The sequence below is a fragment of the Budorcas taxicolor genome, chromosome 11 (genome assembly GCF_023091745.1).
Source record: "Budorcas taxicolor isolate Tak-1 chromosome 11, Takin1.1, whole genome shotgun sequence".
Taxonomy (NCBI): domain Eukaryota; kingdom Metazoa; phylum Chordata; class Mammalia; order Artiodactyla; family Bovidae; genus Budorcas; species Budorcas taxicolor.
In genome coordinates, this window is record NC_068920.1 from 32,402,105 (window position 1) to 32,540,840 (window position 138,736).

The 138,736-nt window shown below is 49.2% G+C and overlaps 7 protein-coding genes, 1 non-coding gene and 1 pseudogene across 12 annotated transcripts in view; 7 read left to right on the forward strand and 2 right to left on the reverse strand.

Moving 5' to 3' along the window:
* Positions 1–22,371: 22,371 nt before the first annotated feature.
* Positions 22,372–36,268, forward strand: DDR1 (discoidin domain receptor tyrosine kinase 1). 2 transcript variants are annotated; one of them, XM_052649784.1, is made up of 18 exons: positions 22,372–22,540; positions 25,331–25,457; positions 25,548–25,650; positions 25,868–26,096; positions 27,443–27,590; positions 27,853–27,961; positions 28,457–28,643; positions 28,855–29,101; positions 29,617–29,712; positions 29,835–29,986; positions 30,787–30,952; positions 31,692–31,802; positions 32,847–33,091; positions 33,264–33,391; positions 33,561–33,776; positions 34,225–34,459; positions 35,012–35,161; positions 35,274–36,268. In XM_052649784.1, exons 2-18 carry the CDS (start codon positions 25,373–25,375, stop codon positions 35,412–35,414), a joined length of 2,748 nt encoding a protein of 915 aa, XP_052505744.1. In that variant the 5' UTR covers positions 22,372–22,540; positions 25,331–25,372; the 3' UTR covers positions 35,415–36,268. The 2 variants fall into 2 exon arrangements, with proteins under 2 accessions (XP_052505744.1, XP_052505745.1); XM_052649785.1 differs by lacking the exon at positions 31,692–31,802 and having other exon boundaries at positions 22,373–22,540.
* A 7,288-nt stretch (positions 36,269–43,556) lies between these two features.
* On the forward strand, positions 43,557–51,137 carry GTF2H4 (general transcription factor IIH subunit 4). 2 transcript variants are annotated; one of them, XM_052647797.1, is made up of 14 exons: positions 43,557–43,773; positions 44,391–44,533; positions 44,799–44,903; positions 45,249–45,380; positions 45,642–45,738; positions 45,831–45,919; positions 46,350–46,461; positions 46,607–46,675; positions 46,876–46,959; positions 47,211–47,343; positions 47,535–47,665; positions 48,715–48,762; positions 48,939–49,017; positions 50,815–51,137. In XM_052647797.1, exons 2-14 carry the CDS (start codon positions 44,394–44,396, stop codon positions 50,985–50,987), a joined length of 1,392 nt encoding a protein of 463 aa, XP_052503757.1. In that variant the 5' UTR covers positions 43,557–43,773; positions 44,391–44,393; the 3' UTR covers positions 50,988–51,137. The 2 variants fall into 2 exon arrangements, with proteins under 2 accessions (XP_052503757.1, XP_052503758.1); XM_052647798.1 differs by lacking the exons at positions 48,715–48,762; positions 48,939–49,017.
* Positions 51,138–51,289: 152 nt separating this feature from the next.
* VARS2 (valyl-tRNA synthetase 2, mitochondrial) lies at positions 51,290–64,354 on the forward strand. Of its 3 annotated transcripts, XM_052647794.1 has the most exons (30): positions 51,290–51,401; positions 51,852–52,088; positions 52,221–52,302; positions 52,419–52,519; positions 52,789–52,910; positions 53,023–53,089; positions 53,178–53,275; positions 54,154–54,235; positions 54,404–54,523; positions 55,277–55,388; positions 56,150–56,238; positions 56,717–56,807; positions 57,021–57,151; positions 57,266–57,369; positions 57,554–57,635; positions 57,917–57,993; positions 58,100–58,175; positions 58,430–58,535; positions 58,720–58,790; positions 58,921–59,046; positions 59,262–59,366; positions 59,529–59,597; positions 59,711–59,789; positions 59,899–60,026; positions 60,160–60,312; positions 61,613–61,819; positions 62,522–62,633; positions 62,777–62,952; positions 63,123–63,251; positions 63,367–64,354. In XM_052647794.1, exons 2-30 carry the CDS (start codon positions 51,888–51,890, stop codon positions 63,469–63,471), a joined length of 3,201 nt encoding a protein of 1,066 aa, XP_052503754.1. In that variant the 5' UTR covers positions 51,290–51,401; positions 51,852–51,887; the 3' UTR covers positions 63,472–64,354. The 3 variants fall into 3 exon arrangements, with proteins under 3 accessions (XP_052503754.1, XP_052503755.1, XP_052503756.1); XM_052647795.1 differs by lacking the exon at positions 51,290–51,401 and having other exon boundaries at positions 51,438–52,088; positions 57,021–57,148; XM_052647796.1 differs by lacking the exons at positions 51,290–51,401; positions 52,419–52,519 and having other exon boundaries at positions 52,036–52,088.
* A 1,707-nt stretch (positions 64,355–66,061) lies between these two features.
* On the reverse strand, positions 66,062–66,165 carry LOC128057029 (U6 spliceosomal RNA). The gene has a single exon (XR_008200225.1). It is a non-coding gene; the product is annotated as a U6 spliceosomal RNA (small nuclear RNA).
* Positions 66,166–67,068: 903 nt separating this feature from the next.
* SFTA2 (surfactant associated 2) lies at positions 67,069–67,668 on the reverse strand. Its single transcript, XM_052649787.1, has 3 exons — positions 67,608–67,668; positions 67,291–67,379; positions 67,069–67,155 (listed from the first exon to the last, which is right to left on the reverse strand). Exons 1-3 carry the CDS (start codon positions 67,666–67,668, stop codon positions 67,069–67,071), a joined length of 237 nt encoding a protein of 78 aa, XP_052505747.1.
* Positions 67,669–77,392: 9,724 nt separating this feature from the next.
* MUCL3 (mucin like 3) lies at positions 77,393–86,671 on the forward strand. The gene is made up of 4 exons (XM_052647437.1): positions 77,393–77,474; positions 84,200–85,067; positions 85,548–86,007; positions 86,525–86,671. Exons 1-4 carry the CDS (start codon positions 77,393–77,395, stop codon positions 86,669–86,671), a joined length of 1,557 nt encoding a protein of 518 aa, XP_052503397.1.
* A 10,613-nt stretch (positions 86,672–97,284) lies between these two features.
* MUC21 (mucin 21, cell surface associated) lies at positions 97,285–115,607 on the forward strand. Its single transcript, XM_052648192.1, has 4 exons — positions 97,285–97,421; positions 106,811–108,152; positions 108,524–108,701; positions 115,435–115,607. The coding sequence occupies exons 1-4, from the start codon at positions 97,285–97,287 to the stop codon at positions 115,605–115,607; spliced, it is 1,830 nt and encodes a 609-aa protein (XP_052504152.1).
* A 419-nt stretch (positions 115,608–116,026) lies between these two features.
* Positions 116,027–116,557, forward strand: LOC128056811 (histone deacetylase complex subunit SAP30L-like; annotated as a pseudogene).
* A 7,699-nt stretch (positions 116,558–124,256) lies between these two features.
* The window catches only part of LOC128055595 (protein PBMUCL2-like), a 15,855-nt gene continuing 1,375 nt past the window's right edge, over positions 124,257–138,736 (forward strand). Inside the window, 6 exon segments of the mRNA XM_052648193.1 lie at positions 124,257–124,326; positions 124,329–124,363; positions 124,366–124,386; positions 124,765–124,780; positions 125,643–125,718; positions 126,117–126,762. Of these exon segments, the coding sequence (XP_052504153.1) occupies positions 124,257–124,326; positions 124,329–124,363; positions 124,366–124,386; positions 124,765–124,780; positions 125,643–125,718; positions 126,117–126,762 (864 nt within the window).

Sequence of the window (138,736 nt, forward strand, 5' to 3'; positions counted from 1 at the left end):
GGTTTCCGTTGATCAATTTTTATATATCAAATTCTATTTTTAACATTTTTAATTAATTAATTAATGTAGTGACTGCACTGTCTTCATTGCTGCACAGGCTTACTCTAGTTGCCGTGAGTGGGGCCTACTTTCTAGTTGCGTTATGCGGGCTTTCCACTGTGGTGACTTCTCTTGCTGGGAAGCACAGGCTCTAGGGTGTGTAGGTTCAGTAGCTGTGTCTTGCTGGCTCTAGAGCACAGGCTCAGTAATTGCGGCATGTGGACTTAGTTGCCCTGCAGCATATAGGATCTTCCCAGACCAGACCAGGGATTGAACCCGTGTCCTCTGCATTGCAGGGTGGATTCTTAACCATTGGGTAGCCAGGGAAGTCCCAATATACCAAATTTTTACATACAACTGAGATCTCTTTGTGGGCTTTAGTCAGATCTCTTTGTGGGCTTCATTGGTTAAGCAGTTTTAGTACCAGCAAGACTTCATTTTAACTATCAGGTCTTTCCGGTGTATTTTAACATCTAGTACATCTGACACCCTTTCATTCCTTCTTTTCTTTTTTCCCTCAAAATCTCTTGAAAATTTATTACATTAAAAGTCCTCTTACTATTGTAGTTATCTTATATTCAAAGATAACTTGGGGAAAATTGATGTATTTACAATATTGAAGATTCACATTCAAGAACTTGGGGTATTCATATTAATGTTTATGGTCCTTCCAAAATGTTTAATCTTCTTTCTAGGGATGTGAATGGATGCATTTCTCTTGAGTGTTTCTTACGTATTTCATATATCAATATTGTGAATAAGAATTTTCTGAATTATATTTTCCAACAGGTTGTTGCTGATAAATAGAAAATCTATTGCTTTTATATATTATTTTGCAATTGTCCACATATCTGCATTTAGTTTTACAGTTGACACTCTGATTTTCTAGGCATATAATCAAGGCTGTAAGAATACTTTGATTTTTTTCATTTTTTCCTGTATATCCAATATACATTCAAGCTCTTTAATTTTATATTATCTTACTGTTTTGGATATGTTTGCCTAGGAAATGTAAATAATAGCTAATGATGGTGGCTATAGTGGGAAATTTACATAATCATAGGAATGTTTCAGTATATATTATCTGGGTTGTTGATTCTTTAGCATGATTTTTTAAAATGTCTTTTTATTCCTAGGTTCTAAGAATTCTTTTTTTGTATACTTATAGTATTAATTGTTCAGTTTTATTAGCTGTCACTAATCTTGATGATCCTGTGGTTTATCTCCTTTGGCTTACAGATATGATAAATGTGTATACATTTTAAAATATTAAGCTATCTTTGCATTTTTGGTTAAACTATTTTATACTAAAATTTCATTTTCTGGATCGAGACTCTGGAAACATTAAAATTTCTTCCAGAAATTCTATATATCCAGTCAGCTCCCAGAAAACCTCTTATGACTAACCTCTCAGAAAGAAGATATTTTTCCCCTTTGTCCTTCGTCCAATATCAAAGGAAATCTCCAAATTCTAGGTAGGTCAGGCTACTAATACAAATCAATTCTGATAAAATCATCATACAATAAACAGCTGTTGCTCGCTAAGTGATTACTCAGTGCTAGGCACTGGATTAAGATAAATATTATTTTATCTAAGACTTAAAATTGCCCTTAGTTTCTCATCAAAAGTATACTGTAGTTGAGATAAGAGGGAAGGCGGCAGGGCACAACATTTAAAAGAATGCCATAGCCACTGAGGCTACAACAAAATCTGGTTAGAACCTGCTAGGACCAAGATGGCAGCAAGATTCAACTTCCAGTAGACCTTGAGCTTCATTACATGCTCATTGTAATACAGGGTTCTTCCCTACCCCAGCCCCCACCCCATGTCCTCAGTCTGCCTTTTGTTAAACTTTAGCCAAAGAATAAGTTTAATCAGAGAAGTAAGAAAGCAAAGCAAAGTAGTCAAACTGGACAAAGCAATAACAGTTTAGTCATTAAGCAAAGTCAAGGAGCTTTAGTTTCTTCTCAAGGACAGGCAATCTGCCTGCCGCCTTCCCCCCTCCCTCTCCCCCCATTGCTGGCCTCCAAAATAAAGCAGACTTCCCACCAACCTTGCCCCTCTAGTGTTGTCTTCAGAGAGGCGAGCAGCCTGGCTGAAGCCTGCTTTCAGTAACACAATAACACCCACAGTTGCCATGACAGTTCCGAGGCTGATCATAAAAAGCCGAAAAGTGGGCTTGAGACTTCCTGCCTCTTCCCTTAAAATAGTTGAAATAATCCTTCCACTTGTTAGCCAATGAAATTATCCAGCCCATAAAAACTAACCACTCCATATTTAGAGGCCACGTGTACCTTCTGAGACGGACCACTCTCTATGGACTGTGCATCTCTGCTCTCACTTTTCTATGGCTCTGATCTTGAATTCTTTCTTGCTCGAAGCCAAGGACCCACACTTGATGGCCCATCCCAGGAACTCGCCGGAGACCTGGGACATGGCCATCCTCTTGTGCCCCATTTTCCTGCAACCCCTTTATAAAAAAATATTACTAAATCTACTTGCCTATCATTTTGCCTCTCACTGGATTCCTTCTGTGCTGAGACATAAAGAACCTGAGCTTCATTAAGTCCTGAGACGAGCCATGTTTAAAAAAAAAAACAAAAACACTCTGCTTTTGATGATAATTTTCAAACCTACACGAAGATAGTAAGAGCACAATGAGTCTTGTATCCTTCCCAAAGCTTCAACAACTGTCAAAATTTGGTCATACTCACTTAATCTACCCATACTACTTCCCCTCGCCCCAACCCCACCCAGGGATCTTTTAAAACAAATTCCAAATGTCATAGCATTTCATCTATAAATTCTTCAGCATTATGCCCAACTTGTATTGCATTCCTTGAAGCTGACAGCATCATGCCAAACCAAAATTCATTATAAGAGATTCTGTTAAGGTTTGTAACAATGCAATCCAAATTCATAGTGCAATGAACGTCTGTAATTGCACAGTCCATAGAACTGGAGGGACTGTGTACTCTTTGAGGAACCCTACATGAATTTTGTTTCCCTTAACTGAGTTTTTGGTAAGAACTGGAGGGAGGGAGTGATATTCAAGGTTATATATATTCCAGCAAAAGCTTAACAATACGCCACAACTACCGAGACCTCATGCCACAACTACTGAAGCCCACATGCTCTAGAGCCCGTGCTCTGCAACAAGAGAAGCCACCACAATGAGAAGCAGGATTTTCTCAGTCCCTGGCAGTTGTTCATGGCATTGTTATACTTTGCCAGGGAAAGGCAAGCCTAACCGCAGCACTAAGTAGACAGTGGGTCCAGTGCTCCCCTAGTGGGCCTGGTGCCCCACTAGCAGTGGCGGCCTTTAAAGTCATTGCCTGGATGTCACTCTGAGGCACTGGGTCCTCAGCTTTACACTACACCCCTGGCTCAAGTTCCTGGCCATTCTTGCAAATGTTTTAGGCTTCCTCTTTTCGTTCTCTCTTCTTTGGCGTCACTAATCATAAGAGTGGGTCTTGCCCACTGTTCCTGATTTGAGGGGGTGAACCAGAACTGCCATCTTTTCATAGGTGGGTCCCTGTCTTTTTTTCTTTTTGGCTGTGCAGCTTGTAGAATCTCAGTTCTCTTGCCAGGGATTGAGCTTGGGCAAATGGCAGTAAAAGCCTGGAATCCTAATCACCAGGCCACCAGGGAACTTTCCAAGGGTCCCTTTTCCCCCTCTCTCTGTCAAGAGGTCTCTAACACCTACACGTGATATTCTCCTTCCATTCCAACATTTGCTGTGAAATTTACTGGCATGCTTCTGGAGCTGTCCACCATTCTAAACCTTGTGTAGGTGCCACCCCAAGCACCCTGCCCGTGAGCCCACGGATACTGTTGGTGCAGCACCCATAAGCTTTGTACCAGTCCCCTTCTCTTTCTCCTATGACGCTGCTACTCCTCCAGTGTCTTAGAGGAAAGTTCTAGCCAGCATATTAAATGCTTTTTTCTCTAGACCTGGCATAGTACAACCAGAAATCATCTTTGGTCGGAAAGCTTTGGATTTTTGGTGACTCGTGATAACCATTTACATTGTTACAACTATACACTAGGTAAGAAAAATCATGGGGCATAAAGGTGGAGACCATCAGCTATACAACAAACTCCTCTCTTCTTGGGGCACACAGACTACATTTCCCAGACACCCTTCCAAACAGGTTTGGTAAATGATCAAGATATCGCCAATGGAGACCAAGTTATCTCCAGTGGAATGTGAGCAGAAGTGTACATACCAACCTCCAGGCCTGCTCTGTTAAAAAATCTCCCATCTTCTCCTCCTTTCTCTTCCCCTTTATGGCTGACTGGGAGCTTGACATCCAAGGTGACCTTGAAAGCCATAAGTTGAAATTGGCAGAGCCACTATCAGTCCAAGCACCTGACAGACCACAAGGAGGGCAGCTGCTCTTGGAATGCAAACCTTCTCAAGACTGTTATATAAGAAAAAACTTGTATTATATTAACTTTGAGTTTTTTTTTTTTTTTTTTTTTACTACCATAGCCTAGTCTACTCTAACTAATAGAAGGGAGGATGACAAGCTATTTTATTTTCATTTTTCTCTGTCCCTTTAAACCCATTTGGTGGGACTCATTCTACTTCTGCTCCTTGATGGACATTTAAAACAGGTTCCAGGCTTCCTGGTGGTCTGGTGGTTAAGAATCTGCCTGTCAATGCAGGGGACACGATCCCTGGTCCAGGAAGATCCCACAGGCTGTGGAGTAACTAAGCCCATGAGCCACATCTACTGAAGCCTGAGTGCCTAGAGCCTGTGCTTTCCATCAAGAGAAGCCACCACAGTGAGAAGCCAGCGCCTTTTAACTAGAGAGTAGCCCCCGCTTGCTGCAACTAGAGAAAGCCTGTGGACAGCAACAAACACCCAGCACAGCCAAAAAACAAAATCTTAAAAAAGAAACAAATAGATTCCACCTATGTAATCAAAGGTCACTTGGTTTATTTATTTATTTATTTATTTTTTGGTCACTTGGTTTAATTTCCCCTAAAAGCCAGTAATTAAATGGTCTGGTTTCATGTAATAGTAAAAACTTCAAACTTTGTTTAAATTCAAGGCTTCTTCCTCTCTTTGTGCCACAGACCAGCTGCTGTCACCTGGAACTGAAGTGTGTGGTGATCTCTCGTTTCCTGTTTCTTGCTTTGCGGCAGAAACTGCTATTGTCCCTTAATGTGCATTCACCTCTTTTTCCTTACTACTAAGACTCCCAAATTTTTGGTGGACTTGTAGCCACCCTGAATAAAGACTACATTTCCCAGCATCCTTTGAAGCTAGGTGTGACCATGTGACTAACTTCTGGGCAAAAGGGTCTGAGTAAAGTGAGTGATGGGAAGAACCCCTGGAGGAGGGCAACCCACTCCAGTATTCTTGCCTGGGGAATCCCAAGGACAGAGGAGCCTGGCGGGCTACAGTGCATGGGGTCGCAGAGTCAGACACGGCTGAGTGACCAAGCGCATAAGCACATAAAGTGGGTGAGGAACTTTTTGGCAATGCTTTGGACTGCGGTGGGGGTGGTGCTCCCCTTCCTCTTTCCCTCTTCCTGCTGGCTGGGACAAGGACCCTGCAGATGTGGTGATGGGTCATTTCAACCTTTCAGGTGAGAACAGCATTTTAGCGAATGGCAGAACAGGCAGATAGAAGGATCCACTGTCCCCAACCTGGTAGAATTAACATATGCAGCCCAGGAGTCCTTATGTCAGAAGCGTTCCGCGAAAAGTACTTCAACTGTTGTCTCTTTTTAACAGAAGCTTTTGCCCCCGGCAGCTGCACTTGTATACTAACTATTCAGTTCATCCTGGATGCATGCTTCTGTCTTTCCTGCATCATCTTGCTAGCTTACCTTGGACCCCAACAGGGTTGAGTGGTGAGAGGGAGAAGCTGAAACGGACCAGAAGAGGACTTATTTGGCTAGAACTCCAGTGAGATGGCCTAAGGTTTTAGGCAGAGCTGATCCTGCCTTTCATTAGGCAGTTCTGTGGATTCTTTTGGAGAAAACTCCTTCCTGTTGCTAGGGTTTCTCACTCCCTGATCGTTCAATGTGGGCAAGTGCCCTGCTCAGGCTAGTAAACTATATTTCTTTCTCCAGTCTCTAGGAGTTGGGCAGGACTCCATCAGGCTCACCAAACCCCTCTGGGTAACGCTTTTGGACAGCATCTAACATCATACTGCATCAGGCTTCACATCTGGTCCATAGGAAACGTCATAAATTCAGTGCTGGAATCTGGGAAGGCTGGCAGCTGCTCAGCCCAGCAACCTCTCTTGTTCCACCATCAGGGCAGCTAGCCAGTCTTTTTTTTTATGATTTTCAGATTCAGCCAGCCACCAGTTCACCCTGTCTTCCACACTGCAGGGAACACACAGTAAACTCTCTGAAGGATACTATGAAGCCCCTTTCCCTGGGCTTGAAGGGAAGAAAAGGCCTGTCTCAGATTTCCTCAAGAGACTAAAGAGCTACCCTCTTTCTTCTTCCACCCATGGTCCCAGCTTTATGGAGACATTCCCGGCTCAGCACTGTAAAGGGGCTCTGGCCCCTTCCCCAAGATTCCCTTCTTATTGAGGAAGAGATTCAAATATTTTTGTTTTGAAGCTCATTTGTCTTGAATAAGAGCTCATTTGTCTTGTCTGTTTGCTTTCCAAACACCACCCCCACCCACTTACCTCTTATCTTCCAGGGCATCCTGGAGAAATGAACATGTCCAGAAGCTCTAGTGAAACTGCATTCTGTTCTTCTGTTTGAACTTCCAGCCCACTTTACCCAAGGCCGCCTGTAGCAGGACTCCGCCACTGCCACTATCCCCAACAGAACAAGGGAATCTCTCACCCTAGTCTGTGGTGCAAGCAGTATTTCAAGGTTGAGTTAAAACATGTAGCCTGAGTTTCCCTGCATCTCACTAGCCTATGGGTGGGGTGCGTGTTCAGTCGCTTAGTCGTGTTTGACTCTTTGCGACCCCACGGACTATAGCCCACCAGGCTCCTCTGTCCATGGGATTGTCCAGGCAAGAATATTGGAGTGGGCTACCATTTCCTCATCCAGGGTATCTTCCTGACCCAGGGACTGAACCCATGTCTCCTGCATTGGCAGATGGATTCTTTACCACTGAGCCACCTGGGATATGCAAATAGGGTCATCTTAAGATAATAAGCCAAATTTTAGCTTCTCTTTTCAACCCTTGCAAAGTCCCCTTCTCTAAGTATTTCTGGGGGTCTGAGTGAGGTGTCACAGGTCTCACAAATCTAGTCATTCAGTATACGGTAACTGTCTCCATCTCCCGCTGAGCATCACTCACTGAACTGGAGCTCTTAAGATGCCAAATCTGCAGGAGGTGGGGGTGTCTATCCCTAGAGGGGAGATGCTTTTCCTCTTGTGATCCACTTCACTAGTGCAGTCTCTGCAATGCCTGTAGGCTCTGGAATCTTGCAGAGCTGGTAGGACAACAGCTTCCAGGTTGCCCTTCAGCCTTCTTTCTGCCTGGGATGCATCCCTGGAGCAGGGATGCATCCCTGGAGCAGGGATGCTGTCAAACATCCATTGACTCCAGAAATTTCCTGAATTCCTCGTCCCCGCTAGTCACATGGTGAACAAGATAAATGTGGTCTCTGAAACCAAGGAGCTTTCAGCCTGATGCAAAACTGAAAACCAAACACCCCCCACCCCTCAAAAAAAAGCACTTAAAATGTAACATTCGAGATTTTGTTATTATTGGGTCAAGTTCATTGTACTTGGCTGTTGCTTCTGCTTGGGTGAGTTCTGTGCATGAAGCCTGTCAACCCTCAAGCAAATAGACGCTGACAGCGCCTTACCTAAGGCAGCAGCACTCCTCCTCACCAGCTGCCACAGGAATCCCCTGGGGCCCAGCGCTGGAGGTTAACCCTTACTGTGCTGTAAGTATCTGAAACTCTCCACTCCCTGCAGTAAAACTGCTTAAGAGACTGGCCAGGCCACTGTGATAACTTCAAAAATATAAAAGGAGGCCAAAAATTTTCTAATCCTGGGGTAAGAGGGGTCAAGTCAGCGTAGACCAGGCACGGGAGGTGTAAGACCTTGAGAGAAGGTAAATGAAGGGGAATTTGTACAGAGAAAGGGGTCAGGTTGAAGAAGGAGGTATGGGAGAAACTGAGGGCAGTCTTGGAGGCCTATTTTCTGCTGGTCTAGGGAACCAGAGAAGGGAGAGAGAAAACCTGGAAATGAACTTATAAACGAAAATTCCAGAATACATGAAAACTCACACTGAGGAAGGCAGCCAGCAACATCAACACTCCAGAGACAGATTCATGCCAGATGAAAAGAGTAGAACAACCAGAAAGAGACTTCAGTATCCTCAAAGAAATGATTGAACATATAATGTTCATTTGAAAAAAAACCACAGCAACTAGGAAATAAAGACTAGCAGAAAAGTACCATCACAAAACAATGGAAGAAAAAATATAATTCAATAACTATTTGGGGAGAAATGATTATCTGGGAAAATACATACATATGTGAAACATCTAATATACCAAAAATCCAAATATTTTCTATTATCTGAAAAGGAAGAGGATGTTCTAAGCTGGCTAAAAGGTTAAATGGTCCAGTTTTTTTTTTAAAAAAAGGAGTATGGTGATAAATTAAACCACAATTTTGTTTTTATTTTTATAGTTTATGGAAAAACATTGAAAACAAACAAATAACTTAAGAAAATACTGGCCATATTATAAGTAAGGACACAGTCTCTGAAGCCAGACTTCCTGGGTGGGAACTTGGGCAAGTTCATTGACCTCTCTGTGCTTCTGTTTCCTCCATTAAGTAATAATTGCACCTGCCTCATGGTGGGTCAGATTAACTGACCCAGTAACTACTCAGTTACTACATGTGAAGCTCTTAGAACAGAAGCTATCACATAGCATCCAATAGCTATTTCCATTTTATTTTGTGCCATGTAAGAAATTCAGACACAAACAATGCACAACAGAGAAACCATAACTAATAATTTAGTGAAAAGTTCAACTTCACTGATAATGAAAGAAAAGTAAAATAGAATTCAAATTTTACCTTTCTAGTTGATAAAGACTTTAAGATGACAATATAGTATTCCTTCTCTAACCGTGGGGGTTATGCTCCTAAAAATCTCCTTGAATGAAAACACTGTGATTAAATAATTTAGGATTTTATGCAAAGTTGGGATAGGAGAGATCAAAATCTTTAGTAAACCTATGTCCTGAAAAGGTTTTATGCCACTTCACCATTAGGATGGCTACTTTTAAAACAGAAATAACAAGTGTTGATGAACATATGAAGCAATTAGAACCTCTGTGCACTGTTGGTGGGAATGTAAAATCATGGAGCCGCTGTGGAAAACAGAGTAGTGCTTCCTTAAGAAATTAAAACAGAATTATCATATGATCCAGCAATTCCACTTCTGGGGACATACCCAAAATAATTGAAAGCAGAGTCTCAGAGAGATATTTACACACCCATATTCATAGCAGTATTATTCATAATAGCCAAAGATGAGAGCAGCCTTAGTCCATCAGTGAATGAATGAATAATCAGAATGTGGTCTGTACATAAAGTAGAATATTATTCAACCTTAAAAGGAAAGGAAGTTCTAACATACATGCTACAACATGGATGAACCTTGAGGATATTATGTTCAGTGAAATAAGCTGCCTCTAAAAGACGAATACTTAAGATTCCACTTATAAGAAGTAGTCAAATTTGTAGAGACAGAAAGTAGGATGGTGGGTACTAGGGGAAGAGGGGAATGAGGGGTTGTTTCACGGGTACAGAACCTGTCATGAAAGATGAAAAGAGTTCTGGAGAAAGGTGTGATGATGGTCTACAGCAATGTGAACAAACCGAACACTACATTTAAAAATGGTGACGGTAGTAAATTTCATGTTATGTGTATTTTACCACAGTTAAAATTTTTTAAGATTTTATTATGTTTAGAAAGCATTCTTTATTTTTACTAAAATAAGCTCATAAAAGATTACAAATTTTACCAGAGTAATTGCTGACCAAACAACGATTGTCCATTAACCCTCTCTTACTGGAGGGCAGCCTCCAAAGTCCTCCCTCTCCTGCAGTTTCAATGAGATGTTTGCAAATTAATTCCAGTTTATTACCACTAATGGGCCTACAAAGAAGGATTTTGTTTGCATACAGTTCTTCATCCAAACACTCAGCGCCTTTCTAATTATCAGTAGGAACATGTAATGTATTGCAATCATGTATTGCAGTTATGAAACAGAGAGAGTGTGGTCCAGGCAGAATGCAGTTATCAAGGTCACAGCACTAGAAGAGAGGCTTGTGCACTGCCCTGGGATAGTCTGTGCTCCCAGCCCTGGGATTCCGATTTGCTGGAGGGGTGTGGAAAGAGGGCCCGGCTGGCTCTAAAGGGCACCTGCAGAAAGGGTGGGATCAGGGAAGGAGACCTGGCTTCCACTGGGACCCATCCCTCAACCTGCAGTTCAGCCATAGATGAGAGTTTCCATTTCCTGGGTTTTAATGTCCTCCTTTTGTTATAAAGTGGAAAAGTTGGACTGAAGTTGGGTCCTTATTCCATGACAAGACAACATGGTATATGAGGAAAGAACACGGGCCTTAGGTGTTCTCTATAATCCTCTTCCTCCGTCTCCCCTACATAGGTCTTTCCTGCCTGGAAGTCTGTCTCCCATCTGTCCCCACCTGCCTTTGGCGGCTGTCTTTACTCAAGCGTTCAACACTGCTCACTGAGACAGTTTCAATAGCCTCTCAACTATTTTTCCAGACACCAGTCTTGATTTTCTCCAACCCACCCTGGCACTGCCTCTAGCATCTTTCACTGTGGATGAAATTTCCAGCTTTATCACAAGGGTGTGTTTGCTCTACCTTTATACACCATTTTATCAGATCATCAAGATAGTAGCAATCACCGGGAGCAATTTACATTTTTGCCACGTGGTTCCCATTGTGTTACTGTCTCCTTTCTTCAGCAAAAACTCAATGGTTTCCTTTGTATAAGAAGTGATCCAGTGGGAGTTTCCTGGTGGTTAGGATTCCGCACTTGTACTGCGGTGGCTGGGTTCAATCCCTGGTTGAAGCTGTGCATCAAGGCAAAAATGAAATGAAAGAAAGAAGAAATAAATGAGTTAGGATGTTATCCTGCAGGTTTCCTATTTTGACTTACTACTCACAATCAGCAGAATTTTAAAGGAATTTTGCTTTGGCTGGAGCTGTGTCTCCATCCACACATCTGGATGTTAGGTGGTCCCTGTGGCCTCAACGAAACCTCTTCTCCTGGGATTTCAATCTTGTCCTTGGGGGACTAAAAAACAAACTTAGAAAGCCCCTTGAAGGCTGGAGCTTCATCTCATTTACTGTTTATTCCCAACCCCTACAGAGTGTTTGGGATATTTATTGAATGAGTGACTCCATCCATCTAAGATAAATATTAGAAAAAGTCCTTGAAGATTCCCCAGGGTCAAAAGTGTACAGAAGCACAAAACCAGCCTTGCATGTTTTCACTTTCTCAGTTCCCTCTTGCCATAACCGCTCTCATACCCCCTCCTCCTCCCACCTCCTCAGCCTCAAAGACCCACAGCAGACTAGGGCACCCCTTACCTGGGACTCCAAACCCCACAAGCACCAAGTCATACCTGGATGCAACCAGCAGGGACAGCCTAACACTCAGGGATCAACTGTATTTGTCCTCAGATTCCCGCACGACTCTCAGGAGTTCTCTTCACAGGTGGGATACACGTTTTAGTCCAATAATGTTAAGATTAGCACGAATTCCTCATCGATCTCTTCACCCACTTGGAGATTCAATGGCTCAATAGTGAGCAGTTCATAGAAAAGGGAAGTAAATGTCAGATGCAGGTATAGTCAACCCATTTCCAGTTCTTACTCCTGGAGCTTTCTACACAGGGAAGGAAAATCCAGGTCTAAATTAGGATTAGGAGGCCCATTTTAGGAATTTTAAGATGAAGAAAGGGATTTGGAAAAAAAGAAAGAAAGGGATTTGTCTGTATCTTGATGGTGAGAAAACCATAGAATATCATCTGTCACTTAGAACAGAGATAGCCCCAAGGCCTGGGCAGCAGGTGCGAACCCCAGAGACTTGGTACTGTTTGGATCTGGCCTTGAACACCTTCAGAGCCATCCTTCCTCGGGGTTTTCTGTGAAGGTGAAGAGTCTCCTCAGCTCCCAAATGACACCTAAAGGAAATGTGTTCTTGCCCCACTTGCCCAGGTGAGGAAAGGACACTCCAGCAAGCACAGCAAGACCCAGCCCCTTGCCTGTCTTATCCTGTCCTGGGCCTTCCCTACTGCTCAGCCCTCAGCATCCCAGAGACACCCAGCTGAGGTTCCTGCTCCATTTGAAGGTCATCCAGAGTCGAATACCAGCCCTGGAATTTAGCTTCCTGTCCAGGAAAACCAGCTACATAAATTGTTGTTTTTTTTTTTTTTTAACAATTAGAATTTCAGATTTTCATTTTCGTTTGCTTACTTTCTAATTGTTCTGTTGCTTGGAATACAGAAACTTTCAGTCCCTCCCTCTGTGAAGTGTCTAAGGATGTGAAAACACACACTACGGAAACATTAAGAGAAGATACCGCTTAATGGGATCCCATGATTCTTTCATCAAGTGTGAGATTCTTTCACATTTGGAAAGTTTTCACTGTGTCGACAAGTAGAATATTCTGAAACTGATGTTGTAATGTCGATTCAATAAGTTAAAAGGCTGATTCCGTGATGGGGAGGAAAGATCGCTGCAGAAAAGTTTCTTCCTCCACCTCCCACCTCCAAACTCCTCAGACTGGGGTTTTTGGGAAGCCCAAGCCTCACTCCAGGTGGGAGCCTGCTGAGGCTGGAGGAAGCCTCCAGAAGGTGACTAATACACTGCCTCTGGCCGCCGATTGTAGGCAGTGGCAAGTGGACAGGCAAAGTTTGAATGCTATTTTCCAGAGCTCTGTGAACTTCAAGCCTCAGCTGATGGTCACGTGGTTGTGTGGTGGCGGCAGACTGTTTATCTGATGAACGGAGGGAGTCAGCCAGCCCAGAGGATGACATAGGCCGCTTTGTCTATACCACTACTTGCCCTCCATTCAGGCAGGGCACAGGTCATTATGAAGCCCTTGCCAGTGGGTTCTCTGGAATCTCGGTGATAGGGGCATGAGATGCCCCTTGGACACTGCTTCCCCCACCCATGAATATGTCACAGATGGGAGTGTAGTTTATGACATGATGCTTAAAATTAGACAGTTCGGAGTCTCAGGGCATCACTTGTAGCACCCTCAATGGGACACAGTGGTCTGTTTCAGGAGCATAGTGGCACAATTTAGCACATGTGTGAGCCTCCTCTGATTAAAACATTACAGGCTCCCTCCCACCCCAACCTCTGATTGACTCCACACACACAGGGTGGTTCTGGGTCCTAGTCAGGCACTGGGGGTCCGCTGTTCGTATTCAGCTTAGCCTCTCCCATGGCTGAAGAGTTGTGAAGTTCACGGTGGAAGTTCTCCCAAAGGGGAGTTTTTGCTGCCCTTGTGATCCAGAGGGCATGATGAGCTATCCATCCATCTGCCAGTTCTTGTTTCCTGGTATGTGTATAATTTAGAATTAGAAGCACATTAAAAAAATAGCCTTATTACTGGCAACTCTGCCTCTAATTCCACTTTGCCTTTATTTTATTCTTTATGCATGCATGCTAAGTTGCTTCAGTCATATCTGACTCTTTTTGACTCTATGGATTGTAGCCTGCTCAGCTTCTCTGTCCTTAGGATTTCCCAGGCAAGAATACTGGAGTGGGCTGCCATTTCCTTCTCCTGACCCAGGGATCGAAACTTCGTCTCTTACATCGGCAGGCAAGTTCTTTACCAATTGCACCACCTGGGAAGTCCCTTTATTCTTTATAACATTATGCAATGGGGGCTTCTCAGCTTGTGCTAGTGGTCAAGAACCTGTGTGGCAACGCAGGAGACATGAGAGATACGAGTTCGATCCCTGGGTCAGAAAGATCCCCTGGAGGAGGGCATGGCAACCCACTCCAGTATTCTTGCCTGGAGAATCCCATGGACAGAGGAACTTGGCGGTCTGCAGCTCATAGGGTCACAAAGAGTCAGACACAACTGAAGCAACTTATCATTATACAAATCTGATCATGTCCAGACTCAACTCTTAAAAACGCTTTCCAGAACCTACTGGATAAGATCCAAATCTCTAGGTGTGGTGGGCAAGTCCTTTCAAGAAAGCCTGTCCAATCTCATGAACACGTTTTGCAGAGGACAATTTTGGCACTCACATAACGGCCACCCTAATTTCTTGCTGGCAAACCTTTTAGAAATTTTATTTACTGGTTCAGCGTCGTCCTTTCATATATTCAGAGAAGGTGGTCTCTTCACAGCGGAAAGAGCTATATTACTATGATGGCTGTCCAGCCAAGCCATTCCTCTTGCCACAGGGGATTTAGGTGCAGGGTTCTGGACCCAGTGTGACATGGTGGGTATTCAGTGCGGAGTTGGCTGGGGCACTTCCAGGAAAGATTATGCCTCTGGACATTATTATTTTTTAAATTTTAATTGTTATTTTTTTTGGCTGTGCTAGGTCTTTGTTGCTGTAAGCAAGCTTTCTCTAGCTGCAGCAAGCTGGAGCTACGCTTCATTGGAGTGCATGGGTTTCTCACTGCAATGCATTCTCTTGTGGAGCACAGGCTCTAAGGAAGCGGGCTCAGTAGTTGCAACTCGAGGACTTAGTTGTTCCTCAGCATGTGGGATCTGCCCGGACCAGGGATCGAACCTGTGACCCCTGCATTGGCATGTGGATTCTTAACCACTGGACCACCAGGGAAGCCCTCTGGACACTGTTGAGGATGCAGTATCTACCATTGAGGTGGGCAACCAAAGTCTATGATGCTGAGTCTTGACACACTGAGGATGGGAAAGCAGACAGCTGGAAAAAAGCTGGTCCTTGATGATACTATAAAGCCACTACGTTAACTGAGAGCTCTTTTCTCTGGGAAACTTTTTAACTCAGAACCTTTTGTTTCTTTTGTTTTTTTATTTACCCAGCATTATCTTTTATGATTCACCTTTCCTTCTACTTAAAGCCTGTGGTGGTCTCTCTCACACCTTCATGTTCTCCCGTCAATTCTCAGAAGTCCAGAGGTCCCAGGCTCTAACTTCCCTGCTCTGGATCTTCAGAGGAGGGGAGGGTTTGGATTTTAACAGAGATTCCAAAGCTATAGCTTTCTTTTGGAGACTCCTGAAGGGCCAGGTCAAGTTTAGCCCTGCTCTGAGGGACCTTTAGGGAAGAAATATAATTCTCATGAACTTAAGTTATTTTTATTACAATTATGTGCAAATGCAGCTAACTATGAACCCTCATGCTTCAGGACTTAAACAGTCATAAACCCAAAACTAAGCTGCAATAAATACAAATACAAGTAGAAAGATAAATTAAAATAAAAGTAATTTGATGTGATGGGGGCTTCCCTGGTAGCTCAGATGGTAAAGAATCCACCTGCAATGCAAGAGACCCTGGTTGAGTTCCTGGGTTGGGAAGATCCCCTGGAGACGGGAACAGCTACCCACTCCAGTACCTTGCCTGGAGAATTCCATGGACAGAGGAGCCTGGTGGACTACAGCCTATGGGGTTGCAAAGAGTCAGAAGCGACTGAGCGACTAAGCACAGCATAGAAACACGATGTGATGAACGGTGTTTTTCTGAAATGAAGTTGCTGTTGGCAACATGAACACGTACAGGTACTGCCTAACTGGTTCTTTTGCAGCTGACATGATATTCCACTGTGTGCCCAGCATGACTCAGTTCTCCCCCGACTTGTGTATATTCAAATAACTAAGAAATTTTTTGTCAGTACATGCCCCCTGGACTTCACTTGGTACAAACGCAACCCAGACAATTAAAGAAGTGCTAACTTGACCATCAGCAGGTAAACACACAACAGGAATGCAGGTACTAGCACACAGGGCCCTAGATCAGTTACGTAGTATCCAGAACATGCTTAAAACACTTTCCCCAAAATTACCAATGAGACGAAAACATGGGATTTAATAATCTTCACAGACAATTCATGGGATCTGTTTGAGAAACACTATCCTACAGCTGACCTTGACTTCCAGTATGACCTTGAGCAAATTGTTAGCCATTGTTCAATCTCTGCACGCTGTTTGTGCACAAACGAGAATAATTTGGGCCCCAAGAATAGAAACATTCTTGGGAGATGAAGAAAGTTATAGAGAAGTTAATGTCCCAGGGTCTTCAAGGGTGATAAAGAAAGGGGTGAGGGTTTATGACAGATCCCTATAGTTGAACCAATAATGATGGGTGAGACACTCCAGTCCAATGTTGACTTTGCTGTCAAAAGCACTTGGGTTTGAACTCTAGATCTGCCAGTTGCCATGTATATGTCTGTGGGCAAGTTCCTGACTTCTCTGATCCTGTTTCGGCCCCTGTAAAACGAAGTATCTCAAAATGCCACATCACAGAGCTGCAGTGAGTGCCACGAGAGATGATTCTGGCAGGTGCTGAAGGCAGAGCCTGGCACCTACCTAGCAAGGCTCAGGAATCAGCTCTTATCAGGAAGAGGCCAGGGGTTGCTGAGAATGCCACAGGCTTTGGCAAAGGATGATAGTATAGAGAAAGATTCTAAGATTCTGTCTATAAATAACAATATTTCTGCTATGTGACTGTGAGGATATTTCGCCCTAATGAGCCCTGCAAGCTACCCTGAGCTTTGGCTCAGCCTTTGTCTTTTCTCCTCCTTGGCTGCCTCTCCAGAGCTCGGCCCCGCCGGGTTCCGCGCCCGGGCTTGAAACTCCTTCCCTCCAGGCTTTCACAATTATTCTAGTGTTGGTCACCTGTGCGGCGAGCGCCCTCCCGTGGTTTTCCTGTTCATTGCTGGGACCGTGGGGTCCACAGAAGACTGAAGTAAGGTGCGGTTTCCAAGGCGGGCAGGACTCCAGCGGCTCCGGCCTTTGCCTAGCTTGGCCGCTCTGGGAGCCACTCGGCACCTCCCTCCTGGCCCCCGCCCCGGGCGCTCTCGGAAGAGAGAGGCGGAGGAATCTAGAGAGCCTGGGTGAGAAGCCGCAGCTCACCACAGATCTAAGGCAAGTTACAACCTCTCCGGGCCTGGTTGCCTTTTTACCAAGCGCTCTGCCCCATGCACCTCAGAGGCCCCGAGGGGACTACCGAGTGATCGGTGAAGACGCAGGGAGAGTGCCTAGCATGTGTTTTTCTGTAGGATCTTACCGTTTGCGCACGGCATTCCTGGCTGGGGGTCTGGTCGGGAGAGACCCCAAATGGAGGAGGACGAGAGAAAGGTGTTAACTCCTCCCTCCTCCTCCGCAGCCATTACTCCGTGCTGTGTATCCATGTTGCCGGAAACCACATACCTCACATCTAATCATGCCATGCGGTGTTCCAGCTCAGAAGCCCAACGCCCTGCCTCCTCACCTTCAGAGTAAATCAAACTGCTTCTGAGATTACCCACCTCACTCTACCCCTGGATTTACACGGGCAGATTCTGTCTTCCAGTCACAGCTGCATTTTCACATAACCCACTTTTACGTCTCTCTGCTATTGTTCCCTCAGCCTCTTTGGCCAGGGATGGCCTGGACTCCTTTCTGCAGATCTTTGTCTGATTTAAAACCCACTTCAAGCTCCAGCTCATCCATGATGTTGTCCTTGATCTTACCTCCTCCAGAACTCAGGAGGACTGGCCTGCCCCTCTCCTGGTTTCCCACAGTCCCTTCCAGCTCTGACTATAGCACGGGTCAGAGTGTCTTCTGTGATTCTATACATATACAAGCACACACACATATACATATATAAATACATATTTTACACATGTATATACTTGCCTGGCTCCCCTTCTAGACTGTAAATGCCCAGAGGATGCAGAGGCGGTTGTATTCCTCAATGTATCCTTCGCAGTTCTTACTGTCAGAACCCTGCCCTGCACAAACCTTTCATAACTGTAGGATGAATTGGGAGGTGGGACTCAGGGACCCAAGTGACCCATAAGAAAAGACACAGATGGAGATTCTGTTAGCGGGGTTTTGATGGTTGTCTCCATCAGTGGAGCCTGTATGCCATCCCACATTATCATCCCAGCAGACCCTGGGAGCGGGTACTTAATGCCATCTTTCTGATGAGGAGACTGAGAGGCTGTAGGACTCAGCCAGAGGAGCTAGATGGCAGATGGCGGATGGCAGTTTCGATCCTTGCTTCTCAGCAGCAAAGCCTGGCTCTCTCTCCTTCCCTTTTGGTACTTTGCTTCCTCTCACGTGAGACCTCGTCACTGTTCCCTCCTGGCTCCGCTCCCTCCAGGCCTAATCGGGCCCCTTTGGCTTTGGGGAGCATATTTTATAGGTCAAGAATCAGAGTACATGTTGACTGACGTTGATGTTTATACTTCAAAGATGACCGGTCAGAATATCTGAAAGTGGGATTGTTCTTGAAAACTTGAGTGTGCCTATAGGGCCTGGGTGCTTCTTATGCTTTGGTGTAACTGGCGGGAGCCACTCACCGTATAATACTTTGGGGGTAGCCAACTAGGATGCTGGTATTCTTGTTCTCCCCAGAAGGGAAGAGAGAATTCCTGAGGGAAGGAAATGAATTGCTAGGGACCCAGAAGGAGGCCTCGGAAGGACCACTGTTAATCTCTTCTCCCACCTCCTGTCCGTTTGTCCTCCTGGATTCTCCCCCCTCAGCAGGACCAAATGCCTGTTGCCTCTCAGCCTCAGGCTGCTGCCGCTGCTTTCTCCCTCGCTGCCTCGCGGCCTCCCTTCGCCTCCCTTTGTCTGGGGTCTTTGTCTGTGGTCCCTGCGGTCCACAGTCCTCGGCCTCCCCTCCCTTTCTCCCTGGCCTGGCTGCTCCCTCCCTCTCTGCGGGGGCTGGGAGGCTCGGCGAGGGGAGCGGGCTGCGTTGCCATGGTCACATCGAAGCCGGCCGCAGCTGGCCCAGGCAGCTGCTCCTGGGGCTCCGGATGGGCGGACAAAGCCAGGCGGCCTTGGCAGCCCCAGAGCCGGAACCCCAAAGCCCTGAGACGGGGGGAACTGCAACCCAGGAGAACCTTGAGCTGGAGGTGAGAGGGAGGAAGCCAGAGCCCAACCGGGAGGGCAGGAGTGGGGACTGCCGCTGGGCCCTCCCCTCTCAGGGAGGGACCGGGCGGTCCAGGCTGGAGGTGTGGTGGGAGGAGGGGAGTGCGGCTGAGCCCACGGGGTGGGGAGGAGGGAAAGCATGGGGAACAGAGTTGGGGTCGAGGTGTGGCAGATGGGCTAGGGCTAGGCTGTTTCCAAGGGGAGTTCTGGGACCCTCGTGCCCTGACACCCGGAGGCAGATTCGCTTCAACCTTTGGAATTGGGGCCCCTGTCCCCCTAGTCTGTCCCTTAGTTTTCCCTTCCCATTTCAGCCCCTTATTCTTCTCCCAGGTCCCTTCCTTTCAATCCCTATGCTTCGGTCTTCCTCTTCTCCCATCTCTGGGTTCCAGCCACCTCTTTTCCCCTTGGTGTATCTGCTCCCCTTTTGAGGAGGAGATACTCTTTTCTCTGTCCTCCTCGCTGAGCATCCCTCCCACCCTTTCCTGCCTCCACTCCAGTTCTCTCGCTTGCCCAGCCCTTCTCCCCAAACCCCGGTCTTCCCATCTTCTGCTGAGCGCCCTCTGTCTTCATTCTCCCTTCCTCTCTCCGGTCCCCAGTTCCCCTCTACCGCAGCCTGGTTTATCCCCTGCTCTCAGAGCTCTCTCGCCGCGACCTCGTCTCCCCCCATCCCCCAGGCTGCCCACAGCTGAGCTCTGTCCCATCTTCCTCCCTGTGCTGCATCCTCTCTTCCTCCTCCTCTCAGGCCTCAGTTTCCCAAGTGGACTTGGTGGCATCAAGGCCTGTCTCACACTCCGGGCCTTCTCCACCCCCTCACCCTGCCCCCCCACCCCCCCAGAGGATTCTCTCCCCAGCTGCTGACCCAGCCTGCTTGTCCCAGAGGCAGCTGCCTCTCCCAGGAAGGGGACAGCAACTTGTGTGGAGGGCCCATCCTCTCTCTCACTGGTCCTGCTGGGGTTCCCTGTAGTGGCCCGGTGGTCTGCAGGCTGGAGCTGCTCTCTCCTACGTGCCTCGCATTACATTTTCCCCAGCTGTTCCTCCTCTTTCCTGGGCAGCAGGAGGCCATTGGCTTGAAGGGGAGGGAAGCCCGGAATGGAAGGACATGGAGGGAGGAGGGGTAGAGGGTCCTCTGGGGGCTCAGGAGGACATGGGGGCCTACTGGAGTTGGGAGTGATTCGGGAGATGTGGGCGGGCTCTGGGGACCACCGACCGCTGTGTGGATACACTAGGTGTGTGGATACACTCAGTCCTGGGTACTACTCTGGGGGCCTGGATGGGAGGGACTTCCCTCTCTGGCCCCTGAGAGTCTCGGCTCAGAGCCTTGCATTCCAGCCGGCTCCAGCCCCCTCTCCGCTGTCACTTGACTCCACTGGGCCCCAGTCCTGCATCCCTCCCACTCCTCTAGCTCTGGGCTGGGATGAGGTGGGCATCACCAACTAGGAATGTCTCCTGGGGACAAGAGGGAGCAAGGGTTTCAGGAGTCTATGGTTTCTTTGACTCTCTGCAGTGGACTCCTCGGTCTGGCACCGCCATGCCACCTGGCCAGGGTCAGCGTGCGCCTGGGGTGTGGAATGTCCCACTGGGGTGTGAGGGGCTGTGACTCCTTCCCTGAGGGATCTGGCGGCAGCTCAGCCCGGCTGCCCGCCCGGGGCTTCCCGGGAACAACAGCCCGGGAAGGAGGGGCCGAGAGTCCACCCAGGTGAGGTTACTCGGGAAACCTTGGCCCCACCCCCGGCGGGCCCCACCCCCGGCCCGGCCTCTCCGGGCCCAGATTCCCCTGCGGCCGACTCAGGAGGGGGAAGGTACGCCGGGGAACCCTGGGGCTTTGGTGGGAGGGGACAGAGAGGCAATTCTACGGGGCTGTCTGTTAGTGAGTCCCTTAGCAGTTGGGGTTCCCGAAGGTTTGTGGGTTGACCCGGGGTTGGAGTACGTGCCCATGTGTGCCTTCACCTCTCCCAAGGGCCCATCTCTTCCTGGTAGTGCCCTTGTGTACTTATCCAGGACGTCGTGTTTCTTTCTTGGGACTGTTGTCTGGGTCTGCACGTAGGGTGAGTTTCTGTCTACTTGCTCTGAGGTGCAATGGGGCAGAGATCTGCAGTGGCGTGAGGCCCTACCCTACCCGGCAGGTGATTGGCAGGTGTGGGGGGTGGAGAGAGGTGGTGGGCCCCCTGTAGCCCCTGAGCGGGGTGGAACACCTCCCCGCACAGCTCTTCTGTCCTGCCCACCTCACCCAGCAGCTCTCTGCTCTCTCTCACTGGATCTGTCTACTCAGTCTCTTGGCACCCAGCTTCTCGGTACCGCTCCTTTTTGACTGTGTGATTTTCTCTTTGCCTCCCTGTCCTCCTCCTCACCCCCGCTGCTCACCTGTCCAGGCCCGTCCTTGCCAGCGATCAGACCCTCTGACCCCACCAGGGTCAGAGCTGCCTGGGCCTGAGGGGGCCCTATCCTGAGGAGGACGCTGAGGCTTTGAGCAGGTAGCCAGGGGAAACAGGGCCTCGGAGTCTGGACGCTAGGGTCCTTGAGAGAGACTGGGAAGGGCCTTGCTGGCTTGTGGGGAGGAACTGGAAGGTGGAAGTCGAGGAAAGGGCTGGGAGAGGTGGAGCTGGCCCTCAGGCTGGGCTGGGGTGTAGGGGACCGGAGACTCAGAGCGGTCAGAGAGAAGCCGAGGCTGGTGATGTGAAAAGAGTAGGTCTAGGAGGCCAGGTTGGACAGGTGAGCCCCGCTCCCTTCCCCCATTCAAACTCCGGCGCAGCGCCGGGCCTGTGGGAACGCGCTCCTTCCCTGTGCCCTGGGGCTGCTCCCCTTCACCTCCCTCTCTAGGAACTGAGCCCAGAAAAGGGGGGTGGGTGGGTGGAAGGGGGGGGGGCATCCCGTCGTGGGGGCAGGGAGTGTGGGAGGCCCTGAGCGGTCCACAGCTGGCCCTCCTTGCGGCGATCCTCCTTTGTGGGGCTCCGGGGGCTGGGCCGTGGGCGGGTGGAGGGAGGTGGGCGCGCGGAGCTGGTTACCTGGGGGAGGCCGCGGCGCGCGGGAATGCGGGTGGGCGTGGCGGGCCGGAGGGGAGCGCGCGGCCGGGAGGGCGGCGCCGGGCGTGGGAGCGGCGGGCGGGGACTGTCCGGCCCGGGCGGGGGAAGGGAGGGCCGCGGCCCGGGCGCGCGGAGAGCCGGCGGAGCGGGCGAGCGGGGAGGGGGAGGCGGCGCCTGGGCTCGAGCCGCCCCAGCCCTGGCTCCTCTCCCCGGAACAGGCCCCCGACAGCTGCTCGCGGGAGCCGCCTCCCGACACCCGAGCCCCGCCGGCGCCTCGCGCTCCCGGCTCTTGGCTCCCTCTGCCTCCCCCTCCCCGCGCCCCGCCGCCGCCGCCGCCGAGGAGGCCCCGCTTCGGGGTTGGACGCCCGGGTCTGCGGCGAAGAGCGATGAGAGGTAGGGAGAGCGGCGGGAGGACCCCGGCGGGGTGGAGGGGCGAGGGCGGCGGCCCGGGACTCCGGGGGCGCGCGGTGGCCCAAGGATGAGGGCATGGCCGGGAAGCAGGACGTTCCCGGGCTGGACTTGGTCGTCCAGCGTTGCTAAGTCAGTCCCTGCCCGCCTCCCCAGCGCTCTGGCTTACTGCCTGAAAATGCGGGCAGGGGGGACACCCCTGACCTCCGAGAAAGTGTGTTCCAGTCTTGAGGAAGGACCCCCTAACTCAGTCTGGAAGGCACTGCACCCCAGGAAAACAGGTGTCCCCACCCCCACCCCCCATCATCTCCAAGCTTTCTGGAGAAGTGGGCCTGTCCTCCCACTGGGCCAGTCTCTGCGGGCACCTACTCACTGTTAAGCCTGCTCACCCAGCCAGCTCCCAGTTGGGCAGCCTGGCCTCAGCCCAGCAGAGAGAGGGCCTGACACCGTAACCTGCCAGCGACAGGCGCTCATTCACGCTGGATGGTCAGTTGGTTCTGCCAGGAGATACTGTCATTGCCCAGTGAGCACCATCCTCAGTGTCCCTCCCCTACTCTGGTCTCCTAAGTGGGGAGGGAAACCAGGGGTTAGCTCTGTGTCTGGCACACTCCCTCCTTTCCAGCCTTCACCCTACAGGTCCCCTGCTGGGTGGACATTCCTTTCCAGCACTTCCACCCCCAGCCAGACTCACTGTTGCTGATGGCACATAGGCGTGCCTGGGATTGAGTGGTACAGTGAAGACAGGTGAAAGCTGAGCCTATGGGAAAGTAGAGAGATGGCTTTTTCTTATTGTCACTCCAGCCACCCAAGTTTCCTTCTGTTCCCCAGTCTCTTGACTTCCTTATGGTCACCTTGAGTATTAGTGGGTAGGCTCCAGTTCTCTTGGGATCCTGTGCCCGAGGACCCAAGTGTGAGTGTCTCACGCTGTCCTCTGATCATAGGAACGTGTCCATCATGTCAGGTTCACAGGGGTCGAAGGATGGCTAGTCACTAAGTGGACTTGTAAGAATGCAGAGGTGTGGATGGAGCTGATGTGTGCACAAGTGTCTGTGTTTGCCCTGGGGTTGGGGGGGATGTCTGTGTGTGTAATGGATTTATGAGACTGTCTCTGAAAGTCTATGAGACAGAGTTTTGTGTATGTGTGTGCGTGTACCCTACATCTAACCCCGGTGTTTACATCTGGCTCTATAAGTTTGAGTGACCACGTGTGTATATGTGTGTGTGTGTACAGAGCTCTGTGGGTATTGTCTGCAGTGGGGGTTGGGAGAAGAGGGTGATGGGCTTGCAGCAGAGTGTTCCAGCCTTTGGCTTGTAATTGGTTGTGACGGGGTTGGGAAAGGTCTTCTGGGCCTGTCCTTGGTGCTTCTGACCCAGTGGAGAGAAGTGGGGTGACAGGGTGTCAGAGAACAGATTGCCCCAGACGCCTCTGTGCATTTCTCTGCTTGGCTCTGTGCCCTGCGCTTCGAAGCCTGGTCTGTTTACCTCTTGCTTTGTGTTTCTCGCCCTGTCTTCCCCTGCCTTCTTTCCTCTGTCTTTGTATCTATGCCCCAGGCTCCTCTTGCTTGCTCCGTCTGGCTGCGATGACTCATCTGGGGTAGGCATGAAGGTTACTCAGGGGAACAAGGGCCCCGCTGTTCCCTGGGGAGGTGGGGGGTGGAGAGCAGCACCCAGGAACGCCAGGCTGCCTGCCTGGGGCTCCGGCAGTCTGCTCTGGGTGTCAGCTCCCCGACCCCCAAGGGACCAGGTGTGATGCTTCTGGTTCCAGCTCTCCTTTGATAGCTGGGTCCCCCCACAACTCAGTAGCCCCTCAGCTGCTGCTGCAGGGGAGCTGTGGGGTCTCAGCTGCCTCTTACATTCCTGCCCTAGAGCATTGTGGGAGCAGCTGGAGGAGGACAAAGGGATGGGGGAGTGTCCCCCCCACTCCTCCTACCTCCTGGGGTGACCTGGCTTCCCTGTCTTTAGAACCGCCCTCATCTCCAAGGCAACTCAGCCTTTCCCTCTGCCCTGGGCTCTTCCTTCTGAGGCAGCCCTCTTCAGAAACTGGGAACTGGGGGAATAGGGTGTCAAGATCTTAGGAAGGGAAAGCAGAGCAGGTAGAGGGGATAGGAGGCTTGGGGCCTGATGGCAGAGAGGGTAAAGGTCGGAGGGGTGGCGCTAGGAGTCCCAAGGAATCCCACCACCTGGAGAACTGAGTGCTGACCTCTGCTGGGAAGAAGACAGGTCAAGATAGTTTGGTCTGGCTCTGGGCCTGGGACTGAGGCTGGGGAGGGTAGGTACCTGGGTTCATAAGGAGTTGTAGTTGAAATGGTTTTCAGGGGTGGGGTGGGACAAGCTGCCTGGGGCCCAGTGAGGAAGAGCCAGGATCCTTGAGCTGTAACAGGCACAGGTCACCTGGGGATTGCGTTAAAATGCAGATTCTGATTGTGTGGGTCTGAGAGTCTGCATTTCGCCCAAGCACCCAGATGTTGCTGAAGCTGCTGGGTCAGGGGTCAGCAGGGCTGTGGCGGGCACTGAGATTGGGAGATGCTGGGGTCCCCCACTTGTTTGAGAATTCTGGTCTCCTAAGTGGGGAGGGAAACCAGGGTTTAGCGCTGTGTCTGGCACACGGGGAGCATTCTAAAAATACCGCTGATGCTGTTAAACAGTGACTGTTGTGGTCATCTTGCTGCAGTTATCCCCAGAGCAGCCCATTCTGTGTCTCTCGGGGTGTTGGCCGTGAGCCAGTCTCCCTGATTGCCCTTACACTAACCTCCCCTCCGCTTATGTCTCTTGCAGAGATGCTGCCCCCGCCCCCATAGGCCCAAGGGATCTGGAGCAATGGCACCAGGGGCCCTTTCATTTCTACTGCTGCTGCTCTTGGTGGCAACTGGAGATGCTGACATGAAGGGACATTTTGACCCTGGTGAGGAGACTGGCTGTTGGGTCCCTGATGGATGGGGCTTGGGAGACTGAGTCGGTGGCCTTGACCCTCCATACGCCTGTGTTCACCCAGCCAAGTGCCGCTACGCGCTGGGCATGCAGGACCGGACCATCCCAGATGGTGACATCTCTGCCTCCAGCTCCTGGTCAGACTCCACCGCTGCTCGCCACAGCAGGTACCCGGCACACCTGGGGCTGTCCCAGAGGGAAACCCCTGGGGCTGCTGCTTGTGCTTCCAGCCCTCTGACCAAGTCAAGAGGCTTCTGAGAGGGCCAATGCCAATGGCAAACCACCCTCGCCCCCTAGTTTCAAGTGTCTGGGTGGGGATTAAATACTGGAGACAGAGGCAGACCTAGGGCCAGGCACCCCCTGTGACCTCCTGCCCCCTCCCAGGCTTGAAAGCAGCGACGGAGATGGCGCCTGGTGCCCTGCAGGGCCGGTGTTCCCCAAGGAGGAGGAGTATCTCCAGGTGGACCTGCGGCGGCTGCACCTTGTGGCGCTGGTGGGCACCCAGGGACGGCACGCGGGGGGCCTGGGCAAGGAGTTCTCTCCCAGCTACCGACTGCGTTACTCCCGGGACGGCCACCGCTGGATGGACTGGAGGGACCGCTGGGGCCAGGAGGTGAGGCTGGCGGGGATGGCTCTGGAAGGGTGGGTCCCCTCTGTGCCCCAGCTGTGCACTGTACACTAAGAACTCTGCACTGTGTGCCCTCTCTAGCCTGGGCATCTCCCCTGAGCTCCATCAAGTGCTGCAAACCTGACCACTTCCCACCTAGATGTGTAATAGGCTTCTCAAACTTACCATAAACTTCTGAGGCTGAACTTGATCCCCATTCCCACCCCAAACCTGCCCCGCCCCCAGCATTCTCCAACTCAGGAAATGGTACCACTGTAAGCTAAGATGCTATCCCCGATTCCTCTTTTCTTCCCATCTCCTACTTTAAAGCATCAGCAAGGCAAGTTTGTTCTGCCTCCATGATATTTCCTGAAATCTACTCATTTCTTAGCACCTCCATCTCTACTGCCCCAGGCCAGGCCCCACCATCCCCTGCTTAGACGAATGCAGTAGTCTCCAAACAGCTCTCCTTGCTTCTTTCTCTCCTGAAGTCATTTTCACCTGGAGGCTACATCCAGGGTGCCTGAGAAAAAGCCAAGCAGATGCCTCATGACTGGCTCCCTCCCTCTGCTGGCTTTCCTCCCCGCCAGCACAAAAGCTGAGCTCCCTCCTGGGTGCAGAAGCTCAGCCCAGGCTGGCTCTTGTCCACACCCCTTAGTCCTCTCCCTGTTCATACAGGCCATGCTGGTTTTCTTGCTGTTCCTGGAACACTCTAGGGCTCACCCCACAGTCTCAAGACACCTTCACTTGCCAGTCTCTGTGCCTGGAAAGCTCTCCCTCCCCAGCTGTGCCCAGGCGTTCCTCCCTCCATTCAGTTCTCCCCCAAGATATCACCTCCTCAGAGCCTTTTTCAACTCCCCACTTCCTGCTGCCTCTTGCTTGTGTAGCTGTCTCTCCTCCTGGACTCTCAGTCCTACAGGGGAGGGATGGATGCTCACCCCCGGCGGCTGTGCCTGGCTGGTGCAGAGTGAGTGCTCAGCCAAGTGGCTGCTGAGTGAACAGAGGGATTGGGGTGAAGGAAGAGGGAAGCCAGAGCAGGGGTCCAGAACTGCAAGGGCCTGGGTAGAATCCGGGCACAACAGGATGAGCGGAGCCAGGCAGGGAAGGGATGGGAGAGCTGACGCTGGAGGTCAGGACAGACCGTCAGGCTGGGAGTGGCGTCAGAGGGCTCTGCTGCAGCCCCTTGTCTTACTGAAGGCCCGGCTGTACTCCACTGCCCCAGATGCTCGGTCCCACCCTTTGTGGGTCTCTCTGTGGCCACTGTGGGCTGGGCCAGGAAGCCGCTGGTGGCTGGGAAGTTAGATCTGATCTGGAGCCTCCTTCTTCCATCTATCCCATGTCCTGGCCCACAGGTGATCTTAGGTAATGAGGATCCTGGGGGAGTGGTGCTGAAGGACCTTGGGCCCCCCATGGTGGCCCGACTGGTTCGCTTCTATCCCCGGGCAGACCGGGTCATGAGCGTGTGTCTGCGGGTGGAGCTCTATGGCTGCCTCTGGAAGGGTGAGTGTTCAGACCCCGAGGATTCATTCCTGTCCTGGGGATGGGGGAGCGGGGATGGGGAAGCGAGGTGTCCAGGATCCTCTCTCCTGTTGGGAAGCTGTCTCTATGAGTGAGGAAGGGATAGGCAAGCATTGCCTCTGCCATGCCAGTGGCCTATGGCAGCACTTGAGAGAGGGGTCTGAAACCCACCCAGGCCTGACACGGGTGGGGGAGGGAGGCTAGATGTTCTGTGCCCCTAACGCCCCTCCTACCCCCACCCCAGATGGACTCCTGTCTTACACGGCCCCTGTGGGGCAGACGATGTACTTATCTGAGGCCGTGCACCTCAATGACTCCACCTACGATGGATATACCACGCACACTGTTGGCGGGTGAAAGAAGCGGGCCCCGCAGGACACGGAGCCTGGGGTGGGAGGGTGGATGGGGTGGGTGGGGCAGGGGTTTGGTTAGCTGTCTGGGCAGGGAGAGGGCGGAACTGCAGAGAGGGATGGCTTGGGTGGGGCCTCCAGGGACAGGACCAGGATTGAGGGGTAGCAGGGTGACCACTAGCTCATGTGATACTTGGTGCAAATTAGGAAAAGGCGAAGACACTTAGCTCCATTGTAAATTGTCACAGTAAATACACACATCGTGGGTTGAGCGGTGTCCCTTAGAGGCAGAGCCTTCGTGTAGCATGTGACTGCAAGGTGCTCCACCCCGCCCTCCTCCCCGGGTGTGGAGAAGAGAGAACTGTGTGAGCTTGGGACGGGGTCGGGGGTTGCTGGGCCAGGCTAGCCAGACCACTGGGAGGCAGGGTTGTGGAGCACTCAGACAGGTGACACTTTCTTCTCTTCCAATCTCTTCTTCCTCGGCCCCCTGCTTGCCAGGCTGCAGTACGGAGGGCTGGGCCAACTGGCAGATGGTGTGGTGGGGCTGGATGACTTTAGGAAAAGCCAGGAGCTACGAGTTTGGCCGGGCTACGACTATGTGGGCTGGAGCAACCACAGCTTCCCCAGTGGCTACGTGGAGATGGAGTTTGAGTTTGACCGGCTGAGGGCCTTCCAGGCCATGCAGGTGGGTGCAGCCAGCTCCCAGGGCAGGCTCTGAGACCACGCTGGGTTCCCTGGGGTGCCTGCTTGGGCTCTCCTTGCCTGAGGGCCTTCCAGGCCATGCAGGTGGGTGCAACCAGCTCCTAGGAAGGGCTCTGAGACCAGGCTGGGTGCCCCGGGGTGCTCGCTCGGGCTCTCCTGGCCTTGACCTTGTGTCCCTCCTCCCTTTCCCCCAGGTCCACTGTAACAACATGCACACGCTGGGAGCCCGCCTGCCCGGTGGAGTGGAGTGTCGCTTCAAGAGGGGCCCGGCCATGGCCTGGGAGGGGGAGCCCGTGCGCCATGCTCTGGGGGGCAGCCTGGGGGATCCCAGAGCCCGGACTGTGTCAGTGCCCCTGGGCGGCCGCATGGGCCGCTTCCTGCAATGCCGCTTCCTCTTTGCAGGGCCCTGGCTACTCTTCAGCGAAATCTCCTTCATTTCCGGTAAGCCCCTGGTCTCTGCCCAGTTCCAGGCCCCTTGGATTGCTAACCTGTAGTGACCCCAAATAGTCATTCTTGGCACCAGCTTCTCCCCACAATCCAGCAACTAAAAGGTTAACACCTACCACGGCCACAACCCTCCAGGATCCTATCCTACTCTCCTTCCCAGTGGGCTGCTGCTACACTGAGTATCAGCCCTGCAGCCTGTTTAGTTGTTCAGTCGTGTCTGACTTTTTGAGACCCCATGGACTGCAGCCCACCAGGCTCCTCCGTCCATGGGATTTCCCAGGCAAGAATACTGGAGTGGGTTGCCATTCCCTTCTCCAGTGGTTCTTCCTGACCCAGGGATCAAACCCTGGTCTCCTGCATGGCAGGCGGATTCTTTACTGCTGAGGCACCAGGGAAGCCCTGCTCCCGCTTCTAACCAAACAGCAGGTCATTCCTTGGCTCTCGTGCATGTGGGCCTCCCTTTGGTTGCCCCCTTATCTGACTCCCTCTTTTTCCTCCCTTCTCCCCAGATGTTGTGAATGACTCTTCCCTGGCTTTGGGCGGCACCTTCCCACCAGCCCCCTGGTGGCCACCCGGCCCCCCTCCCACAAACTTCAGCAGCTTGGGTGAGCCGCCCTCGGGCCCCCTTAAAGGCGTGTGGGTCCTGTGCCACCAGTCGTCCCTGGGGCCCCCGCAGCATGGGTGGGGGTTTCTCCGGTGGTCCTGACCCTTGTGCTCCCCCCGCCAGAGCTGGAGCCAAGGGGCCAGCAGCCTGTGGCCAAGGCCGAGGGGAGCCCGACTGCCATCCTCATCGGCTGCCTGGTGGCCATCATCCTGCTGCTGCTGCTCATCATTGCCCTCATGCTATGGCGGCTGCACTGGCGCCGGCTTCTCAGCAAGGTGGGCAATGGGGGGATGGGTGGGATGCGGGGGCAGATAGTGGGACTCCCGTGTTAGTTCGGGGTCCAGCAGGGACCACAGAGTGCAGTCGGATGAGAATAATTAGAGGGAGGCTTAGTAGGGAACCCACGTCGAGAGACATGGGCAGGGGGTATGTAAATCAGAAGTAGTGCAGTTCCTAGGGCCTGCCCACCGCAGCACTGCCTCCATCCCTGGGCCTGTGGGTGAGAGGAAGAGGCAGTGACCGGAACCCAGGAGGAATCTAGGAGGAGTGCGGAGAGGGCGCCTGAGACGGGCAACGGACATAGGTGCCAGGAGGCAGCTCACCTGGGTCCATCCCTTGGGGCGAGGCTGGGAGGCTACACACCCTGACCTCACTTCCTGCCTATTCTCCAAACTCCTGCTGGGGCTCCTCTCTGGCCAACCCAGACCCGGCCCGCTGATGGGGCCCACACATCAACCTCTTGGGGCAGAAGCCCAGTGGGAAAAGGTGGCGAGTGGAGCTAGAGGGGCGACTGGAAGAAGTGGGGCACACCCCCACCCCTGCCCACATCTTCTGGGCGAGAGTCCAGTGGTGGTGATAACGTGTTCAAGTTGATAGTTGTGAACTGGTAGGATTTGGGTTGGAACCCCATTGTGGGACTTAAACGCACTGGAGCCTGTTTCTTTGCCGGTGAGATGGAATAATAGTAGACACAATACAGGCCTGTAGTGAGGACTGAAGGAGGGCACACGGGTAGAGCAATTAACAAACAGCTGAGCAGTGGCTGCGCTTAACGTTTCCTGTTCCCCACGACAAGGCCGAGCGTAGGGTATTAGAAGAGGAGCTGACGGTTCACCTCTCTGTCCCTGGGGATACCATCCTCATCAACAACCGCCCAGGCCCCCGAGAGCCACCCCCTTATCAGGAGCCGCGGCCTCGTGGGAATCCCCCCCACTCTGCTCCCGGTGTCCCCAACAGCTCTGGTAAGACCTGCCTTTCCCCAGTCCCACCTCCATCCTCTGCCTGTCTTCCTAGTGTATCCTTTCCTCTCTCCTTTACCGTTCCTTTCTTTTCCTTTCCCAGTTTCAACTCATTTTCTTATTTCTGTGTCCCTGGTCCCAGCCCTCTACGTTACTCATGTCCCTACCGTATAATTTCCCTCCGGAATTTCCCACAGTTCCCAGCGCTCTCATCCTGTTACTGTGTCCCCCACACACCCCAGTCTCTTCTCATTGTGTCTTTCTGGCTCCTCTCCTCTCCTAGACTCCCCATGTTCATTCTGTCCATCTATCTGTATTTATATATCCATTCTGTCATTTTTCCATCTGTTTGTCCATCCATCCATATATACTCATGCATCCATTCGTCCATCCATCATCCGTTCATTAACCATTCATCATCTGTTTGTTCTTTTATCATCTATCCATGCACTCACTCTCCATCCATCCACATATATTCATCCATCCATCTACCCATCCACCCATCACCTATCCGTCCATCCATCACCTATCCGTCCAGTTACCCAGCACTCTCCAGATCCTTGTTTTACACCGTCTCTCTCAGTACATTCAGTCTCATCAGCCCTAGTCTTGCCCTGTTCTGTGTCTCCCTGTCTGTCTAGCCTTGAGTCTCATCCCTCCCCCTTGTCTCCCCCGGCCCGCCCTCTGTCTAGCCTTGAGTCTCACCCCTTCCCCGTGTCTCCCCCCCTCCTTCTCCCGACAGCGTTGCTGCTCTCCAATCCAGCCTACCGTCTCCTTCTGGCCACTTACGCCCGCCCCCCTCGAGGCCCGGGCCCCCCCACACCCGCCTGGGCCAAACCCACCAACACCCAGGGTAAGCCCCTCCACCCTTAGGCTCTGCCAGGCTCCTGATACCTCTACTGGGGCAGGGAAAGTCCTCAGACCTTGCTCTCCCTCCTCTCCCCACTGTGGCCTCTTCTGCTCTTCTGAGCTCCCAAGGAGGAAGCTTTTATGCCCATAGCGCTCTTCTGCTGCTGCTTGCTCCTTTTTAAGGCCGCCCCCTTGAGCTGAGGAGTAGAAAGCTCCCTGGTTCTCAGCTCGGTTCCCCTCCTCCTGTCACGCCCATCTCTTGAGCTCCCAGAGCCAGAGAGGAGGATGCAGCGGTGGCTCCAGGCTCTCTGTAACCCCTCCTTCACTCTGCCCTCTCTAGAGCTGCAAGGAGGCCCTCTCCCCCACGTGTCCTCTCTCTGCTCACGCCCCCTCCCTTCCGTCTGCTCCTCCTCTCCCCTGTGTTGCCTTCTTGTCACCCTTTCCCCAGGGCTAAGCGGGGACAGCTCTGCTTCCTTTCCTGTCTCTAGACTCCATGTTGTGCAGGCTGGGAGGCACTGTTCTCTCCCTCCATGTGCCCCTGTCTCTCCTTGTCTCTGAGCTTGATGTGTTGGGCCAGGGAGGGTTTGGGTAACCATGGCAGAGAGGATGAAAGGATGCAAGCAGGGGGTAGCCCAGCAACATGAATGGCAGTGGCCGGCGGTGAGTGGGACAAGGGTTTGGAAAATGGAGAGTCACCAGATGGCTGGGACCATCCTTCTGGTGGTGGGTAGAGGAATTCCATTTTCAGCCAAGACTTTTTCATGGTCCTGGACTGTGCTAGGATCCCTAGAGAACATGAGTTCATGACCTTCGTTGCTTATCCATTTCCACTGCCTTGAAAGCTCTGTAGCAGCTCTTATCCCATGCCAGCGCCTCCTCTGTTTTGAGGCTGCTGGGTGGAATACCAGGAAGTGGAGGGTAGACCCCGTCTCTCACCTACCTGGGAGGCAGGGGATGAGGCCTCTGGGCGGTGGGGGATGTGGAGAACCTTGCCTCTCAGGGGCTGTTTTTGATGCCTCTTTCTGTCTTCTTTCCCTCACCCCTCCAGCCTGCAGTGGGGACTATATGGAGCCTGAGAAGCCAGGTGCCCCGCTTCTGCCCCCACCTCCCCAGAACAGCGTCCCCCATTATGCCGAGGCTGACATTGTCACCCTGCAGGGCGTCACCGGGGGCAACACCTATGCTGTGCCCGCGCTGCCCCCAGGGGCGGCTGGGGATGGGCCCCCCAGAGTGGATTTCCCTCGGTCGAGGCTCCGCTTCAAGGAGAAGCTTGGCGAGGGCCAGTTTGGGGAGGTAAGTAGGATTCCTTTCCAGCTGTCTGCAGTGTCTGCCTCTCTCTGGGGCTGTATGCCACAGCCAGGCCTCCCCTTGGCCAGGAGCCTGTCCTCGGTGGCTGTGTTGTCCCAGTGGGCCCTGTCACCTTGGTGAACCTCGAGGCTCCTAGCAAATCACCTTCTTCCTCTAGGTGCACCTGTGTGAGGTAGAGAGCCCTCAGGATCTAGTCAGTCTTGACTTCCCCCTCAATGTGCGCAAGGGACACCCTTTGTTGGTAGCGGTCAAGATCCTACGGCCAGATGCCACCAAGAATGCCAGGTGAGGACCAGGGATGGCGTCTGGAAGGTGAAGAGTGAGAAGTGATCAAGAGGAAACCTGGAACAGTGGGGAGAGTGGCTGGGGGCTAGTGAGCAGGGGTGCAGGGTACTAGTTTAGAAACTGCAGGGCAGCCCCTCGCTGTCCTGCCACCTTCTCCCTGCTTCTCCAGGAATGACTTCCTGAAGGAGGTGAAGATCATGTCGAGGCTGAAGGACCCAAACATCATCCGGCTGCTGGGCGTGTGTGTGCAGGACGACCCGCTCTGCATGATAACCGATTACATGGAGAACGGCGACCTCAACCAGTTCCTCAGTGCCCACCAGCTAGAGGACAAGGCGACGGAGGGGGCCGGGGATGGGGAGGCGGCCCAGGGGCCCACCATCAGGTACACACACAAGGGGGTCTCATCTGCTCCCCTCGCCCCAGCTCAGCGGGAAAGGGGAAGCACGGGGTGGGCAGGCAGGTAAGGTTCCAGGAGGGGGCCTGGGATGAGACACACGTGGCCGTGTTCATCTGGAACTTGAGGGGCAGGAAGGCGGGAGATGATGAGTGAGGGTGGTGCAGGTCAGGAGCTGCCCTGTGCGCTCTCTCCCCCACTCTCTCTCTGCCCCTGAGTGCAGACTGGGGAGCATAATAAACATGGTGCCTCTTTGGGGTCGGGTGAGCGTAGAGAAAGGTTGAGTGGACCTCCACCTGGACTTTCCATCTCTGCCCCAGGAGGAGGGAGAACCCAATCCTGGGAAGCGGGCTCTCCTTCATCTCCCAGCAATCTGTGAGGTGGGCATGAGTCTAGGGCTGCCCCATGACCCTCTGTTGTCGGCTCCCGTACCCAGCTACCCGATGCTGCTGCACGTGGCGGCCCAGATTGCCTCGGGCATGCGCTATCTGGCCACACTCAACTTTGTGCATCGGGACTTGGCCACGAGGAACTGCCTGGTTGGGGAAAATTTCACCATCAAAATCGCCGACTTTGGCATGAGCCGGAACCTCTACGCTGGGGACTATTACCGTGTGCAGGGCCGGGCGGTGCTGCCTATCCGCTGGATGGCCTGGGAGTGCATCCTCATGGTGAGAGGCCCCTAGAGAGGCGGGCAGGGAGGGGAGGCTGGGGCAGCACTGACTGCCACTCGGAGCTCTGGGAACTCGTTCAGTCCACCTGCCTGCCCTGGACTGCAGTCTTCCTCATCACTAAAGTGAAAGTTTGGGCTAATGTTCGATAAGGTCTCAAGGGACTTGAGGAAGCAAGGAGTTATGGTGTGATGGGAAGCAGTCCAGGAGCCAAGATCGAGTGTGAGAGATGGAGTCAGGGTAGCAGAGAGAAAGGAAGATAAAGAAGCTAGAGACAGACTGGGAATCAGGACCAGAAAATGGAAAGAAAGATGGATAGAAACAGGAAGAGGTGAGGCGAGGACTGGAGCAGCCGAAGGAAGGCAAAGCCAGAGGAGAGGAGTGGGCTTGGTGGGAAAGAGGGCCAGCTAAGGAGGGTGGAGTGTCGGGGGCGGGAGGGAGGGAGTGTGGTGGGTGGTGATGCTGAGTGGACATGGGGTCCCAGTGGGGAGAGCAGGAGGGTCTCTGTTGTCTGATGGCTTTCTCTGCCTCTGTTGGTTTACCACACACCAGGGGAAGTTCACGACCGCCAGTGACGTGTGGGCCTTTGGGGTCACCTTGTGGGAGGTGCTGATGCTCTGCAGGGCCCAGCCCTTTGGACAGCTCACCGATGAGCAAGTCATCGAGAATGCAGGGGAGTTCTTCCGGGACCAGGGCCGGCAGGTGAGAGCAGAGGGGAAGGAAGATGGGTCTGAGGGGCTGGGAGGGCCAGAGCCTGTCATCTTAGGGACTAAAGACCATTTGCCTGCCTTTCATCCATGCTGCCACAATGCAGGTGTACCTGTCCCGGCCCCCAGCCTGCCCGCTGAGCCTGTATGAGCTGATGCTCCGGTGCTGGAGCCGGGAGCCTGAGCAGCGACCACCGTTTTCCCAGTTGCATCGGTTCCTGGCAGAAGATGCGGTCAACACAGTGTGACTCACAACACCCAGCTGCCCTCCTCGGGGAGGATTCAGGGGAGGCCAGTGCACTAAACAAGAGGAGCTTACAGCACCCCAACTCCATTCCCCCTCCCGACCTCCCTTCACCTCTTAGAGGCAGTGTGGCCGAAGGTGGGCTGGCCCTGCCAGGGAGCTGATGCCCTCCCTTCCCCGGACACGCTCTCATGCCTCCTTCCTGCTCCTCTCCTAGAAGCCCCTGCCGCCCACCCAGCTGGCCCTGTGGATGGGATCCTCTCTGACCTCCTTGAGCCATCCCTTGGGGGAGGCTGGGAGAAGATATAGGGCAGACACTGGACCTGGCCCACTGGCGCACCTGGGCCCCACTGGACAACACTGGTACCTGGAGAGAAGGCTGCTGCCCCCAGCCTCTCTCTCTCCGTCACACACTGGACCCCACTGGCTGAGAATTTGGGAAGTGAGGAGGACAAGAAAGAGAGAAGGGGGTTCCCTTGTATCTCCTCCTGGAATTGCCCTCAGCTTTGGCCTTTCCCTCCTCCATCCTCTGAAACACTGGACTTGGGGGTGATCCCTATCCCCACCCTTCCGCCTCCCCACCTCCCACCTGCCGTGTTGTAGCTAGAACTTCTCCAAGCCTGTATGTTTCTGTGGAATAAGTATTGGGATTAGGGGGGAAACAGAGAGCAATGGCCTGTGGCCCTGGGGTTGGACATCTCTATCGTAGCTGCCACATTGGTTTTTCTATAATCACTTGGGGTTTGTACATTTTTGGGGGGGAGAGACACAGATTTTTACACTAATATATGGATCTAGCTCAATGCTATTTTAATCCCCTGCACTAGGCAGGTAATAATAAAGGTTGAGTTTTCCACAGCTGCGAGTGGGCTTCTTGGGGTTTCGTCAAAATCTGCCTCCTGCTCCCCCACAACCCATTTCCTTTCTTCCTTCCCCCCTTTTTTCCTTCTTCTCCCTATTCCATTTCCTAACGTGTTTTGCCCAGCAGAGTGTTCTGTTTCTGCGTAAGTCAGACCCTTGCCTGTAGGACCTAAGGTCCCACATGAATACGGAGGTCTGCAGGAGGCTAGAGGGAGGCCTGACCCATGGACCCCTTTGGCGGTCTGGAGAGGTCTACTGATTCTTCCTCAGAATTATGTTTTAAAACCTGTTTAAAAAACATTACATATATATATATACATACATATATGGAATATATATACACATATACAATTATGACTACATGTACATAAAACAGGAAAGCAATTGAAAGTTGACCAAAATGTTAATAAGAGATATAGTAATGTGTGCTGCTTTAAAAAGTACTTAAGACCTAGCAGCAGGTATAATAATTACTGATATTTTCAAAAAAGTAATGAGCATAAATGATACTCTGAGATTTCTACAGCTGTAGTGGGATATGAAAATAGCCATGGTGTCTATCAGTGACAAGTCACAGGTACTGCTAATATACTGGGGCTTTTGCTCAGTCACACTTGGAGGAAATGCTAAGTTTCAGTTCAGTTCAGTTCAGTCGCTCAGTCGTGTCCAGCTCTTTGCGACCCCATGAATCGCAGCATGCCAGTCCTCCCTGTCCATCACCATCTCCCGGAGTTTACTCAGACTCACGTCCATCGAGTCCGTGATGTTAGAGGATAATAAAAATAGAGGTGTAATTTTTTTCTTGCCGAAATTCTAGGAAACCCTCCCACGTCTTGGATCCCTGGGTCTGGAAGCCACAGGTAGAGAATCCCTGGATTAGACTGATCAAGTGTGCAAATAACCCAACAGGTGTGAACTGTTTGAGAGCCAAACCAAGAGCATAAATGATCTCAGAGGCCTGGAAGAATGAGCCACAGCCACCAGGAAAATGTTTAACAAAGAGTTCAAATTTGGTTGGAATGAAAACAAAAAAATTCACTGCAAATATTGGAAAAGGCAGACCCATCTTGATGGCAGTTCATGTGAAATAAAGATCCTGGGTCTCAGTTGATGACATTCACAAAATGAGTTAACTGGATAATGGAGTGACAATAAAGATAATTTAATCTTAGGTTGTATTAATAGGCCCTTGGGGTTCCAGGTCACAGGTCTCAGTCCTGCTGGAAACTACACAGGTCAGATCACAATGACCCACAATTTAAGATAAGCACTGACAGAACAAAGAACTCCCAAACCTCTGACCTTTAAAGTCTTAAGCTCTAGACCTAGGCAATCACCTTGGGTTCATTTGAATTTAAGTCTCAGCAGGTTCAAACCTGCTGCTCATCTGTGTTTTTCTGACAGCTGCACAAGACAGAAACCTGGGGATCATCCTTACATCCCTTCGCCCCTACTCTCATCTCCCAAGTCCTGTCTACCCAGAAGCTCTGTTGCCTTTGCTTCCCCAATTCCCCTTAAAGTCATCATTTCTGTTTCCATCCCTATCGGGGCACATGCTACCTCCATCTTGCCTGGACCACTGAGTAACCTCCCAGGATCTGTTTCTGTTCCTCTCTGGTTTGTTTAAGCCAGTGTGATCTTCAGGCATGCAAATCTAAACCCACTCCTTTATTCCAAACCCTTTAATGGCTTCCCATGGGCCTCAAAATAGAACAAAATCTTTCGGGGCAAGTTTGCTCCCCTACCCCTACTTTGTGCACTACTGGCCTTCTTTCAGTCCCGCCGATGGACACAGTCCTTCCTGCCACATAGAATTTGCAGCTTGCTCTTCCTCCACCTGGAACATAGTTTCCTGGTGTGTTTGCCTTGTTAACTCCAGCTTGTCCTTCAGTAACGTTCCTTGATTTGCCCAACCAGGTCAAATCCCCTCTTGATGCTCTCAGAGCACATGATTCTTCTTTATAGCACTTACTACAGGTATGAATTTACATGTTTTTAGTTATTTTTTAGAAAATAATGACAATGCTACTTACTGAGCACCCTCTATGTGCGAGGCTGCTGTTCATTTGCTCAGTTGTGTCCAACTCTTTGCCACCCTGTGGACTGCAGCACATCAGACTTCCCTGTCCTTCACTATCTCCCAGAGTTTGCTCAAATTCATGTCCACTGAGTAGTGATCCCATCCAACCATCTCATCCTCAGTTGTCCCCTTCTTCTGCCTTCAATCTTTCCCAGCATCAGGGTCTTTTCTGGTAAGTTGGCTCTTCACATCAGGCAGCCAAAGTATTGGAGTTTCAGCTTCAGCATCAGTCCTTGCAATGAATATTCAGGACTAATCTCCTTTAGGATTGACTGGTTTGATATCCTTGCAGTCCAAGGGACTCTCAAGAGTCTTCTCCAACATCACAGTTCAAAAGCATCAATTCTTCGACACTCAGCCTTCTTTATGGTCCAACTCTCATATCCATACATGACTACTGGAAAAACCAGAGCTTTGACTAGACGGACCTTTGTTGGCAAAGCAATGTCTCTGCTTTTCAATATGCTATCTAGGTTGGTCATAGCTTTTCTTGCAAGGAGCAAGCATCTTTTAATTTCATGGCTGTAATCACCATCTGTAGTGATTTTGCAGCCCAAGGAAATAAAGTCTGTCACTGTTTCTGTTGTTTCCCCATCTATGTGCCATGAAATAATGGGACCAGATGTCAGGATCTTCGTTTTTTATATGTTGAGTTTTAAGCCAGCTTCTTTACTCTCCTCTTTCACTTTCATCAAGAGGCTCTTTAGTTCCTCTTCACTTTCTGCCATAAGGGTGGCATTATCTGCATATCTGAGGTTATTGGTATTTCTCCTGGCAGTCTTGATTCCAGCTTGTGCTTCATCCAGCCCAGCGTTTCTCATGATGTACTCTGCATATAAGTTAAATAAGCAGGGTGACAATATACAGCCTTGATGTACTTCTTTCCCAATTTGGAACCACTCCATTGTTCCATGTCCAGTTCTAACTGTTGCTTCTTGACCTGCATACAGGTTTCTCAGGAGGCAGGTCAGATGGTCTGGTATTCCCATCTCTTTAAGAATTTTCCACAATTTGTTGTGATCCACACAAAGGCATTAGCATAGTCAATGAAGCAGAAGTAGATGTTTTTCTGGAGTTTTATATCTTAGTTAATTCAACACAGGAAGTAGTTATTGCCATTTTGCAGAGAAGATAAACCTATGTTAGGTTAGCAATATACCCAGGACAGCACAGCTGGGAAATGGAAAAACTGATGGCGAACAGCCTGGCAGCTCCTGGCTCTGTTCCTTCTTTCCAGGACACCTGAAGGGGAGAAGACATGAGCTCTCCATTACCCATCATAGAATGTTTTCATACACAGAGTGGATAGCCCTAGTCAGGGAGCTCTTTCCATAATCGCAGCTCCAAGGAGCCCAGGCTGACTTTCCTCTTGAAGGCCAGTTCTAAGAACTCAGACTGTGCTCAGCCAGATATCAGACTCCTTGCATCCCTTAAAGCAGGGCTCTCCAAGAGAACTCTGTGATCATGGTCTACAACTGCACCATCTAATAGGTAGCTGCTAGCTACGTGCAGCTATTATTTGAAATGCAGCTACTGTGACTGAGAAACTGAATTAAAAATTTTATTTTAGTTAATTTAAATAGCCACAGGTGACTAGCAGCTCCTGTTCTGGACAGTGCAGACTTAGTTTTCCCTACATTGTAGGGAACCATGATCCAGTCCACCCACCTCCCCTTGCTTGTTCTGATTAAAATGAAGCATATGGCCTATTTCAGTTTTACGCACACATAAATGCTTACTTAAAAGATGGCACTGGACTCGGTGTGCCACTTGGTAATCTCCTTTTCTCCCTGTCATGATAGGTGGTCCACAGTTCAGGCCAGGAGGCAGTGACCTCCTCTGCAAGTGTTGCCTGGCATTCTATATTTCAAAGACCCACATTTTATCTAACCAGCTCCCAGTGATAAACATCTGGGCTGTCTCCAGTGTTTTCAGGCTACAACAACAAACACAGTTTAGTAAACATCTTTGCATGTATATCTCTCTACCCATGTGGAAGTTCAGTATGCTACCTTCCTAATGGGGAGTTGCTAGGTCAAAGGGTAATCATTAAAACCATTGGTACATATCGCCAAATTACCCTTAGAAGGGTATGCCTATGTCAACTTTCCACGAAAGTATTATCAATATGGTCAAGTGCTCATGTATACTGAAGCCAACAGTGAGGTTGTCATTATTACTATCATTGCTAACTGGACATTATTTATTTAAATTACTTTTCCTTAATTAACAGTGAATTCTCTGGTGGCTCAGACAGTAAAGAGTCTGCCTGCAATGAGGGAGACCTGAGTTCTATCCCTGAGTTGGGAAGATGCCCTGGAGAAGGAAATGGCAACCCATTCCAGTATTCTTGCCTGGAAAATCCCATGGACAGAGGAGCCTGGGGGGCTACAGTCCATATAGTTGCGAAGAGTCGGACACGACTGGGTGATTCATTTGCACTTTCAATTAAGAGTGAAGGTGAAAGTTTCTTGGACTTCCCTGGTGACTCAGCTGGTAAAGAATCCCCCTGCAATGAGGGAGACCTGGGTTCGATCCCTGGGTTGGGAAGATCCCCTGGAAAAGGGAAAGGCTACTCACTCCAGTATTCTGGCCTGGAGAATTCCATGGATTGTATAGTCCATGGGGTCACAAAGAATAACTTTTTTTTTTTTAAGATGTATTTATTTTATTTTTAGCTACCCTGGGTCTTTGCTACACACAGGCTTTCTCTAGTTGAGGCAAGTGGAGGCTATTCTTTATTGCGGTGCACAGGCTTCTCATTGCAGTGGCTTCTCTTGTTGCAGAGCACAGGCTCTAGTGTGTGGACTCAGTAGATGTGGAACACGAGCTTAGTTGCTCTGTGGCACGCGGAATCTTCCTGGGCCAGGGATCGAACCAGTGTCCCTCGCATTGCAAGGTGTATTCTTAACCACTGAACCACCAGCGAAGCCCCAAGAATCACTTTTGAGAGTTTCTTCATTTGGTTACAAGGCACTTGTGTTTATTCCATTTACTGTCTGTTATTTTTTAGTATTTCTATTATATTGTTTATTTTTCTTACTGCTTTTGAGTGATAAGTGCTCTTTGTATTTTGGCTATTTTATCCACCATTTCTTCCCAGATTATCAGTTCAGTTTAGTTGCTCAGTCATGTCCGAGTCGGCGATCCCATGAACTGCAGCACACCAGGCCTCCCTGTCCATCACCAACTCCCAGAGTCCACCCAAACTCATGTTCATTGACTCGGTGATGCCATCTAACCATCTCATCCTCTGTCGTCCCCTTTTTCTCCTGCCCTCAATCTTTCCCAGCCTCAAGGTCTTTTCAAATGAATCAGCTCTTCGTATCAGATGGCCAAAGTATTGGAGTTTCAGCTTCAACATCAGTCCTTCCAATGATCACCCAGGACTGATCTCCTTTAGGATGGACTGGTTGGATCTCCTTGCAGTCCAAGGGACTCTCAAGAGTCTTCTCCAACACTACAGTTCAAAAGCATAATGATGCTATGGCTCTCAGCCTTCTTTATAGTCCAACTCTCACATCCATACATGACTACTGGAAAAACCATAGCCTTGACTAGATGGACCTTTGTTGGCAAAGTAATGTCTCTGCTTTTCAATATGCTGTCTAGGTTGGTCATAACTTTCCTTCCAAGGAGTAAGCGTCTTTTAATTTCATGGGTGCAGTCACCATCTGTGGTGATTTTGGAGCCCCCCAAAATAAAAGATAATAATTTGTCCTTTAACCTTATTTAACGTCTGTCATAAAGTAGCTTTGCCAGTTTTGTGTCACTCTTTGAGGATTTTAAACATTGCTCAAGAAATAGAGCAACAAAACATGCATGGGCTGGCTACAAAGTGTAACAAGGCTTTAGTCTTACCATTTTGATTCCTGGTCACTTGGAAATGTACTTCAAATCCCAGTTTCAGCACTTTCTAGCTATCTGATCACAATCACAAATTTCTTATTCTCAATGAGTTTCCATTTTCTAGTCTGCAAAGTGGGAATAACAAAACGTGAAAGTGAAAGTCGTTCAATGGTGTCCAACTCTTTCTGAACCCATGGACTATACAGTTCATGGAATTCTCCAGGCCAGAATCCTGGACTTGGTAGCCATTCCCTTCTCCAGGGGATCTTCCCAATAAAACTTGTCTTTCAGGAATTTGGGTGACCGTGTAGCTCTGGCTTTTACTGAAGAAGTTCCCTCACCCTGTAATAGTTTCATAAATCAAATCAGGCCAATCAATTTTTCTTTTAAAAACTGCATTTATTAGGATATTCTAATTAAACAGGAAGCACTGAAACTCCAATACTTTGGCCACCTGATGCAAAGAACTGACTCACTGGAAAAGACCCTGATACTGGGAAAGATTGAAGGTGGGAGAAGGGGACGACAGAGGATGAGATGGCTGGATGGTATCACCAACTCAATGGACATGAGGTTTGAGTAAGCTCCAGGAATTGGTGATGGACAGGGAGGCCTGGCTGCAGTCCTTGCGGTCGCAAAGAGTCGGATACGACTGAGCGACTGAACTGAACTGGGGAGGTGAGCGGAAGCATGCGGGACATGAGAACATTTGTAGAGGACTTGGGATTCCCTGGTGGCTCAGACGGTAAAGAGTCTGCCTGCAGTGCGGGAGACCCAGGTTCCGATCCCTGGGTGGGAAAGATCCCCTAGAGAAGGAAACAACAACCCACGCCAGTATTCTTGCCTGGAAAAATTCCATGGATGGTGGAGCTTGACAGGCCCCACTCCATGGGGTTGCAGAGTCAGACACGACTAAGCGACTTCACTTTAGGTACCGAGGAAGGCGCAGTGGATTGAATTAACACCTAATTTGAGAAAATGCTCTGGAAAGTGCATTATTGCAATTTTACGGGAAGCAACTGAGCTCAAGGAACCCAGTTTCCCGCGTCTCTACACGTAAGCGCCTCACCACCAAGCAGTTTCTGCACCTCCGCCAGGAAGCCCTCGGGGTATTTCTACTCCCAGCGTTCCCACGCAGTTCAGTCAGTTAGACTCGCCGTTAGCCGAGTGGGTGGAAAGGGAGGCGGAACCAAGCAGCCAGACCTCTGGTGCTGCCGGCTCTCTTAAATACAAGCCAGCCTCTCTCCGCTAGGCTTCCTCGCGGTGCCTTTTGGGAGTTGAAGTCAGACGCGCCTCAGCTTACTCCCGGGTGAGGAAGGACAAGACTCCAGTTCCCAGCATGCCTTGCTGTGGGCGAGTGCAGCGCCGATTCTTATCCTCCCCACTTCTCCACTCCTTCCCTTCTCTTCTGAATCCTCCAATCTGAACTCCAGTCGGTGAAATTCTTCGTCTCTCTCCCATTTTTTCCCTGTCATTTTCCGCCATCCTTTTCCTCTTCCAGGGAGCCACTGGCTCCTATAAGCGACGGCTTGTGACTCGGAGTGCACGAGAAGGGGATAGACACGGAGTTACGGTAAGGGTGCAAGGCGAGAAGGGATGGCGAAATATGAGAGAGAGAGTTGAGAGAGAGGCGAGGATTGGGAGGAAAGTAGGGGACAAGTTGGGAGATCGTGCGGTGTAGATCAGGGTGAATAGGGTGAGGGAAGAGGAAAGAAGTGGAACTGAATTTGGGAGACATGGAGGGGAAAAATAGTTACTGCCGTGCTCAGCACGAGGTGGGGCCAAGAAGTAGATGGGAAGAACATACAAATTTGGAACTTATAGGCTGATCAGACCAAGAGAGGCAGAAGGGAAAAAGGGTTGGGCTCAAACAAGTATCTTTGTCACTGCTTAGGTAAAGATGAGACAATTCATTGAAATATCAAGTGTTTTTGCAAATATGGGACAATTGACAATTTTGTTATCTAGAAATTGAGAGAAGACTGGTGTTTAGGTCAGAAGTGAGGTGAGAAGGCAGGAAAAGAGGAGAGGTTGGTCAGGATTGGGAGAAACAAGAGGAGGTGAGTGACATGAAAAAGGAAACCATAGGTGAGTTTTCATGGGGGCCAGTGGATCGGGAATCAGAATTAGAAAGGTGAGGGGTGACGCTGGCATGGCTTGTGGGGGTACACTAACACTTGCATCTCTCAGGTGATGGAGAGCACCCCTTCCAGGGGTGGACTGAATCGAGTACACCTACAATGCAGGAATTTGCAGGAATTCCTAGGAGGCCTGAGCCCTGGTATACTGGATCGATTGTATGGGCACCCTGCCACCTGCCTGGCTGTCTTCAGGTGAGGAACCCCCTTCATGGTAGGGTCCATGGTGGGGAAATGTAATGGGGCCTGCAGATTGAAATAAGTTATTGTGGGTAGAAGCTTAGCCGTGGCGGGCTTGGAGAGTAAAGTGTGTCAGGCCAAGCCAGATGGAGGATGTGGCGGCAGCAAGACAGGTAAAAGCGTGGGCGGTGAATGTGAGATGTTTGAGAGGCCATGGACGGCAAGGATGCAGTTCTAAGACAGTTTCTGATGTTAACATTGTCCCTCTGCCCGCTTATAGGGAGCTCCCGTCTTTGGCTAAGAACTGGGTGATGCGGATGCTCTTTCTGGAACAGCCTTTGCCACAAGCTGCTGTAGCCCTGTGGGTGAAGAAGGAATTCAGCAAGTGAGTCTCTCCTGCATTTTTAGCCAGATAATTTCTCAACAGCCAGGCTTCCCAAACTGCTGTTCTTGGAACACTTGTAGGAAATATTAATGGGGACACCAACAACTTGTAGTTAAACACATTTGGGAAATTCTCATTACTGTATTTTGCCTCTCGGAGAGTTGTGATGTCTATAACAAGGCTCTGGTAGGTGTTACAGTAAAGAAATTTGCCTTAAGACACTGATCTCACTCTGTGAAATGGTGTTCCGAGGATCACCAGTTTAGAAAAGGCAGAAACTGACACCTTTGTGGGTCTCCTTTCTGTTCCCTAGTTATCTCCCTCACCTCTCTGCTTCTGTTCCAGAGCTCAGGAGGAAAGCACGGGGTTGCTGAGCGGCCTCCGTATCTGGCACACCCAGCTGCTCCCTGGTGGTCTCCAGGGCCTCATCCTCAACCCCATCTTCCGCCAAAACCTCCGCATTGCCCTTCTGGGTGGGTATGTCACTTCCGTCTTTTCCTGAATTAGGTAGGGGACATAGTGATTGAATTGCTGGCCAGGGAGCTCCTGAGGGGCCTCTCTGCAACCTTGCAGGCTCCACTTTTGGAAGCTCCTTTGGGAGTAAGTTGGACCAGATGGAGCTACATGGTGTAGGAAATGTCTCCCACTCATGGTCCCTGGGGATGAGGGTCGACTAAGGGCAGAAGCGTGGGTGGGGAACACAGGTAGGGTTCCTTACTGTTGGCCGTCCTGGCATAGGGGCAAGGCCTGGTCTGATGACACAAGTCAGCTGGGACCAGACAAGCATGCCCGGGACGTCCCCTCACTTGACAAGTACGCCGAGGAGCGATGGGAGGTGAGGACTTGGGACTCTGTGGGTGTTTCTGTTTGTGTTCCTGCTTCCCACAGCCTTTAAGGCATCCAACTGTGTTCTCTTCCGTTCCTCAGGTGGTCCTGCACTTCATGGTGGGATCCCCCAGTGCAGCCGTCAGCCAGGACTTGGCTCAGCTCCTCAGCCAGGCTGGGCTCATGAAGAGGTGAGGAAGCCGGAGGTACAACAGCTCTGTTTTGCCATGTCCTTGAGTCCCTGCTAAATTGAGTCCACCTTGGGTCAGGATTGGAGAAGGTTGACTGAAAAAGGCGGGCTGAGGGACTTCTCCGGTGGTCCAGTGGCTAAGATTCCACGTTCCCAATGCAGGGGCCCCAGGTTCAATCCCTGGTCAGGGAACTAGATCCCACATGCCGCAACTAAGAGTTTGCATGTCACACAAAGATACTGCTTGCCTCAACAAAGACGGAAGATCCCGCATGCTACGACTAAGACCTGGCATGGCCAAATAAATATTTTTAAAAGGAGAGTAGAGCAGAGTATGGCAAGAGATAAACAAACCAAAAAAAACGTGGGCACACAGGTGGGACGGTGGCCTTTCTCTGCACACCTCTGCCATGAGCCCTGTCTGTCACCAGTGCCGAACCTGGAGAGCCACCCTGCATTACCTCTGCCGGCTTCCAGTTCCTGTTGCTGGACACCCCAGCCCAGCTCTGGTACTTTATGTTGCAGTATCTGCAGACAGCCCAGGTGAGCAGGTCAGGGGTGCCCGCCAGCACTCCCTACTCTTGCCCAGACCCACTGAGGGACTGCTGCCCGCAGTCTCTGTTCCCTGATCTTCTCTCATTTCCTCCCTCCCACCTCTCCCCCTTTGTCTCTGCCCATTCCTCCCTAGAGTCGGGGCATGGACCTAGTGGAGATTCTCTCCTTCCTCTTCCAGCTCAGCTTCTCCACTCTGGGCAAGGTAAGCAGGGGGCTTGAGTGGGCAAGATGGGAAGAGAGTAAAGAGATGGGAAGGGGAAATGAGGTAATGGGGCAATACAGTGGAGGATAAGAATGAACAAAGAACAGGAAGAGATGGGAAAAGAGGGAGTGAGTGTATGGGATTGGGAAAGGGAGAATGGGATGTGTTTTGCACCCCAGCTGGCCTCTCCTTTTCTCCAGGATTACTCTGTGGAAGGTATGAGTGATTCTCTGTTGAATTTCCTGCAACATCTGCGTGAGTTTGGGCTTGTTTTCCAGAGGAAGGTATGAGCACCCAGACACATGGCCTCTACCAAAGAGACGGGGTGGGATGGTGCCTTGGCCTTTAAAGGAGAGTGGGGTCTTGGGAGGCAGTCACAAGAAGCAGTTGCCAGGACTGAATACTTATCTCCCTTTAGGGAGAGAAGTTGGGAGCTGAGGTCCTGGGCACCGGGAGGAATCTGATGTTTCAGGAGGAAGACGTAGTGCAGTGAGGCCTGAGAGTGGGCCTGTGGCCTTTCCCTTCTCCTTTTCAGAGGAAATCTCGGCGTTACTACCCCACACGCCTGGCCATCAATCTCTCGTCAGGTGTTTCTGGGGCTGGGGGCACCGCACATCAGCCAGGCTTCATTGTTGTGGAAACCAATTACCGACTGTATGCCTACACGGGTGAGGCTGAACAGAGGGCCCCTGGGAGAGCAGGCTGGTGGGGAGGGGAGGAAGAAGGGGAAGGAAGCAAGAGGGACTGCCAGTTTCTAGTCACGTACACTTGTAACTTGGTGGTTTACAGAGCTCTCTGAGGCTTGGGGGAGCCTAGATGTGGGAAGCCTCCTAATCCTCTCTTCCTATCTTCTGGTCAGAGTCGGAGCTGCAGATCGCCCTTATTGCCCTTTTCTCTGAGATGCTCTATCGCTTCCCCAACATGGTGGTGGCACAGGTGACCCGGGAGAGCGTGCAGCAGGCCATTGCCAGTGGCATCACAGCCCAGCAGGTATCCCTGCCTGGGGAGGGTGTGGGTGGAAAGAAAGGCTGCACTTGGGCTGTAGGGTACGGGGTGGTCACCTACCAGAAGGCTAGCATAGGGTCTGTTACAGAAGGTGGTGGTGAGTTGTCTACATGTGAACATCAGGTCATGAGAAATCAAGGCTCTCAGTGTGGGGAGAGGTAGACCCTCCTGCAGAAGACACGTAAGGAGGAGCTATAACTCTGGATTGTGTCTCAGCACCACCACTTCCTAGCTGCACAGGTGGTCTAGTTGTTTCTCTTATCTGAGCCTTAGTTTCCTCATCTGGAAAACGGAAATAATGACAGTTCCCCCTTCAGGGCTTCTGATGGATCTCACTTCAGCTATCAGGGCTTCCTTGCTAGCTCAGTTGGTAAAGAATTCACCTGCAATGCAGGAGACCCCAGTGCAATTCCTGGGTTGGGAAGATCCACTGGAGAAGGGATAGGCTACCCACTCCAGTATTCCTGGGCTTCCCTTATGGTTCAGCTGGTAATGAATCCGCCCTCAGTGTGGGAGACCTGGGTTCGATCCCTGAGTTGGAAAGATCCCTGGAGAAGGGAAAGGCTACCCACTCCAGTATTCTGGCTTAGAGAATTACATGGACTGCATAGTCTATGGGGTCGCAAAGAGTCGGACATGACTGAGCGACTTTCACGAAGGGTTGTTGAACGAAGTCAGTGAAATAGAGGTAAAGCATTTAGTTCAGAGCTTGCCATGCAGTTAGTGCTCAAAAATAATAGTTGCTGTTACTTTAAAGAAAAAAAAACAACAACCTATGGAAAGGGCAAATATGCCAAAGAAGGAGCGGCAGACATCACTAATGGGAGCAACACGTAAGGACAACAGCTAATCTGGGATGTGTTGAATTGATAGGCATATGCCTATGAATTTTTAAACAATCAGTTGATGTTCAGTGACATTAGGAGATAGGTAGCTTTTCTGCTTTCTTATTTGAGAATTCTGTGCCATGAGAATTGCACTTAATTGAGAATTTATTTACTGCCATTGATCCCAATTCTTGTCTGTTTTCCTAGATCATCCATTTCCTAAGGACAAGGGCCCACCCAGTGATGCTTAAACAGGTACAGAAATGAGGCTGGAGGGACAAACAGCTGCAGGAGGCTGAGAGCCCTTGGTACCTGGTGATGAAGTGATGGAAAAGAGAAATGGAAATCCAAATCTGGGGAATGAGTGGAGGGCTGGGGCTGCCTGGAGCAGTACTTCTGAATCTTACAAGGGCCATCCCTTGCCCTTGCAGACACCGGTGCTGCCTCCCACCATCACGGACCAGATTCGGCTCTGGGAGCTGGAAAGGGACAGGCTCCGGTTCACAGAAGGTGCGTGGCTTCTGGTGGGTTTTTTTGGTCATTGGCCAGAAGAAGGACAATTCAGTCTGGGTGAACTGAAAAAGCTGCTCATGCATTTTATTTTTTGTTTACTGCATGGGCTAGTAAACCCATGCATGTTTTATTTCAGGATGAGTTGATGGCAGTAAATAAATTCTCGAATGGGTGTGATTTGGATTCAGCTAGAAGAGGGAAATTGGAAGGGATTCAGTTCAGTTCAGTTGCTCAGTCATGTCCGACTCTTTGTGACCCCATGAACTGCAGCACACCAGGCTTCTCTGTCCATCACAAACTCCCATACAGCTAACTAAAACTCATGTCCATCGAATTGGTGATGCCATCCACCCATCTCATCCTCAATGAGTTAGTTCTTCACACCAGGTGGCCAAAGTATTGGAGTTTCAGCTTCAGCATCAGTCCTTCCAATGAATATTCAGGACTGATTTCCTTTAAGATTGACTGTTTTGTTCTCCTTGCAGTCCAAGGGACTCAAGAGTTTTCTCCAACACCACAGTTCAAAAGCATCAATTCTTCGGTGCTCAGCCTTCTTTATAGTTCAACTCTAACATCCATACATGACTACTGGAAAAACCATAGCTTTGACTAAATGGACCTTTGTTGGCAAAGTAATGTCTCTGCTTTTTTAATATACTGTCTAGGTTGGTCATAGCTTTTCTTGCAAGGAGCAAGCATCTTTTAATTTCATGGCTGCAGTCACCATCTACAATGATTTTGGAGCCCCCAAAAATCAAGTCTGTCACTGTTTCCATTGTTTCCCCATCTATTTGCCATGAAGTGATGGGACCAGATGCCATGCTCTTAGTTTCCTGAATGTTGAGTTTCCAACCAACTTTTTCACTCTCCTCTTTCACGTTCATCAAGAGGCTCTTTAGTTCTTCGCTTTCTGCCATAAGGGTGGTGTCATCTGCGTATCTGAGGTTATTGATATTTCTCCCAGCAGTCTTGATTCCAGCTTGTGCTTCATCCAGCCCAGCATTTCTCATGATGTACTCTGATATGTTAAATAAGCAGGGTGACTATATACAGCCTTCACGTACTTCTTTCCCGATCTAGAACCAGTCTCTTGTTCCATATCCAGTTCTAACTGTTGCTTCTTGACCTGCATACAGATATCTTAGGAGGCAGTTCAGGTGGTCTGGTATTCCCATATCTTTAAGAATTTTCCACAGTTTTTTGTGATCCACACAGTCAATGGCTTTGGCATAGTCAATAAAACAGAAATAGATGTTTTTCTGGAACTCTCTTGCTTTTTCAATGATCCAGTGGATGTTGGCAATTTGATTTCTGGTTCCTCTGCCTTTTCTAAATCCAACTTGAACATTTGGAAGTTCACAGTTCACATATTATTGAAGCTTGGCTTGGAAGAAAGACTTTGAGCATTACTTTGCTAGCATGTGAGATGAGTGCAATTGTGCCGTAATCTGAACATTCTTTGGCATTGGAATGAAAACTGACCTTTTCCAGTCCTGTGGCCACTGCTGAGTTTTCCAGATTTGCTGGCATATTGAGTGCAGCACTTTCACAGCATCATCTTTTACGATTTGAGGGATAATTCATAGGGATGATTTCTCTGGTTTTGGTTAGCACTGGGTTTTCTTACTGTATTATACTGCCTTCCTGAATATGGCTGGGTCATGCTAGTGTTAGGATTTAAATGTGGGTGGCAAGCCGAGACCGCCGGTTCCCTGAGGCTGCCATCGAGGGGCTGCCACCTCCGGTTCTCACCTCCTCTCTCTCTCCCTGCTGCTCCTGACTTGCGGACCCCAGGCGTCCTGTATAACCAGTTCCTGTCACAAGTGGACTTTGAGCTGCTGCTGGCCCACGCGCGGGAGCTGGGCGTCCTGGTGTTCGAGAACTCGGCCAAGCGGCTCATGGTGGTGACCCCGGCTGGGCACAGCGACGTCAAGCGCTTCTGGAAGCGGCAGAAGCACAACTCCTGAGAGTGCGGGACTGGACCTGGGCGGGGCGCAACCCGAAAGGCGGGCTGCGTGGAGGCTGGCGCGGCCTCAGAACTCAGGTTTTTTTTTTTTTTTTTTTTTTTTAATTCACACGTCGGGACTCTTCTAGTTTAATAAAATTGTGAAAGTGAACCACACGACCCCCGCCACCTCCCTGCGAAACTTCCTCTCCGCGCCGGCAGCGCTCATCTCCGCGTCGACAGCCATTGGTTCGCGAGAAGGAGGAGGTGTGGCCGAGGCCAGCTAGTGCGCATGCGCCCGGGCGGGGCTCCGCCTCCCAGCGCCGCGCGGCTAGAGAGTCACGCTCCGGCCGGGTTCGCTGGTTCCCCAGTACCTGCCGCCGCCTCCCTACGCTCCCCGCCGCGGGGCGCCCTGGGATAGCGGCGGGCTCACCGGGTGAGCGCGCAGCGGGCCGGCGATTGGGGAGTGGGAAGTGCTGGAGGGTCAGGACCCGCGCGGTGTGTCGGGCGGGAAGGCGGATCAGCGCGCTGGCTGGGGGCAGTGCAGATGGCCTTTGAGCAGGCGGACAAGTAGTGATCCTGGTGGGACCTCTTGCTGGCTCTGATGTCCATCATCTGCCAGAATCCCTGAGTCCTTTTCCCCTTCTCTGTGTTTACGGTCACCCCCACATCGCAGCTGAATAGGTTGAGGGCCTGAGACTTACCCTATCCCGGAAGAGCGCTGATAATTAGAAGACCCTGTCTACTCTAGGTTTCGCAGAGGGAGGGTTGTGAGGGATGGGCTAGATACTTTATCAACCAGTGCTGGAGAGGAGGGGGGGGAAGAGGGTGTGACTTTGGGAGGTGTGACCCTCCCTCACCACCATACCCTCCCAATGTGCTGTAGCTGGAACAGACTTTGGCCCCTTGCCAAGCACTCCCAATGCCTCATTTGCCTCTGACCTCTTTTCGACCACCGCTTTGGGGCTTGAGGCCCTCACGGGGCCTCCGCAGGTCCTGTCCCCTTTCCACGCGGTCAGAGCCAGATGGATCAGCCATCTCCCGGAGGAACCGTGAAGCCAAACAGAAGCGCCTGCGAGAGAAGCAGACATCGCTGGAGGCTGGGATAGCCCCCAAGAGCAAGGTTAGGAGTCCCAACAGCTGGTCCTTGGTTCTCAGAAATCTTGGGAGAGCACTGGAGGAGAGACTGGCTGGATTCTAGATGCCTGGGGTATCATGAAATTGCAGCCCGCATTCTGGTTCCTCCTCTCTGCAGTCACCTGCAGAATCCAGTAAGGCCTGGACCCCTAAGGAGAGAGTGTTGTATGAAATCCCGACGGAACATGGAGAAAAGAAAGGTAACTAGGAAACCTGAAGGCCTTTTCCCTCACATTTTGGTTGTCCATTCGGTCTGCTGAAATGCAACCTGGGAACAGAAGTCAGGAGTTAGTGGGGCTCTCCTCTGCCTCCGTAGATGTCTCCCGACCCCTGCCTCCTGCATACAGCCCCCAGTACGTTGAGGCTGCCTGGTACCCTTGGTGGGTGCGAGAGGGCTTCTTCAAACCAGAATATCAGGTTAGTACCTGGCAGAGAGGAGTGCTAAATGGTCCCCAGGTCCCTAAGATTGGTGGGCTCGAGTCTGGAGCTCAGCCAATCACATTGCAGAGCCTGCCAAAAAGCAGGGAAAGCCGGTCTTCTCCCCCTGGTGTCTCAAAGGTTTTCCTCTTCCCTGTTACTTGCCAGACTTTTTCCTATAGTTCTTTCTGCTTTGGAGACACCAGAGGGTGCTATTCCCCAGGGAACATCCAGTCCTCTCTTGCCCTTTGACTTTTCCTTTCTTCTAGGCCAGTCTGCCCCAGGCCACAGGGGAGACCTTTTCCATGTGTATCCCACCGCCTAATGTCACAGGCTCCCTGCACATTGGGCATGCGCTGACCGTGGCCATACAGGATGCTCTTGTGCGCTGGTGAGAGGGGAGTGGGGCTGCTTGACTTCTTGGAGGAGAAAGAAATTGTGAAGGGATGAGGCTAAATGAACATGTAAGGCCATGGATTCCCATGAGGGTTTTTCTTTCACAGGCACCGGATGCGTGGGGATCGGGTGCTGTGGGTCCCTGGCTCAGATCATGCAGGGATTGCTACCCAAGTATGTCTTATTGCCACTCGTCCCTTTTCTTGAGTGGGATTTCTTCCCCCACAGTGACCTGATTCTCTGCCCCCTCATCTTACTGTAGGCTGTGGTGGAGAAACAGCTGTGGAAGGAGCGAGGAGTGAGGAGACATGAGCTGAGCCGGGAAGACTTTCTTAGGGAGGTGTGGAAGTGGAAGGAGGAGTGAGTATGGGGGGCAGGGCAGGAGGGGCTGGGACAGCAGGTTTGGATTCGAGCTTCCCAGCCCCTGTCTCCTAACATGCAGTCAGGGCTTTTCCCATTCAGCTCTAACGACCTGTGGGAGTGTAAGCTCTGAAGTTCCTTAGCATTTGGTGGGGTCTCCAAGCTTGGTGTGTGTGCATGTGTTGTGTGTTGTATATGTTAAAATGCATATATTTATGTGTAAGTGCATATATTTATATATATACACACACATATATGGGCTCCCCGGGTGGCTCAGTGGTAAAGAATCTGCCTGCCAATGCAGGAGCCACAGGAGACACGGGTTCAGTCCCTGTTTAGGGAATATCCCCTGGAGGAGGAAAGGGCAACCCACTCCAATATTCTTGCCTGGAAATTTCCATGGACAGAGGAGCCCGGTAGGCTGCAGTCCACGGGGTGGCAAAGAGTTGGACATGATTGAGTAACTAAGCATGCATGCGCTTCCCTGTATATTTATATGCATGTGTATATATATGTTTTTTCTTCCATTTATCCCATTTTCCTTTGCTTGGATTTCATCATCTCTCCTCACCTGTTCCCACCTTGCATCCTCTTGAAATTACCCTTATTCTTCCAGGTCTGTTATCACATGCTGTCTTCTCTGTAAAGCTTCTTTGTGTTTCCCACAAATCGCCTGCCCCTTCCCTTTTTACTAGAAATGTTATGTTTCTTTCAATATCATGGAAAGCCATATACTGGATCTGTGTGGCTCCATTAGCTTCTTGAGGCTAGATCAGTCTCGAACTCACTCCAGCATCCAGCGCTGCTGGGGCTTCACTGGGCCGGGACATAGTTGATGTCTGGGACACGTTTGCTGACCCAAATCTGTCTGGGTACAGGAAAGGTGGCGAGATCTGTGAGCAGCTCCGAGCGCTGGGGGCCTCCCTGGACTGGGACCGAGAGTGCTTTACCATGGATACCGTGAGTGTTCAGTGCTGTGGTCCCTGTGGGTGTCAGGGAGGTGTTCAGAGTTCTGTGCGAGGAGGCGGGTTGCTGTGTATGTTAGGGGAGCCAGGGGGATGCCTGGGTCCCTGGCGAGGGGGTGGGCTGAGAAGAGGCTGTTGGATGTGGACACTCAGGTCATTCTAGGGCTCCTCAGTGGCCGTGACAGAAGCTTTCGTGCAGCTCTACAAGGCTGGGTTGTTGTACCGGAGCCGGCAGCTGGTCAACTGGTCATGTGCCTTACGCTCCGCCATCTCGGATATTGAGGTGAGGCAGAGAAGGATAGGCGGGTTTGTGAGAGCTCTGAGCCCGGGGGAGAGCTGGGACTCTGGACCCAGGCTGCCTGGATTCACATCTGAATCTGGCCACCTCCCAGCGATGTGGCTCCTGACAGGCTGTTAGCCTCTGTCAGCCTCAATTTCCTCAGTCTGTAAAATTCAGAGGTGATGGAAATGTCTGCATCACAGGGGTGTTGTGAGAATTCAGCGAGAACTCCTAGGAGGCTGGCATAATACCTCTGTGTGGTTTAAGTACTCAGTGAAGATTTACTTATTTATTTTTTGCTGTGCTGGGTCTTCATTGCTGTGTGTGGGCTTTATCCAATTGTGTCAAGTGGGGATTGCTCTCTAGTTGCGGTGCACAGGCTTCCCTTGTTGCAGAGCACGGATTCTAGAGCGAGGGCTTCGTAGGTGTGGTGCGTGGGCTTAGTTGCCCTGCAGCTTGTGGAATCTTCCCACACCAGAAATCAAACCATGTCCCCTGCACTGGCAGGTGAGTTCTTAACCCTTAACCCAGGGAAGGTGGTCCCTTCCCTGGACCACCAGGGAAGTCCAGGGAATATGTTCTTTAACTGTGACTGCACAAGGATTAGGTGAGGGGAAGGAAGTGGCTCCCACGTCCTCTGAGTGGCTTTTTGATGGATGGCAGGGAGGCCGAGGCCGTGGATGAGTGGAGGTGGGAAACCAGCTGTGAGCCTTGCAGAGAGGCTGCTCTCTGACCCTGCCTCTTCCACACCCCCAGGTGGAGAGCCGGCCCCTCCCTGGCCGCACGGAGCTTCAGTTGCCTGGCTGCCCCACCCCCGTGTCTTTTGGCCTCCTCTTTTCCGTTGCCTTCCCTGTGGATGGAGAGCCTGGTGAGGGTAGTCCTTGGAAGGGTCACCCACTTAACCTCTGCTTCCCCTGTTTTCTTGAGCCCACCTTGGGCTTTTGGAGCCAACCCACTAGCCTGTCTTCTATGTGACTTGGTTGGAGGGGCATAGGGAACCTTGAAAGTATTGTGTCCTGGTGATACTCACCCTGGGTATCCTGGGCCATGTAAGAAAAGTGCAGACAGTCATTGCCCTGAGGGAGCTTAGTGTAATTCCACAGCAGGCTGCTACCCCCAAAAGAGACAGAGGATCAGTTCTGAAGTGTGGTTTGAGCAGTAAGTATTCCCAGGAGTTTGGAGAAGGGAAGATGGATGAGCTGGAATAGTCAGAGGTTTCTTATAGGAGGGACTGGTGCTGCCTCCAAGAAGGCACAGCATTTATGATCAGGGCACCAAGCAAAGATTCTAGTTGTATTTATTACAGAGTCTTCACCGATTTGTGGCCCGGGAAAAGATTCTGTCAGCACTGAGGGAGTGGGGCCTGTTCCGGGGCCAACTTTTGTCTCCCAAGCGGGCTGTTGAGGAATTCTACAGCACCAGACATCCCCTTAGGCCTCTGGTCATTAGCTTAGCAGAAACCCCAGGGTCCGATAGACGTTGGTCCTAGTTTTCTCCAGTTACTCCTGGGGGCCTGCTCTACCTTGACCATCCCTGCCTCCCACCTTTCCCAGTTCTCCTGACTTTAGCTGTGTCAGAGTACAAGGTGAGGGCGAGGACCACCTTTAAGTGCTTGAATTTTGTCTTCAGACGCAGAGGTCGTGGTGGGAACCACGAGGCCAGAGACGCTGCCTGGAGATGTGGCTGTGGCGGTCCATCCTGCTGACTCCCGCTACACGGTAGTGCTCAGTGCTCCCTGCGTCCTGGCCTTCCACCCCCGTGCTTTCTCTTCCCTTCCTTTCAGGGTGGCAGCTCCTCCTCTCTGCTCCCTCTTCCTTTTCCTGAACTTCCCTCATCTCAGCTCTCCAGTGGCTCTGACTCAGCTCCCTTCTCTTCCTGATGTTACACTTCAGCTCAGGGGCTGGCAGACAGTGGCCCGTGGGCCAGATCTCCTGTTTCTGTGTGAGCCACCCTCGTTCCCTGTGTTATCTAACTCTGCCATGGCAGTGGAGCGGAGTTGTAGAGACTGAATTTACCTCCCGGCCTGCAAAGGTTAAAATTCTTACATTCTGGCCCCTTAAGAAAATGTTTCCTGAGCCCTGCTGTAGGTCTTTACCTGCTGGTTTTCACCCTCGTATTCCCAGGGTTCTCATGCCCAGCCCAGACCCTTCTACCCGACACACGTGTCTGTCCTTGATCCCTCTCCCTTCCCTTTAGCATCTACATGGGCGACAACTCTGTCATCCCTTGACGGGGCAGCTTCTCCCCCTTATCACAGACTGCACTGTTCAGCCACACCTGGGCACAGGTAAGTGGGGGCAGGGGAGAGACAGGAAATCAGGGCTTCTGGGGGAGAGGGAGGGGAGAGAACCAGGAAGAGGCAGAGAGTAGGGGAAGGGTGGTCTCAGTGGATAGTGGAGGATGAGAGGGAGGGATGGGGTAGCGTGGGCAATGGTGACACGTCTGGAAAAGCAAAAGCCAGGGTCAGGGTTCAGTGCTAACGGCAATTCTGCTCCCCTAGGGGCGGTGAAGGTGACTCCAGCGCACAGCCCTGCCGATGCTGAGCTGGGGGCCCGACACGGCTTGAGCCCCCGGAGTGTCATTGCGGAGGATGGGACCATGACCGCTCTTTGTGAGGACTGGCTGCAGGTGGTACCAGCCCAGTGATACCCCGTCCTTTGAGGGCACCATCTCCCCCATCTCCCCTCCCCCACTCTCTTATTTTTCTAGCAGCCTTTAAGCTTTACTTTTGCTACTTTTCCGCAGGGTCTTCACCGATTTGTGGCCCGGGAAAAGATTCTGTCAGCACTGAGGGAGCGGGGTCTGTTCCGGGGCCTCCAGAACCACCCCATGGTGCTGCCCATTTGCAGGTAAGCCCGTTTTCACGCCTTTCCTCTGACCGCCCCCAGAAGGGGATGGGCAAAGCTCAAGAGTGACTGCAGGGTGGGCTGTGCACCCCTCGTGCTAGAATACCAGCCCTGTGTCTGTGTTGTTGGCTGCCGTGTCCTCGGCACTGGGGGCCTGCCGCAAAGTCGGGTCCTGTGTCCCTTTCAGCCGTTCCGGGGACGTGGTAGAATACCTACTGAAGAGCCAGTGGTTTGTCCGCTGCCGGGAGATGGGGGAGCAAGCCGCCAAGGTGAGGCTGCAGTGTGGGGAGGGCCTGGGGCCTAGGCGGGAATGAAGAAACAGGGAGGCTGGGGCCCTCTCTGGCTGTGCTCGTTGAGGGGAGAGCTGTGGGGGTAGAGGCAGGGTGCCCAGAAAGGGCTGACTTGCATCTTCACTCAAGTCCAGACTCTTCTCAGGAGGCTCGGGAAGTCCTTTCTGAGTTTCAGAACCACTTCAGAGACCACTCGTCCCATTCATGGGGATCTGGGGTGCAGGTAGGGAACCACCATCTAAAGGTCCTTCCCCCTCCAGGCCGTGGAGTCGGGGGCCCTGGACCTCAGTCCCTCCTTCCACCAGAAGAACTGGCAGCACTGGTTTTCCCACATTGAGTAAGAAGGGGAGCTCTCAGGGGAGGAGGAAGGGGGCCCACTGGTCATGCTAAGAAATCACTCATAGGAAAAAGGAAGAAAAAAATCCCTCGTATCCTCTCGGCAGGGACTGGTGTGTCTCCCGGCAGCTGTGGTGGGGCCATCGGATTCCAGCCTACCTGGTTGTAGAGGAACATGCAAAGGTCAGTAGGAGAAAGCGGAAGGGAGGGCTGGGTTTGGCCAGAAGAGCCTCAGCACGGGAGTCAGAGGGCTTCCAGCGCTGGTCCCAGCTCCCTGCTCTTGCTGTGCTTCTGATCTATGAACCTCTGTTGTGTGAGCTCAGCTTCTGAGCTTTCTTCATCTCACCACCAGAGGGCGCCAGCCTTTCTCAGCCCACCGGAGACCATGACCACTCAGTGCTGTCTCACACCATGTCCCCTGCTCCTTACTTCTGCAGGGTGATACGGAGGACTTCTGGGTGGTCGGGCGGACAGAGTCTGAAGCCAGAGAAGTAGCTGCTGAATTAACAGGGAGACCAGGGGCGGAGCTGACCCTGGAGAGGGGTGGGTATTCCACCCGAGGCGGGCAGGGGAGGGAGCAGGTACTGAGGTGGGAAAGGTGGGTCAGGGAAGCTGGGAATGGGGCAGAGCCCTGGTCTCTGTGAGTGAGGGTCGGGCTGGAGAGGTGGGCAGCAGTGGGCCGAGGTCCTGACGCTGAGGTTCCAATTGTTTCCGTTCTGTCTTCCAGACCCTGATGTCCTGGACACGTGGTTCTCCTCAGCTCTTTTCCCCTTTTCTGCCCTGGGCTGGCCCCGAGAGGTGAGATGGGTTGAGAGGAAGAGAGTGAAGGTGGGGATGAGGAAATGACCCCCAGGGCCCCTCAGAGAGTCTTATGAAGAGCTGGAGGCCCCACGCTTGGGCCTCTCACTGTTTGTCTCTTTCCTCCTAGACCCCAGACCTGGCTCATTTCTACCCCCTGTCACTTTTGGAAACCGGCAGTGACCTCCTGCTGTTCTGGGTGGGCCGCATGGTCATGTTGGGGTCGCAGCTCACAGGGCAGCTCCCCTTCAGCAAGGTAAAGACCCTTCAGTGTCCTGCCCTTCTCTGAGACTCCCCAGTCTCCTCTAAGGCTTGTCCTCCATTCTAACCCCTCGTATGGGGTTTTCTGGGTTCCCGGTTCCTTTATCCTGATTCACTTTCCAGCCTAACCTCTAATCCCTGAAGGACAGCCAAGGGCCCTCCAGAGGAAAGTTCTTCAGACCCCACTTCTGACCCCCTCCATGCCTCCAGGTCCTGCTTCACTCCATGGTCCGGGACAGGCAGGGCCGGAAGATGAGCAAGTCCCTGGGGAACGTGCTGGACCCACGGGACATCATCAGTGGGGTGGAGCTGCAGGTCAGGATGGAGGGCTCCAAGAGGGATGGGGTTTTCCAGATAAAGGAAGGGGAGCTGAAGGGAGGGGCTGGCAGGAGTGCTGGAGCTGGGAGGGCCAGCGGGAGGGACCCTGGTAGGGGCAGAGGCTTCCACTGAGGCCAGTGAATTACTCACCTACCCCAGGTACTGCAGGACAAGCTGAGGGATGGAAACTTGGACCCTGCAGAGCTGGCGATTGCAGCCTCGGCGCAGGTGAGTCTGACCTGTTCCAGCCTCGAGTTCGTGGCCACCAGTTCCCTGTGCAACCTGCCTTCTGGCCCTGCAGCCTCATAGGCAGCTCCCACCCCTCTTCTTTCTCGTTGCAGAGAAAGGACTTCCCTCATGGGATCCCCGAGTGTGGGACAGATGCTCTGAGATTCACCCTGTGCTCCCATGGGGCCCTGGGTAAGCCTGGGTGAGGGCAGCAGGCAGTGGCCTCTGTGTGGTGGGGCGGAGCCAAGGACTCCCATGCAGCTGCCACCAGTACATGCTCCCTACCTCCACTCCCTCCCAGGAGGCGACTTGCACCTGTCCGTCTCTGAGGTCCTGAGCTTCCGACACTTCTGCAATAAGATCTGGAATGCCCTGCGCTTTATCCTGAATGCTCTTGGGGAGGAATTCATACCCCAACCTGCGGAGGAGGTAAGAGAGAAAGAGGAGATGCTTGGGAGCTGAGTAGTCCGACATCTGAGTGTTGGAGGAGGCGTCTGGAAGGAAAGGACGCGGTTGGGTGGGAATCGAGCTGTCCCAACCTGAAGTCCCCTCTCAACCACAGCTGTCCCCCGCCTCCCGCATGGACGCCTGGATCCTCAGCTGCCTGGCCCGCACGGCCCAGGACTGCGAGCGGGGCTTCCTCACCCGCGAGCTCTCGCTCGTCACCCACGCCCTGCACCACTTCTGGCTGCACAACCTCTGCGATGTCTACTTGGTGAGTGAGGCGGGGGCAGTCCCCCTGCAGCCCTGCTCCCTGTCCCCTGGCAGAGAGCTCTGAACTGGGTTTTGAATTCCTCCCTCAGGATAGGAAGAGAGGTGAGATTGAGAAATCCCAGTTCCCCTCTTCTCTGGGACTGGCCTGGGCACTGTTCCCTGCTTGTCACCCGAGGAGCAGGGAGGAGAAGGGGACACTTCTAGAAAACTGAGTCTGACAACACAGGGTTGGGAGGCTTGTTGTTCACTTGCTAAGTTGTGTCCATCTCTTTGCGATCCTGTGGACTGCAGCACGCCAGGCTACCCTGTCCTTCACTATCTCCCGGAGTGTGCTCAAATTCATGTCCATTGAGTTGCTGCTACTGCTAAGTCACTTCAGTTGTGTCCGACTCTGTGCGACCCCATAGATGGCAGCCCACTAGGCTCCTCTGTCCCTGGGATTCTCCAGGCAAGAATACTGGAGTGGGTTGCCATTGCCTTCTCCAATGCATGAAAGTGAAAAGTGAAAGTGAAGTCGCTCAGTCGTGCCCAACTCTTAGCGACCCCGTGGACTGCAGCCTACCAGGCGCCTCTGTCCATGGGATTCTCCAGGCAAGAGTACTGGAGTGGGTTGCCATTGCCTTCTCCGTGATGCTATCTAACCATCTCATCCTTTGCCTCCCTCTTTGACTGAGCGACTTTCACTTCACTTCTCCTTTTGTCTTCAGTCTTTCCCAGCATCAGGGTCTTTTCTAGTGAGTCGGCTCTTCTTATCGGAATGGAGATTGTTTTCAGTTCCTGTAATTGCTGCGTTCGGACCCTAGGCAGGCTGGGAGCTGACAGGGAGCAAGAGTACCGGTCTTTAGACCCAGGGATTCTCTCAAAGGAGGGCTTGTTTACCATGGAGTGTCAGGTCCCACCCCCAGAGTGGCTCGGGCAGGCAGGTTGGGGGGTGGGTGGCGAGTGTTCATTTCTTGTCCCAGGTGATCCTGACACTGTTTGCTGAGGACCCCTGTCCTAGATTTCTGTTTCTCAACTTAAAAAAAAAATTTTCTGTCTCTGCGGTTAAAAAAAAAACACAAAGCTCAATGCTTTTCATTCTAAATGCAAACATCCCTGACAGTTTTATTCCTCACCCACCCCTGAGTCCCTGCCCTGGATTTCCCCTTGTCGCATGCTCCGTACTGTGTCTGGGGACGGCTCATGGTCTCAGAGATGCTGGGTGCTCCCGTTTCCCCACAGCATCCCCACTGGCAGGGCGGCGAGTGTATCAAGGAAGGAGGAGGCCGTGGCTGCCCCCTGACCATTGGCTTCCTCCCTAGGAGGCTGTGAAGCCGGTGCTCTCACACTCTCCTCGGCCCCCGGAGCCGCCTCAGGTCCTATTTTTCTGCGCTGACGTCAGTCTCCGCCTCCTCGCCCCGTTGATGCCTTTCCTGGCTGAAGAGCTCTGGCAGAGGCTGCCCCCCAGGCCTGGTGGTCCCTCTGCCCCCAGCATCTGTGTTGCCCCCTACCCGAGTGCCCACAGCTTGGTGAGTCACACCTATGGAGTCTTGGGTGGGATTACTGGTAAAGACTCGGGGGGGAAGTCTTCTAGAAGGGCTTGCCACTGTGGGGTCATTGACAGTGCTGGTCTGTACTTTGCCGTGGAGCCTTGAGGAAGATGGATTGTTCCTGCAGGGCTGGAATAACTCTAAGGTGTCGGGGGCAGTATTAGCAAGTGGTTAAGAGCAGGATGCTGTCACCAGACTGACACTCGCTGTGTGACTGTGTGTCGATTTCCTCCATGTTTAAACCGATGACAGTAATAGTACGCGTCACGGTTGTGATGAGGATTAGATCTTAGTTAACAGGATATCCCAAAAATCTTAGTGTAGTTTTAAGCTTTCAAATGCTACAAACACACCCAAAAATCATTTTCAAGTTTAACCAAGTTTATTTTTTTGCTTACTTGGTTTTGTGAGCTTTGAATAATAGCTTTTAAATTATAACGTATTTTTGGTTGTTTGTCATCTTCTTTGTCTAAACATTGTCCATGGATCATCTAAGACCTTCTTAGATGATGCCCTAGTTTTCGCCACGTTCTGTTCCTTGAGGTGGTGAATTGTGTGTGTGGTGGAGAGAGCAGGTCGTTGCTCTAAGGAGATGGGGGTGGGCGGGTGGAGGTCAGAGCCGGGAGAGTTGAGACCGAGTCTGGGGGGGCCCGCTTACCGACCCTGGATGCACACCTCCAGGAGCACTGGCACCAGCCTGAGCTGGAGAGGCGCTTCTCCCGGGTTCAGGAGTCCGTCCAGGCGCTCAGGGCTCTGCGCGCCACCTACCAGCTCACCAAGGCCCGGCCCCGAGGTGAGACGGGCCCCAGGCTCCTGACTCCCTGCAGATGGGAGGGTCTGATGGGGAAGAGGGTGGAGCTGGGAGGGCACGGCCCAGTTAGGATGTGTGGGAGGAAGACCTGGGCCCTCCACCTGACAGCTCCCGTTCCTCCCCAGTGCTGCTGCAGAGCTCAGAGCCAGGTGAGCGGGGCCTCTTTGAGGCCTTCCTGGAGCCGCTGGGCATCCTGGGCCACTGTGGGGCGGTGGGCCTTCTACCCCCTGGTGCAGCAGCCCCCTCGGGCTGGGTCCAGGCCCCCCTCAGTGACAGCAGTCAGGCGTATATGGAGCTGCAGGTGAGCAGAGGAGACTGGAGCAGGCAGGGAGGGGCTGAAAGGATGTCGGGAGGAGGGCAAGGGATGGGTCTGTAAAAGTGAGAAGAGGTCTGGGAATGGTGGTGGGTGAGCGGGAGGGAGTGTTGGGTGGACGGCAGAGGTCTGAGCCTTCTTTCTCTGTTCTTCCACAGGGCCTGGTGGACCCCCAGACCCACCTACCTCGGCTGGCTGCCCGAAGACACAAGTTGCAGAAACAGCTTGATGGCCTCCTAGCCCGGCCCCCGTCAGAGGGAGAGGCGGAGACTCAGAGGCAGCAGAGGGTGAGGCTGGGGGAGTCACTCAGGGCGCCCGACTCCCTGAGGGAATGGGGCTAGGGGCACGCAGGGCGGGGCGGCTCCCCCGCCTCCATTCTCAGCCGCTTCTCTCCTCGCCCAGCTTTCTTCCCTCCAGTTGGAGTTGTCAAAACTGGACAAGGCGGCCTCTCACCTCCAGCAGCTGATGGATGCGTCTCCAAGCCCTGGGGGCTCACCATCCCTGTGACTTTCCTTCCTCCCAGACCTGCCTTTGAGGCCTCTGGGGACAAACCGGGCAGCGTCGGGGTGTTCTGTGGCTCAGCCCCTTCGTTTTGTCAGTGAGGAAACAGACTGGCTTGGTCAGTTGACTGGGTGACCTCGAGACGCTCACATTTTTGCCCTGGCCTCCCTCCTCCGCAGTCCCACCTGGAAGTTTGGGAAGGAGGACACTCAGATAAACTTAAAATCCCAAACAAGTCTGCTGTGGTCCTTTTATCCTTTCCCTTAGCCCTGACTTTCCCGCCTCTTGGCTGTTTCTGACACTGGTCTGGGAAAAGGAGGGCAGCCTCCTAGTGCTCTGGGCCATGGTGGGATTGGGTGCTGGGCGGGGCCTCCCTCACTGGAGGAGAGATGCTCCCGAGTAGGGCCGGAGCACAGTGACCCGGGTTCCACTTCCTGCGCTTAGTGACAGTGGCCCGACTTCTGCAGGCTCTTCCTCCTCTGCTTTTCACCAAAAGGGAGCTTCCCTGCTTCTTGGCCTTATCTCTAGAGATGCTGAGGGGATGGGGGACTTCCCACAGGCCTGGGGAGCTGCAGGCTGTGCTGGGGACCGAGTTCCTCCCGCTTCTGTGTACCTGAGACCTCAGTGCTAGGGACACCACCCAGCCTCAGACAGGGGTACACAGAAACACACAGATGCCCACCTAGCCACCTTACACACCTTGTCTCATTGGTGGAATTCAGGGGCCTGCCACCCAAGTGACATTCTGTCCAGCAGCTCTGAGAACTACTGTATGTGGTGGGCCTGGCTGGGTCCTCTGTGGTGCCATTTATTCCTCCTGAGAACCTCATGAGGTGGCTGTTTGCTCCATTTTAGAGTTGAAGAGACTTGCTTAGGGAATAAAAGGAATTAGTCCACAGTATTAGCTGGAATTACTGGAGTTCAGCCCAGTAAGTTAGGTGCCAGTTATTTGCCTGCTGTAACTGAGCTTCAGAGATGGTGGCTAATCTATAAAAATATTGAATCACTATGTTGTACATCTGAAACTAATATTATGAATCAGCTATATTTCAATTAAAAAAAAATAAGAGTTATTTTTAAAAAGCAACAAAGATAATGGTGTTTCTTTTGCTAGGCGTAAGCAGTGCAGGACTCCGCAATGGAGAAGTCCGTATCCCTTTTGATCTTACTTTCCTGCCCTCTTCATACACTCTTCCCAAGTCTGGGTCTAAGGAATGCTTCCACCAGTATACCACATCCCACCAGAGGGGAAGGAAAAGCAGGGAGTGAGCACCTTCCTTTTTCTTGAACACTTATTACATGCTGGGCTCTATTCTGATCCCCTGGATTACCAATGAGAGAAACAAAAATCTGCTCTTTTGTATCTCAATTCAGCCTTCCCTTGTGGCTCAGATGGTAAAGAATCTGCCTGCAATGCAGGAGACCCAGGTTCCATCCCTGAGCTGGGAAGATCCCCTGGAGAAGGGAATAGCAACCCACTCCAGTATTCTTGCCTAGAGAATTCCATGCACAGAGGAGCCCTGGTGAGCTAAAGTCCATGGGTTGCAAAGAGTCTGACATGACTGAGTGACTACACTTTTTTTTTTTTTCCGCTTTGATTCTATCAGAGAGAGTCGGAAAAATACACGTGTAAAATAAATACAAAATTAAACAATGAAAACAGTTGGTCTGTTCCTCCATCCTTTTGGAGATCCAGACATTCAACCCCTCAACTTGTTTGGGGTCTAGTCACCTGACCCACCTGCCCACTGGTGCAGCCTAGGGGTCAGTCATGAAATATTGGGGTCCTACAGAGCCCCCAGCTACCTCTCCTCCTCCAGGGGTAGTAGTCCCAGGACAGTTGTCAAGGAAACGATGGAAATTTTGTTTTCTTATGCTTTCATATCTTCAGGGATACTCCATTTGGAACTTTTGCCTTTCCCTTGCTCCAAAGGAGTCAGTCTCTAGTTTCATGTGGTGGTGATGCTGTGCAGGGCAGGAGCGGGTTGGTGGGACAGGTACTGTGGAGAGCAGGAAGCAATCATACCAGTAGCCCTTCACGGTCAAGTCTGGGCTGCATGCTTGCATTTCGAGTCAGCCAGTAAGAAGTCAAGAGCATCTTGAGAGTGGAGTAAGATGAGTGCCTGCCTTAAGAACAGCAGGAGGTGGGACTTCCCTGGTGCTCCAGTGGTTGGTTTCCACTGCAAGCGGACCAGGTTCCATCCCTGATCTGGGAACTTGGCTCCTGCATGTCGTGCAGCCAAAAAAAAAAAAAAAGCAGGAGAAGGAAGATCCCTGGGGTACTAAGACTTTTATACTGGGGCCAGGTTTCCACCCTAATAAAATTTCCTACCACCCACACCCACTTATCTGACAGGTACCATGGCAAGTGTCCTCGGTAGCTTATCCATGGAATCCTTAGGACAGTCCAAGGAAGCAGGTACTACTATTATCCTCATTTTGCTGGTAAAGCAGTAGAGACTGGGATTTCTCTGGTGGTCCAGACTTAACAGACTTTGAGCTTCTTTTTTCTAATGGCTCTTAAAATCTGTTTTTTTATTGAAGAATAATTGCTTTACGTAATTTTGTTGTTTTCTGTCAAACCTCAACATGAATTAAAAATAAGGAATGCTTCACGAATTTGCATGTCATCGCATGGGGGCCATGCTAATCTTCTCTGCATCGTTCCAATTTTAGTATATGTGCTGCCGAAGCGCGCACCAGACTTCGAGCTTCTAATCTGGGGCCTGGGTTTGATCCCTGCCCAGAGTACTAGATCCCACATGCCTCAACTAATACCCAGAGCAGGAAAAAAAAACAGAAGTTCTAGGAGAATAAGAAAGTCATCTAGGACATAAGCGTGGGCCTGTGGGATTACACGTTCCCATAGGCACCCGTGCTGTTTCCCCGCCTGTTCTGCCAGGCTGGCCATCCTCTCACAAGCTGAACCCCTCATCTCTCACATCAACGGTCCCCCACCCCACCTGCTACCCTGACTGACCTGTGCGGATCCCTGGGCGTGTTCTGCCCACATCCCTGCCTGAGGTTCCTGAGCCCCCAGCCCCAAAGCTAAAGCAAAGGAAGAGGAAATGAAAATCTTGCTTAAGCCAAGGCATTTGTCTGGTGTCAGACGTCTCCATTGCTAATGGACCTCAAGTGACTTACCCTCTCAAGCCTCGATTTCCTCACCTGTAAAATGGGATAATGAGATCTATTAAGCTACATGGGAGCCTGCTGCAGGTGTTGACATGGGAAAGCCTCTTGCCTGGAACAAAGCAGGAATTCAGTAAAGGTTCCTTTCCTTTATTCCCAGGTGCTCTGAGGAACTCAACTTGAAGTGTGTGTATGTGTGTGTGTCCCCAAGTAGGACTTTGGCATGGTGTTAGGAGACAGCACATCCACCGGGGAAACCCTCTGCTGCGCAAGGGAGTCAGAGACTTGAGTACCCAGTTCCCTTTCCCTGCCAGCCTCTCCGCGCATGAACCCACAAAGTCAGGTCACTGAATTCAGCATATTTACTGCCACTGAGCGGGGTGAGGGCCTGCTGGAAGACAGGGTCGGGATGGTGCCTGCTCCCCGGGGACTGGATGCCCCAGCCAAGAAGGGCACAGGCTTCAACTGCTCTCAGACTCTGCAGGTGGCGTGCTGTGAGGACCCTGCTTGATGCAGGGTGACGTTGGTCCCCAAGGGGAGGTGGAGGAGGAGGCAGAACTGAGGGAGACAAAGGGCCAGAGGGCGAGGTGTAAGATGGCTCTCACTCACACCTGGGGGCGGCCAGCCGCCCAGACCGATGCAGAAACGCACTCCAAGTCCACACAGCCCCCTGTTTCCCTCCCAAAGGACTACCTTCTGGAGAAAGTCCAGGAAGCTGGAATCATAGGAGGAATTTGCCAGAAGGGAGTTCTTTAACTTCAGATGCAAAGTCATTCCCGGCCCTAGGGATCCAGATGCACAGCTAAGGACCCAGCTGCCGCCGGGAACAGGCTCCCTCAGGGGTGCGGGCGCCCCTCCTGCCCTACCCCAACCCGAGGTCTTTCGTCCCTTCCAGACCTTCTTGCTGCAGTTCAGCCCTGAGCCCTCAGGACCTCAGGACTAGGGCGCCTCCATGTCTCTCTCACCTCCTTCTCGTCTTGGGGACCAAGTGTGTAGCCCTCCAGACTCACCTGCCCCCTGTGAAATGCCGACGAGGGTCAGGAGGAGGACAAGGGGCAGCCCAGCCCCCATTGCGGCTCTACCTCCTTGCTTCTCAGATGCTGGAAGAGATGTCTGAAGGCCCGCTGGCCTCTGCTCACTGGGCCTGCCTTCCTGCTCCCCGCTCAGTCCTGAGCAATGGTGCGTGTGGGGTGATGGGAGGGGGGCTGGGCAACTGGATTTTCCAGTTCTCTCAATAAGGCTCTGAGGACCGGGAGAGGGCCGTTCACTGGGCTGTTGGGGAAAGGGAGGGTGGTCCCCTTTCCTCAATCCCGTGTCCCACTTCTCCCCCACGTCTCAAAGCTTGAGAGGGAGTGGGTGCCCCAGGGAGGGAAGTTGGGGAGGCGTCCATTCATGCTGGTGTCTGGGCCCCACCCACGCCTGGGCCTCTCATTGCTCTTTAGGGATTAATTATTAACTGCGATTAATTTCTATCAGCCATGCCACCCAAGGGCTCAGGAATGTGGGCCCGAAAGGGAGGGGTAGATTACACCGAGTTCTCCCCAAACCCATGTCCTGCTCCCTCAGCCGCAGTGACTTTCTGGGTGAGGGGGAACTTTCATCTTTGAATATTTTGTTTTAGTCTAACATATCCTAGCAACTTGGGCGGAGATGCAGTTTCATCAAATATCCCCACCACGTCCTGCCTTGAGCGCTCACGCAAAAGAAATCCCTTCACCCTCCCAGCCAAAGCCCTTTCTCAAATCGCTCAGAATGGCAAACACAAGGACAGGGTGTAGAGGGAATTTGGAATCTGTCTAGTTTACCTTCTTTCTTTCTTATTTATTTATTTTATTTGACTGCACCGAGTCTTAGTTGCGGCATATGGGGATCTAGTTCCCTGACTAGGGATCAAACACTCCCCCTGCCTTGGGAGTGTGGTCCTAGCCTCTGGACCACCAGGTCCCACCCTCTTTCTTTAAAAAATAGGAAACTAAGGCTCAGAGAGGGTAAATGACTTACTAAGGTCACATAGTAAGTCAGTAGCAGAGAGGTTAGAGATAGACCAGGCTGTCATTATGCCAGACACAGGGATAAGCTCAACAGATTGACAAAGTAGTCGTGTAAACCCTCTAGAATACACAAGGGCACATGCCCTTTTATCATCTTAGTCGCCTCCCTATGCATCTTCTCTCCCTTTCCCCCCAGACCAGTGGGCCCCTGAGCAGACGGATGGAGACAGAGAGGGTACAGGGCAGTCAGGGAGAAAAGCCAAAAGCAGGACCAGTACGATGGCGAGATGGAGAGAGACACTGTCTATACCATAAATGTATGTGGTATACATATACGAGCAACCGAGGGGCTCTCAGACGTGTACTGGACGCAGGAAGCCCAGAGTGGGAGGAATTCATGGACAAAAGGCTCAGCAGACATAGGAAGCAGGAGCAGCGGGGAGCAGCAGGAACTCAGAGAGGCGCTTTGGGGGATCTGAGTCCTCCTAAGAGGAGAGTGGGAGCCTGCCTCTGTCTTTCCCAGCGGGCGCTCATCTTTCCCTGTCATCATAGCTGAGGCTGCTGTGTGCTGGGCACCTTAGAAACATTATTTCCTTTAATCCTTATTATGGCCCTGTGAAGTATGTACTGCCTTCTCCCAGTTTTAGGGGTGAAGACTTTGATAGGTCACCCGACTTGCCCGAGAGTGCACAGCTTGAAAGTGGTAGATTCCAGCGCAGTGGGTTCAGAACTGGGTTCTGAACTTGCTCATCCCACTGCCCCTGAACAGATGGTTGTCTTGCCTGGTGCCCCTCTCCTCTCATTACCCCTTCTCTGCCAAAGGAATGGAAAGTTCTGTGGGCTACAGCCACTGTGAAGGAGGGATGGTTCAGGTGTTCACCCTCCTGCCCTGCCCTGGTCTCTCCTAAGAGTCAGATGAGGTCTCCGGGCTGTGTCAGTCATTCTCCACCCGCTGCATCCCCAGGGGACGCATACACCTCACCTCCCCCTGGTCATATTTCTAGGAGCACAAGGACCTTGGGATAGGAGACCTGGGTCTTTCTGCTTCAGAGAAGGTCTGGAATAAGGACTGACTCTGACCTGGGGTTAGATCCTGAACCCAGAAAGAGCCTGAGAGCCTGGAAGGAGAATCCTCAGGCTCTTACTCATTCTCCCCCTCGCCCAGTGCTTCCTGGAATCAAGCTGGGACAGGTTAATCCCCCTGGGGACAGCTGGGTGGCCTCTCCCTGGGAATGAAGATCCTGGTGTTGATGGAGGCCCTGGCACACCTGGCTCTCCTGAGCCTCCTAATAGGGCCTTAAAGCCTTTAAAGAGCCAGGGAGATGGTCCTGGAAGCGCATCTCAGCGGGCACCATGGCTGCTGCACTGGTGCTGCTCCTGGGCCTGCAGGCCGTCGCTGGCTACGGTGAGCACGGGGGGTGTAGGGGCCAGATGTGGACGAGATCCAGGGAGAGGGCCAGCTCTTCTAACTCCATCTTCTCATTTTTCTTCTGCGAACAGCTCAGCTGATCCCATCGGGGACAGCTAACTCTGGAGGTCTCCCCACCGTCTCTGCTGGTCTCCCTACCATCGATGCAGGTCTCCCCACCATCTCTGGGGATGTCTCTGCTGGTCTCCCCACTGTCTCTGCTGGTCTCCCCACTGTCTCTGCTGGTCTCCCCACTGTCTCTGCAGGTCTACCTGTCTCTGCTGGTCTCCCCACTGTCTCTGAGGATGTTTCTGCTGGTCTCCCCACTGTCTCTGCTGGTCTCCCCACTGTCTCTGCAGGTCTACCTGTCTCTGCTGGTCTCCCCACTATCTCTGGAGGTCCCCCCACTGTCTCTGCAGGTCTCCCCACTGTCTCTGCTGGTCTCCCCACTGTCTCTGCAGGTCTACCTGTCTCTGCTGGTCTCCCCACTGTCTCTGCAGGTCTCCCCACTGTCTCTGCAGGTCTCCCCACTGTCTCTGCTGATCTCCCCACTGTCTCTGCAGGTCTCCCCACTGTCTCTGCTGGTCTCCCCACTGTCTCTGCAGGTCTACCTGTCTCTGCTGGTCTCCCCACTGTCTCTGCTGGTCTCCCCACTGTCTCTGCTGGTCTCCCCACTGTCTCTGCTGGTCTCCCCACTGTCTCTGCAGGTCTCCCCACTGTCTCTGCTGATCTCCCCACTGTCTCTGCAGGTCTACCTGTCTCTGCTGGTCTCCCCACTGTCTCTGCAGGTCTCCCCACTGTCTCTGCTGGTCTCTCCACTGTCTCTGCTGGTCTCTCCACTGTCTCTGCTGGTCTCCCCACTGTCTCTGGGGATGTCTCTGCTGGTCTCCCCACTGTCTCTGCAGGTCTCCCCACTGTCTCTGCTGGTCTCCCCACTGTCTCTGAGGATGTCTCTGCTGGTCTCCCCACTGTCTCTGCTGGTCTCCCCACTGTCTCTGCAGGTCTACCTGTCTCTGCTGGTCTCCCCACTATCTCTGCAGGTCCCCCCACTGTCTCTGCTGGTCTCCCCACTGTCTCTGCTGGTCTCCCCACTGTCTCTGCAGGTCTACCTGTCTCTGCTGGTCTCCCCACTGTCTCTGCAGGTCTACCTACTATCTCTGCAGGTCTCCCCACTGTCTCTGCTGGTCACCCCACTGTCTCTGTGAGTTTCTCTACAGTTTCTTCAACACCTGGGGCTTTGCCCAGTAATCCTCAGACTTTAACTCCGACCATTCCTGGCAGCCCATCAGGAGCAGCATCAGCGTTGCCAGGTGACACTTCTGTTGCTCAGTCCATCTCTGAAGAGCTCTTTGGCTTTGCCTGCAGCTCTGGGTGGGGGCTTCCTGTGCTCAGCCACGAATAAATCGTTAGCTCCCAGAGCCTCACTGAAGCAGTCCTGGCTTTGGTGGCTATACAAAGGCCCCCCTTCTGCTTTTCAACTTATCAACTTTTTCTCTTGTAATTAGTGTTTTTATATCCTGCCTAAGACATTTTTTTGCCTACTTCAAGGTCATGAAAATATTCTCTGATGCGTTCTTCCAGAAACTTTACTTTCAAATTTAGAATCTTTGAATCTAAGAATCTTAGCTTTCAAATTTAAGCCTATGACATATCTCAGATTAATTTCTGTGTATGGAGTGAGGGAGGGGTCAATATCCCTTTTCTCCTCTTACAGATAACCAGTTGCCCTGGAACCACTCATTTCAAAGACTCTCCCTCTCTCCCAACATTGAAATGTAAACTGACCTAGTCTATTTCTGGGCTCTTCTGTCTGTTCTTACTCCAGGGCCACAGTCCTTAGTGTATGCAGCTTTGCAGCCAGTCTTAAGGTCTGGTAGTATAAGCCTTCCACTTCTGTTTTTAAGACTGTCTTAGCTTTTCTCAGTCCTTTTATTTTCATTTACCAAACACTTGCCAGGATTTCAATTGAGAGGGCACTGGATGGAATTTCTGCTTCTGTTCCTGCTCAGATATCCACCTGTTTTCCCCTCTGCCCTTCTAGGATCTGTCTCCCCAACAACAGCCCTTGGAACTGCTTTACCCTTGCCTGGGGCTTCCACACCAGGTGGGGCTGTCTCAGGCGGTTCCGCAGCCACCACAGCTGGAGGAGCCACTGCCTCCTCTGGGCTCAGCATCCCGACCAGTAAGGCACCCTGGTTTGCATTGGGTCACTGACTGGCAGGCACGCCAGCTCCTGGAGAGGAGTGTGAAAATGTGAAAGTGTTCATCGCTCAGTCGTGTCCGACTCTTTGCGACCCCATTGCCTGGGGCCCACCAGGCTCCTCTGTCCATGGAATTCTCCAGGCAAGAATACTGGAGTGGGTTGCCATTGTAGGGACAGGCTTCAGGCCTGCTTTCTACTGTGTTTTGAGTACACCTAAGAACGTCTCCAGTTCTTCAAAGGGTTTCAGTGCCCCTCAAGCCTCTGGTAACACCAGAAGCTGAATGGCTGTTACCTGATCACTTCCTTGAAAGGTTTTCGAATATATTCCTCGTGGCCCAACCTGTCTTTTGCAGGGCAATAAGTATCCCCTCCCGAGATCCTGTCTTCCTCCTCCCTCTGTCTTCCTTCCTCCTGCAGGCAGGAATCGAGCAAAGGGAAAACAAGAGGACTGGCTCTGGCTCCCCTTAAAGATCAGAGTCAGGGTGGGGTGGTGAGGAGGGCAGAGGGGCAGCCTCTGAATAAGATGAGGGACCTACCGGGGGGCTGTCAGAGTGCAGAGGCATGGCAGATGAGAGAGGCCCAACAACAGCCTGGGATGTGGAGGACGGTTCAGAAAGACGGAGAGGCGTGGATGTCAGTGAGGACTTCAGAGACTGACAGACGCGTCCACAGGTGTTAGGGAAGAAGTGAGTGCGGTTTGGAGTGAAGCCCTTTGAAACCCCCTCCACTGAAATTCTATTCCCAAGATGACAAGACACCGAGCAACATGGTCTCAGAGTCATGTAGACATCAGAGTCACAGAAGGAAAGATGCAAAGTTACAGAGGGCAGTGGGGAGTCAGGGGATTGAAGTCCCACCTGCCTCGGTCACAGCCCCTCTCTGGTCCTCAGGCCCGAAGCCACAAGAGAAGGGCTCTGTCCCCGACTGGGCCATCGTGTTGATCACTCTCTCTTTGGTGGCAGCAATTGTCAGCCTGCTGTATGGTATCAAAAAGGTGAGTGAAGCTGTGGTCCAAATGTGTGGGTCCCTGAGGCAGGTGGGGCTGGCCCTGGTGCCCCAGAAGGACAGGGGCTTCAGGGGAAAATGACAGCTTACCATGCTTAGGGAGGGATGAGGGGGGAAAGGGACCGCAGTCTGGGTGGCTGAGAGGAAACATCGATTGGGCTGGGATGGGGGGTTGGGGCCACTGAAAGAGAGGCAGGGGAACGCTGCAGGCTGACCAGCCCACGGAGGCACTACATTCAGCTCTAGGCAGTGAAGAGTCAGCTTCATGGAATTACATTATAACTTGGGTTTTGAATCCTGGCTCTGTCATTACAGCTGTGTGACCTTCTGCAAGTTACTCAGCCTCTCTGTGTTCTGTATTACTCAATAAGTAATAACTGACACTTAAATAGCACTTATTCTGTGTCAGGTATTGTACATATTTTAGCTCACAGTAACCCTGTGATACAAGCAATATTATTGTCTCTTATTCTACTGATGAGGTAATTGAGTCCTGGATAAAATGAGAAGGATATTGATAGTATCCATCTCAAAGGGCTGTTGAGGGGTAAAATGAGCTTACACATGTAAACCGCTTAGGTGCTTGGCTCATAGTAAGTGAAGTGAAGTTGCTCAGTTGTGTCCGACTCTTTGCGACCCCCCTGGACTGTAGCCCACCAGGGTCCTCCATCTATGGGATTCTCCGGGCAAGAATACTGGAGTGGGTTGCCATTTCCTTCTCCAGGGAATCTTTTCAACCCAGGGATCAAACTTAGGTCTCCTGCATTGCAGGCAGACGCCTTAACCTCTGAGCCACCAGGAAGCCCTGGCACATAGTAAGTGCTCAGCAAATTAGTCTGGTTCATTATCGTTACTGTTTTTGTAAGAAGAGGAGCTCTGAGAACCTGAGTTGTTGAGGAGGTCGTAGTCCATGGGGAGAGCTGAGGGCTGGGCAGCTTAGTTAACCCTTCCTATCCATCCCTCATCTCACAGGCCTGCGAGTTCCGGAAGGAGATGAATATGGGGTGCGGTTGTGCCTCTGTGACCCCTTATGGCTGCCACCACGAGGCCACCAGCCAGCGCTACTCTGTCAAGTGAAGGGGGCGTGGCCGGGATCGCCTATGCCCCTCTCCCGATGGCCTTCCTCCTTCCTTCCCTGAGCAGACTCACTCAAGTCACTCAAGACTCTGATGCAGTTTTCTCGTCTGTAGAAGGAAGGACCAGGGCACCATGGTCTCCAGCGGTCTTCCAGCCTTCATGGAATGCCGATCTGGGCAGTGGGAACCTCCTCTCGTCACTCTTTCTTCCTGTTCCCATCCTCTTCCCCAACTATCAGAGAACTTAGCTGAGGGCACTTGGCTTGGCACCCCTGGAGACCAGGATGGGGGTCCCCCTTTCTATAAGCTGCCCCCTTGGGCTGGCTCCTGACCCTCTTGAGACCTTCAATTCTCTCACCTCAGTACAGGTGAGGAACCCTGCTCTGTGACGCCCCTGCTTAGACCACTCCAGGTGGGTGGTGGACACAACTCTTGCTAAATAAAACAGTAGCGCTCCCCTGGTCTCCCAGCCACTGTGTAATTGTCCAAGTGCTTTGCCGTCGGGCAGGCACCGACCAGGTCTGGTCTCTGCCTCTTACCAGATGTGTAACCTTGGGCATTTAAATCACTTCCCTGAACTGAGCTTGTTCATTCTCAAGTTGTAAAATGAGGCTGACACTGCTAACCTCATAGGTTACAACAAAGTAAGGTGCTAACTGCATTTCTCTGTACCTAGAACAGCTCAGACATCAGTAGCTGGTAGGGTTGTTTTGTGACCCTCTCAGCCCTGGTGGTGCAATGGTATAGAATCTCCTGCCAACACAGGAGACACAAGAGACACGGGTTTGATCCCTGGGTCAGGAATATCCCCTGGAGGAGGAAATGGCAACCCACTCCAATATTCTTACCTGGAGAATCCCATAGACAGAGGAGCTTGGTAGGTTGCAGTCCACAGGGTCGCGAAAGAGTCAGACATGGCTGAGCCATCACGCACACACAACCTATCACAGCTCAGACACAACAACCTCTTCTGACATCAAGAGCCTGCACATACCTCTAAGTTCCTCCACCTCTGATGCATGCGTCCTCTGGGGGACGTTGTGGCTAAAAGAGAATGGGGAATGTTTACTTACACAGCGAAGGCAGAGAGTCTCAACCTGAGCACCACTGCTGTGAGCTGGAGAGTTCTTTGCTGTGGGGCTGTCCTGTGCCTTGCAGGATGGCCAGGAGCCCCTCTGGCCTCTACCCACTGGATGCCAGGAGCAACATCCTCCAAGGTGGGACAAGGTTGTCTCTGCTGCTGCTGCTGCTGCTAAGTCGCTTCAGTCGTGTTCAACTCTGTGCGACCCCATAGACGGCAGCCCACCAGGCTCCCCATCCCTGAGATTCTCCAGGCAAGAACACTGGAGTGGGTTGCCATTTCCTTCTCCAATAAGGTTGTCTCTAGACATTGCCAAATGTCCCCAGGGGACAAAGTTGCCTCTCCTTGTTGAGAACTATTCTCCCGGAGACTTTTGTCCCTGGAGGAAAGCGTGGGGGTGGGGCCAGATTAGTGGAAAAGGGAATTTTCAGTCCCTCCTGGGTCCAGACAGAGAGGCAGAGGTCTGCCTCAGTCTCCCCACCCTACAGGAAGCATTGCTTGGGAGGCAGGCTACCCAGTTCTGAGCAGTCAGGCTTTGGTCTGATTTCATGGAGCCCAATTACTCGCCTAATTGTGTTAATGAGCAGCTGGCCTCTCCTTTTCCCTTCCATTCCAGCCCTGCCTAGGTCTTAGGGACCAATCATGCCAAGTACTGAGACAGATTCACCAGTTTGGCCCTCTAGTCCTCCCATGAGCCCCGTGGCCCCAGGGCCCTGGCACCCTGCCCTCCGGGTCCGGCCCTCTCCACCCGCTCTGCCTGCTCCACTCGCCGCTAGAGGTAGGAGCCAGCCCTGGCTTCCACTCCATTCAGCCAAGTCAACACGATTGGCTGTGTCCCGTGTGCCAGGCCCTGGCCCTAGTGCTGGGGCTGCAGCAGCAATCGTGGCAAAGACCTCGCTGGCTGCTGACTCCCCAGTAGAGGAGACCCACCGTGAACAAATTAAGTGAGCAATAGGGGCAGTGACTTAAGAGCCCCGGACCCACAGCTTCCTCTCTCCTTAGAATCCGAGGGAGCCTGTCCTCCCCCTATGCCAGCCCCAGGCACTGTCTCCTGGGAGCGCAGTGTATGAACTTTGACAACCTCTGAGCTAACGTTTGCTTCAGGCAGGGAATCAGGACGAAGGGGAGAGGGAGACTCCAGGGAGGTCCTAGACATGAGAGGTCTGCATTTCTGTTTTGGGGTGAATGGGGGCTTGTGGGCAGAAACAGCAGCAGGCCTGCCATTGGCTGGGCTGAGGTGAGAGAGGAGGGGGCTAGGGAGTGAAGGCAGGGTCCCTGTCTGCTGAGGATTTCTGCCAAAGACCCTGGCTTCAGTGCCTCTGGGTGGCCTGGACCGGCTGCCAACCCTGCTGAGGGATATGAAAGTCCCTGGGGTTCCATGTCTGCCTTGTCTCCGCCCCCACTGTCCCCACTTGTTGGTGTGTCATCTCTGGACACCTGGAAGCACCTGTCTTTGCAGGAGCCGGCCACTGGAGGGCTTTCCCCTGTCTCTGCTCTTTCACCTCATACTCATGGGCAGCTCCACCCAGGGCAAAAAGAGTGATCATGTGTGAGTAAGGGGTGTGGAGAACTGGGCTGACGTAAAAGAAGTGGAAAGTGGAGGGTGCAGCTGAAGAAGAATCAGAATTTGAATCTCTTCCCAGAACCCAGGCATCCAACTGTCTTCCTCCCCATCCCGCCCCAGCCAGATCTCAGTCTTTCTAGAAGCCACGGTCTGCTCCCCACCAGCCCAGAACCCCAGACGCCACCCACCCAACCCCCCAACCTCTGCTGGGGCTGGGGCAGGAGTCAGTCCCTCCCAGTTGCCTTTCCCTGCCCCCAGATCCCACCCCTTGGGTAGACACCCATGTTCCCTGCTTCATGACGAAGCCGCTGTGGTCTCCCATTATCAGGGCACCCCTGCAAGGTGGGGCGGTTCCATTTGTTTAAGATTTCGGCCTGAGGAGCCCCAGCCCCCGTGACGTCAAAGCTGGGCCCATATAAGCTGAGGGGACCCCAGCCTACAGCCTCAAGCAGCTGTCCAGCTCCGACATGGCCCAGCCAGCCCACTGCATCCGTTCCGTCTTCGGCCTCCAGTGCTTCTTCCTTTTCCTTCTCACCTCTCAGGAGGCAGGTAAGATGCCCTCAGAGGCAAGGGGTCACCATCACACAGGGGCATAGAAAACAGAGAGGAGTTGTTTCTTAGCACGCCTATGGCTGACCATCACAGAAATGAACAGCAAGTGAATATGTGGTGGGAAGATGGGTGGGTTCCAAGCTGCTGCATGCGGTTGTCTAGGGTGTACGCTGCTCAAATTTGCCAGCTGAGGGGCATGCTGGAGATGAAACACAGCCTATGCTCTGCTTCGCTCTGCTAAAACGTGGCCTGCAAGGCTGCAGACACCAAAGAGGGGCTTCTTTCCATCTGGATGCTGGCAGTCCTGGGCAGGCAGCTGTGGGGATCTGATGCTCCCTGACCATCTGCTTTGTCGCAAGGAATTCACAGGTGTTCAAAGTAGTGCACCTCGTTTCATGTCCTCAAATCCCCTGAGGTGATTAGTGATATCCCATTTTATAGTGAGGAAAGTGAGACTCAGAGAGGTAAAATGCTTGTCTAACATCACAGAGGCAAGCAGGAATCCTGCCACGCCACCCCCGCCGCTGTCCTCAGGGCGCATAAAGAGCATTTCTTTCCTTGTTCTGCACCAACCTTCGTTCCAGCCCTGGCTCTGGCCCAGGTACTTAGTCTGGGCTTCTGTAAAATGGGAGGATGCACCTGGCCAACTGGTTACTACACACCAAGTGTCATTCTAGGCATTTCATCTACATTTATTTACTTAATCCTCATAACAATTTGATAAGGTGTGTGGTTTTATCCCCATTTTACAGTTGGGAAACATCCCAAGGCTTTGGGAAGAAAGTGAATATAGAAAAGTTTGACGATGGCCAGTATGGGGAAATAATCTAAAAAAAAAAAAAAATAGAAGAGTGGAGATATATGTGATTTACTTTGCTGTACGCCTGAAACTAATATATTGTAAATCAACTATATTCCAATACAAATTAAAAAGAAAAGTTTGACAAGCCAAATAGACCTCACCAGGTAAAGTGAAATTGCAAAATTAGTTCACTTAATTAAGAGAGAGTTCTGTGACAGAAACTGGGGAGCAGAGATGTCCAAACATAGGGGCGATTTGGAGGGGCCTGGGCAATTCAGAGGAGGGTCTTTACAAGGTAGTTAACTGGCAGAAATAGGTTCAGAGGGATTCTCTATGTATTGCATAGAGTCATTCACGGTAATAGCCTTGATGATCCCAAACCAGGGCCCAGAAAGGCCTGAGTATGGACACTCTGGGGCAGGGGAGGCAGCAGCTTTTCCTTCCAACAGTGTTTGACCGAAGGCGACGTTTCTCCTTCCCTGAGCTCAGGGTCACGTTGAGGCCGGAGGGGCTGGGGGCAGGTGATGGGGCTGATGGTGGACAGTAGGGGCAGGGGCGAGGAATCTCTGTGTCTCCACCAGGTGTCAGCAGCACCGTGATTGGAGGCCCTTCCCCCCCACCTCAGAGGCACCAGAGCCTCCCTGAGCCACCACCCCGGTCTCACCCACCTTCTCATCCCCTTCCCGTTAGGCTGGCTGTCCGACCTGCCGCTCTCCAGCCCTCCGTCACGCTTCTGCCCAGGGAGAGGATCCTGCAGAGGCAGGAGGGAATGAGTCTCGAATCAGCTCCGCACACATTCACTTATTTTTTTTTTTGCATTCACTTTTTTTTTTTTAATTTTTATTTTTACTTTATTTTACTTTACAATACTATATTGGTTTTGCCATACATCGACATGAATCCACCACGGGTGTCTTGCATTCACTTTTGAGGGAGATTTACTCTAGGACAGTGGTCCCCAACTTCTTTGGCACCAGGGACCAGTTTCGTGGAAGAAAATTTTTCCACAGACCGGATGGTGAGGGGGGATGGTTTGGGGATGATTCAAGTGCATTATATTTATTATGCACTTCATTTATATTATTATTACATCAGCTCCACCTCAGATTATCAGGCTTTAGATCCCGGAGGTTGGAGACCCCTGCTCTAGGGCACAGGACAGGCGCAGGGCACACTTGAAATCTGAATTCTGGAGCAGGACATGGGCTCTGTGGGTGTGGTCTGGGAGACGGCCACGCTAGAGCTTGGCTGGCTGGGACTGAGGGGATGGTGGGGAAGGAAGGGCCCCTGGGTGCTCGGATCCTGAAGAGTGGACCAAGGGGGTGATGGGTGGGGAGGGCTTGAAGCCGGGGTGAGGTTGGGAGGGAGTCAGGGTAGAAGTAGAGTGTGAGTCAGGGCCAGAACATGACTGTGTCCTGCAGAGACTGAGGCCAGGGTGGGGAGGGAAGAGTGTCAAGAGGAGTGGATGAAGACCTTTAGCCCACAGCTCTGGGGTACGCCCTGTCATTTACCCACAGGACCAATCAATACTCAGACGCAGATAACTAGATCCTAGAACCCCAGAGTCTGCATCATGCAACCACAGAACCACAGGAGCAGAATCTAGATGAAATCATCACTGCAGAAAGCACAGATGGGGCTGAGGTCCTGGGGAGAATCTAAAAAAGACATTTTTCTACAGTAAATGTCATTTGATTTAATTTCTATTACATAAATAATATATTCTCACCCTAGAAACTGGAAGATGGGAAAAAATAGAAAAAGAAAATCTCTTCTAATAAACCCCAGTTGCCCAGTCAAATATTTGAGTGTATTTCTCTTTCATCTTTTTACTATGTCTGTTTTAGGTCACATGTTGTGCTTAAACCATATAGACACTTTAACAAGCAAGCAAATGGAGTAAGCCATTTTTGAGGGATGGGACATCAAGAAACATCAGAAATACTCTTTTGGGTGAGGCTGTTATGACAGAGACCCCATGGCACAAGTTACTTAGTAGGATGTCCATTTTCTTTTCAAACTAGTGAAAGAAGCAGATATAACAGGCCTTTGGAACTGTACGCACAGTTTTGATATTGTAAGATTTGTTTTCATTCTTTTATCCAGGCTGAGATTCTACCTTCAGTGTCTTGTGCTAAAGTCAGGTTTTCCTCTTTGTTTATACCTCAGTGACTAAAGCAGTTCTCTTCAGATCATTTTTATAGCCAGCGAAATGAATATCTCATGGTGAAAACTTCCTAGGAAAAGAAAGTTGCTACCAATGGTAGATCTGCTGGGCAGAAGACAAGGTCATCTCAACCCTGAGGTTTAGTCACTGATTTGCCTCAAGACTCAGGACCATGGGTTACACTGAGCTTCAGCTCCAGATTTTATAATCAATGGTTCCACAGCTATGTGATGTAGATCCGGAATTCTAAAATCTAGTTATCTAGGTCTAGTTATTGACTATGTGGCTCCTGTGGTTAAATAACCGATATCCCAAAACTGGTGAGTGAGAGGTCTTCTTTCAACATCTTTTCATCTCTGGGCTCCATTACTTAACCCAGCAGAAGTTAACCCTTAGTCTCCCAAATTTTGGAGGTCACAATTATGTTTTTTTTTTAATCAATATGCATAATGAAAAGCTATTGGCATGGCTTCTGAAAAGTTTTCATCAGTCTTAAAAAACTCCCTCATTTATCTATTCAACAAATATTTATGAAGTGCCTCCTATGGCCCAGACATTGTTCTAGACTGGAGACATAGTGATGAATAAAACACATAAAAGTCCCTGCCACTGGGGGAAGTAAACTGCACTTACTATACGTTAGAAAGTGATGAGTGCTATGTTGATGAAACAGGAAGCAGCTCAGGAACGTGGAGGGGTTCCATTTTGAAGGTGTGGTCAAGGTAGGCACAGAGGTGTAGAAACCAGGGCAGGTAGAAGAGGCATCTGGGGCTGCAGAAGGCTGGAGGGCAAGGCCACAGGCTCGGCTTCCCTTACTACCAAGAGAAAAACAAGAAAGTCTGAGATTGTTTCAAAGACTACTACTTTAAAGAGTCTTCTACACTTCAGAATCTTCAGTGCTCCATACTTCCTATAGTCTTCACACTAAACGAGTAGGTTGACATCGTTATTTACTGTTCAGGACCTGAGCCTTCAGAGCATTTAAGTGGCCTGAGTGAAGATGCAAAGCTACTGAGGGGTAGCGCCTGGACTCTATCCTGTCCTCTGACTCCTTAAGGCCAGTGGAACTGGGTGTTCTGAACTGCCCGTCTGCCTATTTCTTCACTCCATGGATATTTAGTCATCCCTTATTACATTTAAAAGCATCTGGGGTGTAGTGAAAAGCCTATCTTTGCCAATTACTCATCCTCTTTGAACTCCCTTTTCTCACCTGTAAAATAATAAGATCATATACTTGCCTCACAAGTTCATGGTGAAGCTTAAATGAACAAGTATGTGAACAGCATCCTTCAGGGGTCCCACCAACATCAGTGTTCTTTCTTCCCCAAGAGACTGGGCTGACTTATGGGCTCTATCACCAACTCAAGTAAACTGCAGGAGTTGGTGATGGACAGGGAGGCCTGGCATGCTGCAGTCCATGGGGTCGCAAAGAGTTGGACATGACTGAGTGACTGAACTGAACTGAACTGAACTGAGTGTGGTCTTCGCCAGTAAAAGCCTGGGCCTGGGAGCCCAGAATATGTGTTCCAGTTCTGGCTCAACCTCTTATCTGCTGAGTGTCCTTGGGGAGATTGCTTAACCTCTCTTAACCTTGCTTCCTCATCTGTAAAAAGGAGAGGATAATAAATTCTCAATCTCAAAAGGTTGCTGTGAAAAGTAAATGGGTTAATACATGTCCTACTTCATAAGACCTGCCTGTCTCTCAGTAGGTGTTCCAGAAAGGTTGGCCATTGCCGTGGCCAGGTCACCATTGTGTGCAAATCATCATTTCTCCAAGAAACTCGAGTTTCTTTGCTGTAAAACAGGGACATTGACAGTTTCTGAGATGCCTTGTGGGGAGCTGGGAGATCAATTACCTTAGAAGACAACCCAGGAAGAATGGCTATGAGGCAACTAGCAGAGTGCCTGGCCCCAAGAAGGGCCCCAATAAATGATAGACATGGGTTTCCCTTGTGCGTCAGTGGTAAAGAAACCTCCTGCCAATGTAGGAACCACAGGAGACATGGGTTCAATCCCTGGGTCAGGAAGATCCCCTGGAAGAGGGCAAGGTAACCGACTCCAGTATTCTTGCCTGGAGAATCCCAAGGACAGAGGAGCCTGGCCAGCTACAGTCCATGGGGTTGCAAAGAGCTGGACATGATTGAGTGACTGAGCGTGCACACACACACACACACACACACACACGTGATCAGTACTGCTGCCAAGAAAGTCAGAGGATGATTCCAGCCAGTGAAGCGAGGGCCTGACTGTTCAGCCCTCCTCTCTCCCCCCAACCTCCAATCCCATCAAGGGACTTGGGCTTCCCTCCCACTCTTGACCCCTTCTTGTCCACCTGTGTTTCTTTCAAGGACTGCGTTCCTCAACCCTGAGCCCTCCTAAGCAATCAGCAGGCGGGTGGGTGGATTGTGGTTTCCTGTGATTGGGGGTGCGTCCAGGTTCTGGTCGCCACCTTGAGCTAACAGAGCCTGGAAATCTCAGTTATGTAACGACGCTATCTCGCACTCTTCAGCGCTCTCCTGGCCCATGCTCTCCTGATTAGAGATCAGAGACATCTCCTCTGTCTCCACTGGTGTTCTTCCACAGAGTTAAGGCCCATATCTGCTCACTGATGGGGTTCACACCCTGTCCTTAAACATATTCGGTCCCTGCCAATCCAGCGGCCTCATTCACACCTCCTGGGACCCCCAAGTAAATCTCTTTTTCTTTCGAAAGGGCCACCTTCCTCTGTCTCAGAGGGCTTCAGGTGTGGGGAGCCAGTGGGGAACCATAAGGGTTGAGTCCTCTCTTCTGCTTCCTGGAATCCAGATCAACCTTCATCACCAAAATGGAAGTTTCCCAACCCCCTCCTCTACCCACCCTCTGTCCTCTTTCTATATTCTCGTGAGTCACCGGTGTCTACTTACTGTAGGAGGTTTTGCTAGGGGTCTTACTTAGTCTCTCACACACTTACATCTGGAATGGAGCTGAACTATTATGGAAAGATGGAGATTCGGACATTTATTCCCTTTCCGCTCAGCTCTGCCGTGGAAAGACAACTCTATTCCATAAGTATATAAACTCTAGCGCAACACTTGCAAAGCAAAATACCAGTCAATAATTCCTCTCAGAATCTTACAATGTGATAAACTGGACAGGAGTAGAGGTTGCAAGCTCATTTGCTCAGTTGTGTCCAACTCTACTCAACTCCTAGACTGTGGCCCACCAGGCTTCTCTGTCCATGGAATCTTCCAGGCAAGAATACTGGAGTGGGCTGCCATTTCCCCTTCCAGGGGATCTTCCTGACCCCGGGATTGAACCTGTGTCTCTCGCATCTCCTGCATTGGCAGGTGGGTTCTTTACCACTGTGCCACCTGGGAAGTCCGGGTAGAAGTTGACAGTCACACAAACAACTGGCATGTCACATTGAAGGTAGCAGGAAAGAGTAACTAACAAAGAATTTTTTGAGCACTGAGATGAAGTTGGAGCTTATTTGCTGAGAAAGATCAGGAAAAAGGCCATAAAGCTAGAAAGATTGAAACTGAGGAATGAGGAGCAGAGGTGGAGAGGAGAGAGGCAGCATTCCTGCTGAAAGCACAGCCACACACAGAGGTCCAGAGACTGGAGGTGAGAACAGGAATTAGATACCAGGGTATTCCAAAGAGACTGGCTGGGGAGACACGTCTGGGATAACAAAGGGAGCCCTACAGATGACATAAGAAGGGAAGCAGGGAAGAGCATGGAAGAAGTTTCTTATTTGCCTCTCTCCTTTCACAGGTGCTGCCGCACTTCAAGAACTCCAGAAAACTGGCAAATCAATATCTGATCATTTGTTCTCTCTGGCTCCAGCCCCTGTTTCCATCACCCTGTCTAATCACACTGCTCTTCATTCAGAGCACAGCTCTCCAGACCCCCTGATATCTACAGAAATCCATAAGCCAAAGCACCAATGCACTACCACACACCACTCCAAGCTGGCTCACCAAAGCTCCACAACCCAAGCTGCTCCTCCTGCTGCTGAACAGAACCCCAGCAAACAAGGAAGAGGGCCATTTATCCGGAATGAACGTGCTTCTGAACCTAAGGACACTGCTAATACAGATCAAGGGTCAGATGGGGAAAGACATACAACTCCAGTACACAACAGAAAGAGTACCACTTGTCTTCAGCGCACAACAAGCAGATCAACAGTGACAAGCAAACCAGCCAAAGTTGTAACACCAAGTACCACCTCAAACAAGACTACAGAAAAGACAAAACAAAACCTAGGAAAAGTGATTGACCACAAGCAATCAACCACAGGGGGCCATGAGAGGACCACAGGAAGCCCTGAGAAGTCCACGGAACACGAAGGAAAGACCACAGGGGACAATAAGAGGGCCACAGGAGCCTCAGAAAAGTCCACAGGACACGAAGGAAAGACCACATCAAACCACAAGAGGATCACTGAAACCGTTATAGGCACAGGACATGGAGAAAAGATCACATCGGGCCATGAGAGGACCACAGGAAGCCCAGAGAAGTCCACGGAACACGAAGGAAAGACCACATCAAACCACAAAAGGACCACTGAAAACTTTGTAGGCACAGGACATGGAGAAAAGATCACATCGGGCCATGAGAGGACCACAGGAAACCCAGAAACATCCAGAGAACATGAAGGAAAGACCACAGGGACCCATTATAAGACCACAGGAAGCCTGGAAAAGTCCACGGAACACGAAGGAAAGACCACAGGGGACAATAAGAGGGCCACGGGAGCCTCAGAAAAGTCCACAGGACACGAAGGAAAGACCACATCAAACCACGAGAGGACCACTGAAACCATTGTAGGCACAGGACACAGAGAAAAGATCACATCGGGCCATGAGAGGGCCACAGAAATGCCCACAGAACATGAAGGAAAGACCACAGGGACCCATTATAAGACCACAGGAAGCCCAGAAAAGTCCACAGAACACGAAGGAAAGACCACAGGGGACAATAAGAGGGCCACAGGAGCCTCAGAAAAGTCCACAGGACACGAAGGAAAGACCACATCAAACCACGAGAGGACCACTGAAACCATTGTAGGCACAGGACACAGAGAAAAGATCACATCGGGCCATGAGAGGGCCACAGAAATGCCCACAGAACATGAAGGAAAGACCACAGGGACCCATTATAAGACCACAGGCGGTTCAGCAAAATCTACTAGACATCAAGAAAAGACCACGTCGGTCACTGAGACCATAAAAGCTCCAATAAAACTCACAGAAAATCCAGCAAAAAACACAGCAGCCACAGTGAACATAAGACCTGCAGTGAAGGTCACAGGAGACGCATATATCAGCACTACATCTCCTTGCACCAGTAACACTGAGGCTTCCCAGTGTGTACCCACTGGTTCCTCTACACCCCCCAGGTCGATCGTGTCAGAAGCCCCCAACAACAAGAGCCATCCACAGCAGAACAAAGATGACTCACAAGGAGGTGTCCATGAGGGAGAAACGGAAGGGACTGATTCCTTCCCCGCATGGGCCATAGTGGTTGTGATCCTGTTGAGTGTGATTCTCCTTCTGGTGTTCATCGGCCTGATTGTCCTGGTAAGGGAGAGTAATGCCCGGCGGGGAAGGGGGGCGGGGGTGAGTCCATGGAACAAGGAGTTAAGATGATGTTATGGATCAGAACTGGAGGGAACAATAAGGAAAAAGCGGCATGGTGTGGGAAAAGATAATAGAGGGAGTGTGGTGGTGGAAACTATGGAGAAAAAAATAGATGGATGGGACATGACAAATGGAATTGGGAAGCAAGCAGTGACTGAGAAAAAAAAGCTGTGAAGCAGGGAAAATGTAGGGGTTGGAGACAGAGTCTGGGGGTGAGAATAGGCGACATTCGGATAAGGAAAATAGGACAGAAGAGGAGACTGGAAATGAAGTAGGGAACTCTATACTGAATCTGAGACTGGAATAAGGATTAGGGTTTGAATGGAATCTTGGGAAAGGAGCAAGTCAAAGGTCCAAGGTCGGGGAGAACAGAATTGAGGACCTGAGTGATGGGTGTGGATAAAGGCAAATGGCATGGCAGATGGTACTCACTCTTCTTTTCTCCTCCCAATCACAGGCCTCCTACGTGGCTCGAACACGCCGTGCACTGATCCAGAACACTGAGAATAATGACTCAGAGAATGCTGGGGGCTCCAATTCCTACCCAGTTTACCTGATGGAGCAACAGACTCTCGGCCCATCCCAGACCCCTGGCCCACGATGACCATTCAGAAGTCGCTCACCCCCAGATTTTCCATGACTTATCCCTTTCCTGGATGAGACCCATAAAACAGGGACCCACAACTGTGAGTCCCACAAGTGAGACCCACAGTTCCTATTTCCTGGACTCCATGAAGGGCAAAGTACTGAGAGTTGACACGCTAACACTTCAACTGCTGTGATCTTATTTAAACCAGCCAAGATGCGAGGTGATAAGCAAAAAGGATGTGAGTTTGGGGTATAGAAAAAAAGAATGAATAATACAAGCGAGTGTTCTCTGTAGAAGATGATGATCTGAAAATGAAAAGATGTTTGATGGATGTATGGGGTGGAGATCAATATAGGACTCTGAGTCCTGGGAGGGGCAGCACAGTTGGGGAGCCTTAGAAAGCAATGCTCCAGACCTGACCGAGTCAGGATTATAGGCAGGGGGAGTCAAAAGACAGAGCCTCTGGGTTTCAGGACCAACCTATGTTATTTCCACCTCTCACTTAGAGTTTGTGTGTGGACAGGTTTGTCTCTCAGTTCCCAGGGCCCTTGATTTAAAAAAAAAAAAAAGAAAGGATCTGAGAAGAAAAGAGGATTTCCTTCTCTACCGTCTACATTCTCAGAAAACATTCCAGGAAAGATCATCCCACAGAATGATATCTCCCACCGAGATGGTTTGGCCCTCTTCCTTCTGAATCCCTTAGTTTTTCTAAATGCCTACAGTGGGCATCCTGTTGCTGGGTTGTGGGAGGGCACGCAGGGAGGGATTTTTGTTTGGCCTGCAGTCTCTTCCATGGATCTCCACCCCAGGCCTTCCTTGACAGTGTTCCCCACTCATCATTTATTTTCCTGTCTCTTCCCCTAAAGCCCCAAAGTCTTGGCTTTTTCCTGTAGAAGTCACCTATCTTCTCTACTGCCCCTATCCTCTCTCCTCACACCTTCACCCCAGATTATGATTTTTCTCCTTACAGTCATTTCATCTGGGTTTTTCTCTCCAATTTATTAAAGTCCTTTCATCTATTACTGATTGGGCAGAAGGAGAGTCAGCTGATGACAGATAGCTTCTTTCTATCCATTGGTCTTTCTATAATAAAGTGTAAAATAATTATAAAATAAAGCATAATAATTACTGGACTATCACTTGGGGAAAGTCCTGATATGTTCCTGACTTTAGCTGTGACCTTGCAGACAACCTTGAGCAGGAGTGGCTAGAAGTTAGGGATTCTTTGGAGGGTGAGGAAGAGAAGGCCAAATTTCCATTGCTCCTAAAATGGCTCATTCCTGGATTTCGAGAAGAGCCAGCCTGAATTCATGCTTGGCTCATTTGCATGGTGACAAAATGAGGAGAAAATGGGTTAGTAAGCAAGTATTTCTAAGTACCTATTATACATTCTGTTGAGGATTACAAAGAAGTCTAAGACATTGCTCTCATCTGAGACACCAAAACAGGAAAGTAGGAATTAAGTAATTCAATAAGATAAGACTCCAATGAATTAAGCCCAAATTTATGCACATCTGCCACGTCCAGTACTCGTTAAGACAGCAGCCCTGCTCTAAAACCATCTGTGTCCAGACGTAGGTCCCGACAGAACGTTTGCCCGTCATCCATGTAGCCTTGGGTCTCACCCTTGCTAGAACGGGATAAGGCAGGAGTGAGACAGAAAGGCAAGAGAAAGGCTCTCTAGTTTGCCAAAGGCCTTCCAAACTTGACTCCGTCCAGAATCAAGCAGCAGGGTCGTGGGCAGCTTTTTGGCAACCCCCTTTGTGGGAGGCTGGAAGGCCATCACGGACACCACTCCTGGTCTGGATCCTCCTATCACTGGATCATCTGTCAGGATCCAGCTCTGGGCTGGGAGGGCCCTCAGGCCTGAGGAGCTCTCTGCATCTCCTGCTGCAGATCCGTAACATGGGTTCTGAAAAGCAGGCAAGCCAGGTGCAGAGGGAGCCCCATCATATGTGCCTGGAGAGAGCCTGGAGGCAGAGAGGGATGCCTGGTTCCCAGAGAAGGCTGGGGTGCTGTAGGAAAAAAGGAGGAGGCAGCTGGGTTTCCAGACTCTTGGCAGATGGTGACTGATCATGTGACAGCTGCCGGGACAGGTCACTCGCCCTGGGAGGAAAGCAGATACCCCCTAACCCCAGACTCTTAAACACTGAATTTTCCCAGCCGGGACCCTAATCAAAGAACTCAAACAAAATAAAGCAAAACAGCCAACCCGACTAATGCCTCCCCCTCAAGGCACCAAAATGAAGCATTCGGGGTCAAAGGGCGCCTGTTTGGAGGAGTGGGGGAGGTTCTTCGTCTCCCCAAAGCAAACGGGGTCTATGGGCCCCAGGGGGCGGCCTTGAATGTCTCCCTTCTCACTTGTCTCTCCCAGGATAATGATCACTTGGAAATCTAAGGACAAGTCCTTTAACAAGCTCTGGAGCTGGGCTCGGGTTAGGAAAAATTACTTAAGGAGTGAGTGGCAAGCCAGGGAATCGGCTCCCGGCTCACAGGCTTATCGCCACCCCCATTCCCAAGGCCCCAGTCCCGGGGGAGAGGAAAGCACTGCCCTGGCTGAGGGCGCCCAAGACCCCAAGGACTGGAGGGGTCTCCGGGTGCAAGAGCAGAGGGGCAGCCTCAGCAGCCGGGGCGCCAGATTCCCCAGGCGGGGACGCGGCCCTCCGTCCCTGGAGGCCCCACTTGACCTGCGGCTGCGGAACTCGCTCCCTAACAGAGCTCAGCGTCAGCCCGAATCCGGCTCATGGTCTGGCGGAGGGCGACACCAGAGGGCGACAGTCCCCGGCTGCGGACTCTCCACCCTCGCTTCCCCCAGCGGAACGCCCCGCCTGGCGGGCTCCGGCCGATGCCCTCCAACCGCCCTGAACCCTCTGACGAGGAAAGAGGCGGCAGGGGGCTGTTTCAGGCGAGTCCCCTCTCCTGGCCTCAGCCACAGTCTCTGAGAGCCCCACCACCTCCACGTAGCATCTGTGCCCACGACACGCTCGGTTTTTGGCTGTGCGGGCGAGCTGTGGGATCTTAGTTCCCTGACCAGGGATCGAACCCCAGCCTTTTGTGCTGAAAGCGCTAGAGTCTTAACCACTGGACCATCGGGAAAGTTCAGGCACCCTCTTCTTCTGATCTCTGAATCCACCCAGGCCTCCTCCAAAGTCTCTAAGACTACCGGGCCTCAGCAACAACATGCGTGTCCACCACAGCCTCCACCATCAGGACCACAACATCTGAGAGCACCATGGCCTCCACCCCCAATCCTGAGAGGAAGACAGCTGCTTACACAGCCTCTGATACCGCAGTTGCTGCTGCTGCTGTTAAGTCGCTTCAGTCGTGTCCGACTCTGTGCCACCCCATAGACGGCAGCCCACCAGACTCCCCTGTCCCTGGGATTCTCCAGGCAAGAACACTGGAGTGGGTTGCCATCTCCTTCTCCAATGCATGAAAGTAAAAAGTGAAAGTGAAGTCGTTCAGTCCTCTCTGTCTCTTAGCGACCCCATGGACTGCAGCCTACCAGCGTCCTCTGTCCATGAGATTTTCCAGGCAAGAGTACAGTCTCCACTAAAACCTCTGTGCCCACCACAGCTACCACAGTGCCCACTGAGACCACCACAGCCTCCATGGTGGCATCTGTACCCATCACAGTCTCCACCAATGAAACCACCACAGGCTTTGAGACCACCCACCATGGCTTCTACCATAGCCTCAGGGACCCCTGTGGAGTCTGTGCCCACCCAGGCCTCTGAAACCACTGCGGCCATCTCAAAATACTGAGTATTGGTATTGGTCCAGGGGATGCAAAGGATACTTCACAAGTCAAATCTTCCTTGTTATTTGTCTTTCCATATAAAGTGCTGGAACACAGCCACACCTATATGTTTACATTTATAGCTGCTTTCCAGCTACTTTGCATAATTGTGACAGAGACTGTGACCAAATGGCTTAAAAATCTACCATCTATCTCTTTACAGGAAGAGTTTGCCAACCTTGTTCTAGTCCAAGACCAAAACTAGTTTTTTTTTCATACTCTGGCACTTGCTGTTAAAAAAACCCATCTCTGCACTTGCCATCAGCACTCATAATGGAACTGATTCTACCCACTTTGTTCTGATACCGTCTACTATTCCAGTGACTGAGACTGTTCTTCTATCAGCCTAGCCACTACTCATCTAAACACAACATTGCTGCGGACACCCCCTTCTCTACGGCCTCTTCTGTATCATGTCCTCCCCCCTTGTCTGAGTCCCCCCTCCTCTCGCCCAGGTCCCTGGGGTCACCATCTTCTTCATGTGGGTCAGGTTCTTCCCTATCTATTTGGAGCACACTCAGCTCGACTTTGTTGATCACCAAAACTGAAGAAGTCTTTTGGGCCTAGAAAAGAAAACAACAGTTTCAAAGGCCCTTGCTGAATCACCTAACTTCGGAGAAAACAAAACAGAACTTTAGGTCCTTCCCTGATGCTCCAGGCCGGTTGCATCTATCTGGGACTTATCACCCCCTGTCCAGAAACCTTCCACCCCCTACACCTGCCCAAAAGACGTATCACTCCCTGCCCAACTACAAATGCCATCTCAACTAAAGTATACCCGAAACATCCTGCCTGATTAACATTTCCCTTATCGCTTACACAAACATCCCTATAAATATGGAGCCTCCCTGATGCTTCTTGGTGCTCAGCCTGGTTATTAGGCCAACTATCACCCCTCCTTGCCTGAATAAAGGTAACCTACTTCTGTTGAGGTCGTCTTTCCTTTTTCTGCCTCGGCCTGAACTATACCTTACAACGACTGTGTTCAGTTATATCACCTCTGCTCCAAGTCGTGACCATTGCCTCATCCATGGGTAAATCTTATTCTGTCATCTCTTCCTCCAGCACTATCCTTATACCCAGTGACTAGACCACAAGAGTATCAGACCCTGTTCCTTTTATCCCAGCACACCCTCTTCTCTGTGGGTGGCCACTTCCATAATTGACTAGATCTCCCACTTCTCCATCAGCCATGGCCACATTTCCTCCAGCTTCTGCCTCCACCATCCGCAGTACCATCCATGCACGGATTCCACCTCCTCTTCTGTAAGACCCTCGTCTCTATTCTGAGGACTGTGGCTTCGGGAGAATCACTTTCTACTGTCTCTCTTCCCACCAGAACACCTCTCCTCAAACCAGCACCACAGTTGTGTTAGAGTCAACCCCTCTGCTCTAAGTACACCTGCCTCTCCATTAATTTTCTCCACTACAAGTGCATCATGTTGGGTAATCTATTTCCCAGGCACTAGGATCCCTGCAACAAAACCCAGATACCCCCATTTCTGTCACTCCAGCTTCTGGAGTGAACTCTACGTCTCCTGCTACCAGCAATACCATCCCTGGGATAGCCCTAATGCCCCATATACCTCTGGCCTGGGGACATCCATTATTGGAGCATCATCCACCACCACAGTGCCAGGTACTAGGACCACCAGGACAGGATGTCCCCATGAGCCAACCACCAGTCCTGGAACCAGCACCATCTCCCATGAAACAATCCCTGTCTGCACGGGCACAAACATAGTGTAAACCACATGCCAATGTTATGCCCAAGTCACGAAATCTCCCAATGACCACCAGGGAGCCGATATCCGATGCAAAAGCAAGAGAGTTTTTATTACCAAGCTCGAGCTGGGGCTCCCACTGATACCAACGCAGCGGCTACAGGGAGGAGCCCTGAGCTCTGGGTTACATTGCTTATATAGGGTATTCTCCCACGCAAAATTCGAAAACTGGGAGTCTCTGGGTCTGATTGGTCACCCTCTGGTGAGGGGTTAGGTGTTGAGTTTTAACTGGCTCTCATTTCCCGGGCTGGCCGCGGGTCCTGATTGGTTCCCCCCAGGCTTGCCAGGGGTTCTGATTGGTCCCCGTTACCCGGGCTTGATTTGAGTTTCCCGGGCTTGCTGTGGATTGGCCCTTGTGTGCTAGGCTCATTTCGGGGAACTGAAACTTATTTTTTTGGGGAAATCGCAACTGAGGCATTTTCAACTGAGGCCTTTTCTGGTTTTATAGGGCCTGTCATGGAGTTTGTTTTGCCCTCACACCAACACATGTGCTTCAACCAAGTGGATATTTGCAGCCTGAGGCATCACCCTCATTTCTCTGGCTGCAGCCTTGGCTGAGCTGGGCTAACGCAGGGCTGAGTTCTGTCTGGTGAATTCCTGTTCATGGAGGTGGGGGGACCCACCTAGAAGATAGATCATGAATGGGAACAGAATAATAGAAATGGGACCAGTAAGACATTCAGAACGAGAAAGCAACGTGTGGCAAGTCACACATATGCTAGCCTCATCAACAGGAGATCAGCGGGAGCAAACTTGTCTCATTAAGCCAGATTTATTGGCTTGTTGCACCAAAAGAGTCTGTACACTAGAGGGACTAAGGAGCTTCTTATCAACTAAGGAAGAGGCACTGTAGTGTCGAGGAAAGCATGGAGTTTGGGTGCAAGTTAAATGAAGCAGTCTTAATAAGCTTAGAACAAAGCAGGACTGTGTGCACAAGGATCCACAGCAACTGGAGACTGTGAGTTTCCATGGAAACAACAAAGTTACAAGAGACCTGGAATGTTATTCAGAAAGTCTCATCTCCCGCCCCCCCCCCCCCGTAGGAATTCCAGGCTGCTTCTCTATGGCAGAGTAACTTAGATTCTCCAGATAAGAATGGGCTATTTCCTTCTTACTGATAAAATTTCAAATGGCAAATTTGCGATCATCTATGATTTCACAGAACTAAACTTTTCATTGACAAAATCATCGAAAGTGGCTAAGTCACTCAAAGAAGGGGGCTGTTTTGATGCTTCACAGCTGCAGCGTGTCCTTGGGAAAAATACTTTCAGTAATCTTTGCAGCTAGCTTGATCTACATTGTTATCCCAGCCTGGTGAACTGTAAGATAGACTGTTACCTTCTCTATCAGAGTTTTACTGTCTCACATGACATAATACAAAGGCCAAAAGAGGGAGCAAAACAGAAAATATAAATGATAGATTATATAGCAAGAAGTGGAAAAAAAAGAAAACAAAGATGAAGTGGGGGCCCAAGAGAGAGGTAAGTACACGGATCTATGTGGTGTGGATAGAGGCGAGGACAAAGGAAAGTTTATCTTTAAAAAAAAAATAGCAGGAACTAAAACCAAGTGTTAATTTTAATTCTGGAATTCCTAAAAGACAAAGCAAAAAGACAACTACACTGTAATGTATTCCTTCTGTCAAACTAAAGACACAAGAGATTTCCTAAGAAGCAAATTGCATTTCCAGAAAAAAAGCCACTCTCAAAGAAATCAAGAAATTTATCACATGAATCCTGTAATGAGACATAGACTCATAATAGAGTCTGTCTTCCACTATGATTTTGTAAAGGACCCAAAACACATATAAAAAGGGGCATTTCTTAAATTGATCTTATCTAAAATCCAGCCCACTCAAGTTCTCCATTTCTCATTTCAGGAGCAATATTTAAAATATTTACCAGCAGAATGGCACAGGCCTTGGTTTTGGGGCAGAGCCTGAGAAGAATCCTACTGTGTCAGGGTTATTTCTTTCATCTGATTGTAGCAAGTCCTGGGGTCCTGAGGGAAGGTCTTTGATTGGAGGGACTTTGCTCAGGGGGCTATGTACAGTGTTATTTATCTACTGGTAGAGAAGAATTTTAATATTTTAACAACTGATGCGACCTGACCTTTATGCATAGATCTGGGTGTAAGTCTAGAATGGAGTATGAAGCACTATAAATTCAAAACATCTTCCCTACGCCCTGAATCCCAGTAATTTTAAGGTGATGTCTGGCTGTGATTTTCATTTTGGTGCTCCCAGGTAGATCCTCAAGTGCAGCTGCCGTTCATGCTGAACACGCCCATCCAAGAGTGTGACTGTAAAGCTTTAAATAAAATAACACTTAGCAGTAAAAAAAACAAACAAACAAACCTGGAACTATGCACTAAAAAAAGAATCTTTAGAAAGGGATGAACATTTGGCCCCCAACAGATTTTTCACTGTCATAGGTATCCCCACATGCTAATTCCCAGGATGAGAGTAAGGGGCTCTTTCCCCCTGTTTTTATGATTTTACCCAAGTGAAAAGAAATTCACTTTTGTAGGTGCCTCTTGTGTGTGTGTATGTTAGTCACTCAGTCATGTCTGACTCTTTGTGACCCCCAAGGACTGTAGCTCACCAGGCTCTTCTGTCCAGGGGATTTCCCAGACAAGAATACTGGAGTGGGTTGCCATGCCCTCCTCCAGGGGATCTTCCCGACACAGGCTTCAAATGTGGGTCTCCTGCACTGCAAGGCAGATTCTTTACCATCTGAGCCACCAGGGGTACCTCTAAGCACACATCAGATAAGTTGGACACACTAAGCGAGGATAACAAGAGAATACCCTTAGCAAGGACAGAGCCCCAGAAACACCCGTTCTTGTACAGAGGAGGCTTCTGAGCTTTGAGAGCTGACCTGTTTGGAGGCCTAAAGCCCCCTGCAGTTCTCCAGGGGGTGGGGGCGGGAGGCAGAGAGGAGTGATAGCCACATGCTAGTGGCAGAAGGCATTTCTACATTCTATTCTCCATCCTAGTTTTAACCCTCTAATATATCTCTCTTGTTTTATTTTTTTTTAATATGTTTATACTTTCTGGGGACTTCCCTGGTGGTCCAGTGATTAAGAAGCTACCTTCCAATGCAGGAGATGTGGGTTCGATCCCTGGTCGAGGAACTAAGATCCCACATGCCACAGGGCAACTATTATAAGCCCACGAGCCACAACTATAGAGAAGTCCGTACACCTCAATGAATACCCAGTGCAGACAAAAATTTAAAAAAAATATATATATATACACTTTCCTTTTTTTGCAGTATGTATTCCTGAAGTAGACTTCAATGTATGTAGGATGAGCCAGAGTAAATACACAATAAATAAATGACAGATCCACACACCAGCCACAAATAGCTGGCATAATTTATAATAAACTTACTTGCATTTCTTATTTCAGATTCTCTGATCTCTCCCAGTGGGGAGAACAAAATGTGGCTTATCAGCCATGAACAATCCTCTAATTGTTTAAGGTAAAGATGTAATAATAATAACTAGTACTTTATTAACTGTGTACTAGGTGCGAGGTCCTGGTCTAAAGTACAAGAAAGCGTTGTTTCTCCTTAATTCTACTTACCCACCTTTGGGGCGTGTACTCTTATTATTCCATTTTACAGGCTAGACACTGGAGTCAGAGACTGGAGGTGCTTGTTGAAGATCACAGGGCGAGGTGGAACAGAACTGGGGCTCTAACCCAAGCCTGCTTCACAGGAGAGTCTGTGCTCTTAGCCTCAGTGTTTAAAGCTGGTTCTCCAACTTTTAGTTCTTAATGGGCCTTCCTTTATCTTAAAAAATAATTGAAGTGTAACTTACAAGAAGTGCACAGATCTCAAGCGTACACCTTGATTACTTTAAAAATGTGTACGCACCCGAATAACCACCAACCCATTCAAAATAGTGAACATTCCTAGCATCTGAGTAGTTTCTGGTGTCTACTCCCTGTCAATACCTGCCCAACCAACTAAGTATTATTCTGACTTCTAATTTATGAACTCTCATAAGTTTCTTGTTTTTACCTGCCCTCATCAACATGTGACTTTTTTTGGCTGATAAACACAATGAAAGCCTCCCTATTTCTGGGAGACTCTACTCTTGGCTGTGGATTTGCCAAGGTAGAGAGCAATGATCGTAGCATTCACATAGAGAATATGTAAGTGCAGTAATAGCAAGGCCGTTTTCTCAGAGATGCTGAAAAAAATAAATAAACAAGAGGAAGAGAGACGCACACAAAGAATGGATGAAAAGAGAAAATTTGTGATTTTTGGCAATCTAAGCTTTAATGATCTGAAAGAAAAGGATTTAACTTTAATAATATATATATTTTCTCTTTTATAAGAACTTTTAAAATAATTTTGTTTATTTATTTTTGGCTGTGCTGGGTCTTCATTGCTGTGTGGGCTTTGCTCTAGTTGTGGAGATCAGGGGCTACACTCTAGTTGTGGTGCAGTGGCAGAAGGCATTTCTACATTCTATTCTATTCTATTCTACATTCTTCTCATTTCAGTGGCTTCTCTTGTGAAGCACAGAATCTAGTAAGATGCATGGACTTCAGTAGTCGCGGCTCCCGGGCTCGAGAGCACAGGCTCACCAGTTGTAGGCAGGGGCTTAGACGTGCCGCAGAATGTGGGATCTTCTCGGATCAGTGATCGAACCCGTGTCCCTTACTTTGGCAGGTGGATTCTTTACCGCTGAGCCACCAGGGAAGACCCTAGAAGGACATTTCTATTTCCCTGATGAAAAAGAGTCATTTACAACCTCCATGACCACAGAATTGGCATTGGTCTGGACCTTGACCCAGGATTGGGCTCTGGAATGTTCCATGGCCTAGAAAATGAGTTGGTGCATGGAGGAGCATAGGCTTTAGACACAGGGTAGGCCATGGAGAGTGCCATGAGCTGATGAAGGACAGGGAAGCCTGGCTTGCTGCAGTCCACGAGGTTGCAAAGAGTTGGACACGACTGAGCGACTGAACCACCACCAGGGAGGTGGTTATGGCATGAATCCTGGAGGGAGTCAAAGACATGGAAGGAGCCATGACGAGGGGCATAAAGTGGGTCACAGACAAGGCCACCAAGGAGAACAAGAGGAAGGCGGGGTGCGGACACAGACTGGATATGAGGGAGGCTTTGGAAAAGGAAGTATCGCAGAAGAAGGGGGTTACAGAAGAGAGGTGAGTGATTATAAAATGGGTCGAGATGGGCTTCCAGTGGTCTTCAGAGAACTGGCCGTGGAGATGGTCATGAGCAAGGTAAAAAAAAAAAACAAGAGCCAGAGAAAAGACAGAGGTCACAGAAGCAGGACAGCCAGAAATACAGAGAGTGTTCTGGAGGAGACCTGCAGCCTCATCATATTTGGACAGGAGCTCAAATTAAGATACTTCCAAAGCTTCACCACAGTTCAGAGCCTCTTAAGAAGTCACAGTGACCAAACGTGCAACAATTTCTCTTTGCTCTCGTAATGCACAAGTAATCATGTGTGCCCTTTTCAGTTTGGAATTGTTTTTTATTTCCTCAGGACACAGTGTGACTGGCAGGAAGAAGGATATTATTACAGCTTAAAAAAACACAAGAACTCGTATTTCTGGTGGCAAGATGACTTGTTTTTTCATTTATCTGTTTGAGCATTCTTTCTTTCCCCTCCTTTTCCCCTTTGTTACTGAGTGCTTACTATGTACTTAGGATTGTACTAGGTAACTTTAAATGCCCTATCATTTAACAAGTTTGAAACTGTAATCTCAAAACAATCTTTTGAGAACTTCCACTTTTCCGGCAAGGTAGTGGACAGGATGCATTAACCACTCCTCTTAATGAAAGCAACAAACATGCTGGATAAAGTATTGAAAAAAAATCTTTGTAAATGTGTCAGTCACCTGGGCAGAAACTGTCAGTCAGCCGGGTAGATAGTAAGTAATGTTTAGATCAACAACCAGGAGAATGCGGAGGCTCGGAGAGGCTGAGGAAAGCTTTGAACCCACCTTCATATTGAAGGCGTTTATCATATTTGTGTTTCAACTTACCTTCTCACAGCTTCTTTGTATGTAAGGTACAGGAAACAAAGTCCAGGACCTACATAAGGTGTGGAGTCTAACAGGAGACTCTAAAGAAAGCTGAGACCTAAAAGGGTTAAAGCCTCAATGTTGTGGTTAAATAGAATGAAATTGTATTGCCCACTTTGCATATTGGCGATTGCGACAAATGTTTGTCTCTAAACTTGACACGGAGCGGAACCCCCCCTGAAAATTTATAATTGCATGACATTCTTCATTTGGGTTTGTAGCTTCAACATACAAATTGGGTAGAGAGAAAGCCACCTTTGACCTACTCATATCTTCCAGGTCTCCTTTATTTTGGGGGAGATTCTCACTCCCCACTTTGTCTTTTCCAAATGCTATGACAAGTAAGGAGAAAATCACTGCCACATGCTACAATTAAAATCTCAAAATACACTTAGCAACTATGAATCTATGGTTTTCCTTTGTCCTTTATTATTGCTTTCTTATTATGTACAAAACATGGTTGTTGTTTAGTCGCTGTCATATCCAACTCTTTTGCCACCCCATGGACTGTAGCCTGCCCAGCTTCTCTGCCCATGGAATTTCCCTGCAAGAATACCGGAGTGGGTTGCCATTTCTTTCTCCAGGGGATCTTCCTGACCCAGGGATCAAACCCACGTCTCCTGCATTGGCAGGCAGATTCTTTACTGCCTGAGCAGTAAAGAGCCACCAGGGAAGCCTCCACTAAACACTGTGCTGTGCCTTTAAACACACCATCATTTATTTCTCAGAACAATCCAATGAAAACTTAATGTCTGAGTCTATAATGGGCTCCCTGCCTTGACTTAAAATACGCTGAAAAACTAAAGATGGTGGACTAAAACTTCTCAGATGTATCAGTGACTCAGCAGGACAATAAGGAATGCTAAAAGGAAAGACTAAAGTTAAAGTAGGAACACAAGGGGTAAGGGGATTACTCAAGCCAACGTTTGCCCAACCAGTGAATTTAAGCTTCTGGTAGCACAGCCTCAGTCAGACTGACCCAAGTAAGGACTCTCTTGGTAGACCTTCATATAAAACTGAAACCTTCAGGGAGAGTGTATAAACTAACCCACTCTTCCTCTAAGGAAATGTGAGCAAAGTTGCCTCTAAATTCAACGCAGAGGAAGGAAGGATGGGGAAGTATCTTTTGAGAAATAATTTGTACACAATACTTTACATGGTTTGCAGCCCCAAATCATGCAAACTTGGTAATTCAAAAGAGCTCAAGCCTATGATTTAATTTAAAGGAATCTTCAAGTGGGATTGCCTCCTTATGCTTGGCAAAAACATGCAAATTTACTGTGGATGGTCAGAACTCATTTCGGGTTTCAAAGGACTTACACACATAATAATGCAAGAAAAATAAATTTATAGTCATAAATCTCAAAGCACTAATGAGGTACCATGAGTGAAAACCAGCAAGAAACAAAACAAAACCAATAGCAGGATCAGATCCACAAAAAATCAAAGGTATTGTCATAGCTTTATGGTTGTCTACTAATATCCACTCTCCATCTTTGACAATAGAATTCTCAAGATTTAGTTGAGCACATGCCCACCCAGCAAAGGACTACATTTCCCAGACTCTCTTGCAGCTTACTGTAGCTGTGTGACTATATTTCCCAGACTCTCTTGCAGCTTACTCTAGCTGTGTGACTATTTCCCAGACTCTCTTGCAGCTTACTATAGCTCTGTGACTACATACTATTATATTAAATAATGGTATAAGCACAAGCTGGGATCAAGATTCCTGGGAGAAATATCAATAACCTCAGATATGAAGATGATACCACCTTTCTGCCAGAAAGTGAAGAGGAACTAAAGAACTCTTGAAAGTGAAAGACGAGAGTGAAGAAGCTGGCTTTAAACTCAACATTCAGAAAACTAAGATCATGGCATCTGGTACCATCACTTCAAGGCAAATAGATGACAAAATAAGAGAAACAGTGACAGACTTTATTTTCTTGGGCTCCAAAATCACTGCAGATGGTGACTGCAGCCATAAAATTAAAAGATGCTCACTCCTTGGAAGAAAAGCTATGACCAACCTAGACAGTGTATTAAAAAGCAGAGACATTACTTTGCCAACAAAGGTCCGTCTAGTCAAAGCTATGGTTTTTCCAGTAGTCATGTATGAATGTGAGAGTTGGACTATAAAGAAAGTTGAGCATCAAAGAACTGATGCTTTTGAACTGTGGTATTGGAGAAGACTCTTGAGAATCCCTTGGACTGCAAGGAGATCCAACCAGTCCTTCCTAAAGGAAATCAGTCCCGAATATTCATTGGAAGGACTGATGCTGAAGCTGAAGCTGAAGCTCCAATACTTTGGCCACCTGATGCGAAGAACGGACTCATTTGAAAAGACCCTGATGCTGGGAAAGATTGAAGCCAGGAGAAGAAGGGGCCAACAGAGGATGAAATCGTTGGATGGCATCACTGACTTGACGGATATGAGTTTGAGTAAACTCTTGGAGTTGGTGATGGACAAGAAGCCTGGTGTGCTGCAGTCCATGGGGTCACAAAGAGTCGAACATGACTGAGTGACTGAACTGACGTGCTCCTTGGAAGAAAAGCTATGACAAACCTAGACAGTGTATTAAAAAGCAGAGACATTACTTTGCCAACAAAGGTCAACTGTGTGACTATGTTCTTATGGTGTATAAGCAATAATCTCTTGTGAAGTTAAAAAAAAAAACAAGATAAATTTAACATACTTGATAATGTAGGAGTATGAGTTGGGAGACATAATAAGAATGAAAGTGTTCCAAGATCCTTATATTGTTTGAAGGAACATAAAGTTTTCATTCCAATCCCAAAGACAGGCAATGACAAAGAATGCCCAAACTACTGCCCAATTGCACTCATCTCACATGCTAGTAAAGTAATCCTCCAAGACAGGCTTCAGCAATACGTGAACCGTGAACTTCCAGATGTTCAAGCTGGTTTTAGAAAAGGCAGAGGAACCAGAGATCAAATTGCCAACATCCGCTGGATCATGGAAAAAGCAAGAGAGTTCCAGAAATACATCTATTTCTGCTTTATTGATTATACCAAAGCCTTTGACTGTGTGGATCACAATAAACTGTGGAAAATTCTGAAAGAGATGGGAATACCAGACCACCTGACCTGCCTCTTGAGAAACCTATATGCAGGTCAGGAAGCAACAGTTAGAACTGGACATGGAACAACAGACTGGTTCCAAATTGGGAAAGAAGCACATCAAGGCTGTATATTGTCACCCTGCTTATTTAACTTCTATACAGAGTACATCATGAGAAATGCTGGGCTGGATGAAGCACAAGCTGGAGTCAAGATTGCCGGGAGAAATATCAATAACCTCAGATATGCAGATGACACCACCCTTATGGCAGAAAGTGAAGAGGAACTAGAAAGCCTCTTGATGAAAGTGAAAGAGGAGAGTGAAAAAGTTGGCTTAAGGCTCAACATTCAGAAAACGAAGATCATGGCATCTGGTCCCATCACTTCATGGGAAATAGATGGGGAAACAGTGGAAACAGTGTCAGACTGACTTTATTTTTTTGGGCTCCAAAATCACTGCAGATGTTGATTGCAGCCATGAAATTAAAAGACGCTTACTCCTTGGAAGGAAAGTTATGACCAACCTCAATAGCATATTAAAAAGCAGAGACATTACTTTGCCAACAAAGGTCTGTCTAGTCAAGGCTATGGTTTTTCCAGTGGTCATGTATGGATGTGAGAGTTGGAATGTGAAGAAAGCTGAGCGCGGAAGAATTGATGCTTTTGAACTGTGGTGTTGGAGAAGACTCTTGAGAGTCCCTTGGACTACAAGTAGATCCAACCAGTTCATCCTGATGGAGATCAGTCCGGGGTGTTCATTGGAAGGACTGATGCTGAAGCTGAAACTCCAATTCTTTGGCCACCTGATGGGAAGAGCTGACTCATTGGAAAAGACCCTGATGCTGGGAGGGATTGGGGGCAGGAGGAAAGGGGACGACAGAGGATGAGATGGCTGGATGGCATCACCGACTCAATGGACATGAGTTTGGCTAAACTCCAGGAGTTGGTGATGGACAGGGAGGCCTGGCGTGCTGCGATTCATGGGGTTGCAAAGAGTCGGACACGACTGAGGGACTGAACTGAACTGAACTGAAAGATTTTAATTACATTGAGACTGATAAGTATGTATGTCTTTTAGGAAAACTCTAAAAGGTAAAATCTGGAATTGAATTCAGGACCTCCTCCTCCAAATAATTTAAAGGGAAGAAGTTTTCTTTCTTGGAGTGCTATTGGCTTTCTGGCCACAGGACAGGATTACTGGGGGCCCAGAAGGCCACCTGTCCCTGACTGGCACCTCACACCTCAGCCTCAGAAACCAAGCAGGCTTGCGTGCAAGCCTTTTCCAGCACACCCTGTCCCTTCTGGCTCTCAGACTCGATTATTCCAGCCACCTCCTGCTTGCCAGCTTCTTTGTAGCAGGTCTAACATGTCAAGGATGCCTGTTCACCTATCAATAAACTACCTGCGATGTTGCCTGTTCCATGAAGCTTCTCCTCACTGGCAGGGAATGGGGACAGCTGACTTTGATCGTGTGGACTGCACTGGAACTCCCATCAACCCCACCCCCTCGCCCTGGCCCCAAGAAGTCTTCCCCATGAACTCCTCAAACCCTCCACTCGTTTGCACCGCTTCAGTCATGCTCATTTAGCCAACTGTGTGTCCTTTCTCCCGCTGGATCTGCGTCCACACCCAACTCGAAGTTCCTAAGGAACTTGGACCATGTATCTCCCTCTCCCACCAGAGGTGAGGTCTCCTGATGTGGTTCCCATGCTATACCCTCCTGGGAGATGCTTCATTAAGTCTGATGAGAACCAACATTTGAAGGGTCCCAGGGAGGAAAAGCTCCTATGAATCACTCTGAAGACAAACAAGAAGGGAACCTCTATGGTTGAGAATCAAAAGGTGGCCCTTGAGGGTGGGGAGGGAAAGATTGGGAGTTTGAGATTAGCAGATAGAAACTATTATACATAGGATAAAGAACAAGGTCTGACTGTATAGCCCAAGAAACTATATTAAATCATAGAGGAAAAGAGTATGAAAAAGAATCTATATATCTGTGTAACTGAATCACTTTACAGCAGAAATTAATACAACATTGTAATCAGCTATACTTCAATAAAATTTTTAAAAGGGAGGGCCTATATCACCCCTTCACCTGCTATGAATATGACAAGTAGTTTGTTCCTGCGTATTCAACACTCTCTCCCACCCTCATCCCCCATGCCTCAGAGACCCCAAAGATAACTACATTGCCCATGGGTCTCTCTTTCCCTGTTCAGTCATTGTGTATTGTTGAGTGCCTACTGCATACTCAGCAATGTACCATCTGTCTTCTGCCTGTATCCCAGGAGCCCAGATCCCTAGTTACTACTCTCTTTGAAGTCTCATATTTTTTTTGATTCGGAGATGTGGGGTCCTGCCCCCTCAGCTCAGTCTGTTAGAGTTTCTTTCATGCTAAAAGCAAACACACAGCACTTCATGACTAGGAAACAAAGTCGTGAACTGGAACAGGTTTCTGACCCCATTTTTGCCTCAAGGGTGGGTCCCTTCCACTCTGACAATCTTGATCTCCTTATCCAATCCTACTTCCTGCTCAAACCCAGCCCAATGCCCTGCCTAGTGTGATCACATCATTCTCCTTTCTCACCTTCCTCTTGACCCCCAGCCTATTCCTTCCCAGACTCAGTATTGTTTTGTTACTTGCTCATAGTTGCTTGAAAAACAGGTCAATTTCCCAACTCCTCCCCAACTTATATGAAGCTATAAAGGCCCCTGCAGCTTACCCATGATAAAGAAAGAGGCAACAACATCGTGTGAAGAAAGCTTAAGTAGCCCAGGCATCTCATCTCCCACCACTCAAGCTCAAGATTCTTTCCAAGAACATATACTTAGGAGACCTAAGCTCTTGGAAGCTGCAGCCTTTATCTCTTCACCTTGAACTCTCCTTTCTCAAGATACTGTTCTTTGTCTTCTAGGTCTTGGCCACATCTGGGATCCAAGCACCTTGTCTACCAGCCACGAAGAGGAAGATCAAGATGCAGAAAAGAAACATTCGCCTTAAGTATTGCTTACTGTTGCATCTCCTACTATTACAACATGGTGAGTGCTTTTCTTTAAAGGTGGGTGATCTGTGAACTTTTGAGAGATCGTGGGAGATGATGATCACCACTAGGAACAGCTCTGGTTTTCCTCCATAGACTGAGGGTCATTTCACTCCAATCACTTCAGTCTAATAAGGTATCACCCAGGAGGCAGTCAAGCACAGTGCTTAGAACTGTGGCCTTGGTGTCTAGTTGTCAGTGTTTGAATCATGGCTCCATCTGTTACCTACGCACTTTAGGTTAGTTAGCTGCTCTGTGCCTCAGTTTATGCATCTATAAAATGGCAATAATCCATGAGATATGGCTAGAGGGCCAAATATTAATAACAAGAAAAATTGACTTATTTAAAAATATCCCTCTTCTATATTCTATAGTCTTAATTTTCCTTCTGTCCTTAACCCTGATTCCCAATCAGTGTAAGTCAGCCTCAGACCAAGGAGAAAAGGATTTAAGAGTCGAAACTAACCCCCACTCTGTTCCGTACTTCTGACACTGTATTAAACACCTCTTGGGCCATCTTCTATTGTGCAGCTAGGAAGCATGACTTCTTAGAGAATCCTTGAATTTTTATTTTGGCTGTGCCACATGGCTTGCAGGATCTCAGTTCCCCAAACAGGGAATGAACCTGAGCCATTTGGCAGTGAAAATGCCGAATCCTAACCGCTAGACACCAGGGAACTCCCTGAGAATTCATCATTTTGTATCAAAATGAGCCCTCATAGAATTTTGATGCACCTAGTCTGTTCTTCAAAACTTCTCAGATCAAATCCATTTCCTCTTTTACATATCACCCCTACTCTTGTTTATCTCAGTTTCTTTTTTAAAATTATACCTTATGTATGTATATGTTTTTGGCTGTGCTGGGTCTTCCGTGCTGTGAGCGGGCCTCTCTAGTTACAGCAAGTGAGGGCTACTCTCTGGTTGCTGTGCTCAGGATTCTCACTGTGGTAGCTTCTCTTGTTGCGGCTTGAGGGCTCTGGAGTACACAGGCTTCAGTAGTTGCGGTACATGGACTTAGTCACCCTGTGGCACCTGGAATCTTTCCAGACCAGGGATCGAACCTGTGCTCCTGCATTGGCAGGCACACTCTCAACCACTGGACCACAAAGAAGTCCTCATCTCAGTTTCTTATTTAGTTTTACTCATGATTCTGATCTTAACTCCAATTTGTACTCTGTTGCAGACTTCAGCGGGGAGCAGGGCTTTCCCCAAATAGAGCTAAATTCTAGTCATATATTATATAGCTCAGTACATAAAGCATCTACCTACAATGCAGGAGACCTGGGTTCAATTCCTGGGTTGGAAGTTCCCCTGGAGAAGGAAATGGCAACCCACTTCAGTATGCTTTCTGGAGAATCCCATGGACAGAGGAGCCTGGCAGGTTACAGTTCATGGGATCCCAAGAGTCAGACATGACTTAGCACTTTCTTTCTTTCTAATCCTATGTTAGTTCAAATAAGCCTGAGGGAAAAATACACCTGTGTGGGGTGAGGTGATAGGCACTCAGGTCCAAGTTAGTAGTAAAATGAACCAGAAATGAGATAAATTTTATGTGGGGAGCCTGAGTATCTTTGTCCTTCAAGGTAGTGAGAGGCAAAAAACAGGCACAAACTTAACTCCACCTGAGCCTTCAGGAAGGTGGAAATGCTTCCCTGTACCTGTAGATTTTGATTTGCAGACCTTAATCCTGGGAGATCTTTTATATTTCAGCTACATATAACTTGTTCTTTTCCGATCTTTGCCTTGTGCTCAGGAGCTCCTGGAACTTAAATACATATATAATCACTCAGATACCTAGTCTTATCTCAGATTCTGATTCATTTAGTCTGGAGTGGTTTGCCTAGAAATCTTTATTTTTAACAAGCTTCCCAGATAATTCTGATATAGATGGTTTCTGAATAACACTCAGAAATATTTTTCAAGAAAGAAGCTATACCGATTTAAAAATGAATTAGCCAATGTATACATTTCACCTGGGTTCTACAATTCCTTTATAATACTTTTTATCTGTGTTAAATATTGTACAGCAGTTGATGGAATAAGCTCATTCTCGGTGAAATTAGGTCATGTAACTCTGGTTTTAGAGGTGGATGTGGAGGATGACTTAGCTTGGTGATTAAAAATGCAGATTCAATAGCCTGGGTTCAAATTCCTGTTCTACTACTTACTAGCTGTATAAACTTGGGCAAGTGTCAACGTTTATAAGCCTCAATTTTTTCATCTTAGTTGTTGATAATAATAATATCTATTTCATTGGGCTGTAGTGAAACATTAAATAGAATTATCCAGGTAATGAATTTAACCAGGCATTGAGCAGAAAGTATATATACTCAATATATGTCATCATTTATAATTATCATTAGGCGTAACCTCCGGTAATACTAGTACAGCTGTCAACAATGAATCCAGCCCAACTTCCAGTGAACCCACTACAGCCACCACTGGATCCAGTGCAACCTCCAGTGAGACTAGTATAGACGCAAACACTGCACCCAGCACGACCCATGGTAGTCCTACCACAGCCACTAATGCTGGATCCCAAGAGACCTCCAGTGGATCCAGCACAACCTCCAGTACTGAACCCACCGTGACCTCTGAAGGATCCAGCACAACCTCTGACACTGGATCCAGTGTGACCTCTGGAGGGTCCAGCACAACCTCCAGTACTGGATCCAGCACGACTTTTGGAGGGGCCAGCACAACCTCTGATACTGGATCTAGCGTGACCTCTGGAGGGGCCAGCACAACCGCCAGTACTAGATCCAGCACGACTTCTGGAGGGGCCAGCACAACCTCTGACACTGGATCCAATGTGACCTCTGGAGGGACCAGCACAACCTCTGACACTGGATCCAGTGTGACCTCTGGAGGGGCCAGCACAACCTCTGACACTGGATCCAATGTGACCTCTGGAGGGGCCAGCACAACCTCTGACACTGGATCCAATGTGACCTCTGGAGGGACCAGCACAACCTCTGACACTGGATCCAGTGTGACCTCTGGAGGGGCCAGTACAACCTCTAGTACTGGATCCAGTGTGACCTCTGGAGGGGCCAGCACAACCTCCAGTACTGGATCCAGCACGACTTCTGGAGGGGCCAGCACAACCTCTGACACTGGATCCAGTGTGACCTCTGGAGGGACCAGCACAACCTCTGACACTGGATCCAATGTGACCTCTGGAGGGACCAGCACAACCTCTAGTACTGGATCCAGTGTGACCTCTGGAGGGACCAGCACAACCTCTAGTACTGGATCTAATGTGACCTCTGGAGGGTCCAGCACAACCTCTAACACTGGATCCAGCATGACCTCTGGAGGGACCAGCATAACCTCTAGTACTGGATCCAATGTGACCTCTGGAGGGACCAGCACACCCTCTAGTACTGGATCCAATGTGACCTCTGGAGGGTCCAGCACGACCTCTAACACTGGGTCCAGCATGACCTCTGGAGGGGCCAGCACAACCTCTGATACTGGGTCCAGCACAGCCTCCAGTGGGACCAGCACGGCCTCCAAAACTGGATCCAGTGCAACCACGGGAGGCTCTGATACCTCTTTTCCAACTGGAACACAAACAACTCCTGACAAAAGTAGCACAAGTGCTGGAACTCCAGCAGAGGAAGTGAAACCCAGTGGGTCCCTGAAGCCGTGGGAAATCTTCCTCATCACTCTGGTCTCAGTTGTAGTGGTCGTGGGATTCTTTGCTGGGCTCTTCTTCTGCGTGGTGAGTGCCTAATACGTAGGAAAGTGCCTGGGGGGAAGGAGTAGCAGGAACATAAGGAAATGAAGTGTGAGTAGTAGGACCATCAAGTTAGGGGTGAGTAGGGAGGAAAGAAAGATTAGGAGAAAGGTTCTAAAGAGAAACAGCAAGTTAGAAACAGAGGAACCAATCAACGTGCATAGGAAACTATTGACTTGTGGGGAAGGAGGGGGAAAGGAGCGCAAAAGAAGAAATAAAGACTGTAAAGACTGGTGAAAGAACTACCATTTGAGGGAGATGGTTTAAAGGGGAAGAAGATTCCAGCAAGAGTCCCTGGTGAAAGCTTGCTGGGGGTGGGGACCCAATTCTGAAAGGATTCTGCCTTCTTTTTCTAGAGAAACTCCCTGTCCCTGAGAAATGTCCTTGACACAGCTGTCTACCGACCCCATGGCCCCAACCTCGGCCGGGGCCCTGGAGGGACTCACGGAGCCCATCACAGGCCTAGGCGGAGCCCTGCCAGGTCCTGGAACAGACCCATATCCTCAGTAACCATGGAGATGAACGAAAGTCACAGTGGGTTCTGAGAGGCTGCTGAAGCTGTGGAGCCACATTCCTCAGAGAGAAAGCCAGCCTGGGGAACCAGAGATCTGAGTGTCCGTTCATTCGTCCCCAGGAGCCCCCTCTCAGCTTCATTTGGGTCCCTGCAGGCTTGAGGAAGACACTTCCTCTTTCTCTCTTGCTTTTACCAGATGTTGGGAAGAGACTCTCTTGGTCTTTAAGCTAAGAAATAAACACATGAAATTAAATCGCAGAGAGAACTTGTGTGTGCACATGAGTGGGTATCTGCTGCGCTGAGTTGAATCTCCTGGTTGTATGAGAGAACCCCATGCCGGAATCCGTTTGGCATTCAGAATCTCCACGGTAAAATTTGGACACCTCATTCATATCTGTCCCCTTTTTCTAATTCTTTTTTCCCCAAGCAGGAACCCTATGTCCCAAGACTCCCAGACTGACAGAACTGAATTGGGAGAGATGAGAAAGGAGGGCAGCTGCCAGGATCCTACAGGCTCATGGGATTAGGCCTGCGGTTCATAGAGATTGCATTATAGCACATGCAGAACCCAGAGCATGAAAGGTAGTGGTTTCCTGTTGGCAGGGCGGTGTCACTCAAAAGTTGCAGTATCCAGGCCATTTACATTTGCTCCTGACTTGGGTTAGTTGTCAGAGTAAAGGTGCTAGTTGAGACTTTCACTCTGAGAGTGCTGCCTTTGGAAGCAGAGAGAAAGTGCTTCCTGTTTTTATTGAGGGAAAGACTTCCTGACTTTACCAAGAGGCTCATGGCAGGAACACCTGGGGTAAAGCCGAGATTCTCATGAATTCCCCTTCCACTGGGGCTGCACATACCCCTTTCAAGGTCTAGGATAGAAGGCTACCTGATCCGACAGGTCTTGGAAGACAGAGAAGAGCTGTGTTGAAAAAGGCTAGTGGCTCTGAATCCATGAGGCAGTGACAGGGCTTCCACCTGGGACAGAGCCCTCAGGAAAGAACTAGCAGGTTGCGGGTGGGTTCACCCCAACTCACAGCAGTGGGAACTGCTCTGCCTTCCACCACTCACTGGGTTTCTCAAGTGTCAGCAAACCAGACAGCTGATCCTAGTCAACGAGGCCATGATGGGCCATACGCAGGCCCACCGCCACCACCACCACCATCTTACCTAAACGGACCCAGCAACCAGAAGGAGAAGCTGAGTTGACCCCCCTAGAAAGTTGCCTCCCACTGGTGTGAACTGTGGAAAATATAATGTGAAAAATGTGCAAATAAATGAGATTGGGGAATTATTTAAAGGTAGTTTATTTAAATAATTTAAAATTGCAAAACATGCATTTTCACATTTAAATTGTAATAGACAAATATAAGGAAGTTGGCTGAGAATAAAATTAATTATCTGGAAGATCAAGTGAGAAAAGTAGCTCAATTAGACGCAACAAATCAGAGATGAAAATCACCCAGAAAATAGAAGACACTTAGAGGATTGATTCAGGAGGACTAACACATGAGTAGTAAAGTTCAAAACAGAGAAAAAAGGAAGAGATAGACCAGAGGGAGTAAAAGAACAAGAGGGAAGAAATAATTTAGTCTGCAATTCGAAAGCGCTTATTAATGACTGTAAATATACTAAGCCCCATTCAGTTAATTTCAGTTCAGTCGCTCATTCATGTCCAACTCTTTGCTAACCCATGGACTGTAGCACACCATGCTTCCCTGTCCATCACCAACTCCCAGAGTTTACTCAAACTCATGTCCATTGAGTCGGTGATGCCATCCAACCATCTCATCCTCTGTCATCCCCTTCTCCTCCCACCTTCAATCTTTCCCAGCATCAGGGTCTTTTCAAATGAGTCAGTTCTTTGCATCAGGTGGACAAACTATTGGAGTTTCAGCTTCAGCATCAGTCCTTCCAATGAATGAATATTCAGGACTGATTTCCTTTAGGATGGACTGGTTGGATCTCCTTGCAGTCCAAGGGACTCTCAAGAGTCTTCTCCAACACCACAGTTCAAAAGAATCAGTTTTTCAGCACTCAACTTTCTTAATAGTCCAACTCTCACATTCATACACGACAATGGGAAAAACCATAGCTTTGACTAGATGGACCTTAGGGCTTCCCTGGTGGCTGAGAAGGTAAAGAGTCTGCCTGCAATGCAGGAGACCTGGGTTCGATCCCTGGGTCAGGAAGATCCCCTGGAGAAGGAAATGGCAACCCACTCCAGTGTTCTTGCCTGGAAAATCCCATGGACAGAGAAGCCTGGTAGACTACAGTCCATGGGATCGCAAAGAGTGGGACACAACTGAGTGACTTCAAATCAATTCACTTCACTTCACTTCAGATGGGCCTTTGTTGGCAAAGTAATGTCTCTGCTTTTTAATATGCTGTCTAGATGTCATAGCTTTTCTTCCAAGGAGTGAGTGTCTTTTAATTTCGTGGCTGCAGTCACCATCTGCAGTGATTTTGGAGCCCAAAAAAATAAAGTCTGTCACTGTTTCCAATGTTTTCCCATCTATTTCCCATGAAGTGATGGCACCAGATACCATGATCTTAGTTTTCTGAATGTTGAGCTTTAAGACAACTTTTTCACTCTCCTCTTTCACTCTCATCAAGAGGCTCTTTAATTCTTCTTTGCTTTCTGCCATAAGAATGGTGTCATCTGCATATCTGAGGTTATTGATATTTCTCCCAGCAATCTTGATTCCAGCTTGTGCTTCATCCAGCCCAGCATTTCTTATGATGTACTCTGCATGTAAGTTAAATAAACAGGGTGACAATATACAGTCTCGACGTACTCCTTTCCCAATTTGGAACCAGTCAGTTCCATGTCTGGTTCTAACTGTTGCTTCTTGACTTGCATACAGATTTCTCGGGAGGCAGGTCAGGTGGTCTGGTAGTCCCATCTCTTGAAGAATTTTCCACAGTTTGTGGTGATCCACACAGTCAAAGGCTTTGGCATAGTCAATAAAGCAGAAGTAGATATTTTTTTGGAACTCTCTTGCTTTTTTGATGATCCAACAGATGTTGGCAATTTGATCTCTGGTTCCTCTCCCTTTTCTAAACCCAGCTTGAACATCTGGATGTTCACCATTCACTGTTGAAGCCTGGCTTGGAGAATTTTGAGCATTACTTTGCTAGTGTGTGAGATGAGTACAATTGTGCAGTAGTTTGAACATTCTTTATCATTGCCTTTCCTTGGGATTGGAATGAAAACTGACCTCTTCCGGTCCTGTGGCCACCACTGAGTTTTCCAAATTTGCTGTTGAGTGCAGCACTTTAACAGCATCATTTTAAGGAATTGCAATAGTTCAACTGGAACTCCATCACCTGCACTAGCTTTGTTCATAGTGATGATTCCTAAGGCCCACTTGACTTTGTAAACCGCATTAATATATCTATTTTAAACAGATGAACTATATGCAATATAAATTATATCTCAATAAAGCTGTAAAAATATTATACAGCAGGCATAACTTGTGACTAAAAATTTTGATTTCCAAAGATAAACAGCAATAGGCACTTCAAAATAGAGGGAAATGAAAAGGAGAGCACCACAGTGAGTAACTCAGCTTGTGGTTAATTCACATAGTTACGCTGTGAACATCTCATTATTGCCAGCAACTGGAGTGTGTATGTAGGGTTAAGAAGCATCATGACTCAGCTTTCATCGTGGGATCCACTTACATGAACGAAACACATTTTAACCTGACAAAACCCCAGCTCACCCAGCAGGTTTGACCCAAGCAGAGGTCTAGGCAGTGGATGGGATTAAGCACTTTCGCACTGCTGGCCTAGCGCAATGATCCTTAAATGGAGTCTGTGCATATTCTTGGAGGTATATGAAGGCTTCTAAAGAGTGTTATGCAGGAGTGGAGTGTCTTAACGGGTGGGAATCATCGTCCCAATTTTCAACTTCCATATGGCTTTTTCTGCCTGTGGTCAAAGCATCAGCTAGTTATACTTTTGTAGTCCCCCTTCTACAGCCAGCCACCCTTTACCTTCCAGCCCCTATATTATTATGGTGCATTTCCCTGAGGTGCAGAAAATTCCAGGGTGCAGACTTCCCTGGTGGTCCAGTGATTAAGAATCTGCCTGCCAATGCAGGGGATGCAGCTTTAATTCCTGGCTGGTGAACTAAGGTGCCACATGTCACAGAGTAACTAAGACCAGGTGCCACAAGAAAAGATTCCACACGATGAAATGAAGAGTCCATGTGTTGCAAGTAAGACCCGAAGCAGCTAAATAAATAAATATATTTTTTAAAAGTCTACAAATAATAAATGAAGGAGAAAAGAGAACACTCCTACACTGTTGGTGGGGATGTAAATTGGTACAGCCATAATGGAGAACAGTATGGAGGTCCCTTAAGAAACTGAAAGGAGAGTTACCATATGATCCTGCAATCCCACTCTTGGGCATATATCCAGAAAAAACTCTGATTCAAAATGATACATGAACCCCAATGCTCATAGCAGCACTATTTACAATAGCCAAGACATGGAAGAAAACTTCCATAAAAGACATGGAAGATATCCACTGACAGATAAATGGATAAAGAAGATGTGGTGTATATATATATACAATGGACTATTGCTCAGCCACACACAAAAAAATGAAATAATGCCATTTGCAGCAACATGGATGGATCTAGAGATTATCATATTCAGTGAAGTTAGACAGAAAAACACAAATATCATATGATAGCACTTATGTGGCTTCCCAGGTGGCTCAGTGGTAAAGAATTTGCCTGCCAATGCTGGAGGCCCAGGCTTGATCCCTGGATTGGGAAGATCCCCTGGTTTGGGGCTTCCCTGGTAGCACAGTCGGGAAAATATCTACCTGCAATACAAGAGACCCAGGCTTGATCCCTGGATTGGGAAGATCCCCCGGAGAAGGAAATAACAAGCCACTTCAGTATTCTTGCCTGGGATATTCCATGGAGAGAGGAGACTGGTGGGCTGCAGTCCATGGGGTTACAAGAGCTGGACACAGCAGAGAGACTAAACCACCATCACCAAGAGTCAGGTACCAGACAACTAAAGACCAACCCTATTGACCAAGCCTGCTGAAATTATTCATACTAGCCAATCCTAAATATAGAGAACCTAAAAAATGATACAAATGAACTTATTTACCAAACAGAAATAGACTCACAGACTTATGGTTACCAAAAAGATAGTCAAGGGGAGGGAGATATATTAGAAGTTTGAGATTAATATATGCATGGTCCTATATATTAAAAAAGTAAACAACAAAGGACTTCCTGTATAACACAGGGAACTATATTCAATATCTATAATAATAATAATATAGTGTAATCTATAATGGAAAAGAATCTAAAAATGAATATGTATAATATATATTATATATATATATTACTGAATCAACTTGCTGTACACTTGAAACTGACACAACATTGTAAATTAACTATACTTCAATTTTTAAAAATCCTCAAGGTGGGAAAAACTTGGAAAAGGATAAACCATTCATTTTTATACCTCTGACTTTTTAATCTAGATCTTCTACAGTACATTTGCTGTGCTTTGCTTTGCTTACTGTTGTTAATTTCAAGTTCAGTGTGAGTAAAATAAATACCTGGAAAAAAAAGTGAGTTTGTGATTTTAGTCAACCAACCAGGTGGACTGTGAAATGTGAGAGGATTACTCTCTTAAAATATTCACATCTTTCTCCTTTAGAGGGATACTCTTCTGTCTCCAGGAAACACTTATTATACCCATGATTTTGGCCTGGGTCCACTGTTCTGCAGCCTCGACGATAAACTGAGTTGTGGAGGGGCCTGTGGCCTTGGCCATGAAGAAAGCTACAATGTAGCCCATGAACTGAGTCACAGTCATGAAGGTGATTGTGAAAATGAGTCACCGAGGTTTCTACTGAAGAGGCCATGATGAAAACCACAGGCTTGGGGCCACGAACGAAACCATGGAAGAGGACACACCAGTGAGAGCCACAGAGCACATCTTAGTGGAGTCATTGAAGAGGGCATGGCCATAGATGCTGGGAGTGGGAGACATGTTAAGGGAGGAAACCTTGATGGAGAAGAGGACCATGGAGGTGAAGACAAAGAACCATAAGGGAGTGAGTCGTGATGGAAGACCAGGATGCCCCCAGGGAATAGCCATAGGCTATGGCCTGTGTCAAGGACAAGAGTAAGAAAGCCTTCCCATGTCTGACAAGCAAAGTTACAGTGTTGGAGCAGAGTGTTGTTTCAGAAGAGACTCATAGCTTCATCAGGCTTAGCAATGACGTCAAGCAAGTATGTTCCCAGGGCTCTCCTCATAACTTAGAATTCTAGGATCAAGGAAGTTGCTTGACTGGTTATTGGGATGGGCACAGTAACAGCGCTTACGGTCACTGCTTCCCCATCTTTCCTCCACTCAGTTCATTTCAGTGTCCTCCAGAGCTTGACTTTGTCTTTAAGAAGTGTCTTCCTCCCTTCCTGTGTCTCCTCCAGACGTTGTGTGATGAAGAAGAAAATATAGCCACTCTGAGGAATAAACATACTCTAAGAAATAAAAGTTTATCAATGCATGTTGACCATGAAATGGTCATCTTTTTAACTTTGTGTTTGTTTTGCTATCATTTTGCTTCTGAGTGACTTCTACGATTTTTTTTTTTAATATACCATCGTTTAGTTCTCACAGCAATCCCATGAAGTTCAAATTATAATCTCTATTAAGTAGAGGAGAAAAATGTCACTCAGAAAAAACAGCTAAGGTGCGGAGTCTTGGACGGGCGGAGGCCGGGCGCCCCGGGCACTGCGGGCACTGCCTCGGGACTCGGGACTCGGCGCAACCGAGCGGCTGCAGGGGTGGGGCGGGCTAGACGAGCAGCAGGGGACCGGCGCCGCGCAGGGAGGCCGCGCCACCCCGGGGGAGCTGCCCGGCGGCGAGTTCGCCCCGCAGCTGAAATAAGGCTGGAGCCGGCGGGGGCCCTCAGAACCCTCTGGCAACCCGGCCCGGAGTCTTCGGGAAGCAGCTGCTTCCTGGGACGCCCTCCTGGACGTCCCCGCCGAAGGGTAACGGTTCAGGGCCCCCGGCAGAAGGCGCCTCCGGGAGAGTCCCGGCGGGGCCCTGCAAGCCGCGGGAGACCACCCCCTGGCCGCGGGCAGGGAGAAAGGGGCTCGGTGGAGACGCGGGCCGGGAACCGAAGGAGCCGGAGCGCGGCGGCGCGGGGCCGGGCCTCCCGCGAGCGGGGCTGGGCAGCGCCTCGGCTGGAGACGGGCTCTGGGACTCTCTTGAGCGGGGGGCCTCGGCGACCCGCCCGGCGGGGATCACGGCTACGGAGTGGCCTAGGGGACCTTCCCCCAGAGAGGCCGGCCCGGGACGAGGAGATGAACGGCTTTAGCACCGAGAAGAACTGCCGCGAAGGGCCTCCTGCCGCCCCCGCCGCCGCCCCGGGCTGCGGCCTGAGCTGCCTCCTCAGCGAGGACTGCCCCGCCCGAGGGCAGCGCCTCCTTCAGGGAGAGTCCAGAAGAGCATCTCACAGAAGAAACTCAAGCTGGACATCGACAAGAGCGTAAGGCAGCTGTATATTAGCGATTTCCACAAAAATTTCATCCAGAGTGTACAAAATAAAAGGCAGAGGAAGACAAGGGACGATGGCGGAGATTCTCCTGAGCACGACACAGACATTCCTGAGGTTGATCTGTTCCAGCTGCAGGTGAACACTCTCCGACGTTATTAACGACACTATAAATTGCAAATCAGGCTTCACTAAGGCCCAGTTAGCAGAAACCGACAGCCAACACTTCAGCAACATACCTGTGAATGAAAAGGAGACCCTCACTTTCTTCATCTACATGCTGAGGAGTAACAAGAGTAGGCTGGACCAGAAGTCAGAGGGTGGCAAGCAGCTTGAGTGATGATGAGGCACACCTTCAAGGAATGAAGTGTAATGCTTAATACACAGCTGACACCTGCTCCATTTAAGTCCATAATGACTGCTAAATTTTATTGTAAATGAAAAAGTTTGAAAGATAAAAAAAGAAAAACAGTTAATATATCAGTAAACCAGTGCGGTAAGACAAGTCCTATTACTCCAATATATTGTAGAGAAAAACATCTTTCTACTTAGAAATGTTCCTGGGATTTTTACCTGAGATCCCAATACCAACTTGTTACTGACCACACTCCTCATCCATCCCCACATGGGACTTCCCATCACAGACAGTGGGCAGATCAACAACCAAGGCCTTTCCTAGGACATCCTAGAATCTGCTTCCTCCCACCCAAAAGCTCATTTTCTACCACAACCCATTCTCTTCCTGCTTTTAAAACTCATTCACAGTTCTTTTCTATCTTAGATATAAGCTCCAAAATAACACAAATCTGTTTTGTTTACTGGAGTACGATGTCTGACACATAGGAGGAAATCACTAAATATTTGTGGGATGAATATACATCTCCTGCTTGTCAGCTCACTTCTCTCCATCTTCACAGGCAATGAATATTCTTTCACCCAAACATCTAAAGAATCTGAAATGGGGGGATTCCCTAGCTGTCCAGTGGTTAGAACTCCATACTCTCACTCCAAGTACCCAGGTTTGATCCCTGGTTGGGAACTAAATCCCATAAGATGACCAGCCCTCCCTAAAAAGAGAATCTGAAATGGTTCCTCTACCAGAAAACCTCTGTGTCTAGAGAAGGTGGAGACAGCTTGCTTTGATTACACATAATATCAAATTAAAACTCCCATAGAATCCTTTCCTGATTTTTTTTGCCATGAACTGTGAATGAAGGCACTATCAATCCCGTCAGGGGATTGTCAAAGCCCCATTACTGTCTTTGTTTTATCCTCCTCTTCCAGCTGTCTTTGTTTCATTTCTGCTGGTCTCATCTCCTATCTAAACAAGCTAGTAATGTGCCCTCAGCTCCCTGGCAAACTGGCACAGTCCTAAGTGTAGGAATTTCTTTGATCATTCTGCTTGTCTGGCATGCAGCACTGATGAGAAGAACCAACTGAAGTTCCTTGGGTGGATAAGTTAACATATCATCCGGATATGTTAGTCCGGATGATACTGGACAATGAGATTCACAGTGACAGTGAATCTCATTTTATGTGTCCTCCCAACTAAGTTCTGTTCATCAAGTCTTTCTTCTCACACTCCCTGCCCTGCCCAGTCATCCCGGTTACTCAGGACTTCTCTCCAGGAAGCAAGGTCTTGAGCTGAACAGATTTTTAACCCCATCTGTGCCTCAGAGGAGGAGTTCCCTCCACTGCGACAATTTGATCCCCTTGAACTGTACAACTTCCTGCTCCTCCCCAGGCCCTGCCTAAGGGGACCACGTCATCTTCCATTCTCATGCCTCTCCTGGCCTCTACAGCCCTCTTCTCTGAGTTCAGATATTCTGTTACCTGCCCATAGCTGGAAGAACAACAGGTCACATACCCAGCCCCTGCCCAGCCCCAGAGATACTATAAAGACCTTCTTCGAAAGAGAAAGTAAGAGGTGACACTCTGTGAAGGGATCCTAAGGCACCAGGCATTCAGTCTGCAGCCCCAGGTGCCCCCTACTGGTATTTTTCCTTAGGTTGAGGACCTATTCTTTGGAGACCCAAACTCCCAGCACTCCAGCCTCAGATCTCCACCTTGAGATTCTTCAGAAAGAAGAATCTCAGAATTTTTTCTTTCCATTCTAGGCCTAATCACATCTGGGATTCAGGAAACCTCCTTTCCAGGCGTGGCAGTCAGAGTATCTCAAGATGACGGAAAAAGTGTCTTCCCTTGACTGCTGGCTGTTGTTTCATCTTCTACTACTTTTAGGAAATGGTGAGTGATATAATCTTGAAGTCTGAATAGGGTTTGGGGAAAATGTTGTCCAGTCCTGGCACGCACACTCTGCCTGTTAGCTCTCATTCTCATTAAAGAAGTAAGGACAGATATTTTGCTTTATTCTCTTCCATCCAACCTAGCCTTTGCTGTCTATTCTGTTCTCAGTAACAACTCTTCTGCCCAGAAGTCTGGCCTGTTTCCTCTGTAATAAATCAACCCTAAGGACAGATGCATTGGAGTTGGAAGGTATCTTAATGTCTGACCACCCGCAGTAGGCAGGAACCCATTTCCAACATTCCTGACAGTGGTCACCTAGTCTCTAATTAAGCTTGTACGTGTTCCACACTCACACAGATTGGAGTCTTTCTAGAATTTGCCCCATCATGACTTGGACTCATTTGTTTATGCCCCTGAACAAAACAAATCTATTCCCTCTTCATAGGTCAACTTCTCATCTCAATTTCTTACTTAGCTTCTCTCTCTCTCTCTCTCCCTCTCTCTCTCTCTTTTGCATTTGCAGGATTTTAGTTCCCTGACCACAGTTTGAACCCACGCCCTTGGCACTGAAAGCACAGAGTCCTAAGCACTGGATTGCCAGGAAATTCCTCTTTTTTCTCTTGACCCTAATCATAACCCTAATCGGAGGCATTAACAAGGAATTTTTGGACTCTTCCTCTAAATCTAAATTTGTGATATTTATGTTAGTCCAGATGATACTATGAAAGGAATAAGTAACGGGAAGAAAACCACATCCTAGCAGGAGAACAGAACCATAGATGAGGTGAGGGTATATAGGCAGCTGGGAGGCCAAGAGCTTGGTTGTTGTTGGGATGGAAAATCAGAACAGGGCAGGAAAGAGACATGAAATAGAGGGGAAAAGCACAAGCCTCATCTTGATGCTCACTCACTAAGTAAGGAAGTTGGGTCCCTTCCCAGAATCCTGGGCGATCTTATCATTTCGGGCTACCTGCAGCAAGTTCTATGCCAGGCCAGGCCAAGTGTCAGGGTCACTTGGGGTCCCGAACCTGGCAACTCCCAAACTTTTGTGTGCATACGAATTACCTGATAGTAGTGAGAATACACACTATTTCCCCTCCCAAGTCTCCCCTTGATTATTCCTCCCCTGGAAGACAGGTATAATTCTGTTTGGAGTAGCTCAATATATACACGTGTATATACACGTGGACCCTTCAACTAGCTCTTTTGTGTTCTTTATCTGAAGAGTATCATGAATAGTTAGAGAAGGAATAATACCTGTGACCCCACGTCATGTGACTTCCCAGATCACGTGACCTAGGATGTAGACTACACAGGTTAAGGGCTGGAGCTAGTGTCAGTCAGCCTTGGTTTAACTTCCTGCTCCATGACCCGCTAGCTGTCTAGCCTGGGACCAGGCTTAACTTCTCTGAACCTCAGTTTCTCTATCTATAAAATGAGAGTGCTGAAAGTTCCTATCTCATGGTGGTATTGTGAGTATTTGAAGTACTAGTTCATATGTGGCACTTAGCACAACACCTGGAGCATTGTCATTATTCAATAGATGATAGTTATTATTGCCATTGACCGTGTGACTGAGCACGTGTGCACGTGCGTGCACACACACACACACACACACACACACATTATTGCCATTGGTGGTAGTAGTATTTGCAGAATCAAACAAAACTTCCAGTGGGACTAACCAGCCATCCTTTATTAATAAGCTGTAACGTCCACTGCTAACACTACAACCACCTCCCTTGGATCGGCCACACCATCCAGTGGAACTGACACAACCGCTACCATCTCCAGCGTCACCAGCTCAAGTACTGCTCCACCAAGGGAAGAGGAAAAGCCTAGCGGACACCTGAGGCCGGGGGAGGTCGTCCTAGTTACTCTGGCCTCGGTTGCCATGGCTGTGATTCTCCTCACTGGGCTTCTCTTCTATTTCGTGAGTGTCTGATATGCAAGAAACCCCTTTTTTTTCTGAGGCAAAGAGAGCAGGGAAGTCAAGGAGGAACTAGGCAAGAGACAGCAGGGTGACTGCGGGAGTAATGGGATAAGAAAATCAGGAAAGACAGAAACAGCAGGTTAGAGTCAGCAAGAGAGGGTCACAAAGCCAAGACATTCAGAGGAAAGTGATGAGGGGAAGATGGGAGCCAAAGAGATAGGAGGAGGGGGCGAGCACTGGAGGAGGGGGACAACACTCTGAAACTGCTCAGCTTCTTGTCTTCTAGAGAAACTCTCCAAGCCTAAGAAACCTCTTCAACGTAGATCTCTTGCCGCCCCCACTGCTATGCCCTCACGGCTGTTATGAAGTCCCAGAAGGGTCCAGGGTGACCGTAACTGACTTCAGAGGAGAGCTGTCTTCTCCTGCAGCCAGAGGGCTGACGGGGAGACAAGCATGGCCCTGAGCGTCCCTGAAGGCAGAAGCAACACAGTCCTCAGGGGCAGAGAGGCTGCTGACCTGGATTGAGAGGTTAAGTGCCCCCCATTCCTGCTCCTCCCAACTTTTCTTCAGCCTCCTTCCCAGCTTGATTCTTCCAACAAAAGGAGGCTATAGTTGTAACTGAATTGTTGAATAAATGCATCTAATATATGTGGAACCAGACACTGTGGGTGTGTGTTTATACATTGCTGTGAATAAAGGTTCCTAATGACCCTTCTTGCCTATGTTCTCCCAGCTCTCGAATCCCTAGGGTGAAATCCAGACTGTGTATTTATCCCCTTTTCTTCCCCATTCCCTGAAGGTCTCCAGGCTGATGGAAGAATGGAATCAGGAAAGGGTGGGGGGAGAAACTGCTGGGCTTCACAGGTTTGTGTTGCACAATCAGAAAACAGTTGCTGTGCGAGTTCAGAGCACAAGTTCACAGATAGGGAAGCAGAGAAGGTGTTGCTAACAGGGCTGCCCCCAGAGGTGGCACATTGCCTGGTTCCCTGGCCACACAGGCCTGCTCTTCACTGGAAAGACAGGTGTGAGTCGGCACCTGTCTCAGCTGCGGGCTCGCAGCCCCAGCAGCCGTCCTGGGCAGAGAAGTGTGATCCCAGTTTCTGCAAGGGTGGGCTCAGCCTCCGCAGCCAGGAGCCAAGTTCTTGGCACTTCCCTCAAAGCCAGATCTCAGAACAGGGCCAAAAAATCCATGTGTCAGCACCCAATGATGCTGAAAGCCAAGGCCTCGTTAAGGATTCTGGTGCAACTTGCTCATCACACACATTCGCTGACCCTTCCTCATGCCAATGAATCACTCACCTTTGTCTCATGTTTTCACTTGGCTTTTGCTGTGGTTCTCAAAGTCTGGACCTTTGCCAGAGCCTTCTTAACAGGAAGACACAAACTGACAGTTCCTAGGGAGGAAAGTAGGGGATATATTGGGAGACAAGGATTGACATAAATACACTACTATATATATATAAATAGATAACTAATAGCAGCCTACTGTATAGCACAGGAAACTCTTCTCAATACTCTGTAAGGACATGACCTATATGGAAAAAGATCTAAAAAAGAGTGGTATATGTATATGTATACCTGATACACCTTGCTGAACAGCAGAAACAAATGCAACATTGTAAATCAGCTATAATCTAATAAAAAATAAAAAAGCTTTAGGATATCCTATAAAATGATGATACTCTTTAAAAGTGTCAACATCATGAAAGACAAAGACAGAGGAACTGTCGCAGATTAGAAGAGACTAAGGAGACCTATAAATAAATGCCATGTGGATTCTGGATTGGATCCTGGAACAGAAAGATGACATCAGTGGAAAAACACGTGAAATCTGAATCAGTTCTGTAATTTAGTGAGTAGTGTTGGACCAACATTAATTTCTTAGTTTCTATCATTGTATTTGTTGTTCAGTCACCAAGTCTTGTCCGACTCTTTTTGACCCCAGAGACTGCAACACCCCAGGCTTTCTCTGTCCTTCCCCAACTCCTGGAGTTGGCTCAAACTTATGCCCATTGAGTTGGTGATGCCATTCAACCATCTAATCCTCTGTCTCCCACTTCTCTTCCTGCCCTCAATCTTTCCCAGCATCAGGGTCTTTTCCAGTGAGTCAGCTCTTTGCACCAGTGGCCAAAGCACTGGAGCTTCTTCAGCTTCAGCATCAGTCCTTCCAATGATGAATATTCAGGATTGATTTCCTTTAGGATTGACAGTTTGATTTCCTTGCAAGAACTCTCAAGAGTCTTCTCCAGCACCACAGTTAAAAAGCATCAGTTCTTTGGTGCTCAGCCTTCTTTATGGTCCAACTCTCACATCTGTACATGACTACTGAGAAAACCATATCTTTGACTATTAGGACCTTTAATTGGCAAATGATGTCTCTGCTTTTTAATACACTGTCTAGACTTGCCACAGCCTTTCTTCCAAGGAGCAAGCATCTTTTAATTTCAAATTTCTCATTACTATTTTTGCAACTCTCCTGTAAGTCTAAAATTATTTCAAAATTTAAAAAATTTAAAGCACAAAGCCTCACAGATCTATACATGAAAAAATGTGGGTCTTACTAAATGCAAATAGTACCCCTTGACTTAAAAAATAAGTCAAGAGGTACAAACTCTGGGAGTTGGTGATGGACAGGGAAGCCTGGGCTGTTGCAGTCCATGGGGTCGCAAAAAGTTGGACACAACTGAGCAACTAAACTGAACTGACTCCTTATGACAGTCCTTTAAAATATATTCATTAGTTATAGTTAACATATAGGAATACTTCCTTAGTTCATCTAAATAGTATTCTCTTTGAAAGTATTTAATCCATTCAAATAAAATCAGTAGTTGAAGTAACCAATTAAATTTGGTAAACCGACCATTCATTAAATTGACTTTCACAGACTCAGCTGCCCTCTCAAATGAAACATTTGAGCCCTTTTTGAGGAATCTGAGGAATCCACAGCCCTCCTGTAATCCCCCAGTTCCTCTTCCACTCAAGAGGACACTGGGAAAGAAATAGGCCCCACAAATGTCACGAAACTTGCTGCCTCTGAATGAGGACAGGCAGCTATAGATTTTTGGACAACACTGAACGAGGCAGGGTGGAAGTCAGAAAAGGAAGCAATATGGCCATTCTCATTAAAAGACAACTGGAACTTTCGGAGGTGAGCTAATTTCATCTAGTCACTGAGGAAAGCTTGGTGGACTGAGGGCATTCAAGTAACAGGAGCAAGGAGATGCATCTGCAGGGGGGAGCTGAGCTACTGGAAAGGACTTTTGTGAATAACTGACTGAGAGACGGGGGCAGTTCTTAGAGAGATTGGGTATTGCTCCCCTTCGTCAATGACCCTCCTTTGTGGTGAGGACCAAGCGCTCTCTGAACACCCTCGGGTGTCCTGCTCTCTTCACTCTCCCCTATCCCTCAGGCAGGCCTGCCATTAACCTTCCATGGTCACCCCAACTTTACCACTCCCCTGTGGAAGAGGGAGTCCAAGCCCCTCCCTGAGCACCAACTCTGGTGTCTGTCCAGGGCCCTGCGTCAGAAAGCGATGCCACTCAACTGACAAGCTTAATCCCCTGTTACTGCCCAACTCTGGGCTCTGGGCAGCACCAAGATCTCCTTCTTGCACTTAGGACAGCTCTCTTCCACCCTGCCACTCCTCTGCATCAGATTCTTCTTCCTTTGATTGACAGTAAAAGAGCAGGCTGTTCCTCCCCAAAAGAAGGAAGGAAGACCCAGGCATCCTGGATTCCCTTGGTAGCAGCAGACAGAAACCCCACACCTGCTGTGTGCTTACAGAGAAGGAAGACAGAAAACGTAGAGAGAAGGGAGGAGGAAAAGGCGTCCTGGTCCAGCCCATGTGGATTCTCTCGAGATGAAGAAAAGAAAAGGCCCCGCTCCCACCCTTCTCCTGCTGCTGCTTCTCTTCAGGTGTTTGGAATTGGGTGAGTGAACTGTTTAGGAGAGAAGAGTGCAAAGGTTCCCCAGGATCTGGAGAGCTGCGGGTCAGGATCTCTGGAGAAGGAACCTCTTAGGACTCAGGTTGGGCCCTCCTGGAGGGAGGGTGTGGAAGAGGTCGGAGAACCTTGGGGAGCTCCGGACCCTGCTACCTGCCCCCAGTTCCTGGTCAGAGAAGCAGGGTCCAATGGGCCTGCTCATTATCTTTCTCACATCCTCTTTTAAGGAAATGCTCTATTTTTTATTATTTAGACCTTATGTTTCTGTATGTCAACTCGCCTTGGGAAATGAAACATTTGAGCCTTTTCTGAGGAATATGAGGAATTGGCAGGAGGTAGGAGAGAATTATTTCGAGCAGAGGAACCCAGAACTCCAAAATGTATGCCATGTGGGCTACATAATCTCGCAGTTCTGATATCCTGCAGGTGGGCGTGGTGGGCGGTGGAAAGACTCATCTCTTCCACCTACTTGTACCCAAATTACTGCTGCTGTCAACCCCAACCAGACCATATCCACAGCCCTTTATGACTCCTCCTACCCTCAAAATGGGGTTTTCCAGGTGGCTCAATGGTAAAGAATCTGCCTGTCAATGCAGGAAACACAGGAGACTCGGGTTTCATCTCTGGGTCAGGAAGAGCCCCTAGGGAAGGAAATGGCAATCCACTCCAGTATTCTTGTTTGGGAAATTCTATGGACAGAGGAGCCTGACAGGCTACAGTCTATAGGGTTGCAGAGTCAGACATGACTTAGCAACTGAGCACAACACACCACCTCAAACCACCTTGCATATTACCTGCCCTCAATCTTGCCACTTCAGCCCCAGATGTGACCCAGGGTCTGCTTCATTCTAATCATATACCAAACCATGACCTGAATTCCGTCTCTAGTAAGAATCATGGTTCCTGTCTCACTTGTTTACCAGAGACCCAGGCATAACTGGATGAGTGGAGACACAGACAAACCTGGAGTCAGAATACCCAGATTGCTGAAACACCAATAGGAGAAGTGAAATTTAGGAAGAGACCAGAACCACAAAGAGCAGAATCAAAGGCTGGATGAGATGATCCTCCCAGGACATGACTTAGCTCTGGATATGCCATATTGTTGAGCATGCTATTGGAACATGTTTTATCAGAATTAAATCTAAAAGATCAGATGATCTTTAACTCAAATAGATCTAATCCCATTATATAGGGAGATGTGTTATTTGTAAGGGCAAGACAGCTGTGAAGACTATTAAACAGAGCAGATGATGATGGACCATCAGTGATCCACATTAGAAGAATTTGGTTTTTTTTTTGAGTGGGAACAAGCCAAAATGTTTCCACTAAAGACCCAGAGACCAGCCCTGGAGACTCAAAGACAAGACAAAGCTCTATCATTTTTACATTTAATTTTTGGCTGCCTGGGTCTTCCTTGCTGAGTTGGGCTTTCTTTAGTTGCGGAGATTGGGGGTACTCTCTAGCTGTGGTACGATAGCTTCTCTTGTTGCAGAGCATGGGCCCTGGAGTGCCAGGGTTTCAGTAGTTGTGGCAACAGGCTTAGCTGCCCCACAGCACATGGGATCTTCCTGGACCAGGGACCAAACCTGTGTCCCCTGTATTGCGCAGGCAGATTCTCAACCACTGGACCACCAAAGTTCTGTCATTTTTGGCCCAGGGACCACTGAGAATCATGTCACTGAGGGCCCAGACACGAGAGAGGACTACATCACTCCAGACCCAGTGACCATGGAGAACTACACCACTCCAGACCTGGGAACCACGGAGTACTATACCACTCCAGACCTGGGGACCAGGGAGGACTACATCACACAAGACCCAGGGACCATGGAGGACTACACCACTCCTGACCCAGGGATCACGAAGGACAATACCACACCAGATCCAGACACGAGAGAGGACTATATCACTCCAGACCCAGTGACCATGGAGGACCACACCACTCCAGACCTGGGGACCACGGAGGACCACACCACTCCAGAGGCGGGGATCACGGAAAACCACACCACTCCAGACCCAGGGATCACAGAGGACTACACCACTCCAGGCCTGGGGACCATGGAGGACTACACCACTCCAGACCCAGGGATCACAGAGAACTATATCACTCCAGACCCCGGGACGACAGAGAAATACACCACAGCAGACCCGAGAATCACAGAACACTACACCACTCCAGACCCAGGGACCACGGAGGACTATACCACTCTAGACCCGGGGACCATAGACAACCACACTACACCAGACCCAGGGACCACAGACGACTACACCACTGAACATCCAGACACGCAACTGGAGGGAACAGACTCAGTAACAGCAGTGAGACCCCCCGGGCTCCTGACGCCCAGCAATATCATCCTCATTTCCCTGGCTGCTACCGCTGTCACCGCTGCACTCTTTGTTGGATTTGGCCTCCTAGTGGTGAGTATTTGGCCCTGAAATGTGAAGGACATTATGGGAATGAAAGCATCTGAGGAGGATGAGGTGGGCAAGAAGGGCTGAAACAAAAAACTGTCAGAGGTGAGGAAACCTACAGAGAGCGAAGAAGAGATGTATCTTTGCAAAGATAGAGAGAGACACAGAGATGGAGAGAAAAAGGAGCAAGAAGCATAAAAACTGAGGGCAGAACGGAGAGAGGAAGGAAGGTGTGAGAGACAGAGGGAAAAGGAGAGAGGAGGGAAGGGGAAGAAAGTGTGGAGAGAGAAAAAGAGCACAGAGAGAGGACCATTGGAGCACAAATATATTAAAACAATGTGAGCTGGAGTCAGGCTTGAACTATTAAGTAAGTACAGAGGCAAAAATTTGTAAATTTTCATAAGATGAGAAATTGAGGCAGGGATAAGAGAATAGGAGAAAATGGAAGCATTTCAGACATCCACCCATGTCAGAAACTATGTTACTTTGTATTAACTGCCTCCCACTGGGGAGTTCTGCAGATTTTTTAAAACCAAGATTGCGTAGCTTATTATGAGCAGGGCTCCTCTGTCTTGGAGAGACAATGGGTGTCAGTGCCCACAGGGGAGCTCTAGGTGTTTTTCTGTCTCTGAGGGACCTTCTTTCTAAAACAGGAGATAAAAGGATCTGTGCCAGCCCTGAGACTTCCTGTTGATCTTTGGTCTAAAATCCAAGCCTTCAACTTGTGGGCTCTGCTGGACATAGAAGGGCCAGCCCTTTGGGGCCATCCTGACTGAAGGATGAAGTGCACATTGGAATCTCAGCAGGGGTGGCTTACATGATTAGCCAGCTCAGGCAGGTCATTAAAACCTCATTCATTCCTGTTGGTCATTGATGCCAGTGTGCATTTGACCTCTGCCTCAAGAGGCAAACACACACAGGATCCGTTTGTGTGATTAAGCCAAACGTAATGCTTCATTCAGTTGAGGTGTTCATGTTTCGGTCTACCAAAAGCACACCATGAAACTAGGGCGTTCTGAAAGATGGCTGACAAAAGGAAAACAGGAATGAAGCCTTCACATGTGCTTGGCTCATGCATGAGTCACGTTGATATTCATCAGTAGATGGAGGCCCTTCTTGACTTCACTGGAATCACAAACAAGTGGCCTTTTGATCACATGGCTCACGATGAAAAGTCAGATACTCTCGCTCCAGGCTGGGGGAGCCTTTCCTCCCTCCAAACCAGCCTCTGAGTGCTGGCACTGAGTCGCCACTAGCAAGGGCACCTTCTTAACCTCTGGTAGAGACTAAAAACAAGAGACGACTCCAAAGACCCAGGGTACAGAAAATAAAAGGAAAGTTTGTATTCCCAAACTTACTAAATTCTTAACTTTTAAATATTTAACCCAAAAAGTTTAGAAAACAAGAATCATCTGTGTTTCTATACCTCCCCTCAAATCCGCTGATTGAAATAGTTTTACTTTGCCAACATGACTTCAGCGTTTTTGGAAACTGCATCTTTTGCAGTAAGTCCCAGGATCTGAAGAAAGTGACAAACAGGAAGGAGTCATAGAGATGAGTGGGAAGGTCTTTATAAACCACAACCACCAGGATTAAGAGAGGAACAAAGTCTTAAAAAACAAACCACTTTCTTTCTCCCTAGAAAAATTATTTCCTGCAGCTGTTAAATCCACTCCCCAGAGTCGTTTATCATCCCCATGTCATGGATTGGAGTACACCATAAGGAGAATCCCAGCAGTGCCTACGGTTGGTTCTTGAGCAAACCAGACTCCTCTCAGCCTCTACAGGACCCCACGAAGTGTGAATATGTGTTCTCAGGCCTCCACTCTCCTCCCCGAGTCTAGAGCCCCGGAACCACCAGATGAGGAAGGTGGCCAGTCCTGAGAATAAGCATGTTAGGGACACTCAGAGGAATGCCTGTCCACTTTGAGTATCACCTAATTCTGGCCATGGTTATGTCTTCAGAAAAATTACCTTTACCTATCTACCAGGTTTGGATGTGAAAACTATTTGGGGAAGATACACATAACTCAAATATAAGAGATATTCATTAAGTCCGATCAAAGAAATGAAGCAAATGCTTGTTTCTGTCTAGGTAACGTATCTAAATCCGGTCATTTTAACAAAACAGTTATTACGGGCCCAGCATGGAGAAGGAGGTGGCAACCCACTCCAGTGTTCTTGCCTGGAGAATCCCAGGGATGGGGGAGCCTGGTGGGCTGCCATCTATGGGGTGGCACAGAGTTGGACACGACTGAAGCGATTAGCAGCAGCAGCAGCAGCAGCATGGGTCAAACACTCCATGCCTTTCTGTCTGTTCATCTCGGTCCATCTAGCAGAGGGATACAGCTTTCTGTTCTCTCAAGAGCACCACATTCAAGGATGTAGAGTTGTCTACAGGATGAAGCCGACTAGTCACTCATCGAGTGTGTACTGACTAACAAGTGGACTAGAGAGAAATTCAATTTTTGTTCTTTTTGCTGCTTCCACAGATCCTGAGGTTGTATCACTACATAGGATAATGGCATAAGGATATGCAGGGTAAAGGAAACTCTTAGAGTCAACTGGCCCATATCAATTACCCCCAAGACACCCATGTCCCTCTGGGTCAGCAGTTTTGCCAAAAGCACAGGGTCCATGCCAAGTCCGCCTCTCTCGTCTTGCCATCTAGACTCCATCTCCAGAATGTGACCACCTCTGCAAGGTGCTGCTGGGAAGGCGGCCACAGAGAGATGCACGGCCACCTGGTCTCTGGATAGTACTGAAGGCAGAAAAGGACAAGGTGAAGAGGCAGAAACATCCCAAAGGACAAATAGGAAGACTCAAAGAGTCAGGGAAGTCCCTCCCTGACCACTCCTGGGACCCTGGCCTACAAGGCTTGGTAGTGGCTTCCACGTCATATTATGCTCATACTCGTGACACTATAATTTATTACACATAGCTATGCATGTCATCCCTTTAGTGACTGTAGACAGTTCATCCAGTGTGAGTCCAGCCCCACTCAGCTAATTCTCTTTGCTTCTTTATAAAGCCCAATATTTCAAGAAAGTCTTTCTTTCGGTATTGTTACACAGAAGTACAAAATCCAGGTGACCCCAACCGCCAGATGCTGTTACTGTGCTGCCCAGACTAAGGAGACCGAGCAAGCACACACCCCTTAAAGAATTGTGCCTGAACAGGATTTATGCCCGTTTGGGTGTGTCACCCCTCACAGAAATGTCTGTGAGTGCACATTCCAGCCCAGTCTCATCTTTACAAACGAGAATGTTTGGTGAAGTTGTCCAGCAGTAGTGATTCAACATTCTCCCTACAGAAGGTGTTGTTTGATACCTTAATACCACGCAGTTATTTCTCTAATCTAGTCATGACCTTTTCTGTGATTTATCGAAAACCCCTAACTCTAGAGTCTATACATCGCCATACTTTTTTCCTTTATGGAGCATCCCAACAGAAGTTCGCAAGTTGAATCTCTGTTTTAATTTCACTGTACATCTCCTTCCATTGTTCACTGTATATCTCCTTCCACTAGAATGTTAGTTCCTTGAGAATAGGGATCTTGAGAGCAATATAAGAAATAAGAGTTGGCATTCAATAATCATTTTCTTCATTCTCCCCCATTACATTAGAGTTTTAAACATAATCTAAATGGTTGTCATCAAAAAGAACCAAATAACCAATGTCGGCAAGGATGTGAAGAAAAGAGAACCCTTGTACAGTGTAGGTGGGAATGTATATTAGTGCAGCCTCTTGTGGAAAACAGTATGGAAATTTCTCAAAAAACTGAAAATAGAACTGTCATATGACCTAGCAATTTCATTCCTGGATATATATAAAAAAAAAAACAAAACCCAAAAACACTAATTCAAAAAGATATATGCACTCCAATGTCCACAGCAGCACCATTTACAATAGCCAAGATACGGAAGCACCATAAGTATCCATCAACAGATGGACGCATAAAGAAAATGTGTTATATGTATGCAATGGAATATTACTCAACCATAAAAAAACAAAGTTTTGCCTTTTCCAACAATATGGATGGACTTGCAATATAAGAAGTGAAATGTCAGACAGAGAAAGACAAATACCATATGCTATGACTTATATGTGGAATCTAAAAAATAAAACTAATTAGTGACTATAACAACAACAACAACAACAAAAAACCGGCTTACAGATATAGAGAACAAACCAGTGGTTACCAGCAGGGAGAAGGGAGGGGGAGGAAGGATAAGGGCTAGGGATTAAAAGGTACAAACTACCATGTATAAAATAAAATAACAAGGATATATTATACAACACAGGGAATACAGCCAATATGTTATAATAACTCTAAACAGGATATAACCTTTAAATATTCTGGATCACTATGTTGTACACTTGAAACTTATATAATATTGTATCTCCACTATACCTCAGTTCCAAAAAAAGAGTAGTTAGTCTCATCTGAAAAGTTTCAATTCAGAACAATGTTTTAATTCAAGCTCTTTCCTTTAACTGCTGTATTGGCCTTTGTCTAGTATTAATGAAAGTTCCTATAACAAATAGTAAGATATTGGAGACAGTAGAAGCTTTAAGATTTTAAATTGTAACCACACATAAGTGCTGAATCTAAAAGGACCAAAAATCTCCACCAAAATTTGATGAAATAAAAAATACCATATTCTACTTCTAAACAGACTATTAAGGTAACAGATAGTCTTCCTTTAAAAACTATTAAATGAAATTATCATTAGATCAATGTTGTCTTGAGCAAACAAAAATTTTCCAATGGACAATGTTATAAACAAATGCCTGAATCGAAAAATACAAAATCTATATACCACCCTCCTCCCCACTTTTGGAACAACTTCAGAACACTTAGCTAATTGTCTTTCCCATATTAATTCTTTACTACATTTGGGGGGATTTATTATCTGTGTGTGTGCTCAAAAGTATAAAACAAATCTTTTTTTTAATAAAAAATTATTTAAAATTGAATTTCAGTTTGACATTAAAACAGAACACTGGAAAGGAGGTGCAAATAAATAAAGATGTAGGAGACAAGTCTTACCGTTGGCGGCATGTCCTACTTCAGTTGGCAGCGTTTTTTCTTTCTTAGTGAGACGTGAGTAATGGTGTATCTTAAACTCAGTGCCTTTTTAGAGTTGATGAGATAAACATATTTTGGAATAAACAAATGAACACATGCTTGCTTTTGGTGCTATTTCTTCAGTTTTGGTCTTGTTCAGAAACACAAAGAAATTAAAATTCCTTAATGAGTGTCCAGTAGATTCTTTTGAGAACAAGTATATCAGACTAACAGAAGTGAATGACATAGTTCTTGCCCTTGCGGACAAGAAAACCAACAATTCCATTGTAAGGTGCTTTAATAGAGGTATGTATTGAGATGGAGCCCAAAGTCTAGGGTGGGTCCCTCAGGTGCTGCAGACCCAGGAAATCTTCCCAAGGGAGAGAGGGTAATTGACCTGAGGTTTAGGACATGTCTACTGCAAGGAGATCCAACCATTCTAAAGGAGATCAGCCCTGAGTGTTCTCTGGAAGGAATGATGCTGAAGCTGAAACTCCAGTACTTTGGCCACCTCATGCGAAGAGTTGACTCATTGGAAAAGACTCTGATGCTGGGAGGGATTGGGGGCAGGAGGAAGAGGGGACAATAGAGGATGAGATGGCTGGATGGCATCACTGACTCGATGGACGTGAGTCTGAGTGAACTCTGGGAGTTGGTGATGGACAGGGAGGCCTGGCGTGCTGCGATTCATGGGGTCGCAAAGAGTTGGACACGATTGAGCGACTGAACTGAACTGAACGGAACTGATGGGCACTCTGGGCCACTTTCACACACTTGGTCTCTTTTGATCCTTACATCGGCTCTGTGAGGTAGGAAAAGCATCTTTCTTTTTGAAATTCAAAGACTGAGGCTCAGAGGAGTTAAATAAATTGTCCCCAAATGGTGGCTCAGTGGTAAAGAATCCACCTGCCAACACAGGAAATGCCAGAGACTTGGGTTCCATCCCCAGGTCAGGAAGATCTCCCGGAGAAGGAAATGGCAACCTGCTCCAGTATTCTTGCCTGGGAAGACTCCACGGACGAAGGAGAGGAGCCTGGTGGACTATAGTCCAGGGAGTCTCAAACAGTTGGACAGGACTCAGTGGCTAAACCACAACACGTGAATTGTGAGTGGCAGAGTGGGATGGAAAGAGGCGGAGTAAAACTCAGGTCTTCATTCACTGTTTTCCTCATTAGAGCTGAATCTCAAGTGAACTTCAGCACCCTCCTCAGTAAACCTTTATCCTTCAGCCTCTTCTTTAGGCTTGCAGTGACAGGTCCTCAGACCTAGCGTTTAACCTGTTTTGAGTTCTGAGCCAAGCAAGAGAAACCAGACACCTTCCCCATTTGGGGGGAGACCCCAGCCTGAAAATGAGTTTGGGACACACAGACACAAATAAACCCATCCCACGTGAGCAATGAACAATAGGAAATGTGTCTTCAGTTTTGGCATTGAGGGCATTTATTTACCTTGACAGGTGCATTCTGCTTTGTAAAATAGTTGCAGCATCTCAGGCCCCACCCTCGAAAGAATCTGAAGCCTGGACACAAGTAGAGTTGCTCCATTTTTGGTTCAGGACCCCACCCCAGGAGTTTTCAAGGCAGCAGCCCTAAATCAGGGCAGATTCGAGGAACTGTGACTTTCTCCACCCAGGAGAGTTTTTCAGCACCTATGCTCTGCCCTTTAGAGAGATGGTGTGTGGTGATTCATTTAACCATCCATCGGATCTCGACTAAGGACACATATGCCAGTTACTCTGTGTGGCTCTGAGGACACAGTGGAGAGCCATATAAACAGCTTCTGCCTTCAGGGTGCCTGGGGTGGGGGCTGGTGGACATTGTGATCAGGTAGATGCAAAAGTTGTTAAATTTCTTAATGTTCTACACCTTCTTTGGGAACCTTAAAAGAGTCATGGAGTCTTCAGCAGTGACATTTACTATCAGTCATGTAACCATAAGGGCAGCGATCAAGGGGAGCTTGGATGTACGCTTGAGCAGAGGCGTTTTCTCTCATGCTGAGACCATAACAGATCCATTCTTCCTTGTTCTGATTAGTATTCACTGCTTGTGTTTAGCTGCCTGCAGTTGATACCCGATTTGTGAATGGCACCGAGGTATAATGCAGGGCTGGAAACTGGATCACAGACCTGCAAGTATTTAAAAAGTAGAACTCACTAGTAAAGTCAAATACATAAATGTCAGGATGATAAAAACTGGCACAAGGAAAATTTCGATGTGGCAAAACTGTTAAATTGAAGATTTAACTTGAAAATATAGTCAGCATAGGAAAAGAGATAATGAGAGGCGGGGGGTAGGGGGTACGGTGGTGGCCGGGGGAGAAGGAATGCAAGGATAGTTAAAAAAAAAAAAAAAGTCAATGAAACTGGCAATGACAACAAAAGGCCTGACAAAAAGAGGCTCCTGGGCTGCCTGTATCTTCCTGATGAAAGGTCTCGATGCGCCCTCTAGTGGCAGTGGCTGGGTAGTGGTCCTTTGAGAGGGGAGCCTCTCCTAGAAATGCATCACCTTTCTCACAGGCTCGCACCCCAGCTCTCTCCTTGTCTTGCACTTGCTGGGCACTGAGCACAGCATATGTTCACACACGTCTTGTAACTTATAAAATATAACTGGCTTTCAGCGAGTTCCTTAACATTTCAGGAGTTGTGTTTTCCCACTTATAAACAGCCACACCACTCACTCGTTTACCTATTCGTTCATCTGTACACTTTTATTAAGCACCTGCTCTGGGACAGGGATTGACTACCGCACTGAGGCTACAGTATTGATGGGGTGTCCCATTCTGCAGGGGTTTTTGTTCTAGTGATTGTAGGATTTCTGATGATTTTTGCCACAAATGAGTCAGTCATTTTTTGAGTGTAGGTAAGTTATGGAGTGAAAATAGGCACCAGAGAAGAAAAAAATCAGAAAACCTGGGTTCTAATCTAGTTCCACTGCTTAATAGAGGGTAATCTCTCTCAGCCTTAGTTTAGATCACTGTTATATCAAGGACAAGCTACATTTTTCTCCATAGCACAATCCTTCAAACTACACGTAATGACAGTCAAAACTGCAATGGAAACAGTGTCCTTGGCAGCCAACAGTCCTATCTTTCTTTTCTGTCCTGAGTCAAGAAAGTTCCAGTTTTCTTGTCACCTTCAGGTGTTAAGCAGTATTGTTTTATATACATAAATGTCTAATCTGAAATAACTTGTCACTTTCAGATGTTAAGCAGGGGTCAACAGGACCCGATTGAAACAGGAGTTTGGGGCCAAAACCTCAGGAATAAAAAGAATTCTTTTACTAGCTACAGAAAGTTATGTCCAAGAAAAAGATGAAACTGATTAATCAGCAAGCATTTGAATGGAGAGGAAAATTACACTGTTGAAGGAGATTTGGTGACAAATTACTGATAAATTTATAGACAAGCTTCAAAGGAACATCTAATATATCTACATTGTTGTGGTTATAGTTTCATCAGGCTTAGCTGGGAATCTGTTCCCTCAGTCCTTCTAAAGATTTCAAAAGCTCCTAACAGCCTTTGGAAAACCCCTTCTTATTTAACATACCTAAAGTAACCTCTTTAGGTAACAGCTAAAAGCTACCGTCCGTGGCTCAGACAGTAAGAGCATCTGCTTACAATCTGGGAGACTCAGGTTCGATCTCTGGGTTGGGAAGATCCCCTGGAGAAGGAAATGGCAACCCACTCCAGTATTCTTGCCTGGAAAATCCCATGGACAGAGAAGCCTGGTAAGCTACAGTCTGTGGGGTCACAAAGAGTTGGACACGACTGAGTGACTTCACTTTCACTTTCAAAATAACCTCTAGTTCCTTCACTCAACCGTGATTGATACAACTTTTCTTTTCTAAACTGGAGTATAGCTGACTCACAATGTTCTATTAGTTGCTTAGGAAGCATTACTATGAACAAAGCTAGTGGAGGTGATGGAATTTCAGCTGAAAGTGAAAAGTGAAAGTGAAGTCACTCAGTCATGTCTGACTCTTTGCGACCCCATGGACTGAGAATTCCAGCTGAGCCATTTAAAATCCTCAAAGATATACTGTGAAAGTGCTGCACTCAATATGCCAGCAAATTTGGAAAACTCAGCAGTGGCCACAGGACTGGAAAAGGTCAGTTTTCATTCCAATCCCAAAGAAGGGCAATGCGAAAGAGTGTTCAAGCTACCATACAGTTGAGTTCATCTAGAATGATAGTAAGGTTATGTTCAAAATCCTTCAAGCTAGGCTTCATCATTATGTGACTCAAGAACTTCCAAATGTACAAGCTGGATTTAGAAAAGGCAGAGGAACCAGAGATCAAATTGCCAACATTCGTTGGATCACAAGAATTCCAGAAAACCCTCCACTTCTGCTTCATTGACTATGCTAAAGCCTTTGACTGTGCAGATCTCAACATAGTGTGGAAAATTCTTAAAAAGAGGGGAATTCCAGACCACCTTACCTATAACCTGAGAAACCTGTATGCAGGTCAAGAAGCAACAGTTAGAACTAGACATGGAACAACGGATTGGCTCCAAACTGGGAAAGGAGTATGTAAAGGCTGTGTATTGTCATGCTGCTTATTTAACTTTTCTGCAGAGTGCTGTGCTGTGCTGAGTTGCTCAGTCGTGTCCGACTCTTTGCAATCCCATGGACTGTAGCCCATTAGGGTCCTCTGTCAATGGGGAATTCTCCAGGCAAGAATATTGGAGTAGGTTGCCATGCCCTCCTCCAGGGGATCTTCCCAACCTAGGAATCAAACCCAGGTCTCCCATTTTGTGGGCAGATTCTTTTCCATCTGAGCCACAAGGTGAGCCCAGGAATACTGGAGCGGGTAGCCTATCTCTTCTCCAGGGGATCTTCCCCACCCAGGAATGGAACCAGGGTCTCCTGCATTGCAAGAGGATTCTCTAGCAGCTGAGCTACCAGGGAAGCCCTCTGTGCAGAGTATATCATGCTAAATGCTGGGCTCAATGAATCAAAAGGTGGAATCAAGGTTGCCAAGAGAAATATCAACAATCTCAGATATGAAGATAATACCACCCTAATGGCAAAAAGTGAAGAGGAACTAAAGAGCCTCTTGATGAAGGAGAAAGAGGAGAGTGAAAAATCTGGCTTAACACTCAACATTCATAAAACTAAGATCATGGCATCCGGTCCCTCCAGTTTGTGGCAAATTGAAGGGGAAAAGGTGGAAACAGTGACAGATTTTCTTTTCTTGGGCTCCAAAATCACTGTGGATAATGACTGCAGCCAAGAAATTAAAAGACGTTTGCTCCTTTCAAGAAAAGCTATGACTAACGTAGACAGTGTATTAAAAAGCAGAGACATCACTTGGCCAACGAAGGTCCCTATAGTAAAAGCGATGGTTTTTCTGGTAGTTATGTATGGATGAGAGAGTTGGACCATAAAGAAGGCTGAATGCAAAGTATTACAGCTTTTGAATTGTGGTGCTGGAGAAGACTCTTGAGAGTCCCTTGGACTGCAAGGAGATCAAACCAGTCCATCCTAAAGGAAATCAACTCTTGAATATTCATTGGAAGGACTGGTGCTGAAGCTGAAGCTCCAATACTTTGGCCACCCGGTGCAAAGAGCCAATTCACTGGAAAAGACCCTGATGCTGGGAAAGATTGAGGGCAGATAGAGAAATGGGCCACAGAGGATGAGATGGTTGGATGGCATCACTGACTCACTAGACATGAGTTTGAGCAAGCTCTGGGAGATAGTGAAGGACAGGAAAGCCTGATGTGCTGCAGTCCACGGGGTCACAAAGAGTCAGACATGACTTAACAATTCAACAACAATTAGTTTCAAGTGGACAGGAAAGTGAGCCAGTTATACATAGACTTATATGCGCTCTTTTTAGAGTCATTTCCCATATAGGCCATTACAGAGTATTGAGTAGAGTTCCCTGTGCTATATGGTAGGTCCTTATTAGCTATCTATTTCATATACAGTGGTGTGTATATGTTAATCCCAACCTCCCAATTTCTCCTCCTGTGATACAACTTGTTATTAAAACAAGAAGATAAAAGCCAATTGATTATTGAAATGCTTGCATTTAGGAGAAGAGAATCAGAGATTTGGAAAGTGGTATAAGGACCACAGCTTGTCATTATGTCTTGTAGCTGCCCCAGGTCTTTATGTGTTATCTTTAGTTGTGGCATGAGAATGCTCAGCTGTGGCATGTGGGATCTAGTTCCCTGAGCAGAGATCGAACCTTGGCCCCCTGCATTGGGAGAGTGGAGCCTTAGCCACTGGACCACCAGGGAAGTCCCTTTAAAAATATATACATGGACAAGTTTGGTAAAAGTTTAAAAAAAAACAGTCAAATAAGCAAAACACATCTGGGAAATAATATATGTTAGAGCGCTAAGACATAGAGTGGGTTTAAAATTAAGCTCCACGGTCTTCCTGATGGCTCAGTGCCCCTCCTATGGAGGACTAAGAGGGAAGGACTTATGGGACGTGACAGAGCTTGGTGAGGTGGGCTTCCACGCAGCCCAGCCTCTTGTCTAGGAAAAAGTCACTGTGATCAGGCATGTTCACTAATCCAGTTCACTCACTCAGGTGGGAAGTCACAAAAGAGTTGGGGCCAAAACCTCAGGAATAAAGAGAGCCCTTTTTCCTGAAATGTCCTCAATTTTTCATTGAGGACATTATTAATGTCCCTCCTCTTCCTCCTCTTTTTTCTCTTCCCCGCCACCTCCTTTCTCTTCCCTCTGCTTCCTCTCCCTGATTCTCTCCTTTTCATTTTGAAATAATCCTAAACTCACCAAAAATTATTGCAAAAATAGAGATGTCCCACTCAACCTTCAACCGACTTATCCCAGTGGAAGCATCTCAAGTACTATGGCACGTTATCGAAACCGGGAATCAACACTGTTTTCCCTCTCCGGTAGACTTGGTACTTGAAACTCCAGAAATCTCTTTC

Bases quoted from the DNA above. Each gene is read 5' to 3' on its own strand.
- MUC21 (XM_052648192.1), top strand. From the start codon at position 97,285: ATGACGAGGGGCATAAAGTGGGTCACAGACAAGGCCACCAAGGAGAAC. The intron at 97,422-106,810 runs GTGAGTGATTAT...CGGTAATACTAG, and splicing joins AAGGGGGTTACAGAAGAGAG to TACAGCTGTCAACAATGAAT. The intron at 108,153-108,523 runs GTGAGTGCCTAA...TTCTTTTTCTAG, and splicing joins CTGGGCTCTTCTTCTGCGTG to AGAAACTCCCTGTCCCTGAG.
- DDR1 (XM_052649784.1), top strand. From the start codon at position 25,373: ATGGCACCAGGGGCCCTTTCATTTCTACTGCTGCTGCTCTTGGTGGCA. The intron at 27,962-28,456 runs GTGAAAGAAGCG...CCTGCTTGCCAG, and splicing joins ACCACGCACACTGTTGGCGG to GCTGCAGTACGGAGGGCTGG. The intron at 33,392-33,560 runs GTGAGGACCAGG...CTGCTTCTCCAG, and splicing joins GATGCCACCAAGAATGCCAG to GAATGACTTCCTGAAGGAGG.
- MUCL3 (XM_052647437.1), top strand. From the start codon at position 77,393: ATGGCCCAGCCAGCCCACTGCATCCGTTCCGTCTTCGGCCTCCAGTGC. The intron at 85,068-85,547 runs ATCCAGAGAACA...GGCCACAGAAAT, and splicing joins ACCACAGGAAACCCAGAAAC to GCCCACAGAACATGAAGGAA. The intron at 86,008-86,524 runs GTAAGGGAGAGT...TCCCAATCACAG, and splicing joins TCATCGGCCTGATTGTCCTG to GCCTCCTACGTGGCTCGAAC.
- VARS2 (XM_052647794.1), top strand. From the start codon at position 51,888: ATGCCTCATTTGCCTCTGACCTCTTTTCGACCACCGCTTTGGGGCTTG. The intron at 52,911-53,022 runs GTGAGAGGGGAG...TTTCTTTCACAG, and splicing joins CAGGATGCTCTTGTGCGCTG to GCACCGGATGCGTGGGGATC. The intron at 59,598-59,710 runs GTGAGTCTGACC...TTCTCGTTGCAG, and splicing joins CGATTGCAGCCTCGGCGCAG to AGAAAGGACTTCCCTCATGG.
- SFTA2 (XM_052649787.1), bottom strand. From the start codon at position 67,668: ATGGGGGCTGGGCTGCCCCTTGTCCTCCTCCTGACCCTCGTCGGCATT. The intron at 67,380-67,607 runs GTGAGTCTGGAG...CTGGATCCCTAG, and splicing joins CGGCATTTCACAGGGGGCAG to GGCCGGGAATGACTTTGCAT. The intron at 67,156-67,290 runs GTAGTCCTTTGG...TGTCTCCCTCAG, and splicing joins TCCTGGACTTTCTCCAGAAG to TTCTGCCTCCTCCTCCACCT.
- GTF2H4 (XM_052647797.1), top strand. From the start codon at position 44,394: ATGGAGAGCACCCCTTCCAGGGGTGGACTGAATCGAGTACACCTACAA. The intron at 44,904-45,248 runs GTGAGTCTCTCC...CTTCTGTTCCAG, and splicing joins GTGAAGAAGGAATTCAGCAA to AGCTCAGGAGGAAAGCACGG. The intron at 46,462-46,606 runs GTGAGCAGGTCA...ATTCCTCCCTAG, and splicing joins AGTATCTGCAGACAGCCCAG to AGTCGGGGCATGGACCTAGT.